The sequence below is a fragment of the Amblyomma mixtum genome, chromosome 4, assembly GCF_055824585.1.
Source record: "Amblyomma mixtum isolate Tamu chromosome 4, ASM5582458v1, whole genome shotgun sequence".
NCBI classification, from domain to species: Eukaryota; Metazoa; Arthropoda; class Arachnida; order Ixodida; family Ixodidae; genus Amblyomma; species Amblyomma mixtum.
The window spans coordinates 78907881-79016263 of NC_143015.1; the positions used below are offsets into that span (position 1 = coordinate 78907881).

A 108383-nucleotide genomic window follows, 5' to 3' on the forward strand; every position below is an offset into this window, starting at 1 on the left:
ATCGCCTATTCTTGACTGCCATTTTGCAATCAAATTGATCTGCGATGGTTTATTTAGTGGCGGATCATCGGCACATTTTCACCCATAGAGACTACGCAGTACGCAATACTGATTGAAAAAAAAAAACTATGAAAGCGAGGAGCAGATGCTATATCGAACATACTATGCGCAACTACCGAGCGTACCGGTTAAAAAATTACAGGACTGCACTCACCTGCTTAAGAGCGGAAATTCGAAAGCATTTCCCTGTCCTCTGTCTGGACATGTCAGTCTGGCTCCCTGAATTTCACGAAGGACTCAATGATCACATATCATGATTTCACCAATCATTTTAAATTAGAGAGGAGAAATTTCCCCTCCCCAGACAAAAGACTTACTAAAGAACAAGAGGTTACGTGGCGTCGTCTACAGACGAGATCGATACGTACCCCATCACTCCTCGCGCACATTTATCCAGATCTTTACAACCCAAACTGCAAACACTGTGGCCAACGTGCTACCTACGATCACATCCTGTGGGACTGCAAAATAGAGCCACCTCCGGGTGATCTAGTTACAGCTCCTTCTCTCGAGCGGTGGGAGACCGTGCTGGCTAGCTCTGACCCCAGAACGCAAGTTTTGGCGGTGGAGTGGGCTGACAAAGTCGTCGAGGGCTATGTACTCTCGACCACTTAACGCGGCCTCTTGCCAAGCTCTTCCCGGCGAATAAAATGTTTTACAATCAATTCTCCCTCCAACTATACGATCTCGGGCTTCCTTCGCGCCGCTTGCGGTTTTCACCTTCGAATGACCTTGAACATCGAAAGGAAAGGAAAGGCGCATAACTGCCCTCTTGGAACAGTGGACACCTCAGTCGTGCTTTAAGCTACGTGGCGGTAGTGACAGATGTGCGCTGCGTCAACACCTTCTCTCTTTTGCTGAGGCGTCTCCAACAGTCGCATGACGTAACGCAACAGGACCATGCCTGCGCTGCGCTCCGCGATTTCAGCGCGCCGCGCCCGTCTGCACTATTCGGGAATTGCCGCACGTAGCTGCTAAGAAGTTCCTAGCTGTCTGATAAGTAATTCCCTCACTTTTCCTTTTGTCGTTGCTGCAAAAAAAAAAGAAATGCGCGAGTTTGTGCATGCCTTAAGCTTATATTTTATCTGCTTTATATATATTTGTTTACTGCGGAACACCTTATCCTCAAGAAATTTCGTGCTTCGAGCTGCTAATCCAGTTTCTTTTAATAAACAATTCATCTTTCGGCCGCCAATTTAGCAATATAATTGTGGTTATTAACATAAAAAAATGAAAAATTAATATTTAATTTTAATTAATGGTGTAACACGCTATCACGTAAGTGATGTCCGCCTTGCGGTAAAATCTACCTGCACAGACCGCACATGCGTATATCTAGTTTTTGCGCATTGTGGCAGTTTTTATAATGCATCGTTTGATTTATTAGTTTATTGGGGTTTACCGTCCCAAAGAAACTCCGGCTATGACGAACGCCGTAGTGAAGGGCTCCGAAAATTTCGACCACCTTGGGTTCTTTAACGTGCACTGACATCGCACAGTACACGGGCCTTATCGCTTCTCGGTCTTTTGGCTAAGATCAAAGTGTAGTATAATGTATTGTGCTTTGATCAAAACTTTCACACATAGGTATAATGACACTCACAGTTATGTTGCACTGTTGGAGCTCTACCAAGTGTGTTTGCATTTGCCTGCATAAGGGAAGTATTGTACAGCTATTCTCTCCCCTACAATAAGAAGCGACGAGACACATGCAATGATGTGTTCGCAAAGCGTTTTTCTTGCTTTGCGAATAAAACTTACTTCTTCAATATTGCTTCTTTCCGAGCTGCTACCTTCTGCTGCGTATTGTACTGTATGACGTCATTTCATAGTTTGCAAAAGTTATTTAAAACAACTTTGGTTGCGACGCGAACTACCAAGCGCAAGAGAGTTTGTGCAGTGTGGCCATTTTCACACGTCTCAATGTCGGGTTCATCCAGGAGGGAAATTGTCTGTGAACTCGCAACACCACGTTGGTCTTTGCTCCAAACGACAACTTCACTGCAACTAGTTTTGTCATCAGTACAATGTGAACTGTGCATGGCTGGGGAAACTTGACCCCTCCTCTTGACAGGTTAGCTATCATGGCAGCGTTTTCAACTTCGATCTCTCGATTTTCAATGAGCAATGTGCTGAACCAAGCAGAACATGAAAGTTCCTTTAAAGGAGCATAAGCAGCGTATCCTGCAATGTAGACCATAGCATCCATGTCAGAGTGGGTGTGTGCAAATTGTCGTCGCTGACAGAGAAGTTGCACGTCACAGAAAAGTTTCACACCACTAGATCCTCACTTACGCCTTCACACTCCGTTTCCTCGCGTGGAATTGTCATAAGTTTTTGAATCTTGAATAAACAGCGCGAACAAAAAAGAGAAAATGACGTAAGGCCGCGCGCCATTTCTCTCCATTGCCTAAAACGCTAAGTCAGAAGTTTTAACAGTGCGCAGCTTTTACACATTTGCCACACAAACAAGAACAAACTGCAGCGCGGAGACCAAAACAGGCGTAATTTACACTAAGAAGGACAAACAAAAAGTTATACGAGCTAAAACGTGATTATGACGTTCGTCAGAGCTTTGGCCGCGAAAATATTCCTATCCCTGAACAAATCCATCAACGGAAACAAATGCTTCCATGACAATTCATGCATAAGTTATAGAAGTGCTGTATTTGCCTACAAAGGCAGCGTACCTTTCCGGGAGTCAGAGCCCTTAACCATCGCAACAGCTCACAACTAACTTAATTACCGGCGCCTATTACGCAGTATTTCGGAGTCTTACCCTCGAATGAACAGTAGGTGCGAAATCCTTGCGTGCAATGGATCGCAATCAAGCTTTTCTTCGTACTTCATCTCTTGAGAAGCAATAAGCATGTATGTGCTTACTTTCCGGCCATTGTCGTTGTTTCTGCAGCATCCGGGAACACAGCACCGGCCCATCATTCACGAAGTTCCACTCGCGACTCGGCAGGCAGTCAGCGATGAACTCCAGGCGAGCTTCCCATTGCTAGAACAGGTACGCACGCCACACAAGAAACGGCCGCACGAAACACACAGTCGTGCAAGGAATGAAAACAAATGAAGCCAACACCAGACTGCAAGACTGTGGCAGCAGCTAAACGCTCACTGCCAGACAGTGTTCGTGCCTGTGCTTGCCCGCGCAAGCGCGAGCACGTCGAGGGAGACAACCGAGTGGAACCGTGCTAGCCGAGCAGCCGGACGCTTGGCGTGGCGTAGCGCGTGTGGAAAGGAGGGCCTGCAGAGAGGCCAGACGAAAGTATTGAGAGGGTGTTGGCTGCATGCGTCAGCATTGACAACGTTGTGCCAGAGACGTGGCACTGAAGTCATAGGCCTTAAGCGAATGCTTCCATACGATGCCTAAAGCAGCATTCACCGTACGACCAGTTTTCACCTTTAAATAACCTTGAGCTTCGAAAGCGAAGGAAAAGCGAATAACTGGCCACCTGGGACAGTGGACACCTTAGTCGCGCTTTAAACTACGCAACCAATGGAGCAGGAGCTTGGAAAGCACAGGAAAAGCGCATAACTGGCCACCTGGGACAGTGGACACCTTAGTCGCGCTTTAAACTACGCAACCAATGGAGCAGGAGCTTGGAAAGCACATGAAAGGCGCGTAACTGCCCTCTTGAAACAGTGGACACCTTAGTCGTGCTCTAATCTAAGCGGTGGTAGCGACAGATGTGAGCTGCTGCGTTGGCTTTGACAACGTTGTATCAGAAGCGCCGCTCAGAACCTTAGGTCGTCGGTGTTCATTGAGTTCTATATGGTGTTGGTGTTGACAAGGTGTTACACTCCTATTATTTTACGGAAACGAAAGGCGCATAACTGACTCTTTGGGTCATTGGGCCCCTGAATCGCGCTTATAGGTACGTGGAGTGATGAGAGGGAGATGTGGGCTGCATGCGTTAGCGCTGACAACGTTGTGGCAGACTCGCAGCACTGCTGATATAGGCCGCAGCGTTCATTGGGTGACCAAACTCTCCCGATCAACCATTCACTGCCACCTGCCAGGATTGCAGGGTGGGTGCTGGTGGTGGTGAAAACATTTATTCAGAAGGGACAGGAGGAATGTTTGGATCAGCCCGTAAGGAACCGATCCTTACAAAAACTAGGTGGAGGTCTCTAGTAGGGGACCCCAGTGGCGGTGGCCGCCGCCTGGGCGCGCCCGACTAAGGCTTGTTGGGCCTGTAGGTCGTGGCAGCCGAGCAGGGTCGCCTTCCAGTCCTCCCGGGTTGGGTGGGGGATGGAGGGAATAGCCGGGTTGGAGTGGCAGGCCCACAGCATGTGATAGGTGTCCGAAGACACCGCACTACACTGCGCGCAGTTGCCGCTAAAGGAGGGGTAGAAATGTTTTAGTGCTGCCGGGCCCAGAAATGTATTGGTGAAGAGGCCTTTACATGGGCTTCAGGCCTTTACAGGCCTTTACATGGGCTAAGGTAAAGGCGACGGCTATCTTGATAGCAGGTTGTGATATCTTTGAACGTACAGACCGAAATAAAATCGGGTTCCTGATCAGGTGGGGAGGAAAAAACAGCCCGGTGAGAGAGCGCGCGGGCGGCTGCGTGTGCTGCCTCGTTTCCTGCCAACCCCTGATGCGCAGGGGCCCATATAAAGTAACGGTGTGCGGGGTCCGTATCTCGTATCCAATTTTGGTAGATTCGATACGCTAGGAAGGGAGTGCCACCTTGTTCGATGTTCCAAGAGGCCCCTCGCGAGTCGATGATTATGTATTTAGAATCGGAATGTGAGGCCGCAAGAGCAATCGCGACCTCCTCTGCTTGTGCTGCACTGCGGGCTCTGACAGTGAGGCCGTTAACTGTGTGGCTGTTGTGAACTACCGCGGCCGTGTACCATCCCCCGTGGTGAGGGCAAGAGGCGTCCACGTAGTATACACCTGTTTTGTTGCCATAATGTCGGGCTAGCGCTTCCGCTCGTGCCAGGCGCCGACCATTATGGTCTTCATGTGACATGTTTGCTGGAAGAGGCCGCACGTGCAGGGCACGTCTCCACAGTTCTGGGATGTGAAACCTGTCTTCCATTGGAGGGGTGTGTTGGATATGGAGCCGAACAAGACGGCGGCGTCCCGACTCCGTTAGTGACAAGCGCGTGTACTGGTTTGTAAGGTGCGCCTCCCGGAGTTCCCGGAAAGTAATCACCACCCCAAGGGCCATAAGCCGCCTGTTTGAAGTAGGGATGGGGAGGTCAAAGGCACGTTTAACAATTTTGCGAAGGATGACCTCAAGGGCATCCTGCTCTTGTTTCTGTAGGAGGAGATTGTTTCTTCTTGTTTCAGATAGGTGGAGAGAATTTGACTAGTTACGAAGCCCTTTCCCAGCCGCAAGGCATCCTTACTTCGTAACCCTCCGCGTTTGTTGGAAACCCGGCAGACCTTGCCGCCCACCTGGTCTCCCACCTTACGAAGTTTGGCCAATGTAGTGTGTGGCCGCCTGTGTTTGTGGATGTAGAGTCCGAGTACCCGTATCTCATCACTTTCGCGTATGGGACCACTCTCAAGAGAAAGAGATATTTTAGTTGAGCACTTCTGGGAGGGGAGGAGGTGCACAAATTCTGATTTTTCACGGGAACATTGAAGACCGCAGCGGCGGGCGTAGCGGTATATTATTGTCGCCGCTGTTTTCAGGCTGGTTTCAATGTCCTCTGTGCTGCCCTGCGTGGCCCGCAGAGTGATGTCATCGGCGTACAGGGCGTGCTGCACACCAGCGACACCACTCAGCTGGGCCGGCAGGTGCATCATGGCCAGATTGAAGAGCAGCGGGGAAAGTACCGCGCCTTCGGGGTTCCTCGCGTGCTGAGTAGGCAAGGAACATGCTCTCTGTCCTGCATTCGAATGTAGGATTGATCATCGATTAAAAATTAGCATATGTATCGGAATGTGTTGAGGCCACAGTCGGTCTGGCCTAGGTTAGTGAGTATATTCTCATGTGTTACATTGTCAAATGCCCCTTTAAGATCCAAGGTGAGTACTACCCGGTCATTATGGGGGCATTTGAGGGCGTCAAGGACTTCCTGATTGAGTTGCAGGAGAGCGGACCTGTGTGGGCGGAATCCGAACATGGTGCTCGCAAAGACATGTTTGTGTTCAAGATATGAGATAACCGATCCCGCATCATCGCCTCCAGTACTTTGCCCTCTCAGGAGGTGAGAGAGAGGGGGAGGAAGTTATCTGTGTCAATTGGTTTGCCAGTTTTATTAATAAAAGTGACTAGAGCCGTTTTCAATTCGATTCGCAGGGGGGCAGGGGGGGTGTCCCCGCGACAAATCGCATTGACGTATTCCAGGAGGAACTGGTATGCCAAGTCGGGCAGGTTCGTCAAAAGCTTGAAGGTGACCTTATCCCTTCATCGCGCAGTGCCCCATTTCATTTTGGCGAGAACCGCCCGCAGATCATGGGGCTGGAAAGGTTAATCCAGCTTCGTGTTCTCTCTGCCTGCATAAGAGTAAGCAGATCCACGGGGGTCTTGGGCTGTACACAGATACTGGTCCCGAAGTTTCTGTGCTAGTTGATTCGTGTTGCCAGGAAAAGCGTGCATGGTTCGCTGCAAATGTTTGTGTGTTTCGGTTCGTGTTTGGGTTGGGTCGATTAGGGCTCGAAAGAGACGCCACGTGTTTCGGCTGGCCATTTGTCGCACGGCCGTGTTGCATCTATTCACAAAGTTGGAGTCGGCGAGTTGGGCCGCGTACTCTGCCGCGTTCTGGGTAAGGTCGGTAATTCGAGCTTTAAGCTTTCTATTGTGTTTCTTGCGTCGCCAACGGTGGACGAGGCTGCGACGGGCTTCTCAGAGGTGTAGAAGGTGATTATCCACGTCCGTGACCGCCTGTGAGAGATGGATGTATGTTTTATGCGAGGAAAAGTGTGTCAGCAGCTGTTGAGACCATCCTGGGTAGGCTTGCTCGGAAATGGGTGTATTATCAAGAGAGTCAAAATTTTGCCTGAATTTCCTACAATCTGGGATACGGGCTTGTGTTATGGGACGCTTGAGGAGGCGTGTGCATAGTGTAGTGTTAAGGATGCAGTGGTCGCTACCGAGGGTCTCCTCGGTGTTGAGCCCTCTGCGTGTCGTATGTTGCGAGTGAAGGTTAAGTACGGACACGTATCCCGTGTCACGGAGTTTCCTAGCCGTGTTGGGTGGACGGGGTCCGTGTGGAGGATGAGGCCCACCGTGGATGCAAGCTCTGCCAGCCTACGTCCGCGCGACTCCTCCTTGCGGTATCCCCACAGCTGACTGCGAGCGTTAAAGTCACCCACAATCAGCAGGGGATCGCGACCCGCTACTCATAAAGCGCGGCTAAAGAGGTCCGCAAAAGTCACTCGCTTGAGTTTGGGAGAGCAGTACACGTTGATTATATGCAACGGCGGGTCCCTGCGGTGAAGTGGTAGGATAGTCACCATTACATAGGAATACTCGAGCTGGAGGTCGAAATCCACTAAGTTGGCTGTGTTGGCTTTGTGAACGAGAAGACAAGACGTGGGATCCTGTTGGAACGTCGTGTAATCTGAAAGTGTGGCGCCTAGGCCTGGCTCCTGGAGGGCAGCCACAGCTGGTAGGGACTCGAAGGTTTCAAGGTAGACGCGGAAATTGGCCCGCTTATTGCGGTCTTTAAATCCTCTACAGTTCCATTGTGTTATGGAAGTAGACATGGCCGAATTGGAGATAGCGGAACTCCTTTGATTAAGGTGTCTCGCCATGATTTAAAATTTTTTGAGGGGAGGAGGAGAGATTGGCTGCCCCGGAGCCAGCTTCTTGCGCCATCAAGGGGGTGATGACGGAAGGAGCGGGCAGCTGCCCTCATTGTCCCAATCAATAATCAGACGGTTGAATTTTGAAGGAAGGGATACGTCATTAATGGGCCCCGTCCGACGGAGGAGGCGGGGGTCGTCCAAAATGTGTTTTGATAGTTAGTCAGTTCGGGCGTAACGGTGTCATGTTTGTTTTTTAAGATATCATTTGTGTCTTTCTTTGTTTCTCATCGAGATTAGGCATGATGCCTTAAAGTATGCTGTTCCAAGTTGTTTTTTACGTTTTTTTTGCATATGTGATTTGCCGTTTTGTCACCTCTGTCCTGTTGTGTTAGCCGGGGTGTTGGCCTCGTCAGAAGGCATGCTTTGTCTGCTCCTTTTGCCTCTCCCCGGGGGCATATTGTAAATATGGCCGAATAAACATTTCATTTCATTTCATACTACCGCGGGGACGGCAGAGTTGACCTTGGTCAAGATCTGGTCCATGGTGGTCTCGATCATAAATCGCAATTTAGAGGTTAAGCGCGGAGATGGCTGTCACGAGGGCAGGCGAGATTTCCGCGTCACTCTTAATTGAGTCCGATTTCTGCGGGCTCGCAGTGGCGGACGCTAATTTTGATTCTAAATTTTGAATTTTGTTAAGCAAAAGCTCATTCTGTGCCCGGAGCATGTCGATCTAATTTTTTTTTTTTTGTATTCCGCGTCGAGTGCGGAGACGGTAACTGGGGAGGAGGAGGAGGCGATCTCAGCCCAACTGCTCACCTGTTGTTTGCCGTGTTGAGGCGCTGATGCCCGGGCGCCGGCAGCGCCATTTGTCTTGAGGGCCGGGAAGTGGCCAGCGTCCCTGCCGCTGGGCGGTGGCGATGAGGACGCAGTCTTCTTCCCGGGAGGTGATTTGCCGAGGATGAAAATGACGTTTTGTGGTCACTGCCGTCAGCCTCACGCGGCGTTCCGCCACCTGAATTCGGATGACTTGACTGCCTGCCAGGTCGCTGTTTTCCTGGGAGCTCTGGGCGCCTCCTAGCCTTAGGGCGGGCACCTTGAGCTGCCGGAATTTTCCCGTGCAGTCCCGGGAGTTGGTGGCGTGGGCTTGCCCACAGACTGCACAAGACGGAGTGCCCTCATGCGGTGTCTTCACCCCGTCGACGGTCGGCACCGCTTTGCCACACAGGCCACACTTTTGAACCGGGCAGGCGCATGTGTTCGCTCGGTGGCCCACAGTGCCGCACTGCACGCAGGCCGGGATCGTTTTCTGATATGCACGCACAAGGGTGACTTCGGAGTTATAGTGAACGTATCGCGGCACCACTTTGCCCATGAAGGTGAGCGCCGCGACGTCTGAGTTGCCAAGCTTGCGGATATCGGCAAGCTCTCCAGCACGCCACAGGATCTCGTTTTGGGGGGACTCACTGGTCTCGTGCTTGGCCACGGTGATGACGCCGCGGCACACGTCACCAGTTAGTTTCAACTGGCCGTACATGGAGAGCCACCCCTTCGGTGTTGTGAGTTCGGAGTCCCGCAGTAGCTTATCTGCGACGTGCGGCTCTCGAGTGCCTGCCACGGTGAGGTTTTTCTCCCATGTGGAGAGCAGGCTGAGCGATGCTGCCGCCGTGGCGCCCAGGTAGGCCGCGAACGCTGCTCCCAGCTCGCCATGTTGATAGACATCCTTCAGAGCAACGGTGACCCGGGGCTTTAGGATGATAACGATGTCATCGGGATGAAGCCGCGGAAGCGGCTTTGGTTTCCAAGCAGCTCCGGTCTTACACTGGAGCCCACCGTGAAGCGCTGCAGCGCGCGCAGCAGCGTTGTGCCGTGTTGAGCGGCCTGCCGACGTGGCGTCCGCTGTCTTGGAGGTGGCATTCCCCTTGCGAGAGCGGCGTTCCGCTAGCTTTAATAGCTTCAAGTTCTCAATGGGCGCAGAGTCCGGGCTATCAGGCGCTGAATTTGCTGGAACCTCGGACCAGGCCATGGCGTCCGGATCGTAGCCACTTTGTAGGTTTGGGGTAGCCATCTTGCCGCGGGTGGGCGACTCACGGCCGGGCGCCGGCGTAGGCGTTAGGCCTAGCGCCACCACCATGATACCCAAGTGAAGATCAACCCTAAAAGGCCTGAATTTTACCCCACCTCTGTGCGAGTGGTATACACAGGTAGCTGTCGACTTCGCGAAGACAGACGCGGCTGTGTTTACGGGGTTCTGGTTGAAGTTCCGTGGCTTCAGCCAAAAGTTGGAGGAGAATTTGCACTGCATGTCCACTCGCTCCGCGCGCTCACAGCGCGCTGCCTAATCAGTGTCCAGAACGTACTCAACGTTAAAGACGCGAAGCCGCTTATAGTTGCCCGATGCGCCATACCTTTCGCTCTCTAACCAGGTTCAGCAGTAGTTTAACCGCAGCTAATTTTTGTGTCATTACTTTTGGTTTCATGGTTATTTTTTGTTTTTGGTATTTTTAATTTTATTTTTAATTTCTTTATTTTGTTTTTATTTTATTGTTGTTATCTGTTTAGCCAGCTTAGGCAATGTAGGGATTGTTATGTTGCTAGTGTTGGATTGCCCATGAATCTGTGTTGTTGAACGAACGCCACTGACCAGCCAAGAAATCCTTTCTCATTAATAGACAAATGGCTGGTGGTTTAGACCTGCTAAGTATGATGTATTTTTGTGAAAAAAGTTTTTCGCATGTGGACAGCTCCGCCATGTACCTCCAAGCGCAATATGGGTGACCACCGACCATGGGAGTCAGTTATGCGCCTTTCCTTTCCGTGAAATCAACGGCTAAACTTGTCGCTCGTTTTGAGAAAGGAAATGCCCTTAACTGCGTGAATTTGTTGGTGGACGCCAGCGCCTACTCAAAGCAAGACTGGGGCGCTCGCTGGCCCAGTGACCAAGTTACCCTCGCTATCCAGAGGCTTTACACGAACGGTGCTGGTTAAAACTTTTTATTCGGTGAAAGTTTCCTGGGGAAAATGACCCTTTACTTAGGTGGAGTGCTTAGTGCGGGACCTCGCTGGAAGAGACCGCTACTCGCGCCCGTTGAACTGGAGCCCGTTGAGACTCCAGCCCCCGAGCAGTTTAGAAGGGCTGCCTCCCATGTCTCTCGGGAAAGGGAAGGGTTTGGTGGAAGGGAAGGATTCTTCTGCCAGGTCCAAACCATGTCAGAGTTATCGGGCACTTCCCCCACAGTGAGCGCAGCGGCCATCAGTTTCGAGGTCAAAATTTTTCTCTATTGCAGGACACAACGAAGTGTTTGTCTGCAGGCGCCTCAGAGTTCGCTCATCGGCTTTACTAAGGCCCTTAGCAGGGACCGGGAAAAGCCAATGTCGAATAGTTTTCTAGAATTTCCCTGAACCGCAGCAGCGGTTTTCTAAACTCTGAGTCGGAGGAGCCTTGATGAGGCGTCCGGTGTGTATGCGCTCGGGCGGATGCGTCCGCAGCCTCGTTACCTCGAAGGCTCTGATAGCCCGGAGTCCAAACTATGCGTTTGGGTGAAGGGTGCGATTCCCTCACGGCCAGCTTTAGAATATGTTAGGCTAAAGGACATCGCTGAAACCCGGACAATGCCGATAGCAGTGCTTTCGCACCAAAAATATTACTGGTCGTTTACCACTGGGGTAATGCAAATTTCAGCTGCAGCTTTGCCAATTCTAAATGCTGACACTATTCGGAACGTTTAGTTACTCTGGGTACAGCTGTACGACGTCTGTTGCGTTCATGGGCTGCATTAGCATTAGCACCAAGGTTAAGCTGTATTAACACCTTTTCACATCACGACCGATGTCATGGTGCCGTGGTGACTTGTACCAATCAGCGTGGTGCTTTCTCAAGACATCATGCATGACATCACTCCTTGCGGACCAATCAGCGTTACGCGTATCACAAGGTGTGTTACGCCAAGGACATCATCGCCACATATGCGGGAAACGTCGCATTTACAGCTGTCGCTCGGAAACTGTTCAGCCGTGCCCTTATCGTTATAACCATTCTAAAACAGCGCTATTCATGAAATTTTTACTTGTTCAGCTATTGTCACCCAGACTTCGCGCACTTTTAGTGGGAAGCTCCCAGACACCCTTAGAGCGTGTGGGGGTAGCGGTCTCGGACTCAAAGGAGATGCCCTCGAGTCAGCGTGGCAAACTCAGCGGAGACCAGCAACCAAGTGACAAGAGGTTTCTGGGCGTTCGGTGCCCAGCTTTCGCTGGTCGCAAGCCAGAGAATGGGTCGGAGCCAAAGGTTCACAAAACAAAACAAGGTTTATATAGCAAAGAGACGATACAGAGGATTTCACAATCACTAGTACAAACAAATACAAAGTGATTAACAGCGCAATGCAACTCGTGCAAAGTTAAATTAGAGAGAGAATACAATATATATGCAATATTGCACCTAAAGTGCACTAACACAAGAGAGAGAGGTAAACAAACAAAACACAATTTGTTCACCGGGCACTGCGGCAGTCCGACGACCAGAGTTCCATGACGATGCCGTCCCGCAGACTGGCGAACGTTGCCTCGCTGGGCCGTGGCTGGCCGAGTGGTGTTTTCCCCGGGAGTCGAACGGGCGCGCTTCTCCGAAGCTTAAACGGCGGTCAGGACTGACTGATAGCGGTCAACGTCCTTCTTTATAGGCTCGCTCTCCCGTCTGTTTGTTGTTCGCGCCCGAGTAGGCGCGCACATACACGCAGCATTGGCAGTGCTGTATCCCTTTCCTCTTCTCACCGGCCGCGCGTCCCCATTGGTCAGAGGTCGGGGGTCGCATCTGGAAGTTTCGAGCGTGTTCTTGAGCGGCGCCGACGCCGACGGGCGAGGGTGGCGTGTCTTAGTGCACGCAAGGCTACGCCCTTTCCCCCCGTCAGCTGTAGAACCGACTCGCATGTTCGAGAATCTTCGGCGTGGATGACTCATTCCTTCGGCGCATGCCGTGACGGTGGAGAGAGAGGCACGCGCTCGGCGGGGCTTTCCCTCTCTCCCGTTGGGCTCGCGCCGGCGAGACGCCGTGCGCGCGGCGGTTTTTCTTTGTTTGTTTCTAAAATGCGCCGAATTTTGTGACAGCTATGCACCTTTCAAAAATGCCAAGCATTTTGTTGTATTCAGGAATACAATAAGCGGCATCCTGGTACGCAGATTTTTAGGCACGTACTGTCTGGGTTAAAGCCGTTTTTATGCGTCTGCTCGTCAGCTTAGCTTCATGCTCATCTCCATATATGGCTTCAATTAAAGTTATCCCCGTAAAAGAAACCAAATCTAAAAGACCCTACTTTCTGTTCGCTCTTTGCTCTATGGGAAGTCGTATAAATACACGGTGATGGGCACCTTGAACTTCCATACTGCTTAAATATGCATCCTCATGGAAGCTCGGCAACCAGAGGCGAAAGCCGAGAACAGTATGCCGTGACTACTTCCGGTGGATGTGACGTCACACCTTTCCGGTGGCTATATCGATTCCGAAATTATACATCTTTCGGGGATTTTAAGTGTTAACTAAGCTTAATTACACATTTTTCCATTTAATTTGACAGATTTTCAACGTTTTTCGACCATTCTGTGACAATTTTCACAATTCCGTGACGACTTCCGGTGGATATGTCGTCCCACCGTTCCCGTGGCTATATCGACGTCCGCGCTATTTCGAGGCAATTTCGACATTTTTGCCTATAATTAATTGACTAATAAGTCCACAGTCATCAAACTTGGCTTCTGGGTTCATTTTTTCCTCCTCTATTTGAAACAAGCATTGGTGTTCTTCTATCTTTATCAGTTCCCGTGTTAAACGTCTGTGACGCGCTTTGTTAACGGACGACAGTATGAGCCATTAAAGGCTTTCGTCTTAAAAATGATTCGGAACGCCACAAAGGTGGCGGCCACTCGCCGGCGGAACCCGCCAGCGGTAGACTGAAGTAACCGTCTGCGGGCTCCCTAACATGCGCAGCTCGTTCCTTGGTGGGTCTAGATTGGCGCTGTGCTTCGCCCAAAATGCAAACGCTAGGAATATAAACTATTTATAATGATGTTTCGCGCCGAATTGTGAACGTTTAAGGGGATTTAGCGACAGCGCTTGCCATGAACCGAAGCGTACTTCTCTAGTTTGTACGAAGTATTTTTCTTCGTGAAGTCGCTGCCTTGGCACAGATGTACGAAGACGTAAAAGAAACCTAAAATGAAATAAAGTACTTTCACTCAGAGATAGAGCTATGAATATTTCTCACAAATTGCTGCAGTCTGAAGAGAGTCTATTTTCATGCTCATTTACACTCAATTCAATGCCTTCTGTGACTGGAGCTTATTGAGAGCCTTTGCTGAGGAAGATGTTTTTTTTTCTGCCGCTAAAATATAACTCTGTCGCTCTTTAGCTCGCTGTAATGACCGACGGGCGTATTTTACGAAAGTGGCAGGCCACAGGCGATTATACAGGTGCGATGCATTATATGAGAGAAGAAATTCTTCAACCCTTTTTGCCCGTAAAGAGAACGCGCTGCAGTGCTACTCTGTGCTGAGGTAGGTGTTTCACTCGTTCGGCAACTTGGACGAAATAAACGACTGCCATGGAGAGAACTGGAGCTGGTCTACTCATTCTGAAAGAATAGCAGCTCTTAGAGTCTACCTTAAATACTGGTTTCGCTTGGCAGCATGTCTCACACTTTTTTAAACGGCGGGTTAGGCTCGAAATAATTTCAAATTTTCTAGAAAGCTTAACAAAGTTTCAGGGAATATCGTAAATTGTTTCTGCGTGTTGCAATTTTTAAGTGTAAAAAACGACAAGAAAACATTAACACAGGAAAGTTGATCCCTTCGGCTATCTTACGCGCTCAGGATCACAGCGCTGTTTTATTTAAGCGATCAGAATGATTTCAATTTGAAGAATAGAATTGAATTTAAATTCTTCGAGAGAACGAAACCACAAAACCAGAGTATGCAAATCCTTCCCACATTGTCTATAGTTACGCTAATCGCCTGAAAGGTCCCCGAAGACTCTAAGACTAAAGAAGCAGCACACGCAACTACCTATGCACAACCGAAATAGCAAACATTTCTACATTCCTGAAACATTGACTGAAATACAATAGACGTTGCATAAACTAAGAAAAAAGAGCAGTTTTGGTTATGCAGGGATCACGAGCCCACTGACAATAATAAACTGCAGCCCAATATGCTGTGAGAACAGCAAAAACATAAGAACATTCTGTGACAACGTAAAAACTGTGTAACGCAACGAGAACGTTAAAGCTCTGTCGTGTTATTGTTCTGAGTAAAAATTGATTACAGGCTTCTTGCTGGCTATGTTGACGCTTGTCCGCAACTAAAAAATGCAATCATCGCAGCAAAATCTGGAGTTAGCATCGTTTGCCAGCCGATTTAAACTCATGATGCCCTTACCAAAACGGGCGGGTTTTCATCGTTTTCAAGCCAGTTAAGGTATAGAGTGGTCTCTGTAGTCAGCGCCGACAAATGTGTCGTTGCACATTGTGTACTTGCAAAATCAACGGGTGAGGGCAGCAGCTGTATTTCGCTATTTAACATTTTCAGGCTTATAACTGGTCCGTTCTCCGTGAGAGTGGTCTGTTTGTGTTCAGAGCTCGGCGCCCTACCAGTTCAGACTAACTTCTATTGGTTTTCTCTGTTCTTTCAGCCAAAAGATGTGTTACCCCGAGGTTACGCACCAGTAAAAGCTCAGCATTCCTTACTCTTATTCCTGAACAGGACAAGGCGTTATTAAGTGGATTCAGTGGCTAGCCTCCCGCACCGAAATTTTCGTTGTTGATATGGCGCTCGTGTCAGCATGCAGCGTATTAAGCTTAAGTCTGCCAATTAATAAACAAAACATTTCTCGGTTCAGCCTCAGCCGCTGTACCACCATCACTCCAGCTATAACTCTTTACGGCCAAAATAGAGCTGCAACCTAGAAAAGCTCTTACTGAATAAATATACGCCTGAAAACGTCTACTTCCGTTTGTTGGGAATAGCATTGGAAATGCAAATGCGCGCATTGCGGAGCAGCTGCAGTATCTGTGTCACTTTCACCTCGCTGTGAATACGCCCACTGCGAGAACGCTGAATACGCCGTTTCTCGTAAGGTCACCTCTTTTCACGACTGCGCATTAAAATAAAGATACACGCGTAATCGTGTCACTTGACCAGTAGAGAACTCAGGCCTGTCGTAATGCGGCCAGAAGGCAAATGCAAAGAGGCCAGCGAGAAAATTGTATCCTTTGAGGAGAATGCTGTTAGGAACGCCTACGTCGTCGCTGACGAAGCATCGACTTCCTAGAAGGCAAAGCATTGCAACTGCTGAGAACGTAGTCACGTGGCGCCTTGTCGTCACAGGACCAATGGTGATGAGTTCAAGAGCGATGGTCTCAAGACACTCATGCTTTTTAAGGCGAAAGCCTTTAACGCCTCATCGTTGTCGACAGAAGGTTGTTAGCAGAAGGTAGTCAGAAGAGGTGTCACGCTTTTGTAGTCAGACCAGAAAAATTCAGGGGGGCACTTTGTTGACTTAAAATGCGGTGAGGCGAAAGCCTTAAGCGCGGTGTTGCTGCTTGTGTCACTGATGCGTTGTTAAGATGTTAGGCTTCGCCTCTAAGAGTGGAACGCGACAGCGTCTTGCAATGCTGCCAGGGAGTCCATAGAACGCCATCGCCCATTCGGTTCTACGCCTTCCTCGTCGGTAAATTGATATTTGAGGAAAGGAAATGTATCCGTCTCTCATATCTCGGTGGACACCTAAACCTCGCCGGAAGGGAAGGGAGGAGGGTGAGAGTGAGCGAAGACACCGTATTCACTAGACGCGCCTTTGTTCATTCCAAACCATTGAGCTGGGTGGTGGTGGTGGTGAAAACATTTATTTAATCATAGGGAGAGGTGTTGGGGGTAGTGACCTGAAGGGTCACGCCCTTACAACCACTAGGTGGGATGCCTAGTCAGGCACACCAATGGCGTTTGCCGCAGCCCGAGCGCGCTGCGTTAAGGCCCTTTGGGCCTCGAGGGTGCAGCAACCGGACAGGGTCGCCTCCCAGTCCTCTCGGGTGGGGTTCGGGATAGGCGGTAGGGATGAGTTCTGCTGGCAGGCCCACACCATGTGGTAGGTGTCAGACACCTCCCCACAGTGTGAGCACCGCCCGTCGAATTTAGGATCGAAATGCTGTAGAATTGCCGGGCACAACATCGTGTTGGTGAGCAGGCGCAGGAGTACCCGCTCGTTGACCTTCCCCAGCCCTTTGCATGGGGTGGGAAGAGTTTGGTGCGTGGATTTGTAATAATCGCATATTTCTTTAAAAGTGTAAATCGGATTGAAATCCAAGTCCTGGTCGGCGTCGGGTCCCGTGGGAAATGCCCGGAGAGAGAGCGCGCGGGCGGCGGCGTCGGCTGCCTCATTTCCGTGGACGCCTTGGTGACCTAGAGCCCAAACGATAGATCGATGCGCGGGATCCGAGTCTCGGCTACAATTTTGGTAAATGCGATAAGCTAGGGGAGTAACCCACCCTTGCGTGACGTTTCGACAAGCCCCTCGTGAGTCGGTGATTATGTATTTGGAGGAGGTGTCAGAGGCTGCCAAAGCGATGGCAACCTCTTCTGCGTGAATTGCTGACTGGGCCTTGAAAGTAAGGGCGTCTACTGTTTTGCCCTCGTGGACGACCGCGGCCGTGTACCATCCCCTGGAGTCCGGGCCGGACGCGTCCACGTAGAAGACTCCTGGTTTGCTCCGAAAATGGCGGTCCAAGGCTTCCGCCCGCGCCAGGCGCCTGCCATCCTATTTGGACATGTTGGTGGGGAGAGGCCGCACGTGGAGGGCGCGTCTCCAGTGTACGGGAAGGCGGCATCTCTCCTCTGTGAATTGAGTGTGCTGGATGTGAAGTCGGGCTAAAAGGCGGCGACCCGACCCTGTCTTTGTGAGTCGAGTGTATTGGATGTTGAGGTGGGCCTCCCGAAGCTCCCTAAAAGTGTTCACCAAGTGCCATAAGGCGGCTGGTAGAGGTAGAAACTGGGAGGTCCAGCGCTCGTTTCATGATTTTGCGGAGGATGACCTCGAGGGCATCCTCCTCCTGTTTCCTCAGGTGGAGGTACGGAGTCGAATGCAAGATTCGACTGGTCACGAATGCTTTCGCCAGCCGCAAGGCGTCTTTGCATCGTAACCCACCGCGGTGGTTGGAAACCCGGCGGACCATGCGGCCTACCTGGTCCCCCACCTGCCGGAGCTTGGCGAGTGTTGTGTCGCAGCGTCGCTGGTTGTGTATGAAGAGTCCAAGGACTCTGATTTCCTTGGATTCGCGAATGGGACCACTTTGCAACGAGAGATTGGTTTGGGTCGAGCATCTGCGCGAGGGACGTAAATGCACGAATTCCGATTTCTGCGGGGAGCATTGCAGACCACAGTCTCGAGCATAGCGGTCCACTATGCTGGCGGCCGTTTGCAGGCTGGTCTCCATATCCTCCAGGCGTCCTTGCGTAGCCCAGATGGTGATGTCGTCGGCGTACAGCGCGTGCTGGACCCCTTCGACCGCACCCAGCAGGGCGGGTAGGCGCATCATGGCAATGTTGAATAGCAGAGGGGACAGCATCGCGCCTTGTGGAGTCCCCCTCGTGCCGAGCAGGAAAGGTCCGTGCTCTTCGTCCTCTATTCGGATGTAGGACAGTCTGTCCGTGTGAAATTGTTTAACGTAATTGAAGGTATTGGTGCCGCAGTGAGTTTGACTCAAATGTGTGAGTATGACCTCGTGAGTTACGTTATCGAACGCTCCTTTCAGGTCAAGCGCAAGGACAATTTTATCGTTTTGAGGCTGTGTAATGGGGTTCAGGATTTCGCGGTCGAGTTGGAGCAGGACATCCTGTGCGGATCTATGTGGGCGAAATCCGAACATGGTGTCCGCGAAGGTGTTGTGTTGTTCGAGGTACTCGGACAGCCGATCCCGCACCATCGTCTCCATCAATTTGCCCACACACGAGGTGAGAGAGATGGGGCGGAGGTTGTCCGTGTCGATCGGTTTTCCGGCCTTCGGGATGAAGGTTACAAGGGCCGTTTTCCAGTCAATGGGGAGCGGGGTTTTCCCCGTCCATATCGCATTGATGTATTCTAGAAGGCACTGGTACGCTGAATCAGGAAGGTTCGCCAAAACTTTGACGGTGACCTTGTCCCGGCCCGGCGTGGTGCCCCTCTTCATTTTGGCCAGACCCGCCCGCAGATCGTGAAGCTGAAAAGGCTTATCCAACTCTGAGTTTTCTCTGCCAGCGTAGGAGTAGGCCGACCAGCGGGCGTCCTGAGTTGTGCACAGGTAGCGATCCCGGAGCGCCTGTGCCAACTGCGTTGTATTTCCTTGGAATGCGTGCATGGCTTTGTGTAGTTGCTTTTGCGTTTCTGTGCGGGTATGTGTTGGGTTGATGAGGGCTCGGAAGAGACGCCACGTGTTGCGGCTCGACATCTGCCTCGCCGCCGTGTTGCAGCGGTCTACCCAGTTGGAGTCAGCGAGTTGGGCCGCGTACTCTGCTGCCTGCCGGGTGAGGTCCGCAATGCGCGCTTTGAGCTTCTTGTGTTTCTGGCGCTTCCAGCGGCGCGTGAGGCCGCGGCGCGCTTCCCAGAGGTGGAGGAGGTGGTTGTCCGCGTCCGTGACCACCTCTGTAAGCTGTATCTGCTTCTCGTGGGAGCGAAGGTGCGATATGACTGACCGGGACCAGTTTGCGTATCCTTGCTCTGTGATGTTCGTGTTGGTGTCGGATGGGAAATTTTTGCGAAAGGTGGTCCAATTGGGGATGCGTGCTAGTGTGGTAGGGCGCTTTAGGGGGCGTGTATAAACAGTTGTGTTGCTGATGCAGTGGTCGCTGCCGAGGGTATCCTCGGTGTTGATCCAGTCTGCGTGTCTTATGTTGCGAGTGAAAGTGAGGTCCGGGCATGTGTCTCGGGTCACCGAGTTGTCTACGCGGGTACGAAATGCCGGGTCGGTGTGGAGGGTGAGGCCCAGTGTGAACGCCAACTGCGCCAGCATGCGTCCGCGCACTTCCTCCTTACGATAGCCCCATAGCTGACTAGGGGCGTTGAAGTCGCCCACAATCAGTAGGGGGTCGCGACCCTCCTCTTTAAGTGCACGGCTAAAGAGGTCCGCGAAGGTCACTCGCTTCAGTTTCGGGGAGCAGTATACATTAAGTATGTGCAGGGGAGGATCCGATCGGCGAAGGGGAAGGATCCTTACCATAGCGTACGAGTACGGTAAGATCGAGGTCGATTTCGGTGGCTGTGTACGCCTTGTGTACGAGGAGACACGAAGAGGGGTCTCGCTGGAAAGTCACGTAGTTAGTCAATTTTGCCGCCGCTCCTGGCTCCTGGAGGGCGACCACGGCGGGTATAGCCTCGAAAGTTTCTAGGTAGAGGCGCAGGTTCGCGCGTTTCTTCCGAGCCTTGAAGCCTCTACAATTCCACTGCGTTACGGTTACCAATGTGTGTGTTTTCGGAGGAGGGGAACGCTTGTTAGGCCGTGCCGCCATCATTAGGATTAGAGGTGAGAGACGGGGGCTGATTGGACTCTGGCCTAGAGCCAGCACTGGGTGGGGGTGCGGCGTTGGAGTCCTGCGATGCCGCGTCTCTGGGATTGCAGATAATTTTCTTGTGCGTATTGAAGGCTCGGATCCCCTCGAACCGCCGACTGGTTCGGGTGGTTTTTGATTTCATGCAGCGGTTTATGGCTGCAGGGACCGATGCCGAGCATTTGGACTCCATGATGTTCATAGCCGTTTCTACCATTTTCTCAAGCTGGGAGGTGAGACGCGCCTCCATCGCGGCCATTGCCGACGCGTACGCGGGCGGCAGTTCGGGCTCACTCTCCATAGGCCTCTTGCGCTGGAGTTTGAGGTAACGTGGCGGCGCCTGGTGGCGGCAAGGAGAAGTTGGCTGGGTAGTACCAGGTTGGGCCCTGGCTGTGGCGGCGCACCTTTCCAGCCTGCGTTTTGCGTCGATTTGCACGTTTTTCTGCACTGTTGTGAGTGCGATAAGGCTCGTCACTTGTGACCAACCACGCCGCGGCCTGGCCGTGGCTTAGTATTTAGAAAACCGACGCTCCGTGTGCCTCAGCACGAAACGCAGGCAGCAGAAGGAATCGGCGACGCCGATCCGCCCGAGAGACCTCGCTCAGTCTCGAAAAAGCGTCACCGTCGTTACTGCTGCGTCATGGGCTGCCACGAGCAAGAAGGTCTGAATCCCAATATAAAATTCCACCGTTTTCCTTCAAGGTCTCACGAAGCGGAGCGCCGGGCGCGCTGGATAGCTGCAGTTCGACGCACTGAGTAAGCGAACCTTCGCGTTGTGCTGGCTGCTTCGCCTGCCTTGATGTTTGTTTGGTTATCCGCGTTGCTGAAATTCGTTCTTTTTGCACATGCAGTCCGGACGGCAAACCGTGGGATGCAATGCCGAACATCAGGATATGCAGTCGCCACTTCGTGGGTAACGAGAAAAACAATTCGGCCAGTCATCCCGCATATGTACCTACAATTTTCCCCGCAGTCTACAGCCGGCCTCATCCTCCTTGTGTACGTCTTCTTTTGGCGCTTACCTCTCTCAAAAAATGTATATTTAGCGAGCAGCCGCATATGCAGGCGTAGAATGAAAATTTATGCATTCTACAACACAACTTGTTTAGTAGATCCTTACATAGGCAGTTGGACCAAGCAAGCAGCAAAAAGTGTCCCATGACAATCACCAAACAGTAGGAAATGCACAACAGAGCAAGCAGCAAAAAGTGAGAAACGAACAGCATAATTCAGCGATCATATCAAGGGAATGCACAACACAGCAAAGAGCGCAAAAAAATACATAGTATAATTCATATGGCATGTCAACATTTCACTTCAGATAATCACTATTAAGGCAAATCGACAAATCAGCAGGCATGGCTGGTGATTCACGACTAGAGACCCGGCCACTGCGACAATTCTACTGGTGCAACGTGGTGAGGTGGCCAGGTGCGTGCAAATGACCACAAATGGGCGGGTTGATTAGGTGCGAATTGGCTACGCACTACGAGCAGCCCAGCGTCGAAAGTGAAATGTGCACATTTTCGACCTCAAACCAGCACGTATGTGGCAGCGCGGCATCACTGATAACAGCGAACGTGTTCGAGCGATGTCGTTTTAAGGATGAAAAGCACCATCAAGAAAACGACATCAAGCGCGCAGCGTTATTCGGCTGCGAGCTCATATATGCATTGCATCATGTTAGCATTTGCTGAAGGAACAGATGGCGGCTACTACAAGGCAGGCATGACTACTTGTTTAGCGAGATGCAGTCAAGAAAGACTGCAGGAGGCCCACCGTTTCGTGGCATGCTCAAAAGACCGCTGCTGGCGCGGCGTGTACCGTCGTGCGCTCGAGCAGTTCCGTATACATGTCTGTTTAGAACTGCTGCGAATTCATATATTGCAAGTATTTCATCGCGTTGGTGCGCTTGAATGTCGAAGCGTGCAGACCTTATCTGAAGTTCAACTTCGTACGCGACTCTCTTCACTTGTGAATGACACCGCGTTGAAACTTCGCCGCTTATTTCATGAACAGAGTGCACGTACTTGGCGTTGCGTAATTTCTTCCCTTTACACAGCTTGCCAGCCCTGAAAAAATCTTCGGCGCCCGATATTCGCTGTAGGCCATGGCACAGCACAAGCGAAAGTCGCGGGTCCATACTGCCAACGTGCTTTCTGAAGCAGACGCCAGAGCCCGGTACTACCCAGCCGAGGGCAGAGGGCGCTATTGAGCACCATTTTCGCAGCGCCCCCTGGGCAATGCAAGAGGTCTATGGCGTCGGAACTCGGGATTCCCGTCGCGGCAGCTAGCTTTTCCTCTAAATTTTGAATTTTGGCGAGCAGTTGCCCGATCTGTGCTCTAAGCTGCTCATTTTGTCGGCGGCTTTCGACATCTACGCCGTAAGCCGAGGAGGGGGAAGTGGACGAGGGGGAGGGAGGGTAGGAAGCGACCCCTGCCCAGCTGCTCACCTGAGTGTGTTGTTGCGGCGCCGGGGCCCGGGCTCCGGCAGCGCCACTTGGTTTGAGAGTGGGGAAGTGCTTGGCGTAGTCTCCGCTAGGGGGCGGTGGTGGTGCCTGCTTTTTCTTCTTGGTTTTCTTCTTTCTCTTCTTCTCTCCCGTTGTCTTCTGTCCGGGAGATGAGGAAGCCGCGTTGACGTTTTCCTCGCGCGAGCCGGTGGCGTTATTGCCATGTACCGCGCCGCCATTGGCTCCGCTGGTGGTGGGATCTTGTCTGTTTCCAGACTGGCTTTTCGAATCCTCCATGTCGAGAGGGCTTGACACCGGCAAGGTGAAGTCGGCGGAATTTTGCCGTGCAATCTTTCGAGCCAGTGGGGTGGGCTAGTCCACAGATTGCACATGTTGGGTTGCACTCATGTGGCGCAGCGCCATCCTGCGTCACAGTCACATTTTGGCCGCAAAGGCCACACTTAGACGAATTCAGCGTGGGGCAAGTGTCTGTGCGGTGTCCCACAGTTCCACACTTTACACAGGCGGGCACGGTTCGCTTGTATTCTCGGACGGGGGTAAGTTCCCCGTTGTAGTGGACGTACCGCGGGACCACCTTTCCCACAAAGGTGATCACCGCGATGGACGATTTTCCAAGGCGGCGAATGCTGGCAATCTGCCCGCCTCGCCAGGCAATTTGGGCGGTGAGCGTTGCGCTGGTTTCCTCGTCGGCGATGCCTCCGATGACGCCGCGGCATACGTCTCCGGTTTGTTTCAAATGCCCGTGTACGGGCAGGGTGCCATGGCGGAGTAGATAGCATGCTCGTCTCGCACGCCGAAGACCAGGGTTCGATTCCCGAGCTCGACCAATTTCCTACACGGTTTTGTTTATTTATCTGGCCTGACTATAAAGGTTAATTAGGCTAATTGGGTAATTAAGCAGCTAACTAAACTCAGTCCCACTTACTTGGAGCATCACTATACGATCCCTTTAATTGGTTGCATGGTTACTAGCCAAAATACAATTGGCCCTGTTTGAAATTCGCGCACTGGGACGTCACGACCGTTTCGACCAATTGAAAAGCGTGACACTTTTGTCGACAACTTCTGCTTACAACGATGAGGCATGAACGGCTTTCGCCTTAAAAAACATCTTTTGTGCACGATGTGATTCGAACCAGCATCCTTCCGTTCCGCAGCCGAGCGTGCTAATGGCTACGCTAGTTCCTGCCAACTTTTTTTTCTTTCGTGGTATTTACTTGCATGGTTTCGTACAAAAAGGATATATATACAAATGTGTGTGTATACACATAAAAAAACTATTAACAGAGCACCTAGGTAGGCGCTACGAGGCACAAACATGATAGTAAACATATTAGAACTAAACTAACTGAACTAACTTCCTGCCAACGAATATGTAGTTCTGCTTGTCTAGGACGCTAGAGAGTGAAGAAAGGCGTCGAATCAGACGGCTCCCTCCCAAACGCCCTCCACTGTCTCGAACACTTAAGATTCACAAACAGTTGTGTACTTAATTAACATCTTAACCACACATCAGTGACACAAACAGCAATACCGCACTAAATGCTTTCGCCTCACCGCACTTTAGGTCACAAAGTGCCTCCTGAATTTCTTATTCCGTCATAGATTTTCTGGTTACTGGATTTAGCCCCACCATCGTAACATTTGAAACTCATCTCGTGACATCATCTCCTGAATATGCATGGAAGCGATTTCAAGTGTACAGAAGTCTGGCTTAAGACGAGAAAGTGCTTTTCCTCGTGTCCTTCGTCTTTCTCGAGGCGAAACCATAAAACACCGAACGGGCCTCTTATGTGCAAGACGCGTATATTTCTGGCGTCCGCATTTCAAAGAAACAGTCACGCGCCTGTATAGGTCTTTGTCCATTCTCCTCTCATAAAACAGCCATCACTACCAACACTTCGTGACGCCTAGAGCGCAGTACGCACCTGAACAACTATGCTTATTGCTGAGCCGCCTCCCGCCGCTTTCTTCTTTTACGTTTGCCCCGTAAGCCGCACGTCACACACCGCTATTCCACCACGCTAATGAGGAGCCGCTCGCAGTCGGGTGTGACGTGAAATGAAACATCCCGAGTAGTCCAAAATTAACAATTATGAAGCAACTATGGGCATAGACAGAGTTCACAGGACTTCATATGTTTTACTTTTGCAGAAGAAGGCGGGGAACACCTCTTCAGAATTTAAAACAAATATTACCGCACCACCAGCCTTTTCGTACGTCACAGTTCTTTTCATATGCGACGTTACTTTCCACATTTTTCGGCGCAAAGAACACGTTCGCCCATGGTCACAGCGACTTTCGGAAGCAGCATTCCCTATTCAAGGGCTAGGTAAGTCGATTGAATCGTCGCAATATTTTCTCTCAATTATTAGCAGGACCCCGTTTCTGTTGGTGTTTATTTGCTTTGCTGTAAGGATGCTAGACAACTGCCTACAAGCTCTGAAGGCTTATACACGGGCTATTCTAATGGCATGCGAGGGAAGTTCTCAGAGGTTGGAAGGAGCAGATGCTTCCTCCATTGCAGATAATAGCACATGCACATGTACTGCAAGAAACACGATGAAACAGCGACCGATTTTGCTAGCGCACGCGTTCGGTAGGTTCCTCAAAAAAGTGCTAGTAATTGCTTTCCGCCTCATTAAAAGAGCTGACAGAGGCTTCGGTAAACTGTAACACTGAATGCACGAGAAAGGCACAACTATGCATTGTCGATACCAATAAAAGTATCGCATCCGCCACGTTCCCTCGAAGCATCGCGCTCTCACAGTCAAATAGTAGAGCGCCGGATAAAGAAGCAAGTCAACCTGGCGAGATTACACAGCGGCGTAAGAAAGCAAAAAATTGCGTCAGAGTAATAGAGAAGCCAACCATAGAAGACTACCAAAAGGGCTACCATCGGTTTCTTTTTACGACATTCTGTGGGGCACCGGCGTCGTATGCATTATGGAAAAATTGTTTACTGCCGTTGTTGTAGAAAACAAATCTCAAATGAACAGAAAAATAAACATCATGCATACCGAGTTTATGCAGCACGAACGTGCCAAGTTTTCCACATGCCGCTTGCTTAAATTCTTAAAGTTTTCCTTTCATTCCCTGTTGCGTCTTCCGTCCTCGAGTGGAGCATTCATCCGCACTGAAGAAAACGGAACAGTGCCCCTATTTGTCTATGTTCGCAGGTGGTTTCCGAATTCTTCGAGGTTTCTTTAGCCTTCTTTCGTTTTCCCCAGCTAAAATTTCTCCCTGACAAAATTGTTTTCCTTCGTTAGCCTTAATTTGAAGCACTCTATCGCTCTGCATACCTTGCAGTTAGGCCCTCATGAGCTATATTCAACGGATGTAAACAGTGGACAAACACGCCCAGCTTCGAAACCAGCAGACAAAGGCTGCAGAGGGCCGTTTCGTGGGGCTCCTTGTGTCTGAACTGTTCCCATGCTCTGTTCGTTGTTGGGTGCTAGTATGACATTTTTATAGTGGTATTAAGCGTTCAGTTCATTTGCGGTGTGTTTCCATGTGCGCTACATACAATTTCCCCAAATTTAAGAATGCCTAGTTTAGCAACGAATTATTTTTTAGCATTCATTTCCTCTTGACAGACGTTAATAGGTGAAATTGCTGCAATATGTAACTTGCACATTAAGAATTAAGCAGAATATATCTGTTCTAAGTGCTGTGATTATGTGATTACATTCTGAGATAGTGAGTACATAATTTAATCTTTAAAATATTGCGTTCCAGAATTGTTTCACCAGGGGTAAAAGTATATAGGCTCCGCTGACATTTCTAGACTGTTCTGTGGTTTGGTTTAGTTTGGTTTGGTTTGGTTTGGTTTATGGGGTTTAACGTCCCAAAGCGACTCAGGCTATGAGAGACGCCGTAGTCAACGGCTCCGGAAATTTCGACCACCTGGGGTTCTTTAACGTGCACTGTCATCGCACAGCACACGGGACTCTAGAATAAGAAAGTGGAAAGTTGAAAAGTGGCACAGATTTCATAAACTAAAAAACTGATACTCTCAAAGCTGAATACAGCGGTCACAAGAAGCAAAACTGCCTTCAAAGAACCCCAGACATCGCTTACGCTTGAAATAGGGCCAATATGAAAACCGGTTCAAAAGGGGGCTTTGAAAATCTACGCCCACTATCAGTATTCAAGGAATAAAAGTAAATAAAATACACCAATTGCTCGACATTGTAATGAGAATTCGACTGATGTACTTGAAAAGGTTGGTGATGCGCTGGGCGAGCCTGTAAGAGAGGAACATGTGGGAGTTTGCCATTTTATAAGTGCATGGAAGCGCATTGAAGGCGAAGATAAAGTGGTCGCTTTGAATTGCAATGGGATAAAAGAGCCGGAGAAGCCGGTTACAGCATTATTCAAGTAATAAAACAATTACTTTTAGTTTAGTCCTCCAGAATATCAAAACATCGCGTTCCATTCCACTTGTACTCTGCTGCTCAAATTATAAACCTGCGACGCAAATTTTTTCTATCTTTATATAAGTTAAGACCAATAAAAAATGCAACAACTTAACGCTTTTATTAACCTAAGACACCACACTGAGTGACCTGCATAGTTTTGAAAAATAAAGCGAGCGGAACTTCACACATTTCCGACGGCTTTCTCGTTCACTAAGGATCGCTTCGCAATTATTTTCCCTCCTCACAGAGGGCCAATCTAGTCTACTTTAATTTCAGTTTTTATTGGCACGTAGCGAGTCATGGCACCTAAATACTAAGTGCAATATCTTTCCTCATTTACATGGTGGCCGGCCCTAAGCAACAAACAACAAAACTTGGGTAGGGCCTAGTTGGTACATGATGTTGTGAAGGTAAAGGATGCGCAATCAAAGGACGAACCACAAAGAAAGACACAGGGACAGGCACAAGCGCACTAACAACTGTTTATTTCTTCCTTGAAACGCTTACTTATACACCTGGTTAGAGATTGCGTTTGAGCATGCGTGGCCAGGTGTATAAGTAAGCGTTTCAAGGAAGAAATAAACAGTTGTTAGTGCGCTTGTGTGTGTCCCTGTGTCTTTCTTTGTGGTTCGTCCTTTGATTGCGCATCCTTTACCTAAGCAACAAAAATGGCATTTTGCCCCGTGTCACGTTTGGCCGCAGAATCTGTTACTACAAAGCGTGGAGGGGTGGATTTTGCTCAGGAGTTACAATGGGTTTATTTGCCTAAACGGTGAATAAGAAGTGAACACTTCGCGGGAGCGATCCGCCAGGCAGAGGACGCGTTGCGTAATGGCGTACGTGTGAACGCCACTAATCAAAGAAATGTCACCCGCGCTATTGGTCATGATACAAGGGGAGCTGTTAACTCAAGCCACATTGTCACATACTGTTTCAACGCTGTAAACTAGCTTCTAGTTACAAACATTGAACTTGCCCTTTAAATGACGCTACCTGATACAAAAAATTTCGTTGTCAGCAGCTGTTCGAAGCGGGGATAAACATGAAATAGAGCCACTTTTTTTCCTGGATCAGTGATCGTTACGCTTCGGAAGCCACGCCGCTGAGGACTGGATAGAACACCCGGCGTCGACGTCTGCCACTTCAAAACCGACGCTTAGTTCTGGTCTGAGTCGTCAAAGTGAACACGTGCGACGGACGGTTCTCGTTGTCAGGTAAGAAGCCAGGAATCACCTTTGTCGCGTCGTAAACTGTTGTTTGCCATTGGACATCACAGATGAATGCGGTACTTTGATTCCTAATTCAGTATTTACATGACATCTAACAGTAAGGTGGAAAGTTGGGCGAGTTCGGTTTGATTCATGGTTAAAGGTGAAGCGCTCGTGCCGTGTCTTGCCTCTCCCTTTGGTCCTTGTTATTTTAGCACTACCTTTCACTATGACACCAAAGTCGTCAAAAAAAAATCTTCGATGAAAAATGTCAACCGATAGTTTTCCACACTCCGTGACGTTGCTGCGGAATACAATATGCGTATTAGCAGCAGCTACCGAATGAGTACAGTATTAGCCACGAAGTTACCCTGCTTAAATCACTGTTCCTGCTGTTCCACAGTTTAGGCTGATACATGGTGACCCTTATGTCAAGAAAGCTATCTAATTCTCACAAATGCTAGTTTGCAAACAGGTATAGAGCGGATGGGAGTATCATATATCCACTGCTGCAGAATATTTCCATGCGCACATGCTGTCAAAAGTAAATGGAAAATGAAATTCGCAAACATTTTTATTTGCATCATCCTTATTTTATGCATCCTTGAAAATATGTATGCATTCTAATTGTGATTGGGCAAATTGCACCCTGCACCAACCAACTTCGAAAATTACGCTTTCGATTCAAAGAAATTCAATTTTTTCGACACAGTCACCTTACATTTACTTTTGAGAGTGAGTGTACTGCCGCGATGGGAAGAAACGCGAACGACACAGAGCCTACAAGCTCCGCTGTTCGAATCTCTTTTCATCGCCCTTCTACTTTGGTAATAGCAAGAATTTGGACTCGCTCTGGAATGTATCATGGACGACCCTAGCGTATTTTTGCTAGCACAAAAGTAAAAGCGCGATGAAAAAAAATTCGAACAGCACAGCTTTTCTATCGCGATAGTACATCTTGTGATTCTTTGCGTAAGGCAACGAAACCAAAAAATACCTGGGATTTTGTAATGTTATTTGTATTTTCATAGTTGAACGTGGGAGTGCCAGCTAGCTCTCTGTAACCCGTCGAAGCCATTAAATGGTTTTCGTAGGTTGAAGAAGTTCTTTAGAACAGGTACATTTCGGTTGCGCGGAGTAGTGTGGTGCTTTTGGATGCGAGTTGTCCAGCACAACTCAGATGTGACCTTAAAGAGATACGTTCCTACCTACGGTGAGCCAGTTGAAACAGGTTTTCCTACAAGTATGGGAGTGGTTGTGGACAGCTCTAAAAGTACACTTCACTGGAGACCTATTAGATACATGGTATTATATGGTCCGGACGCGGTGCACGTAACCTTCGGTCGATTTGTTGTTTTGGCAAACATATTAAGAGGCATGGCACGACCTCCTGCTACTAACGATGGTGGGGAAAAACAATCTGTAAGTGAATTTTGCTAAGGCACCATTGGTGTCGCGAACTGTTTAGGCCGTCTGTTGTCGCGGTGAATAAATTTTCTGCGCAGATCTGTGCGGAAATATGCGTACAATTTATCCAGCTCTCAACATAGCGGACGGAGCTCGGAGATTTTGTGAGTTGTATAAATTTACCCAACCCACTCCATCACTCACTCAAAAAATGGTTACCGTCACGATCCGCTCATTACCGTGTCTTGCCCCTGAACTCGCGCAGCGCGTTTATGGCTGCGAACTTAGACTTCCATTTAGGTGCTGATTCCTTTTGATGAAAACTCGACTTATCTCCGGAGAGACCCACCGCGATGTCTCAGGAGCTGCGCTGTTGGACTGCTAAGGCCGAGGTCATGGGTTCGAGTCTCGGACAGTGCGGTCCCATTTCGATGGAGGTAAAACAAAATCTCCTTTGTACGCTGTCTTTTGTCAGTGTGCACACCGAAGAACTCGAGGTGTTCGGATTTATTTCAGGGCCCCGCACCACTTACATACCTTTCATTATCTCCCATGATCATACCACGAAGAAAGCCATCCGGCACCCCTTGATAAAGAGCCAAATGTTTTTCCCACAAGCTCAGTCGGGCTCCTGTTTGGCCATTTCTAGGCTGATTCATTAATTAGAGACCACTTTCTTGAGCCGCGTTCTTGTTTCTGATGTTCGCTGTTTTTAGGGACAGTTCATAACGACTGTGATCACGCTCTACATAATCTAATGCACGAATAGTTTATAAAAAATGGCTGCCAGCTCTGCACTAGAGAGAGCGCCTGATCTGGTACTGCTTTGTTTTCTTTACATTAGACGTGACTTAGCCAGTATACAACTCAAGAACGAAGCAAGGGATGTCTCTCAAAGCAGTCGCTCTAGCCAATGGCGTCGACAAATTTTCATGATGCCATGGCTAAGCCGATAAAGACGTAGTTATTACCCATTGACATGCTGCCACCTGCGAATTCACACTAGGAGGTAATCGCATCCACAATGTGAAAAAATCGGATTGGAAGGCCTCCTTTGAAGGGCATTTGCGGCTTCGATCTTGAGATCGAAGACAGTCTCTCAACGGTTACAGCGCACATCCATCTTCGACCAGCACTAACATCTAGCAGGCTTCCCTGAACAGCTTTCATGTCATATTAAATATCGACATGCTGATGATCTTACACAGATATGAATGACAGTGCACTCTACACCTGGATTCATTTAAACTGTCAGTTTTAGGATAATGGCACCACAGGAGTAGCACAGTCTGAATGCTAAAAAAGGCCTGGCAGGAGAAGAGGAATCCCAAGGTTTCATTTCAAGGTAACACCTTTCAATCATGAGAAGTGCGGATATTGACCACAGCACAAGATGCAAAGCTCACTTAACACACCCTAGTGATGTTTGCGGTTCAAGGATGTAGAACAACTGAGTGAGCTAGTACCCATCTGCGTATTCACCAGCTGCAGCCTCTACAGCCTCAAGCTTTGAAACCGTATTTATGGACTACGGCGACTCAAGAATGTCACTAGGTCTCAACTGAAACGGACAACAAACCCTACAGTGTAAGTGAGGTACATTTCAAGCCGGTAGTTTTTCTATTAAAACACTAAAAAATTTGCCAATCTTGTGACAAATTTGTAAGGAAATACGGCAACAACGGTAACCTCAGAGCGTTCCAAACGACGTTATAAGCCATTAAGCATCTTTCTTTGCCAAACTAAAAGGTTAGCACAAGCATGTATTGTTATTACTGGCATAAAAAGAAAGAGAAATTCCATGAAAAAATGCGGACTTCGCTGTCGAACACTTTCGCCAAAGAAACCTTAATGCACCACTCCACAGAGCCGACACCAACGCGGTGTTTTAAATGTGTATTATGGTTCTGATGTGACTGCAAACCACCGCTGGGCGGCGCTGCCATTACTGGCTGCCCAAGCTGCGTCTGGCAAATAGTCTACAGGCAAAAAAGCCTTGTGAATAATGAGTGTCTCAGAGCAAGTGAAGGCAGTGGACAGCATGCATTGAAGGCGCCATGCTGTGTCCTACCCTTTTCCTCTCTTTGTTTGCATACCTAGTGCTGGCAGCTAATGCGACTGCGATATGTAGCATGAAATGTCCAAAGGCTATGGCTATGAAGCCGAAACTTCGGAAGTGTTTCAAGATGTCCCAATCATGCATACACATCTTGCCCTTTTCTGACCGAATCTCTTTGCAGACATGCGCTCCCTCCGTAGTCCCATTTAGTTTACAGTATGTGACATCAAACTTTTTCTTTTCTATCTTTTGTGCGCAGCGTCCGCCTGGGCACCCTATGAGTCCAAGTTATGATGGTGAGGTGCTTGTTCAGCGAAAACCTGATTGCACTGCTGGCTGCTTCCTGCCTGGTTCATTGTGAGTGTCGGTTGAGTATTTCTACACAGGGGTTTCGCTGTGATACAGCCGTTTTTACTCGTCTTCGAGAGACAGATGTCGCTCGCCTGCTGACCTGTAGACGCGGGTTCCATGCCAGCCGCAGCTGTCGAAGTTCGATGGAGGCAAAATTCTAGAGGCCCGTGTATTGTGCGATGTCAGGGCACGTTAAATAACTCTGGGTGGTTGAAATTTCTGGAGCCCTTAAGTACGGCGTCCCTCGTAGCCGGACGCGATTTGAGAAGTTAAACTGCAATAAACCGTAAACCACAAACAAAACTTATGAACTTAAATATCAATCAAAGGCGCAACCTTCATGCACGTTTGTCGCCCTCAGAAAACTATGGTATTTTCCCCTCGTTCATCGTCACGCTTGTACTTACGAGATTGGGCTGTGGCGGTGATACCTGTATTTTAATTCTTGATGTTTTCTACCTTACAAGAGCTTTAATTTCAGAAAGAGTGCCGTTTTTCTGTTTAGAATCTGGTATCCTATCAACACAAGGCAACTTTAATTTCGCCTCCACAGTGTCATGCAGACCCATTGAAAACGCCTGGTTCATGGCGAATAGGTTCTGTGCCTTTTAAAGCAAGAACATTTATTTTGTGTTCTTCAAAAACCTCTTGGCTTCACCGTACCTGAATTGCCGCATTGTTCGAAAGGACCATGGCGTGATCAGCACCGTCAAATTTTGAAATCTGAATGACTAATATGTTCCGGAGCCCCTCATTGAATTATCCATAGGGATGGTGCTAACCAGACCCACCAATCTACAATAATCCTACCATTTCTTCCCATTATTCATGCTTAATCAGCCTACTAATCCACATAATTGCATACTTTGAAAATTTGCGATCGTCCTTTGGAAGATTTGGTGGGCCAACTTTCAAACGCTATCGCATTTTCTCCTTTAGCGATACGGTTAAAGAGGCCCCATTTTTTACGGGCTTTTTTTACCACCTGTCCGAGATGTCCACGGCTTGATCTCGCAAGACGAGATGTGCTTATTGCAAAATGCGTCTCGAGCTACGCAGAAACAATTTACTATTAACGTGTTCTCAAATGACAAGTTAATAAAGCAGGCACATGCAAGCTGACAAGGTTAAACCTGCCTGCACTGATTGCAGTGAGCTTCAGTCGATGCCAAGGCTTTGCCTCGAACGGTCATGGTGACAACCTGGTGGTCACGATAGCAGACATCCAGCGTCTGGGCGAGGCAAGCTTGGAGAACGCCACAAGGAGCTACATCGCTAGCGGTGCAGACCAAGAACAGACCCTGAGGAAGAACATTGAGGCTTTCACGAGGTGATCGTTCTTGTAAAACTCAAATCTTACAGGGGAAAAAACAATAATTTTATCATTGACCTGATAAGATGCCAGAGTCCTATTCGTTTTTCATCGGTGTCCCGACCAAAGCCATCGGCATTAACTGCTACGAAAGCTCTGCATGCATTCTTCTGTGTGTGTGTGTGTGTGTGTGTGTGTGTGTGTGTGTGTGTGTGTGTGTGTGCGCGCGCGCGTGCGTGTGCGTGCGTGCGTGCGTGCGTGTGTGTGTGTGTGTGCGCGTGTGTGCGTGCGTGCGTGCGTGCGCGTGTGTGCGTGTGCGTGCGTGTGTGTGTGTGTGTGTATGTGTGTGTGTGTGTGTGTGTGTGTGTGTTTCTTAATACGCAAATGGAGCACTGAGTACTGCTGGCATTTTTTCGAGTCATGTTTTTATTTTTTCACCTTGTGCGCAGGCTTCGGTTCCGGCCTCGTGCACTCGTGGACGTGTCAAAAGTTAGCACTGCCACCACGGTGTTGGGCAGGAAGATATCTTTTCCAGTCGGCTTCTCTCCGTCAGCCGCCCACAAGATGGCGGACCCAGTTGGAGAGTTTGGCACAGCGCAGGGTAAGGTTGTGCCGTGAAATCAGTTTGCACGTCCCCCCCCTCCCCCCTCATTTGTTTCAGAATGTCATTAGACGCTACTGCACCTACCTGCCGGTGCCATCAGAAAGCTCGACGGAAGATAAGGAAGGAAGACCACACAGTATAAATGGGTATAAATAGCAAGAAGAATCTTTTGCACCTCAACGACCATGCAGCTTTTCATCCCCATCATTTCTCCTACTGTTTCCGTTAACTAATATATATGTAGGCGATTGCAGTACGATATATTTACACAAGTGGCTACTAGCATTGCACGTATCACTGTTTCTAAAAAGCTGCTACTAGTGCCACAGTATCCGGCAGTTTATTCCGAAACGTGACATTTGCATGGGTGTGTGTGTGTGAAAGAGAGAGAGAGAGAGAGATAGACCTTTCATTTACATGATAATGATGTTGAGTTTTTATGGTGGAGGGGCATAAGCAGCCAAAGTGCGCCATCGCGCAAGGTATTTTCGTTTACTCAAGGTGGGGTCAAAGACCCATTTCCCAAGAATTTTACCCTGAATAAGCCGAGCACCAAGAGAGAGGAAGCTTGCACCCACTGTAACTTTTAAGTAAGAACCAAGCGCCTTTGTGACATACACCAAGGTGTAGTACCATACAACTCACTCATTCGCGGTGACTTGCACTCAAAATATACACAGCTGCCATCATGCTGCAGTTTTATAGAGTTTTATGGAGTACGTGGTACTGCACTCTAACTAATTACTAGCTACCTAAAATCGAGAAAGCAGTGCACTTTTGTCAATGGTATTTCTTCGGAATACGGCTTGATACGTACTGGCGTCCCACAGGGCTCGATTCAGGTGCCACTTTTCTTCGTGACAGATATAAATGACAATGTCAATATGCCAAACATTCCTAAAATAATACTGTATGCGGACGACACAAATGTGTTTTTGAGTGGAGAACATAATCAAACTAGGGTTAACAAATGCAAGCTTTGGCTGGACGAGCTCTCTGTTCGGTTAAACGTTAATAGATTAGAATTAAATGTTAATAAAACACTTTGTATCCTTTAAACCTAAAACAGTGTTATAGACATGGAACAAAGAATTATTTTTAGAAATAATGTTATCCAACGAGCGGAGTCTGGGCGGTTCCTCGGAGTCATATTTAATGAAAAGTTGTTGTGCAATGACCACATAAACTCTGCGATTGAAAGTAGCAAGCTCCATTGGCATCATCAATAAATTTAGGTCTATTCTTCAAAACGGGTTAAAAAAAGAACTTGGCGCTTGTACGATCTAATCTACACTACTGCCTTCTAGTTTGGGGCAGCACATCGGGCACAAACTTTAAATCACTCTTTTTGTTAAAAAAAGAGCGATTAGAGTCATCGCAGGTATTGCATACCTAGAGACCACAGTTCCACATTGGGCCTAGCTTAAAGATATTAAATATTTATAAACTTAACACAGTGCTGCTTGCCAGTCATGCTCACCACTTGTTTTACAGAGGTGCACTCTCACTCATCATGCGCACTAACCAACACCTAAAATACCAGCTAGGAGATTATTGTACCAGGCTGCCCAGAATAAGAAGAAATTGTGGCTCTCAAACTAAGCGATACCAGGTAACAGTTCGTCTGAGTTCTAGCAAATATATAAAAGATCTCATCCTTAAATACAGAAATGTGCGCTTATTTAGGGACAAATTAACAGCAATGCTTTTATTAAAACCCTCTTAAATTTACACTCGTGTTAAAGTTCCTAATCATTGATGTAAATAACTGCTTATTTTGTAATAAGGGAGTAATTACTCTTTGATATCCACCGGAGCGCATCCGTACAGCTACAAAGGAAAGCTATAAAACCTTCTCAGAAACATCGCCGTTAAAGAAAAGTTCGTCCTGGTCCGGGGTTAGTTCGTCCTGGTCCGGGTTTCAAACCCGGGACCACCGCTTCACCGGAGCAGTCGCTCTACTAAGTGACCTAACCGGGATGGCAAGCTTATGGTAGGGCGACAGCGAATTGATCAGTAACTCGAAGTGGGAACAGTGTTGGTCAAATGTTTAGGGGAATCCCCCAAGCTGGATGAGATTTGTAATAAGGGAGTAATTACTCATTGGCATCCACCCAAGCGCAGCCATACGGCTACAAAGGAAAGCTATACAGCTTTCTCAGAAACTTCACAGTTAAAGAAAAGTTCGTTGCCAATTTGCCAACTGCGCCTTCAAAGCGTTCTCAGAAAGCACCAACATTTCTCGCTCTGCAGCTGCACGTGACGCCGGTACGGTGATGATCTTGAGTGCAATGAGCACAGCGTCCCTGGAAGACATCAGAGCCAGAGTGCCGGACGCCCTGCTGTGGCAGCAAGTGTATATTTTCCGCAACCGATCCCTCACGAAGTCGCTGGTGAAACGGGCAGAACGCAATAACTTCTCTGCCATCGTCGTGACCGTGGACTCGCCATTCACCGGACAGACAATCACGATCGCCAAGAATGGCTTCCGCCTACCAAAGGGCCTCAGGTAAGATGATAGCGGCAGAAAACCTGCTTGGAAGAAAGAAAGTGGCAGATTTTTTGTCATTTTTTAAGCGTTACACCGAAGACAGGGAAAAAGTGCATAACAGAAACCCATAAAATGGTGCGCAAGGAGGTCAAAGAGAATTATAAAGTTAAGTAGCTGTGTCACTCTGAATAGAAAAAGAGGTGAATATTCTATAAAACTCAATACTGCTGGAAGTGATGTATTGGTCACATTTTAAAATTTGGTTTTGAGCTGTTCGTGGAAATAAATAAACCATAGAAAAAATTTCCTCGACGACAAAAATCAGTGTAGCTATATGTATGCAGCCCTTTCGTGGACTGAATTGCCGAAGTGCGTTATATGCACAGTTATATGTTGAATCCTTATGAAGAAAGGAACTTTGAAACGTATTGAGTCTTACGCCTTGAATGTCGAAGATCATGATTTAGATAGGTTAATGTCCCAAGCGACTTAGGCTGTGAGGGACGCCGTAGTGGAGGGCTCCGGATAATTTCGAGCAACAGAGGCTCTTTAATGCACAGTGACATCGCACAGTATACGGCGCTTTACCATTCTCACACACGTGCATTCCCGATTTCTAATGCACACATGGCCGCAAAAAGTTTGAGCTTCAATGGCCCCGCCGCGGTGGCTCAGAGGTTACAGCGCTCGGCTGCTGACCCGAAAGACGCGGGTTCGATCCCGGCCGCGGCGGCGGAATTTCGATGAAGGCGAAATTTTAGAGGCCCTTGAACTGTGCGATGTGAGTGCACGTTAATGAACCCCAGGGGGTCGAAAATTCCGGAGCCCTTCACTACGGCGTCCCTCATAGCCTGAGTAGTTTTGGCACGTTAAACCACATAAACCATAACTTTAATGATTTATTCTTTTCTTAGTTCATGGGCGATGATGATTATCCTCTTATTGTGCGTACTCCTGGTTGCATGACATACATGCGAAAACGGCGCTGACACACCGCTCATAATTTGTATGTTCAAAAATCCTAGTAACTACAACATAAATTTGAATCATTGCTTCCAAGCTCGAACTCTTCTTACACAGATTCTTCTGCTTTCTTTTTTGTGATATGCCCCTCCTGCTTGGGCCAAAGTATTGGCCTGCAGTATTACTAAATAAATAATTAAATAAATAAATAACGAGTAAATTCGTCCCTTTGTTTGCATGGCGCAGATTTGCAAACCTGGAAGTTTCGTGTCCGGCTTGTCCGTTCACTTACGATCCTGCCAGCCCGTACTTCGTCGGGGCGCTTATGTCACCTAAGAGCGTGTGGCGCGATATCAGCTGGCTACGCCGTACCACGAAGCTGCCCATAGTGGCCAAAGGCATCCTCACCGGTAAGAGTGGGCAACACGAACGCTGACGACGTATGCTTGCCTTTACAGCAGTTGTCGCGCGTGGTCAGTCCCAGAATAAAAACACCTCTTGAATTCGGTACAACATTCGAAAAAACCGCCCTTGACAGCAGAACACTGCGCGGGTGTCACTATACTAACCAGTCGGAGCAGTACACAAAGTCAACATTTTCACATTCAACGGTCGTCGCATTTCAATGGAGCCGAACCGCAAAATGCCGCAGTGCAAAAAAAAATTGGCAGCGGCTTAAGCTCAGCTATGCCAGGACATACATAGCGAGAGGTACGGTATATCCCTGATCACGTCTAGTTGCTTTGCTTATCTTCATGGCTACATGTTAGACATTAAAGACGAGACATGTGATGAAGGCGACACGTGTTATTCAACTTTATTGACTGCCAGAAAGGCGGCCCGGTGATCCATAAAATAACACGCGTCCGTCTCGACGGTTCCGACACAGTGCTGTGACTTGTCAGTTTTTTTTTCCACCGCCGCATCACCATAAATTATTCACCATGGCCCTCATCCTCCCCTTGCCGCGCATGCGCAGTAGAGCTGGAGCGCCAGCTGCGTGTCACGCATGCGCAGTCTCTCTCTCGGTCAGAGGCGAGCGGCCTCGGTGCGTGGGGCACCAGCTGCTCGGCTGTGACGTCACTCGACTCCTCGCGCATGCGCACCAGTGGCGCCGAAGGTCCATAGCAAAACGGTGAGACTGCGGGTAATGTAGCTCTCGCTACAAATGGTGGCAGTGTGATGGTACTCCTGACAACCTTGCGCAACGCGACACCCACATTTGTTGTAACGACAGCTACTCTACGCCAGCCGCTTCACGAGGTCAGCGTGGCTGCGCGCTGAGCCGTGGCACCACCGCTTCGCCAGTTGTGCGCATGCGCAGAGTGACGTCATAGCCCGCAGCGGCGCGCCTCGCTACTGTGCCAATGGTGGAGCAGACGCTGCCCGCCACCGAGGCTGTAAACCGTGGCTCGTCGCCTCCACGAGATAGGCTATTAAATACAATGTGCCGCTGATTTAGAGAGGGATACACTCCTCCCAATGCTAAATGCGACTGTCCTCTTCCGAGAAGGGTAAGTCAACTTCTGCTGTGAATGGAAACAGGTTTGGAGGATCCCCTCCTCCTAACTTGGGGGGTTATACAGTATATACAGTACCACCTTAGTCCGATAACACGGCAGGTCAATCTCATGACGGGAGCAGCGGCTGGTCCCCTCCGTTGCATGCACTGAGCCCGTGACCAGGTCCCGCCGCATGCACTAGACCAGAGCCTAAGTTGAAGTGGTACAAGTAAATAGTGGCATGAGGCCTCCTCGATATACGCTAGGAGGTACGATGCAACCGTGTCGTATCCATGTAAATGCGGCTCGAGATAAACACGGCTCTAGCCACGTCGCTATATACGCCAAGCCAGGACTGCATCTACGACCTGTCTAGCTCGGAGACTGCTATGATGCCGACGAAGACGTGTGCAGTTGACTTCGTCGAAGCAGGACTCGTGCTTGTGTGCGTATACGTGGCGCCAAACCTGCCTCAAACAGACCCTCCGTCGTTTATGTACAGGAATCTGCGTTCGGTCTACACAGCGGCATGTTCTTGCTCACCGTAATATGCTTCAGTCAGGACGCATTTTCAACGCCAACATTCATCAGCGCTATGCGTACCTGTCTCAGCTTAAGACCCGCCTCTCCAATAGGTGCAGTCACTACTTCGCGAGGCACCGGGTTCGGCTTGGCGTTCGAGAACATGCCACACACGGTGCAAGCAGTATGGTACAGACGCGGACGAAAGGAAATGGAGCGCGCGGTTGCCGTCCGCCATTTTTCAAGCCTTGGGAATTGAAATTGCCACCTGTGGTATGTGTATGCTGGTAGTGGACGATAGTGCCCTTTGTGCTGCACACACAATGTTTCATTTCCGATAGCGAAGGCATGGTTTCGCTTAGAAGCGCATGCAGTGCTTCGTTTAACGTCTGCATCTGCACAACCCGACATACTACTTCGATCACAAGGCCATCCGACTGGAGATCAACCGGGGCCCGCAGACACTCTCGCAATGAGAAAATGAACGGCAACTTAGAGAAAAAGAAGACTAAACGCAATGAGAGGGAAGCATGTTTTATTAAGAACTCCGCTAATAAAACTGAATAGAGAGGTCGCGAAATGACTTGCTTGTAGTTGCCTCACTCGAAGCAACATATTACGCTCGGAAACAACGCAGTGCCACTTAACTCAGAAACATTTCCCCGCAGCACTACACCCAGCAGCATAACACAGCGACAAGTAATGCACTCGCATTTACATATCTTACGAATTGCTTAGGTGCCTCCATGAATTTATTCACAGTACTTAGGTCCCTTCTGTGAACAAATTTACAGACATGCCTCCCCTAATATTTTAATCACGATTGTATGTGACGACCTGTCTCATGCCTCCAAGCAACAACCGCAGCTGGCTTTCCGCATTTCTCACTTGCCTTTCTACGCGCCATTCTTGCCCAACATCGCCTTGAACACCGTCGAGCTCCGAATAATCAAAGTGGTTCAACTACTACTATTGCTAGTACTACATCCCTCAGCATGATACCCTCTCCCCAGCACCTGCGTCGCCACTCTCACATGGTCGTCCTGGTTACTTTCAAGCGAAAAGCTGGCTCCGTAGAAGAAGAGAACGCATTCTTTCCACCCAGAGGGATAGCAGTAGGTGCAGGTAAAAGAAAGGGAAGTGGGCGAAGCCAGAACGCTTATGTAGTCATTGTCATTCACTGGTGAATTAGCTAGTAAGCACATTAACTATACAAGGTCCTGCTGAAAAAGCGTAATTACTTGATTTGTACCATTCTAGTACTGAATACGTTATGAAGCAGTGATTACAAGCGCTGCTGGAACCTAGTAATTTCTATAAGCAAACCTAAACATCTACCAGAACTCCGTCCGAGCTTTGTTAAAAGCAATAGAGTGCAGACTACCACTTATGTCTTGTCACAGTGAGCAACAACGCGGTGAGACGCCTTCATTGTTGCGGTAAAACAAGGTTTTCTTTCTTGCGTGCTAGTTTTTTTGCTTCCCTATGTATAGTGTACAAATTAACTTTCCCTGAGCAAGTTCTGTGTTTGCTTACAGCGAGAATGGCCATCACAGCTGCCCGTTACGGCGCGTCTGCTATCATCGTGTCAAATCATGGTGGTCGGCAGCTTGACGGAGATCCAGCAACGGTATGCCATACGTTTAATAGCTACGCGCCGTAAATAACTATTGTGTACGCTGCTTAATGCCTTGCAGAAATAGTTTAATGTTCCTAGTGCATAATGGCGAAGTGCTTCTATGAAATACTTATCGTTGAGCGACCTAGTATTATTATTTATCGCCTTTTTACAATGTTTTTTATCTTGCGGGCTCACACACGAAGCAGTGTATGTTATTCAGCTTGGCTGTTGATTTTATCTCATCGCCATCACAGTGCGGCGATTTATTTAGATTTACAATTTGCCAGATATCGAAGTGAATGGCTGTGAGCTTTAATACGCCGAAATAGCAGCGTCCATCTAAAGCAAAATCAGCAAAACTCACGAGAAGTCATCTATATTCAATGCATTTAACTTTTAAAATTGCTTTTTAGGAAAGAAGATGGCGCAGTAGATGTCTCGCATATCTCGTGGAGTTCTCCGGAAAATTTCGACCACGTGGAGATCTTTACGTGCACTGACATCGAACAACACACGGGCGCCATTTACGTTTCGCCTCCATCGAAACCTCGTCGCCGCGTTCGGGTTCGAACCCGGACGCTCCGACTCAGTTGACGAGTGCCTTTTAACCACAGAGCCACCGCGGCGGGCAATGCATTTCCATAAACGATTTTTATTGATTTTCGCTCTAAACGATCATAACTTGCTGGTTAGTTCCCTCGGATAACCTTTCCATTTATCCCCAGATTTCTTTAAGAAGTGTAATGTCATTCCTTCCTCCCGATTTCACCCGCCTTTCAAGTACCGAAATGTAGAAAGCGTAAGCATTAGCTGTTGAAGACACGGACCTAGTTTTTAAATATCAATGTCCGGTTCTTTCCAGAGAACATCAATAACTCTGCACTCTTCTATTTTTTTATTAGCCTTCTTCGCATATCGCAGAATAATGCAGCAGCATGCTATAAAAAAATTGGGCCACTTCCCTCTGCGGCAACGAAAGATGCGCCGCTATTCATGTCGATTATATTCTGTTCTGTAGGATTTCTTTGCTTTCACAAGAAACGTGGAAGTGAAATGAATTGTTACAAAGTTTTTTTTTCGCCAGGTAAGCATAATGTACCACTTGGAACACGTTCTGCGCCCCAATTCACCTCCAAGTCTGCTCGATTGTGCGCTGTAAAGGCGACAAATAATCAAAAGGACCCAATAACTATTGCAATCGTAGCAATTTCGATGTAGCGTCCGAAAAATAAAATTCTAACCTGTCAGTATAAGGAGAAACTTCTTATCTCTTATTCTCTGTGCTGTGTCTGTGCGATGTCAGTGCAGTGGAAATTTCCGGAGCCCTTCTCAATGGCGTGCCTCATAGCCTGAGTCGCTTTGGGACGTTAAACCCACGTAAACTATAAATCATTTACTATTGTTCTATGATTTATCGCAGACACCTTCTCTTTGGTGCTAATGAGTGGGCAACAATAACAACCGCAGACATATATCAGCGTGGGCAGAGAAAAAGAGCGTGAATATCACAAAACTCTATTTAAATAACTTCTCTCCTGTCTACATAAAAATGCGGATAATACAAGTAATATATCAGCCCTCACTATCATCGTCATCATCATCATCAGCCTGACTACGCCCATTGCAGGGCAAAGGCCTCTCCCATGTCTCTCCAATTAATACTGTCCTTCGCCAGTTGCGGCCACCGTATTCCCGCAAATTTCTTAATCTCATCCGCCCACCTAACCTTCTGCCGCCGCCTGCTACGCTTGCCTTCTCTTGGAATCCACTCTGTTATCCTTAAGGACCAGCGGTTATCTTTCCTTCGCATTACATGCCCTGCTGGGATTTTGTTCGCTTTGCCACTGGAATCCTTAAGACAATTTTGAACACAACCACACAAAACTGGCTTTCTATTTTCGCGCTATGCATATCGATTGCCCCTTCTTAAGCTTGCTACGCTCAATCGCTCCGGCATCCCGACAATGAGCAGAAGTTGCACGAACGCGCACGAAAAAAACATAGTGTTCATGAAAAGTAACTGAACCTTTTGACAGCGTCACTGACGCCAGGAAATAGAAAGCCATCGCGAGAATACGCAAAACAAGCGGTCTCTTGTTCCGCGCGCCTTCCTCTTCTCGTGGCAGAAGTCTTTATCCAATTCCTTATTTCCGTTGACACATACAGCCTAGCAATCCGAATGGTGGCTGCAGGTACTCTTGCATAAACACTGCGTACAATTTAAGGAATCCTGGGCTAAAATGAACTTTAAAATTGTTTTAATCCTAATCTTTCGAACACTTGCGCAATGCTTAACGTAACAATGTCTGATCAAGACTCAACCGCTTCTGCAAGCTTTTTTGCCGAAATGTGTATTAATTACTGTTTCTTAGCGTCCCTCTTAAAATGTTACCTTTTACCAAGCAACAGTAATTAACAGAAAGGTCTCTTGAGGTGCGAAAAAAGTATGTTTTAATGTTTCTTTCTTTCATTCTTTCTTTCTTAATTAGTACCTTCCAATTACACACACTAATATACATGCATAAGTAGACATACTGGAGTACATGATGTACCGCAAGGCACACAAGGACTCCCTTTGACTAAACCGCACAAACCTGCCTCAGTGACGTAAGGCTAGCGTGTCTGACTCGCAACCTGAACTTGTCTTGTGCTCTTCTGTTTTCCTGTGTTGCATCTTTTAGCTGATTTAAAAATGAACCAACAGTTATGGGTTCAGTACGTAAATAATTACTGGATTTCTTTTCAAGCAGAATTAATTTACTACATAACTTTATGTCATGATGACTCATCTGTCATGCCACTACCTCATAATACACTGTACCGTGAATTTTAATCATTTTCATTCCACAGCTCTGCTGTGACGTCGCAACCCTATCGGCCAATCCTAAACTAGTGTGACAACGCGCACAACGTTTCCTCCAAACCTCCACTCTAACATTGTCGCGTTAGTTTTCGGATATCCTAACAGTGTGCACATGTTTCCAGCCTGCGTAGCTTTCATGTGTTTTGTTTTGTTTATGGGGTTTGATGTCCCAAAGCGAATAAGGCTATGAGAGACGCCGTAGTGGAGGGCTCCGGAAATTTCGACCACCTGGGGTTCTTTAACGTGCACTGACATCGCACAGTACACGGGCCTCTAGAATTTCGCCTCCATCGAAATTCGACCGCCGCGGCCGGGATCGAACCCGCTTTTTTCGGATCAGCAGCCGAGCACCATAACCCCGGAGCCACCGCGGCGGCCGCAGCTTTCGTGTGTTTTAGGAATGTTTTTCTCGTGATTCCCAACAGCATACACGGCGTTATTCTGAGTGTGTATGTATTCCGGCCGGGTCATGGTTTTGAAGTTTGGAGTTTTTCCTCCTCGAGATAGTTGATGAAAGAAATTTAAAACAAAAATTAAAGGCGCAGCCTGGTGAGCGTGCAGCCTTTGTCATAACCGTAATCAAATCTTCATTTGTCATATCACCAACAGTGTATTTTCTATGGAACACGTATTCCATATGCAGAAATTCCAAGGCTAGTGTACGGTAATCATACGGAATTCTCATGTGAACGAGAGAGAAACCCGGTGCAGTTATAGGAGTCGTTACATGGAGCGATTCACTGGTGACTGCACGTGCTACATGCAAACCAAACTTCTTTACAGATCGATGCCATTTCCGAAGTGGTGGCTGCTGTAGGGGACCAAATGGAGGTGTATATGGATGGTGGAGTGCGCTCGGGTGCCGACGTAGCCAAGGCGCTCAGCCTCGGAGCCCGCGCCGTCTTCGTGGGCAGACCGGCGCTCTGGGGACTCGCTTACAATGTACGCCCAGATAATTCGTTCGCGCGATAACATCTTCTGACTTCTGACTTCTGTCCCTCCTCCTAGACGAGACGGCAACTCTCATCACAGCCAAAGTGCTCTGATAGCCACAGGAAAATGTTGCGGTGGTCTTCCTGTGCTCGATGTATTTGTCTTGTCTCAACCACCAGTTGCTGAAGATTGCCACGACGTAAAGTTGATTTCAGACATCAAAGTGTCCGATTCAAATATGACGATACAAACGGCCTTTGAGGAGCCTGCTGATTTGTGTATTCAACAGCCGCGTGAACTGTAGCCAGTTAAGACCCCATTGAAGTGGTCACTTGTGAAATTTGTTGCTCAGTAGTGACTTCCATGACCGGAATGACCACACCTCATGTTGAAATAGTGGGTGAGACCTAGAAAGGTATATGCAGCTCAAAAAACAGGAACAGCAGAGAAGACACAAATAACAGGACTGGCGCTGATGTTGTTTGTGTCTTCTCTACTGTCCCTGTTTTCGGCGCTGCATACACTTTCCTTAAGGGGAGCCACCAACTAGCCCATACCAAAATTTTTATCGAGACGGAGAAATTCATGCGTGCATGCTCACGGTCAGGATATTCTGCGTGCAATTAGGATAATGTCAAATTCTTTAAGGCAAGCCTCGTCAGGGTGTGGTCAGAGGTTACACACTCGTCATCGTTACAATCTATACCTGCCAGATAACATCCACTGCTGGCAAATGGCCTCCTTTTCTCTTTGCCTTCCCGCGTACTGCTAAATTACCCTTCCTCACTGCCTGTAGGTACAAGTAATTATTAAAGATGTGAATCCAAACACATAGATTCTCCTGATGACTGAGCCCGCAGTATAAAAGTGATAACTTCATAATGACCACAAAACCCGGAGCCAGAATACACGGCGCACACCATTCAAGCACACAAGATTAGCTGGGTACCTTGTTGTCGGTAGGTGCGCCGTTGCAACGAGGCAAGTGCATGAGCTGCGGACTGGCTGGAGTTTTTCTTGTGCTTTCTTCTGTCGTGCTGCGTCTACCTGTTACGTTGCACAAGTAGGCCTGCCTTTCAGTTCGTGGTGTCTCCTACGTCCTTCTCACGCACGCGTGGTTTCCCGCTAGCAGATGTGTATATTAACGTGTGCTGTGCTCGCTGTACGCTTAACAGCTAGTGAGAAATACACTGGCAGGGCACTTTTGCAGCGTCGATGCTTTATGTTCGGCATTTTACCTGGCAAAATGACAGCTGACATGGGCGTCAGTATGCAGCGTCGTAACCGGAAAGATCCAGGACTTGTCGGCCTTAGTCGCTGCGAAGCAGTGATAGCAATACTTTTGTATGGCTAACCTCCCTCCCCCCGCTCTCGCTTACAAGCCACAACTTTGCCTATTCTGTGGCGTGAAAGGCTCACACCTAAATGGAGTCCATTCCATCCACGAGTTTCCGCCTGCTCACTGTCTCGTTAACACATTGAGTGGCGAGTTCGTGGATGTTCAAGCTGAAACAAAATTTTAATAATGATTTTGATAGTTGTCCCGGGAAATATTACACAAAAGGCGGTCCCACATTCGATGATCTTGACAGGACCTTACGCAGAGAATAAGCACAAAAGGAATCATAACACGACCAATAAGAACAAAATTGCTCAAGACTGTTTTATCGAACACAGATATAAATACGCATGAACGTAAGATGTCCGATGTTTTTTAGGGGAACCCAACCAAGGTTTTGTAAATTTGAAATAATTTAGTGGTGCTTAAAATTAACATGCACCCAAACGCAGCTGTGAGGCTATAAAGGAAATGTACACAGCTTTCAAAGAAACTTCGCATTTGAAAAAAATTCGGATCCTCGGCTCGAATCCTAGACCACTACATATCTGGGACACTCGGTCTACAAACTAAGCGAACTGCGACCGAATAGATCGAAAATTGGGCGTGAGAACAGTGTTCATTCTATGTTTTTTTTTGGAGATTCCACGACAAAACTCAGAGTGGGAACGGCGTTTGTCCATGCTATTTAGAGATTCCGCTAAAAAACTTTGAACCAACGTTGTTCTCACTGTTGAATTGTTGATCAATTCGGTATCGCCCTGCTATTTAGTTGGGGGCCGTCCTGGTTAGCTCTATTGGTAGAGCGACGCCTCGGCACATGCGGTGAATCCTCATCCGAACTCCGGGTCAGGATGATTTTTTTTTTAAACCAGGCAGTTACTGTGGAAACTATATAGCTTTCCTTTGAAGGCACATGGCTGCACTTCGGTGGATGCTTGTGAATAGTTACTTACTTATTTCAGATATAAGATGAAAACATAAAGACGACAGTTCTGCACTCATTAGTGAGCCATGGAGCATAGTACTGTCGAATCGTGGAAATTTAAATTGTTTTTAATTTCAATAAAGGGATTCTAGCTGAGGTTTTCATTTTTTCTTACGAAGCGCTGAACAGGAAAGAACCTATTTTCATGTAAAGGAAAATAATGTTTACAACGAAGTTCTCCTGGTCCTTCTTTTTTTTAGGACCCAGTTACGTAACTTTGGTACGTAAAATCTAGCAACTAAACTCTAATACTGGTTAGCGCGGTCGGCGCAGCTGACTAATGTGCACATGTGAGCTGTGCAGGCTCCAGTTTGCTCTGTAATTGATCACGAACATTCGCATTGTTTAGAGGAGGGTTCAAATTCAGGAGAAATAGAAAAGTCTTCCTTTTTGAGCACAGCTGCCCACCTCTACCGCCAAGCGTGATCTCTAAATCCGCTAGACTGCTCCCCTGCTCACAGTCTGGATCCTTGAATTTCATTCGGCAATACATCAAACAGCACTGCCACCAATTTTCACCTGGACTGAAGTGAAAATCACCTAGCGAAGTTTCCCCAAGCACATAAAAATCAAACTTAATTACGTGTTTCATGATTTGTTACCGGTATTTGCAGGGTAAAGAAGGCGTTGACAAGGTCTTGGAGATCCTGAGGAGTGAGCTCATTCGCACTATGCAAATGCTCGGTGAGTGGAATCTCTTCGCTACTGCTTCCGTTGATACTCTGCTCTTTTCCTTAGTCGTACTCCTTTATGATCCAGAAGAATTGTTCTCCTGAGTTCCTGTTTCTTCTGCCGACGAGGAGGCATTGTCAAGCGCAAAGTGCTAGAGCGCGTAATTTTCGAGCGCGTGAGCGGCCGCATGAGCACAGCAAATGCACTCTGACTTAGCACCAGATATACAGGACATGTATGATCCTTCCCATCAGCTTTGGCTTTGAAGATTATTGTCTAATAACTAAGGGAAAACTAACTGGGATGTTGCGATATTCTGCTTGAATTCAAGGATAGTTTTTGTTTTCTCTTCAGTACGTTTGTTAATTTGGGTGCTCAAATGAGTAGTTGCTCCAAAGTCAGCTTGGATGTGCTTAACGGCTGGAATTTATCTTCGAATCTATTGCTACATGCGAATACATCAGGATAGTTTTATACGAAAGGATGATGATGATCATAAATTTTTATGGCTCAAGGACGTCTGTGGCCGAAGAGCGCCATGGCATAAGCTTTTTGTTGTTCTCGAGGGGGGGGGGAGGGTTCAAAGACCCATTTTCCAAGCATTTCACCCTAAAGAAGCCGAGCACCAGGCAGGGGAAAGCTCGTACCCATTGTATTACCGGTGGTACACGGCGGCACAGGGGATCGAACCCCACACCTCCCGCATGCGAGGCGGATGCTGAAACAACAAGGCCATCGATTGTGTGAAAGAAGATAAATCAGTGTGGTCATCATTTTTTTGCACTCAGGTCTACTTGCCCTCTAACAAAAGTACCTTCAAATGCACAATAATTTTAAAACACCGGCTCGCTGAACAATTCTTTACCTTCCCTCTTAAATTCTATGCACAGGCTCAGCCGACGCATTTTTATTTTCGGTGGCTAACATTACATATTCAGCAGATATTCAAATCAACAGTTTAGCTTTTTTGTTGCTTCTACAGAAAGCTCGACCGTACTAATGCGCAATATAGCGTGATGTTGCGCTTAACGAATACACAATACACGGAGAAAACGGCTTGTTTTCTGTAATATATAACACGACATCTTCAGTATACTAAGCACCAAATAGCCCCCGCTGTCGTCTTGTTAGCGAAACAGCAGCGTAGTACTGGAAGCGGATCTCTTATTTTAAAGCGAAAGCTCTACTCCTCAGGGTACAACTTCCGATTTCGATGTGGATGAGACAATGACCTCCAGTACTTCCCAAGGTCAAACCAAGCTTAGTTGCATTGTGGTAATAGCCCAATCTATGGTAGCATGAACACTAGATCGTATGACTATGACCATTGAATACCTGGCCTTGACGTTCGACCTTGACACTTGACCTTTACATCTGATTTAAGTCAGTGGACACCTGAGCTTGACCTTCTAGCCTTAACCTTGACATTTGATTGAAACCAGTTATACGATCTTTCACTTGTATCTGGGTTGAAGCTACGTCGAACCCCAGCCATTTTTTTTCTGCACTATGTTGTGCTTACATCCTACGTTTGAATATTTTATACAAGCGTGGTTCATTTTAATGACAGGACCTGTTTACTGCACCTCTGCTATTTATGGCAAGGCTTTGAAAAATGATAACGCCAATTTTTTCTTTTCATTATGCCTTCTGAAATCAGTGGCGTTTCATGCTTGTGCATCAAATTGCGCCTCCAATTATTCTTTGAATACCATTCAATTTCCCAATTTGCCGTGTGGAATCACAGAGCAATTCCTGCATGACTGACTAAACGCGCAATAAGGACATATCTCGCTGTGGTCGTCTCTATCGATTACCGCATTCTAACCAGAAAGACTTTTTTAGAGAAAATGGAGGATACATAACAAAGTAGGTCTACAAATGAATATATAACCACCACTGCCGTTTCACGATAACGGAAATGCGTCATTTTTTTTGGCACGAATCTCGGAGGGTAAGCTGCGCAGACATCCGCTGACAAAACAATAACCACAGCCTCCTTTTCATTCCATTACCAGGAATTCGTTGCAGCGCCCAGCAATTACCACTAAGCCTAGTAGCCTATAACGTTCCGTTCTGCAGCCACTCTATCATGCTCTTTCTTTCTTACCTCACGGATGATGTCAACGAGCTATATTTAGGGCTCAAAGCATGCGCGACGTGGGGCCAACCACGGGAACAAGAAGCCTGGTGATATTTCAAAGAGTTTCAACTGAGTGGCCTCGAACAAATATCTGGCATTTCTAAATTTACTTCTCTAAGCCATAAATGCGTCCTTTGCTGTCAGGCAAACGTTGCACATCAAAAACAGTTACGAAATACATTTTCATTCCGATCAAAAACTGGCTGGAGTTGCCTTCTGTGTTCTAATAAACAAAATTTGCCCACTCCCTCATGCTTTACTCTTGTATATGCACTAACCTCGGCAGTTCAGGTAGCGGAACATTTCTAGAACTGGTGTCTATAAGGTGAACCTCACGTTTCAGCAAGTGCCTCTTTATAATTTACGACGATTGCCTTCATAAGCACTACTGCAGAGGGTAGGCACAGCCAGTATATCATCTGTAGCAGATTGCTCTTAACTGATGTCCGTCCGCTTAAAAACTTCAGGAGTTTCTTATGTTTCTTCAGTTTGTATGTTAGTGGCTATGGTCACATTCACTACTGCAGCATATTCGTTCTTTCACTCTTCATTTTCCTCCCAGGTTGCCCCTACTCCAGAGACTTGTGCACAGACTTCATCGCACGAGAAGGACACTATTCCGAGCCGCTACCAAGCACTTGCAAGAAGAGGCAGCCCTGGCAACACTGACTGAAATTTCAAGTTGCAGTATAGTGGCAAAAGAGAGAGTAGCAGCCATAAAAGCGTTTTCATTCCGCGTCAAGCTTCGCGAAATGCGATTTCTTATTTTTCTCTTCACTTCACTTGACTTCCATATCCATAAAATGGATTATAAAGTAGCTTGGTCTAAATTTATGACTTTGAACGACACTACTGGAGTACCCTCACGTATGTCATAAATAATCTGGCGGATGTGCATTACTTTTATCCTCTCTCCACGCAGCAAACACAGAGGTGCACAAAGATACTCAGCATCAAAGTTTCTTGCTTTCTAAGCACCTTTGTAAAGTGTGGAGAAAGGAAACGTCAATGTCTTGCATGGCGCTCGCTGAGTATAAGCTCATTCTTCTCTAAATACATTACTGCACTTTAATAAAAATTCGCGAACGATCAGCTCGATTCATGTGAGAGAGTATTCGTTAGCATTAGTGTTTCCCCCGGATGGAGCAGCCGCTTCCCCTGAGCGCCCAGACCGCGCGAGCAAGAGGTGGGATGCAGTCTATCAATCACCATGTGACACGTCGAACACCTTCTCCATTGTCCCGATCTCATCTAGCAACCGCTGTGTAACACATGTCATCCTCCATTCTCCTGTCCTTATGAGTTTGTTTCGGGATGGCTCTTGCCGTATCGCCACCTGTCTGCTGCAACCCTCTCTCCAAATTCCTTTTTCTACTTCTATCCCTTCTCTCTTCCGGAAAACAGATAGGGGGATTTCTATCTCTCCCCATTGCCTTTTGTCAACACAGGCTTTAGAAGTCGAGAGTTTGACGGAATACAGCGTATACAGAAAGGATGCGCACACAGGGCGCTACCTACAGTTTGCTTCGGTCCATCCTTCCCGCCCAAAAAAAGAGTTCTTTACAGGAGTTTAATGCAGCGTGCCAAGAGAATATGCGAAAGCACCAATGATGCAGCAAGGGCACGGAAAGATCTCGCTAGCAGTGGTTACCCAAATCATTTCATAAGGTCAACACAGCTGACACGACCGCGACAACCTGACGTCCCTCTTCAGCCGAAGAAACGTGCGGCTATTCCGTATGTTCCGAAACCAAGTGAGCGTCTCGCCCGTATATTACGAGAAAATGACGTCCAAGTAGCCCATTTCACTGCCATGAAATTCCGACAACAGCTCATAGATGTGAAAGACCAGTTGCCGAAAGAAAGTTTCCCAGGAGTTGCTTAGACCATCCCTTGCGCAGACTGCAATGGCGGCTACATCGGCGAAATGGGACGTTATAAAAAGCGTTTACAACAACATGTTCATAATGTGAAAAATGAAAATACTAGCACTACCGCTTGCCAGAACACGCAGCCACCCAAGATCCAAAATCGATATGGAAAATGTAATAATTATCGAAAAACAAAAGCTGACAACATCACGGCTTCATCTCGAAACTCTTGTGATACAGACAACACCACACATTGCGGTTAATAATCTAGCTTTTAAAGACGAACCTTTTGACGTTATTCCATTGTGAACAAGGCCCCCGTTTTTAGCTCCAAAACACCAACATTAGATTTCATTTTCTAGTAGTAGTAGCATAAGGAGTGGTTGTTTATTGAAAAAAATAATGAAATGAAGGCAAAATTTTTACTATCCTAGGCATCTGCCATCGCTACGGGAAGCACTTGAGTAGGGTAAGCGGAAATAAAGAAATAGCAGCCAGACTGGAGAAATGAAATCAAAGAGGTGAGGGGACAGGCAGAAAGGATAGGGGGCAGGGAGGTGCAATATACAAGTAATATATTTGCACTATGACATATGTACAGGTCTGGAGCGTGTGATGTCCTTAATCAAAGCCGAATAAGAGCACGCGCGCACAACACAGTGTACACTACTCATTTTCTGGTGGGCGCCAATGTTTTTTGAAACAGGCTTTAGATGCCAACTCCAAAGACGGGCACTTTTTGCGATAATGGGAGCTAAAACATTCAAATTACTTATCGCTCCACAAGCTTTTACACTTCTAGCAGATTTTATTCCAATGTGTATTGAAAGGTGTCCAGTGAGGAGCAATAAACATCAGCCTCAAATTTTGCACAATTGAAGGCGCGTCAGTGACACCAAGATTTGAGGTAGCAGTGATTCCTGCACGAGAAAATTCACGCTGTAGCAGGTCTCGAAATATCTGCTTTTCAACGACACTTTCCAAGCTGCCGCGATGTTCCTCTCTGCATAAAAAAAACGAGAAGCAGCCCTCGAACTAATCAAAGCCTGGCTATTATCAGAACCAAAATATTATCGTGCCACACTCTAAGCCACGATGTGTTATGGTACTCCATGTGAGCCAACATCGTTGATCCTAGAGCATCTCCCCTCAGCAGCTGCGGCAGCCCCCACTTCTAGGCTTCGTAGCACTTTCAACTTTGCGGTCTGCCGACGGACACTAGGGGAAAATGAGCCACAGTGCTTTATAGAGAACAGTTTAGTAAACAGTATGAACTGCGATCAGTTGTTTGGGCGCAAAACCGCTAACCCTCGCTCGTCTCTAACCCTCCTTCTATTAAGGCTCGGCTGAACGGACCCGAAATGACTACGTCCACTCGTTCGCTTAGAAACGTTAGCGAGATGCACAAGGCACGATTGATGTGCACGAAGAAGGTATGGGATCCTGCCTCCGCTCGGTTGCGCCTTGGGTGGAGTGCCTTTCCGTCTTCCTTTACCTCCCTCCCGTCAGTTTCGGTTGCGCGGTCGTTTCTTCACGGCGCGACGACAATGAACAGGCGTTAACAGGGAACCTTCGCCTCAACAGCTAGCGCCTTAAAGAAAAAAAATGCAGCAGTTCTGTCTACTTCATTATAATCCGCCCGGTAAGAAAGTGAACAAGTGTGGAGGGCTTTCTATAAAGTGTGTAGGTGTAGATGCACACAGAGCTCTACAAATGGAAAGTCACCCCCCCCCCACCCCCGGAAAAAAAAAATACTTTAGCCTATTTCAAAGCTCAAGGGAAAAACTTTATCGCCTGATGCTGACTCAAAAGCAAGTTTAAAATGGGTACTGCACATGATACATCAGAAAAGAAACTGTAAATCAGGTGGCTCAGTAGTTAAGGCCCTCGACTACTGAGCCAGAGTGCTCAGGTTCGAACCCGACCGCGAAGGCCGCGTTTCAGTGTAGGTGAAACGCAAAAAGCACCCCTGTACGGTGCGATATCACTGCATGCTAAGCATCTCTAGGGGTCGAAATTATGGCGGAGACCTCCACTACGGCACCTTTTTCTTCCTTCCGCCTTTCACTCCCTCCGCTCCCTCCTTTATCACTTCCCTTGCGGCGCGGTTCAGGTGTCCACCGAAATATGTTAGTCAGTTACTGCGTCATTCGATCTCCAAACCAAAGGTCATTTTTTGAGAAAATGCAGCTTATAGTTACGTTGATGACTTAAGTGAAACTAATAAATCTATATTGGCCGGCAACAGATCACTTCCTACCAGCATAGAGGAAAAAAATTCTCAACGACTTTCTCAATGTCCTGCCGTGAAAGTTCTGACACGGCGAAAAGCACGGCATTGATTATAAATACAGAGCATGATATTTATTTTAGTCATGCAGTATTCTATGTACGTAAATAAACAATGCATAAATATGAATAAAACAGTGCCAAATCAACACGATGCATAATACGACACACCGAAGCAACCCAGTACTAGAATTTCGATGGAGGCGAAATTCCAGAGGTCTGAGCACTGCGCGATATGTCAGTGCAAGTTAAAGAACCACAGGTGGTCGAAATTTCCGGAGCCCTTGGCTACGGTGTCCCTCATAACCTGAGTCGCTTTGGGACGTTAAATCCCCGTAAAGCAAAAGGTAATCATTAGCTCAGCACTCCAGAGTGAGTGCCACACAGGTTTGAACTCGGTCTGGGCATAGACTTCATATAGATGAACAATCATTCTACTGAAGTGGTCTTTTAACGGATCAAAGATACACATTGTCGCTCCATCATGCTTGTTTTCCAGAGGTTGTGCAGTCCAATCGCAAAGAACATGTCTAAAAGTTAATGGACAATTTTCACTTCAGAGATATATCCTTCAGAATTCGGTGTCAGATTATTTTTTGTTAAGTGGCCGTTTGCAAGATAGCCCACAAGAGTATTGCATTATTTGCAATGTATGAAACAATGCTTAATCTTTTCTGGAGTATAACAAATGCGCCGATTTATTGGCGACTCAAAAATTGCCTTTTTTCTATCCTTGCTTTAACGGCCAGTTGCACTTTGTGTAGCTTGTAGCAAATTAACTTTGCACGCAGCGAGAGGGGCATTTTACGCACTCATTTAAGTACATCATATCCCGGTAAACCAAAATACACAGAGTGGTATATGGTTGGAGGGGCGGGCATACACCTTAAATTAGTCAAGAACCGTTTCCTCTAATAAGTAGGAAGCGAACAGTGCAATAATCCCATAATCCCCACAAACATGGACAATCAGAAACATCAGAAGACAAAGTCGGGTTTGGTAAAACATTAGCTAAATTGGCTAGCAAGAATACACACACTATTAGGTGCGTAGTGTCATGTAAAAACATGAAACGTGAAGCTATCTGCCGGACATACAGTACAGGAGGACTAAATCAATGCCGGCAGCGCTTATTGGCTGACAAGGTTATCTCGCCTCATAGATTCAAAAGAAGGACCCAAAAAAGAGAAGCAAAACTTTGTGAAAACGCTGGATATCACTCTTGTGCAATTAATAATTTGGAGTACTTAATAAATTTTGGTGGCGAGAAACAGATTACAAGCGGTCGCCCGGTCAAGAAACCCACTGTTGTCGAGTGTAACGATGAGCAGCGGCTGGACGTTCAATACGATGAAGATCTAGTACTGAAGCCAAACTTGCACGATATCTGGCGCCAATGCCGAAAGTGAGACGTCCCTATACTTGGCACTCTTTCTCCTTGATGTGGAGGGCCGAGGGGATTTCTAGCTGTTGGAGATTCGACGGCGGGAGTTCTACTTCATAGGGACGGTTTCCTCCTAACAGGAAGCATAACTAGGCGACACGCCACGCTTCGGGGCCACAATGGGTTTGGCACAGCCGTGCCAAAGATGTCAGGAATTCTACTGCTGGCTGGCAATCAGCTGCCTCTATGGCGCATTCGATAGTGGCATCAGGAATCCCAGCACAGCATGGACTCGGTGTTACAGCCGTGCCACCACCCATTTCTTCCTTCGGCGCACGCACAACGCAGGCACGCGCTCAAAGAGTGTCATCGTTGCAAACAGCCGATCCGTCCATGAAGGCAGGATAGGCTCACACTGCACATCAGGAACGGCCCCAGACACTGCACCCGTAGTTGGTGATGTGCAACGGCTCCCAGGCGTTGCACGATTTGCGGTTAGAGTTCAGTTCTATTAAGATATATATTCATGAAATGTCAACCCTTGTCCAATACTATGGTCTTGAACCTATAAATCTCATGAATTTACCTGTTTCACAAACCTCTGCTATTAGATTTTTTCGCCTTTCTACCTCTCCCATCTTGCACATTTCTCGTTTACGCTGTTTATTACGAGCTGTTTCCTATTGTTCTGCACTGCGCGTTATGGTATTTCGGCTCCGCGGTTCTTCGTTATAATTAATAACAATACTTCATGGTGTGTTGCCTATTTCGGCCCTCATTTATTGTTGCTCTAGCAGAATAGGGATTTTGTATTAAGTCGTTAATAACTGCAAAGGGTCCTTCGAGAACTCTTTATAAACTACACTTTATACTGCAACACCAGTTGACACATATGCTGGATTATCGGCAAGCCATGACCTGGCACTTCTATGGCAGGGCAGCCAATTATGGCAGATGTGAGTCAATTCAAAACTAACATTTATGAGCCAGCACAGACCATAGAGATTAATCACCACAATGAAGACAGAGCCCAGCACACTGCCACATGCTGCGATCTACATTTTCCGCTCGTAAAGAGTAAACAGTCCACAGCTGCCTGCAGGTGATGCAAAAACATGAGGAGGGCAGTATTTTTCCAAATCAGAGGTCGCTACGCTACGGAAACAGGAAAGCTGGAGACTGGGTCACAAACTTCTGCCTCCACGTGTCGAGGTTCGCAGTCTGCGCATAGTTCAGCTGGGAATGCTCAAATCGTGAACCTGAAAAGCCTCGTTCCTCTTTCTCATGTAAGTCGTTCTGCCTGTTTTCTTAGGGTACACTTTTTGACTTCACAGAAACCTTCCCCCCGCTCCCATAAATGCGAAGTTCAACCCAAATTGTTGTTGCATAGATTTAATTCTTCTAGGTTTAATTGATGGTATGAAAGCAGTAAACTTTTCCGACAGCAGTATTTGCCGAAAGCCCTTGCAATTCTGTATAAACCGGAGTTTTCAAACGTGCAGCTTAGTACTGAACGCGGATTTGTGCAGAGTAACCTGCTGAGAAATTCATCGCAGTAATTATTTGATATGCGAATTTCACGTTATTAAAACATTTTCGAAACCGAAAAACCATGATATCTTTACAAAATAAAAAGAACTGACCCACTTACCAAGGCAAACTTCTGAAAATAACAGCATACAGTAGTGCTCGCATATGACTCTGAGTTCTAAAGAAAGCGCTATAAATATATAAAACAACATCCCGAACTGGAAATTTGCCTTTTCATGACTTGCTTCTTATAGTCAGTTAAGAAAATCGGCGAGGGTTTATTTAATATCGTATCATTAGCAGATTAGGATTCATGGCTACTACACAATACTGATTTAATTAGATGATCAAAGTGCTTCACCAGGACCGGCCGCAACCTGCACAGGCGGCACCGGCCGGCGGACGACAATACCGAGGAGCATAAGTGTTGAACTCCTGAATCGCGCTGGTTCCTGTTCTGTTCTGGTTGGCTCAAAGCAGTACATCGTTCTCTGGCACAACTACAGAAGAATCACCGAGTACTTCCCTCATCCTGGTTGACTCCACATTCTAGGACGAGTCTATGAACGATCAAGGCGACGACTTTTTAAAAAGCACAGCGCGAGAGGGTATCTGATGGTTGACATAGCGCTAGAAGCTCCAGTGATGGCTTGTATACTATCTTGATGCATTTGTATGCCCCCAAGAATGTCTATGTTTTGAATGGGGGTAGAGTGCGGCTTGATTGCGAGCTACAGTTATGCAGCTTTGTGATCAGCACTTCAGAAAATTACATTTTTCCCCACATCATGGGGCATAACAAGATCAGTAGAAGGGCGAAATGAGCCGTCTTTCATGAAGGAACACAATAATTATCGTTTCAATAGATGCACAAGGAGTTCGATCGACGGCCACCTAGACAATCTTTGCGAGTCTATGCAATGACACTGCGCACAGAACGGATGCGGGACTGTTTTATTCCATGTGCCACAAAAGTCTACGCAGATCAACATCTCAGCTCTGCATGTACTTTGTCTGCACGATGCCTGTCTTTTTTTAATTTTTTGCCTTCATCGCAACTTTTTCTATTTTTGTGTCACAGCTGTTGTTGTTTCGTTGAGGCCTATTCAATGGACATGCGAATTGGCTCGATTCGTGGCAGGTCAACACGAGGCTCTCAATGTCATTGCAGAGGCCTGGCCGAACGGAGCATGCTTCATTGCCAGAATGTGCTGTACAAGTAGCTGTTCATGACCGCCGGACATAGTGAGATTCTAAGGTTCGCAAGGCATCTTTTACAGCTTCTGCTTTCTATAGTTTCTCAGTTTCTTTACTGTTCTGCAGTCCGAACTTTTGGAAACGCCACATCATTTCATTGCATCGGCGCGGCTTGTGTCTTTCGAGAACTTTCTGAATGCTTTCTGCGTGCTAGTCACTGTTCATTGTTTTCTTTTTTGCGATCATATTATTCGAGACGCCTGAAGAAGGCGGGTATACTTTTAGAGGATGGAATAAAACCATCACAGAACATCAAAATGTAGCGTTTCTTGGTTCACTCTCAGTTACCCGGGACCATCCGCTATCACTGGGCTACTTGCGGTACAGCTTAAAAATATTCAGCAACAAGTGCAAGCGCAAGCTCTCTGTATCAGCTTTGCACTGCCTAAGTGTTCTTCTGGAGCAGCAACAGTTGTCGTCGCCAGAGAACATCCTGCGGTTAAAACCACGAGAGCACATATTCAGCACGTTGCACGGGTCCACTGTAGTCATCTCAGGAACTACTCCGGTAATTATAGGCCACCAGCTGCAATCGTCAAATTGATTATTTCATATCGCGCCTATCATCCATCGCAACTAACTCCTGCCTCAAGATCATGCTTGCTCTTATGGAATCTGCATAACCCTCTGGTGCACCTTTCAATTCCTAAAATTAAGAACAATCAGGCATCATTGGCTACTCCCAAACACATTACGTTGGAACTACTACATACCAACCACCATCACCGTATCAATGTCTACTCAGATGGCTCCGTTATCTCAATTAGTTCCGGGGGCACTGTGGTGATCCCAGCGAGGTTTACCTTGATGAAGGCGAAGGCGCCCTACCACAGTTCCCCAGTTGCCGCGGAACTAGCTACCCTTAGGGCTGCAGTTGAGTTCATCAGCCAAGAGCCTCCACATGAATGGTCAGTTTTCACTGATTCCAAAGCAGCCCTCCAGAGCCTGCAAGCTGCTCCACGCCACGGGTAGCATGACCAACTAGTTGCAGTTTCGCGAGGTTTTCCACTGCTCCATATCGAAAGGTCATGATGTCATTTTTAAATGGCTTCCAGGACACTGCGGTAACAAAGGCAACCACCACGCGGACGAAGCTGCCCGATCTGCCCACAATGAGTGAATTCAAGTCTGTATTCTTATACCAAGAGCTGACGCAGCGTGTGAGCTACGCAGGTTGGCCATGGAGCACACCCTTTTTGCGTGGAATACGGGCCAGTTTTTCAATTGTCGTTTCGGGGCACTGGATCCTGGACTGCGCCTTCGCCTTCTCTATAATATGCCGCGTCGTGACGAAACTTTGCTGTGCCGTCCATGACTTGGTGTTGCATTTACAAAGCAATACACGTACCAGATTGTGATGGCCGACAGCCTTGCTTGTGAAACTTGTGGCTGAGAAGAGACAACTGTGCATCACCTGTTTGTATGCCCTCCTTTGTCAACCGAGACACACGTTGTATTAAGCTCTGCACCGCCTCCATCCACGCCATTTAACGGAGCAAACGATCCTGAGGCCGTGACCACATCAATCAACAACCCTCAAGACCTACAAGGCACTCCTGAGCTTCCTGGGAGCGGCTGGCTTGAAGTACTAATAATGACTGTGCTCCTCGCCCCTTCTCTTTTTTCGTACTCAATCCCACTATCCCTCTTCCTCAGTACAAGGTCGCCAACCACAGCACCTTTCTCCTTAATATCCCTCTTGCAAAATTTTAGCGCAAAAAACACGGACACAAAGAGTAGACGACACAGCGCTCGTGTCGTCTACCCCTTCTGTCCGTGTTTTTTGCGCTAAAATTTTGCAAGATGTATGTCAACCAACTCGCCCAATATGCAGTACTGTTAATATCCCTCCCTTCCCTCTGCCTCCTTACCTAACTCTCTCCCATGACGAGAATTTTTTTTTCAACTTAAGGTAAAACCAATAGCCAACGGTAACCAATAAACATTGAATGTGGTCTAGGACGCCAGTTTGACTGACCTGAGCAGTTTTGAAAAATAAAGCGTGGAGAATTTAATGCCTTTGTGAAAACTTTTTTGCTCACCAAGGGCTCGTTCTCAATTTCTTTCTGCGCTTAGGACAAATCTAGTGAACCTTAAATTCAGTTGTAGAAGGCATGCAGTGGGCCATAGTAAAAGAATATCAGTAGTAATATAGTTTCTCATTTAGTTGGTGGTGGGGCGCTAAGCAAGAAAATAGGGCATTTTCATACCCACGAATTCTGGAAAAAAGTATTTTGGAACAGAAACCAATTTATGACGCAATTTTTTTCGTGTATTGTAAGATTTCACTATAACAATCAATATATCCACGTATCTCCCATCGGCAGGATTAAAATTTTTTGCACTTAACGTTTTTCTTGTCGTCAAAAGTGTTCCCCATTGGTGTTTATACTGCCTTAAATGCTCGATTCGTGTGATGGAAGCTTTCGAAAAGAAACAATTTGCTGCATATCGAAAGAACGGACCATTACCGTCAATATTTCCTTAACAATACCTTACATGATTTCAATGCTCTAATTTTTTTTCCCAGATTGTTGGACATGCGTTCGCTGTCGCGTTTTGCCACAGACACCCCTACCACTAAGCCTGGTCACAGACAACCTCAACATTGTCATCAGCTTCCAGTAATAAATATTGAGCTTTCCCTTTCAAGGGCAGCTCTTGATGACACTCTCCCATAGAATCAACCTCTGGAGGCAATTGCTTTCCCAGCAGCTGGTCGTACCCGGGCTGAAAATCAAATCGAGGCAGTTTTTTTTTAGGGTAGGTGAGCGTTACGGTTCGCAGACCATACAGTTGGTGACCCGGCAGAAAACCCGGCGTCGACGGCTGCCGCTCAACAAACGACGCTTCGTTCTGGCCTAAGTGCGCTACAGATGGTTTTCATTTTTTGGTAGGAGGCTAGCAATCACCTATATCGAGTGATATATTCTTCATTGTCATCGGGCGTGACGAATGAATGCTGCACATTGATTCATATTTTTTTATTTAAAAGGCATCTATGATCATAATTTATTTGTCGCTTGAAGAATTTAAGGGACAGTTTTCGACCCTCAGTGACCCTGCTGTGGGATACAATAAGCGCATTAGCAGCCACTGTGAAAATGCGTACTATGTCAGCTACATAGTTACCCTCGTTAACGCCTGTGTTCCCGTAAGGCTCAAGAAATTATGATCGCTGATTATTCGTATCTTATAAAAAGAGTTGTCATCTGTGTGAAAAGAGCTGGATTGAAAACAGGGACGGACGGGTAGGAGGATCATATACACAGTGCTGTAGTATGCTGTCATATATAGTGTCATTTCTTTGCGTAAGACTACGCGACAATGAATTCTTCAGACACTCTTCGAATTCTATTGTTATTTGAATTTTTGCAGCCGAATGCGGCAGTACCAGCTTACTCTCTGCAACGCGTCGAAGCCATGCAGTTGTTTTCGTTCGCAGCAGAAGTTATTTAGCAGAGTTTCATTTTGGCAGCGCGGTGAAGCGCGGTGCATCAAGATGTGACTCGTCCAGCACCTCCGAGGTGCGGCCTCAAGACAGGTGCGATATTAAACTAGTGGGCTAGCATCGGCAGGTCGCCCTACAAGTATCGCTGTGCCTTCGGACCACACTAAAAGCACACTTCATTGGTTACCTACTTTGTGCGGAAGTGATGCGCGTAACCCTTTTTTTTGTCGCCGGGAAGCATCTTAAGAAGCATGATAGCCCCTCTGGCCTGTAACGCCGACTGAGCAAAACAATCTAAGTTAGGACTGCCACGGCCACATTGGTGCCCCAAACATTATGCGGCCAGTGTTGTCGAGACGAATAAATTTCCTGATGCAGAGCTGTATGGACTCATGCGTGTACCTCTAAACATAGCGTTACTATTATAGTGCCCTATTTTAGTCGGTGGTGACTTGAACGCACCTCACACAGACTGGGTATACCACACTTCAAGCCCCCATGGTAGGCGTGTGCGGGACGCCTTCGCGGATGCGTTGTTTGTTTTTCTCAACCATCCCGATTCAGCAACGCGGCCTGTGCGCCACGCTTGCAGTCCAACATATGCTCCGGACCTTACGTGGTGGTCCGTACCCGGCACTCCCTCTTGGCACCTGGATCATGACTGCTGGGGTAGTGACCACCACCCTATTATTATCGGTGTTCATCCGTTACGGGCCCGCCGATTACGCCGTAGGTTTTCTGTGGTCAATTGGGACATCTTTCACACCACCCTCGAAGATTTCTCTCTGCAGTCATCTACACTACGTATGGACTGCATAAAAACTGCGCTTCACAAGGCTACATCTGTCACCTGAACAGACGTCAATCGCCCGGCGCCGGATGGGGATCTGCTTCACTTGTAGGCAGCTCGCCGACAAGCAGAGATGGCAGCTTCCCGAGACTCGACTACTGCACAAGCACGCATAAGTCTGAATTACCTTACTGCCAAGGCTCGTAGATACGAACGTGATCTCTCGCGAAGGCTATTATGCGGCATGCGTGGTGTGAGCAGTTTTCGACAAATTCATCGAATGCTTCTTTATGGCGAACATTCCACGCTATTGAACATGGTTCCCGAAATCCTGACGCAGCGGCCACAGTATGCTTCGCTGCTAACTTAGCTCCGGATGATTTTGCAAGAGAGGCAGCGCTGAAGTTTTTGCCGAATTGTGACGTGTTGCCTTCAAGGTCCACTGGAGCCTCCCTGGCTGGCATCCCAGCATTGTCGTCAGGCTACCATCTACAGTCGACGCCGAGGAAATCGCAAGCCCATTTTCCATGCCCGAGTTGCTTGCAGGAATAGCTGAGGCTGGTCGGAAGACTGCACGCGGTGCGGACTCCATTCCGTACGAGGTGTACAAGAACTTCAGTTCCGCTGTACTCCCTCAACTCCTCGCCACCATCAACAAGGTATGGATAGAAGGCGTCGTGTCAGAAAATTGGAAATCGGCTATTGTGATCCCCATCCAAAAGCCGGGAATGCTGCCGACAGACCTTGGTAATTTCCGGCCTATATCGCTTACGCCCACTTTGTGCAAGCTTTCCGAAAAAATGCTTGCCACACGACTGTCATGGTGGCTTGAGCACCACGGCTTCTATCACCCCGCCCAAACCGGCATTCGGAAGTCCATAGGTACAGAAAATGGACTGGCTGTCTTGGCGTCATTAGTTCTAGCATCAACTCTTAGCCACAATGTACATACCGTACTTACCATGGACGTTTAAAAGGCGAACTTCAATATCAGTCATGCTGCTATCCTGGAATCGCTTGACATGCTGCTTTTCCCCGTTAGAGTGCGCAATTTTGTAAAATCCTAACTAGAAGGCCGACACTCTGCCATACGCCCCAGTGGTGAGGCCGTCGGAACCTTTGTGCCTCTTCGCGGCGTACCCCAGGGATCGGTATTATCGCCCACATTATTTAATATTACTATTCTCCCCCTTGCTTGGCGCTTGCATGATGCGACTGATATTAAGTTTTTATTTTATGCTGATGACATCACTGTGTGGAGCACCCACCACGACTTGTTGACTCAAGCCTCCACCCTACAATCAGCTCTTGATATTACGCCAACTTATGCTTCTTCAGTTGGTCTTCAGCTTTCAATGAGCAAAACTACGTATGTGTCAGTTTCCAACCGCTGGGGACGCCGTAAACTCGCTGCGACACCAATTCGTCTCCATCTATCCAGAACTACACTTCAAGAAAGTTCGACCATCAAAATATTGGGCTTGACAATACACGAGTCAGGAATAGGGACGGCTTGGCTTTCTCGAGCTAAAAAGCAAGCGATTCAGGCGTTACGTCTGATTAGAAACATTGTTCCTAAAACAGGCGGCGCCCGCTCTCAAGTGGCACGGCAGTTGGTGCGGGCGGTTGTGCGACCGTGCCTCGTTTACCAAGCTCAATTCTAGCATCTGACGAGGGCTCAGTGGGATCGCCTTGAAGCCGCTAATCGAGAGGCAATGAGGTTCGTCACTTGCCTTCCCCGCATCACCCCGATCGTGGCGCTCCAAGAACAAGCGCAGCTGAATACACTAGATGAGCTGGTGCAGCAAAGACGTGATGCTCGCCTGCTTAAGTCTAACCTTACACACGCAACGTGTGCACTCAGGGCGTATGCTTCCTCGAACTCCATTCTACAGCCGCCTCCGCCAGTTCTCCCTCCCTGGAATTTTGTGCAGCTAAGCGATAAGAAACCCACTGATCTACGTCGGCCATCATCTACCCTCATGTCGGCGTCGTTTCGCGAACAAATTACACAACCAGACGCCCATCTACCGCATGGCTTCATCGTTTTGTACGTTGACGCAGACATCCAGGCTTGCGAAACGACTTCTGCAATTTACTGCCCTTGCGAGCCTGCCCTGAACAAAGCGTCCAGGTTTAGCTTCCCAGAACCTCCTTCCTCCTTCTGTGCGGAGATGCTTGCCGTTTAAGAGGCATTTTGCTCTGTGGCCGCCGTCCCCCTACTACATACGGCTCGTATTGTCATCCGCACCGACGCCCTTCACGTCATACGCCTACTACGACGCGTCAGTAACACCCCAGGCATTTGCCAGGACATCTTTCGTCTGGCGGCACGCATCCCGCAGCCAATCCGAATTGAGTGGGTCCCACGAGACCTGCGGAGTTCGCAAAGCCGTGCAGAATCTGCGACCCGCCTTGTGACCCCAACCTCGTCTTCGCCTCGAGTCCTAACTCTGGATGACACCACCCTGCTTCTAACAAGAAAGGAACATCTCCGGCGCCGCACACGGGCTCTAATCCCTCCGTGTGCGGTAACCCTCCCCCGCGGTCTTACTCGTACAGAGGAGGTTGCGCTTCGGAGGATCCGGGTCGGGGTTGCCCTAACTCCGGCCGTGACACGAAAGTGGCCGCCATTCGAAAGTGTATATCTTCGCCCCGGGTGTCCAGTCTGCAAGAACCGAAATCTTGAGGCCGACATTCATCATCTGCTGTAGGTTTGCCAGGCGTTGAAGCCGACAAGAATTCGGCACCTGACGGCAGCGGGTCTTTAGCCCGACAATAGCGCTTCATACGCCGCTTGGACACTGCTCGATTTCATTCGATCAGCGAACCTTTCCTGATTTATTTAGGTATCCTCATCTATCATTATACACCGTTTTATGCCTTGATGCAATCAACATCGCATTAAAAAAAACTGCCGTTCACCATGATGAAAACACGGCCCTAATCCGCTCTTTCACAGCGCTGATGCTTAGCCGTCGTTTTTCAGGTGTTATTACAGTGATAGTCTTGATGCGGCTGCAGCTCGCAGCTGGGCGGCGCTGCCATCACCAGCTGCAGTTGTCAAATCGGCTACCCGCATAGGGTAAGAAAGCCTAGTCAAGAATTATTCTATCACAGGATATGAAGGCACTAAGGAATAAGCATTCAGTGAAAATGCCATGGCGTGTCCTGTCCTTTTCCTCTCTTTGTTGACTTGCCAAATCTGCGGTTTCGTGCTTAGAACCGGGGTCCGGTAGTTTGCGTGTCTGCGGTCTGTAGCGTGGAACCTCCAATGGCTGCGACTGGGAAGCCAACAAAAAAATTCGGCAGTGCTTCTTGAAGAAGTCATAATCATGCATTAAATATTAAATATACTTCTTTGTGGACTTGCACTCCCTCACTAGTCCCCTTAAATTACTTCGTCGGGCATCATAGCTTCTTTTTTTTTTCTTTTATGCGCAGCTTCCACCTGGGCTCCTATGCGTCCACTTTGAGATGGGGAGGTGTATTCAGCGATAACTTATTTACACTTCTGGCGGCTGCCGGCCTGGTTCTTTGTGAGTACAGGTTCAGTATAGGGCATAGTTATTTTGCTGTGATATGGCTGTTTTTATTCAGTAAGCTAAATTTAATCTACATAAACCATACCCTTCATTTCAGGAGAGCAGCGTTAATAGATTGCATCGAAGTTAAGCCACCGTTGGCGAATTCCATCAAGAAAGTCATTCCAGGCTCGCCTGTATATCATGCTCATGATGAAAACAGCATTTGTGTATTATTCACTTTGGGTTTTCTACTTATTTATATATTTCTTTATTTTCCATCTGTTGCTTTCGGAAGACGCCAAAAATTAAGCGTGAAATTTTAGGCGTCTTACAAATTTTAAATTTTTTTTTTGTGTTGCATTACGATCGGCAGCAAAAAGCCATTTTTTTTATCCTGTGACCGCTTGTCACAGCGTAACTGTTATAATAAGCAAGGAAGAAGATAGTTTTCGTTTTTCTCTATACCGTTTAGCAAAAAACCACGCTCCAAATTATAAACAGCTACACTTAAGTGACCCATTCCCTTGAAACAATTGAGCTGATACTCCGGTCGCGCTCAGTACCAGCATACAGGTATATCAGTTTTCGTTAAATTCCAGCAAATAACACCCAGCTCAGAACGACAATGAGCTAGCGCTTTACTGCTGGGTATTAACTTCACAAATATTAGGTGCTACTGCTGTCATTTCTTGATATTTTGAAGGCACATCTCCAGTCCACACTAATTCACTAACACTAATACACATCAATTCACCCGCTACTCCCCATTATTGTACCAAATTTATCCCCTAATGCTTATTATTTTACATATCACACCCTAACACTCACCTTAATCACCCCTTATTCCACCTTAATTCATTTTCTGGAGTTGGCCTACTTCGAAAATTTGCGGTTGTTTGGGATATTTGGAGGTGGGACAACTTCCAAAAGCCATTGCATTTTCCTCTTTGGACATGTGATTAATAGCGCCCGAAATTTTTTCTCAGGCTGATTTTTTGCCGCTTGTTCGAGATGCTTGATCTCGCAGTGCCAGATGTACTTATCCCAAAAGGCGCCTGGAGCTATGCGACAAACACTTTACCATTAACGGGTTTTGAAACAAGAAGATAACAAAGCAGGCACATCCAAACTGTTGAAGGTTCACCCTACAGACATTCATTGCAGTGAGCTTCAATGGAGCCCAAGGGCTTACCTCGAAAGGTGATAACGACAACCACGTGGTCACATTAGCAGACATCTAGCGTCTGGCCGAGACAAGCTTGGACAACGCCACAAGGAGCTATGTCGCCAGCGGCGCAGACCGGGTACAGACCGTGGGGGGAAACGTTGATGCTTTCAATAGGTAACCTTTCGTGGCAACCTCAAGTCAGTGCGTGCGTGCGTGCGTGCGTGCGTGCGCGCGTGTGTGTGTTTGCGTGTGAAAATGTGTGTGTGACGAACAGTGTGACAAACAGTGAATATGTGTGTGAGAGACAAACAGTTAAGTGCGAGTATGCATCGCTTCATCTTTACTGCCTTCAAATGGAACAGCCTGTAGTGTCCAAGCAGGCTGACATTTCCAGTGCTAATGACAAAGTGCCTGCTCATCTAGTGACCCGGATGGTGGAGAAAGCAGCAATTGAACAAGGAATAATCTTTTGCAGTTTAAAGACATCCATTTTAAGTGCTTGTAGAAGCATGCCACATCTCTTAATTCATCGCACTGTACATGGTATTTCTGCTTTACAGGTGCCACTAAGGGTGTAAGGGTGCGAACAGAGGGAAGGAGGCTATCAGAGGAGGCATGCTGGGCCTACTTCATACATGCAGGCCCATTAATAACAAAAATTAAATTACGCGCACGAAAGCAAGACCGGACATTTATCCAAAACGCCTGTCACTAGCTAAATAGTTTTCATGAAATCTGACAACCCCTTCCAGAACCTTATGTGATCCACAGATTATCAGCTAGCTATAGCGAGATGCAGTCGTGATGCAACCTCAAATTTACAGTATCGATGTAATCTCCATGTACTCTTAGCTCAGTGATCTCTCAAGATTGAGAAATTGTTCTATTATGCCAGGCAGTCGGCATAACAGGTTGCACATCGCAGTGGGTTAGTCCCAGGGTAATTGAGTGATGACATGCGCGAACGGTTCATCAGTGAATATCGTATGCACTCGACTTATTGCACAGTCTTGATCAATCTGAGGAACAAAAACAGCGAGGAGCGAGTCCGTTTCACGTGCATATAGATTTTCCTGCACGGCACACCCCGTACAGGAGCTCCCAGATGACGACAGCGGGTTGCTACTATCATCTCTTGTCTCCTCCCCTGTCTGGAAGCCGCGCAAACAACGCGAAATTGACAAAATCAAGGCAGTGCAGAAGAAAGCCGTTGGCTTCATAGGCCACATGGTTTGGTAGGGATCTTTCGCCTTCCACAGCACTTTCATCACTGGGCCTAAAACCACTCGCATCTCGACGAAGGACTGAGTCTTTAAAATTTCTCTATTGCATGATTACTCTGACATTATTAAATCTGCAAATGATTACCTAATGCCTGCTATACCATCTAAAAGTAGAAGTCACAACTGCCTAAACATCACGCCTTATTTTGCCCGCACGGACACTTTTAAATACAGTTTCTTTCCGCGATTAATCGAAGGTTGTAATTTTTTACCCTATTCTACTCGCAATCTCCCTTTAGAGCTGTTTTTAGCGGCTTTGAATACTTTTGCCGTTTTTCTTGCATTTCACTCATACTGTTTCGAAAGTTTGCCATTGTTGTGCTCCATGTTTTCCTACATTGTTTTGTTTACAACCACCCCTGCAATAGGCCAATAGGGCTGCAGTATGTATAAACAAATCAATGTCCTTTTCCAGCAGGCGTCGCAGCGCACCTGTGTGTCACCTAAAGCACAATTCAGACGCCTGTACTCAATGGGGAGTGCAACGACGGACCATAATGTGACGCCTACAGGACGCCACCCCAGAGCATCACTTGTCGCCGTCAATTCGTAGATAATGAATTAAAGGTGTAGGTGCTCCCGGACCATGTTGATAAAAGTTTGAAAGCTAAAGGAATTTCGAACGTAATAGATGCAGACAAAGATTACTCCATAAATGAAGATAGCGGGCAGCCGGGCCCCAGTAACCGTCACAGCGACAACAATGAAGAGTGTTAAAATCGTCTCTAAGTAACGGCGACAAATAGTTTACAACTGTACGATAGAATAAACAAGTTTCACAAGTAGTATGCTCTGAATATTCTGCTTAAAACTGGCCATTTCGTATGCAGGCAGCATCGGGACACAATTGCCTAAAAAAAAAGAAAAGGTGCGGCTCTTGGTCGAATGCAGGCCGTATGTCGTTTCGAAAAATTCATCTTGTTTCGTTTATTTCATTTTGAAGTTTCGTAAGAAAATTAAGAATTACACCACAGCAAGCACAGACATCTCGTTCTGACCTAATCTTCAACGGCTGTAAACCACTCGAGGCCCTTTCGAGTAACTTTCAGTTTTTGTGGCTGCATTATGTTTTCCTTCACTTTTTCCCCCCTCTGGCAAGGATTGCACTTTTACGTATTTCTCTACAATCAGTCCAAGTCGACTGGGAAAACTGTTTCTGGCATTCTATGAATACGTATCCCCTATCATCGCGTCTTACAAGTACTCAATTGTTACTCTAATCTCACTGCTGTCCTGGCATTCTTTTAATAGACAAGTTTTTATTTTCACTTCCTTCGCAGCCTTCGCTTCCGGCCCCGTGAGCTCGTGGACGTGTCAAGAATTAACACCGCCACCATGGTATTGGGCAGGAAGATATCTTTTCCCGTCGGCATTTCGCCATCACCCGTGCAAATGATAGCGGACCCAGCTGGAGAGTTTGGCACTGCGCAGGGTAAGCTTAAGCTTTGATATAAGTCTGAAGGTCACCCCCCCCCCCTCTCTCATTTGTTTGAGAATATCATATGGACGCTACTACACCTACGTGCCGGTGTCATAATAAAGCAGCAGAGAAGATAATGAAAAAAAGAGTGCACAGTATAAATGGCCATATAAAGAGTGTTTCATCTAAGACACACAATTTTTTAACTTGGCTTTTGTATTAGAATAGCGCATTCTTCGGAATGTCATTGTCAGCTATCTCGTACATCTGAATACAGCTAAGACGTGCTAACTAGCCGGCTGGTTAACTGGTACTTAATAGTTAATTTTTGAACTATTACCGATAGGCTGCTTATTTACTGAGATGCGAGTAGCCCAGCGTTAGTAATAACCTGATCAGTTTTTAGAATTTTGAAAATGCAGATACCCGCGGCGCTATGGCGCGAAACATTATGGCTATTTCGATGAGTTCGTGCACTGCAGAAGTTCCTCTGCCTGCAAGCTTCTCGAACGCGCATGTATTCTGGCGCGATGTAGACAAAATCTGAGCTATTCTGAGCCCTGAGTAAGCTCAGAGAAAAGACATACATCCGGAGTCAGCAAAATGTGGGCAATGCATGCTACCAGTTTAGGGGTAGCCCTTTTCGATACCTGCTTGTAAAAGAGAAATATAGCGAAGACCAAAATTCAGCGCTTTTCCCTCGTCGCGTCTTCACAGAGACTGTTCGCCCCATGTAGCATCCGCCGCCACCTCTAAGCAGGCGGGCCCGCTGTTACTCATCAACTCCTTCCCCTCCCTCCTTTCGAATTCCGTATCCGTTTCACATTCTCTCTACTTTTATTCTCATTCCACTTGCACAGTGCTGTTACGGTGGTCCCTCTGAAGAGGAAAAGGTTGTAGCGCACCGCGATATCCCTATTTCAACAATTCCCCATTCCCAATTCCCCTGTTGAAACGATTCCCTGGAGGAAAAGCAGCTCACGTGAATAAAAGCTACGTATGGTTTGTTTACAGCCAGAGTCGGCTGCATTCTCGAAGTGGAAACAGCTGCACCGCAAGACGCGCTTCCCGGATTCCACAGGGCACGCTTATATATTTATTGGAAGTCAGCACTAAAGTTGAAAACCTCGGGAAAAGTCCAGAAGCGTACACCATTGTGAATGGTCCCTTCTGGTGTAGTGGATGCACGGAAGGTTTCTAGGGATGTGGTAGTTTGTTGAAGACGAAACACCGTAGATTAAGGAGGCTTCCGTTATGGGACACAGCCCTGCTGACCACTAATTTCTTGCGACTCCAGATAATTAAAACAAATAAACGGGAGGGGTTTAGAAGGACACAATGTTAACTATTCAATAAAATGTTGACTGCAGTATTAATAAATGCTCGACTAACGAAGAGCAGGGCGAGCGCGTAAAAATACTGCTATTTCTGCAGCAAATTCCAGGCCAATAGATGTTAAAACGCCGTAGCATGTACCACACATGAAGAAGCAAGCCGGCGCCGGACCAAGTTAAAGCCTTAGGACCCACAAAGATGTTTCAAAACCGATTCTGAGGCCGCGCTATAACCTTCGGCATGTTTGCTCGTTCGCGATTTCACTGCGACATTACCGCCGGCGTTCCACGCTGCGCTGGAAGAGGCGTTTTTCGGCTGCCGCCTTTGCTTGATTTAGACTGTACACGGTATACTGCTCAATTTCGCTCAAGCCCAGCTTTCCTAGACGCAAGCAACCAGCGCTATCTTTGGAACAAAAGCAGCAGACACCGCTTACCTCAGTGCTGTCATTTTAAATTTTTAATCTTAGTTGGTTGGTTTGTGGGGCTTAACGTCCCAAAGCGACTAAGGCTATGAGAGACGCCGTAGTGGAGGGCTCCGGAAATTTCGACCACCTGGGGTTCTTTAATCTGCGCTGACATCGCACAGTACACGAGCCTCTAGAATTTCTCCTCCAAAGACATTCAACCGCCGAAGCCGGGATCCAACCCGCGTCTTTCGGGTCAGCAGCCGAGCACCATAACCACTGAGCCACCGGGGCGGCAAATTTTTTTTTTTTTTAATCTTGAGAACACTAGAGAGTCCCGAGAAATTCGACGCAGAGTTTGCGATTATCGTATCCGCTGCTTTCGCCTCACTGCCAAATCTCACCTATAAGATGCTTTTTGCGCTAGCACCAGTTATTTCTGAAAGCCATCGAGAAACAGCGAAAAGTATCGAAGATTCTAAATTGCCGCTCTTGTTTTGAGTATTCTGCGCCGCTCGGCCTGAGATGGCAGTCATGCCAATTAAAAGCATTTCTTCAGATTTCCTCGGCTGGTATTGACGTAAAACCCGGGCATCACTTCTTTGGTACAGACTTGCTCATAAGTTTCCAGGACGTAGGTTCTGCTTTGAGCCTTGCAGTATAACATTTACGACACTCCCGATGGTCAAAGTCTGTGAACAGCGTGAACTCTTACCATCGGCCCTGAGGATCTTGGTATTTGCAATGATGCGGTACCTGCCGGACTACACCTCTCTAACGCTTCTATTGTGGCCTAGGAACTTTTAACCAACCCTGTTCATCCTCGTATTTTAGGATGTACAAACAGCGCAAGGAAAGGTTTCTTAGGAAGCAGTAGTTGTAGTAGTGGAAAATTTATTGTTCAACAGGTAAAGACAGCTTCCCCCCACCCTCGCGGCACTCAGCCGGAGGGGCAATGATTGCCGCTTTAGAAGCTGGCCGGGAGATCTTGAGTCCCGGCGGCCTCTTCAGCCAGTTGGTCAAACAGGAAGTGAAGCTGAGGGTCCGAGTTGCGCCACAAGGCAGCAAGGTCTCACAGGTTTCCCTACTACCTATACTATGCGACCCCCCCCCCCCCCCCTCGGATTGAGTACGGGCATTCCCAATATTAGATGGTCGAGGGTCCCTGTCGCCCCACAAAGATTACATCTATCGCTCCTAGCCTTGGGGAACATCTGGTTTTGCGTAACCTGCTGCGGTTACGTAAAGGTTTGAAGGCGGCTCCACGAGACTGCTTGTCTGTTGATTAACTTAGTGTCTGGCGGGGGTGCCAAGTATACAATCAAATCTATAACGTTGCGTGACCTCGTCATATTTAACCAAGCGCTCTCCGTTCCCTCGGTCAGCGAGGGCCTGGTAGCGGCTCGGAGGTATAGAGCTCGAGCAAGCTCGTGGGTCGCTTCGCTTCCGGGGACGTCTGCGTGCGCAGAGGTCTCAATCATTTGAATTTTTTCCCCGCAGGGGGGCGTCTGCAGCGTGCAGACGTTGGTGAGTGGCGACACCACGGGGTTAACCCGAGCATTCGCAGGGACATCCCCGCAGGGGGATGATGGTGAACAATGCGTCACCACGGACCCGAGCATCCGCGCTTAGCCGTGCGTGGCATCGCCGTGTCCGGGGAAAAGGGGATCCTGGTGGTTGAGCCGATGCCGAGCGTTTGGACCCTTAAGACCCCTCGGCGGAGGCAACACACCACTTTGGCCCCAGCTTCCTGTAGACGGCACCTCCGGCCTGACCCAACCGGAGGAATTCGGCAGTCGCCTTTTCCTGTCCGCCCCTCTATCTTTCACTTTCCTATTTCCTTTCTTACAACTTTCCTGTATCCTCCTCTCTTCTTCGTTTTTTCCTCTTTTTCCTAGCGGCGAGGGTTAACCGTGTGTGACCAACTACCCTGAGATGAGTCATATTAGGTTGAGTCATATTAAGGTGTACAGCTGGCGTGGGCAGGACTTTCTTTCAAGTTCCTGTCGCGTCCCCTTGTTGGGCTCCATGGTGGGTGGCTGGCACCATGACCGAAAAATCTTAAATTTTTATGGCTCCCCCCTTTCGAAACCTGATCGCTCTCTCAAGAGAGGGCGGAAAGAAGCAGAGTACTTTGTTTTCCAAAAAGAAACCAACATTTGCCAAATTCCATGTCGTCCACAGTGAAGTGCAAGATAAACAGGCCAGAATTCTATCCCCCTTCATCGTATCGAAATGCTTAACAGAGGCTTTGGGCCCCGGCTACAAAGTATCAAAAATGGCCAGTGGCGATCTATTGCTGGAACTCCGAGATAATGTTCAAACTTCCAAACTCGCAAACATAGTGTGTATGGGGGAGACACCTGTTTCCATCACAGCACACCGATCCCTCAACACTGTCCGTGGTGTCATCTCAGAAAATGATTTTCTACATCTCACAGAGAAAGAAATGCTGGAAGGCCTTTCCGATCAAAACGTCATTGATGTGTACCGTATCAAAATCCGCAAGGACAACAAAGAAATAGATACCAAACACCTGGTCCTGACTTTCAACACATGCACATTGCCAGAAACCATCGACGTTGGATACCTGAAAGTAAATGTTAGACACTATATCCCTAACCCCCGAAGATGCTTTAACTGTCAGAGGTTTGGCCACGGCTCACAGAGTTGCCGCGGCCGCAAAACTTGCGCGAAATGTGCATCAAAAGACCACCATTCTGAGGAATGTGACGCAGCTCTACGCTGCGCTAACTGGGAAGGAGACCATGCTGCGTACTCCAGGGCATGTCCGTCCTGGAAGAAGGAGAAAGAAATAATCACCATAAAAACAAAGGAAAATATATCATTTCGAGAAGCAAGAAAGCGATTCGCAGTCACGAACACTTTCTCTTTCACAGCGAAACCAAACTTCGCTGATGTGGTGCGCAGGGGCGTAGCACCACGCAGCACTCCGGCGCCTGCCGCGGCCACTTCTACCGCGCCTGTGGCAGGGCCATCCACGCCCCAGGCAGAGACAGCGAAGGCTGCTCTGCCAAACCCAAAGCAGGAAATGCCGGCCCATGGGCCAGCATCCCGCAGGACTTCCTCCCGTCGGGGGAGGCCTGAAACCCACACGCCCGCGGTTTCACCGCGGTCTTCCAGCACCTCTGATGAGGTGATGGATCTAACCCCCAGCCCGCCTGCGTTACAGCGGCGGAACAGCTCTCTTGAGCGAAAGAATGATAGGGCCCTCATAACGGGCCCAGAAAATAAGTAAACACTTTATTGTCCCTACCCCAAACATAAACATGGCTTTATTAGTTCAGTGGAACTGTAGAGGATTGTTGAGAAGTTACGATGACATAAAAACATTTTAGGGTCAATGTCACCCGTAGCCTTATGTCTCCAGGAAACCAATCTAGGTCCACAACATATGAACATCCTGAAGCATTATAAAACTTTTGGACGAGATCGTGAGCAGGCAAATAGACTCGGGAGGCGTCGCGATTGTCGTACAAAGCGGCGTCCCTGCTCAAGAGATCAGACTCAAAACAAAACTGGAGGCAGTTGCGGTCGGCATTGTCAGCTACAAAACTATAACTATCTGTTCTGTATATCTTCCTCCACATATAACATTAACAGTTCGTGACCTACAGGAACTCATCAATGAACTGCCAGAACCATATCTAGTAGCAGGGGATTTTAACGCTCGCTCCCCTTTTTGGGGAAGTGAGCTCTGTGACTCTAGGGGTCTAATAATCGAAGATTTTATCCTCACAAATAGTGTATACCTTTTAAATACAGGAAAAGCCACATACTGCTCCCCCGCCTCAGGGAAAATGACCTGTTTATATTTGTCTTTTAGTTCACCTTCTGTTTTTAACGATTTTAACTGGGACGTCATTGACAACCCATATGGCAGCGATCACCTCCCTGTACTAATCACTTTAACATCCACACCGGAAATAATCCCCACAAAGCCACGGCGCTGGAAGCTTCACCTCGCCGACTGGTCACTTTTTATAGCAAATGCAAATTTGGAAAATATACTTATAGATAATCTCACCGTCGACCAGATAAACGAAAAGTTCACTAATTGTATCATAACTGCCGCACTCACAGCTATTCCTGAGTCGTCAGGAGTAGCGCGACAAAACCATAAAGTATGGTGGACAAAGGACTGTAAAGAAGCAAAAAAACAGCAAAATAGAGCGTGGAGTAAATTCCGCAGGTATCCGACACATGAAAATCTCTGAAATTTTAAAAAGGCAAAAGCTAAAGCTCGGTACGTCCGTCGCAGTGCCGAGAAAGCTTCATGGCAAAATTATGTTTCATGTATCAACAGTCGGATCCCATCTAAAAAAAATGTGGGAGCAGGTTCGAAAATTGAATGGCAACTTTTCGCCATTCACAATTCTATTTCAACACCACCTGGCACACAAACAAGCATAGAGGAACAGGCAGACATATTGGGGAACATTTCGCAGCAATTTCAAGTTCATCACACTATAGGCCGTCGTTTTTAAACTACAAAAACACAGCTGAAAGACAGAGGCTCCCAACAAGTGGAGGTACAAATGAAAGATTCAATAGTCTAATTACCCTCGAAGAAATCAATAGTGTACTATCTGCCGGCAAAAAAACTGCTCCAGGACCCGACGAAATACATTATGAAATGCTTGCACATCTTTCTGAGCCTGCCATAGAAGCACTTTTAAGATTCTTCAACACAGTTTGGATATCTGGCAAAATACCGGAAGCCTGGAAGAAAGCTATTATTGTACCGTTTCTTAAACCTAGTAAACCCCCAACCTCTCCTAGCTGTTATAGACCCATAGCCTTAACCAGTTGTCTCGCCAAATCCTTTGAAAGTGTCCTTAATATAAGATTAACTTTTGTCCTTCAATCCTGTGAACTTCTTGATATTCATCAGTGTGGATTTAAAAAGGGATGTTCCACTTCAGATCACCTAGTCCGCCTTGAAAATACTGTCAGAGAAGCTTTTATACACAAACAACACTGTCTTAGCGTCTTTTTTGATTTAGAAAAAGCATATGATACTACCTGGAGGTTCGGGATTCTCCAGGACTTAGCTGAGCTTGGCATCCGTGGCAGAATACTGAACTCAATTAAAGACTTTTTGATTAACCGTTCATTTAATGTCCGTCTAGGCTCAACCCTTTCGAGGCATTTTATTCAGGAAAATGGAGTGCCTCAAGGGTGTATTTTAAGCACAACTCTTTTTATTGTAAAAAAAGAATTCTCTTAACAAAGTAATACCAAGGTCCATAATATATATTCAGTCTATGTTGACGATCTTCAGATAGCGTGCACATCTTCCAATATATCTACATGTGAAAGACAAGTACAACTTACAATCAACAAACTGGCAACATGGGCAGACAAGAATGGTTTCCAGTTCTCACCACAGAAAACAGTAGCCTTACCTTTTTCACTCAAACGAGGCTTGCACACAGATCCCACATTACACCTAAACCAAACCAAACTGCCTTTAAAAAAGGAACACAAATTTCTAGGCATCACCTTCGATAAAAAGCTTACTTTCCTTCCTCACATAAACGCACTAAAGAAGAAAGCGTCGCTATCACTGAACATACTTAAAGTCCTTTCACGCAAACACTGGGGTTCTGATCGGGTATGCCTTCTACAGATTTATCGCTCTGTAGTACGTTCCGTTTTAGATTATGGCTGCATAGTGTATGGATCAGCAAGGCCGTCGTACTTGAAGCGACTGGACCCTGTGCACAATATGGGTTTGCGTCTTTCAACTGGTGCTTAAAGGACATCACCCATAAAAAGCCTTTACGTAGAAACCAATGAACCACCACTTGCAGACAGACGAACAATTCTCACATGCTCATACATTTTAAAGATCCGTTCCCAGCCTAAACACATCTGTTACCCACTCGTTACAAAGTGTCCATCTCGAACACTATTTACCAACAAACCTCTAGCAATCAGACCACTTTTTCTCCGCTTTGAAGAGAAAAGCCAAGAACTAGACATAATGAACATATTACCTAATATTGCCCGCAAACCGGATCCAATCCCGCCTTGGTACTGCCTACCATCTGTGTGCGACTTCACATTAACACAATTTCGGAAAAAACATACACCACAAGAACAGATATTAAAAGAATATTTAGCACTCAACGAAAAATACAGAGAATACGAAGCATTTTTTGCCGATGGATAAAAATCGGCGCACTACGTGGGAAGTGCTGTAGTTCAGAATAATTGGGAAAAAATAGTACGGCTACCTGAGTGTACATCCATTTTCACCGCCGAGTGTTACGCAGTCTTGGTGGCTGTAGAAAAAATAATAAATGAGAACATTCAGAACAGTATCATTTACACTGATTCTCTGAGCATACTAACCTCACTTCACCATAGAACTGCAGTGACACCACTAATTGGTAATATCATACACAACTTAACGAGCGCCACAATACAGGGACAAGACATAAAATTTTGCTGGGTTCCCAGCCACATTGGAATCACTGGCAATGAGAAGGCGGATGAATGTGCTGCGAAAGCTCTGAACAAACAAATAAAGAAAGTTAACATTCCCTACAAAGATGGCATGAAGTTAGTACAGTATATGCTCAGAGATAAATGGCAGTCTGAATGGAATATTGAAAGTAATAATAAGCTCCACTTAGTAAAACCATTTATAGAAGAATGGAAGTCATTCTCCCGCCAAGAACGTTTCATCGAAGTTATTTTATGCCGTCTGCGTATTGGACACACACATCTCACACACAAATTCCTACTTACAAAAGAAGACAAACCTGTTTGTGAAAAGTGCGGAGATGAACTAACAGTAAACCACATATTATTCTCATGTACGGAAATTGAATCATTAAGGAAAAAACATTTTACTACCCTTTACAAAGAAGGCATTCCTTTTCATCCAGCATTGATTTTAGGCGATGATGCACTTGTCAGTATACCCTGTGTTTTTAGCTCTTTAAGGGAAGCCAGTATTCTTCATCAACTCTAATCTACTCACCCTGTGCTTCGCTACATACAATTATACACCTCAGTCACTTTCTGAATCATGAGAAGGAGGCTGAGGTCTTGTTCTGAGTTGTTGGGAGCCTCGAAATCCTTGCCGAGCCAAGGATGTCTGCGGAGGTAACCCAACCTTTAAAAGGTTCTGCTATCAGACATTTTTAAAATTCTTGTCTTTCATCAGCTAGTTAGTAAAAATAACTTTTAGGCCCTCTACACCACCGTTTTTATCCACTTTGTTTTCAAACTCTGCTCAAGCATATTTTTTCCATACCTTGTTCTTGGCTGCTTATGCGCCAATAAACCCAACACAACACAACACATTTGAATTTTCCGCTCGAACTTTCTCGGTCAACATTATTTATCGTTTTGCAGCCGCACGGGACGCCGGCACGGTGATGATCGTGAGTTCATTGAGCACTGCGTCCCTGGAAGACATAAGGGCCAGGGTGCCGGACGCCCTACTATGGCAGCAAGTGTATCTCTTCCGCAACCGATCCCTCACGGAGTCGCTGGTGAAACGGGCGGAACGCAACAACGTCTCTGCCATCGTCGTCACTGTGGACTCACCATTCACGGGATATGCAATCCCGTTCGCTAAGTATGGCTTCCACCTACCAAAGGGCCTCAGGTAAGCTGACAGCTGCTGAAACCTGCTTGAAGGCTACAAGAAATGAGTTGAGCTTCAGCATTGTTCAGGCGTTACACTGATGTCAGGGGAAAAGCGGATGATCAAAATTTTGGAAACCCATAGCAACGTGCGCAAGAAGCTTCAGGAAAATTAAAAAGCTCTTCAGGCGTGTCACTCCAACAAAGAAGGCAGTAAATATTCTATAAATCATGATACCGTGGGAAGGGATGTCTCGCTCATAATATCAAAGAATGTTTTCCAGCTGTTCATGCAAAATAAAAGCAAACAAAAAAATCCAGGGAAGCAATGAATGGTGCGCGTATTTGAAACCCACATTTTAGTTCACGAAATTTCTTAGATGTAACAATGCACAGAGCTAAATGGTGACTCCTTATGGAGAAGGAAGCTTTTAAACATAATGAGTTCTATGGCTTCTGTTTCGAAGTGGCGAAGTCATAAATAAGAAGACAGAATGCGTATGGTTTTTCTTTACATCCCATAGGTATGCCTAACTAAAATAGTTTGCCGCTACGCGGTTCTTCCGCTCAATATACTGAATATTACAGAATTGGATAATTTTTTATTGCGAAAGCAATACTGATTGTACTTTCAGCCCGTCGCGTAGCGAGGCCGGCGGCTACCAAGCGCGGCCTAACTTCTGCTCCTGCCACGCGCGGCGCGCTTAGCGGTCTGACGTCACAGCTGCAAGAGCGGGGCTCCTACTCGCGCCGTCGCGTAGCGAGGCCGCAGCTATCAAGCGCGGCCTAACTCCTGCTCCTGCCACGCGCGGCGCGCTTAGCGGTCTGACGTCACAGCTGCAAGAGCGGGGCTCCTACTCGCGCCGTCGCGTAGCGAGGCCGCAGCTATCAAGCGCGGCCTAACTCCTGCTCCTGCCACGCGCGGCGCGCTTAGCGGTCTGACGTCACAGCTGCAAGAGCGGGGCTCCTACTCGCGCCGTCGCGTAGCGAGGCCGCAGCTATCAAGCGCGGCCTAACTTCTGCTCCTGCCACGCGCGGCGCGCTTAGCGGTCTGACGTCACAGCTGCAAGAGGCGGCCCACATGTTAGCCCGAGATCTCTACTTCCGGGTAACTGTAGAGCCACCCGACCCCCAGGGGATGGACGAACGTTTGCAAACATACGCGGAAATCGCCGTGCACTACAGGTTAGGCAGGCGTCTAATGCCACCACCAGATCCAAACTTAACCAATACAGAGGCCATCGCCTGGCGACGATTACAGGCCGGAAACTTCGTTAACCCTGTCTGGTTATTTCAAACCACGTTAGACGATAAAAAAGGTGACAAATGTAAGACCTGCGGAGCGAGGGGTACCCTCGATCATATAATTTGGCAATGCCCTGGATCCCCGGGTGCTGAGGACAATATTAAGAGTAGAGAAGCCTGGGAGGCCCTTCTGCGAAGCGAGGTCCCCGCCGACCAGAAACGAGCTGTCCGCCTGGCGGCTGAAGCCGCGAAGACACAATGTATCTTCGCCAGTCTTTAGTCGCGGAGGTCCCATCCCCCGTCCCCTAGGCCTGCGTGCCAGGGACGGGGAGTTGGGGGCCTCCTACATCGGTGGAAATAAAAGTTGTTATCAATCAATCAGCGGGGCTCCTACTCGCGCCGTCGCGTAGTGAGGCCGCAGCTATCAAGCGCGGCCTAACTCCTGCTCCTGCCACGCGCGGCGCGCTTAGCGGTCTGACGTCACAACTGCAAGAGCGGGGCTCCAACTTGCGCCGTCGCGTAGCGAGGTCGCAGCTACCAAGCGTGGCCTAACTCCCGCTCCTGCCGCTTAGCGGCCGGTTCTGGTGTCCACCGAGATGACAGAGAATTACTGCGCCATTTTCTTTCCTCAAAAACCGGTGCGTTCAAAGGGCAACGCATGGCGGAATAATTCTCTGTCATCTCGGTGGACACCCGAACCACAGGAAGGGAGGAACGCCACCACCCGTTCGGAGCGATGCCTTCTCTTTTGAACGCAACGCTTTTTGAGGAAAGGAAATTCTCTGTCATCTCGGTGGACCCCCGAACCGCACCGTACAGGAAGGGAGGAAGTGGGAGTGAAAGAGGGAAGTTTCTAGACAATCATCCGTTAGCGTCAGCCGCTAGTTTAGGCACGCGTAAATCTCCCAGCACGTGGGAGCCCTCGTGTGGTGAGTATAATGCCATGTAAAACAAATGGGCAAAACTTTCATAAATAAGCTTTACTAAGAGCACTACCAATACACACCACCAGGCAAACCAGGCGCAGCCAGGGCTATTGCTTTCGCAACTTACCGGGCTTAACCAAGCTAAGCCTCTGCCAAATTTTTTTCTTCAGATCTTTCCCCTAAATAGTTGAAGTTCTTAGAAAATTAATGTGGCACTATTTTGTGCTATTGATGTATTTTTGCTTCCAGCTTGCGATGAAAAACTTCATGTTGAAAATTTGTGGGCGCGAACAAACAAAAGGCAGAGGCGCTTTCTTCTATGTTGGGACCAAGCACAACGCGAAGCCCTGTCTTGGGCAGCACGAAAGGCGCGAAGGGGGTGATGTTTTTTACAAAGCACGGATGAGAGCGCTGTAATCGCGGCGCATCCGGGCGCACGGAGCGCGTTTTCATGTGGTATTTTTTATACTCCGCGGGCTTTCGTTTATCCCAAATAAAAACGGCCACGCTAAGTCAATCTCGTTCGAAGTGTCTGGGGTTGGACAATATTTGCGGAGCTCCACAACTTTCCTATTGACGCCTGAACGTTTCAAACTATATTTAAAAAGGTAATTTATTTATCTCGACTAATTATTCAAATAGGGAGAGCGAAAAAATGGTACCGATACTTTTGATAAACCCTAACAACATCCATGAGATTTCAGTTCTGAAGAACGCTTAGTTTTTTTATAAACCTTGGTCGAAGTTATCTGGGACACCCTGTATATACGAGGGGGTACCCAAAAGAAACCGGACTAAATTTTTTGGTCGGCAAAGCTTCTGTGGTACCGCGTTTGACACTAGGAGCGCATAGAACGAACATTCCAGAGTCAGTAAGCCGAGTGCCGTCGTTGAAGGAGGTCAGACTAGTTTAGGCAGAGTTTTAGAGTGACGACTGTTTTGTGTGAGCGGCGTTTTTGCAATGGCTGATTTTCGTGAACAGCGTGCGCCGGTGAAATTCTGATTTTTGCTCGGAAAAAGTTGAATGGCAACTCTTGAAATATTAAGAAAGACGTCCAAGGACGATGCTACGGGGACAACTCAAGTGTTCCTGAATGGAATCCTGAATCAAAGCAACAATCATGTCAATGGAAAACTTCAAATTCTCCTCGCCTCAAGAAAGCTCGTCAGGTGAAACCAAACCTCAAAACAATGCTCATTTGTTTTTTCGACGTGAGAGGAGTCGTCCATTGACAATTTGCTCCGCAGGGTCAGACAGTTAGCCAGGCTTTCTACTTGGATGTTTTGAAAAGATTGGGCAACAGTGCGCGGTGGAAGCGGCCAGATTTGTGGCGGTCGGGTGACTGGTTCTTCCATCATGGCAATGCCCCTGCTCACACAGCCCTGTCTCTACGACAATTTTGGACCAAAAATTGCATGACCCCTATTCCTCAACCCTCATAATCTCCCGACCTTGTCCCGTGCTACTTTCTTTGTTTCCTAGAATGAAAAAATAGGTGAATGGACAGCGTTTCGCTGATGTTGCTGAGGTGAAGAAAAAAACGACGGAGGCACTGTCAAGCATCACAAAAGATGAATTTAAACAATGTTTTGAAAAATGGAATGAAAGATTCGACAAGCCTATCATTGCAAGTGGGGAATACTTTGAAGCAGATTGAAGGTCTGTGCTTAAAATGTGAGCAAATAAGTTCAAACAAAAATAAGTCCGGTTTCTTTTGGGTACCCCCTCGTAATAGACCCTTTCTATGGGTTGGGCGCTACGTTTGTTTGGAGTTGCCTCCCTGTTAACTGCTCCTGTTTGTGGAGAGCCTTTTCCGGGGTTGGGCAGTACATTCTATAGTTTCTATATAGTGCATCGTAAGGCGCAGAAACTGCCTCAGTTCTCTGCAGACACCTCAGTCGCGTCGTGATTATGGTAGCAACGGGGAAGTGGAAAAAGATTGAAAGAGATTAATGCGGTAGTCGAGGGCGCCGAAGTAATTCATACCACTTGGACATCTTTAACGTGATAACGTACAGCAGACGGACGCCTTTTGTGTTTTGCCTTCTTCGAAATGCAGCCGCTGTGATCAAGTCCGAACCTGGGTACACCGTCCCAGTAGCCGAGCGCCCTACTTTCTTCGGTCGTTCTTGAATACCGTTGTAAAAGTGATTTTGGGCACATTCTCGTCGGATACAGAACGAGAAGTTCGCCTAGGCGACCTTAAGTAATTCACACAAAGCGCACTGCATAAGTCAAGCCTAGGTTTGTGCCGAGAGTGAATAACCATGTGCTATTTGAAGTGAGAACTGAAATCAAACGCTTTCTTCGAACGGAACAGCGGCACGAATGCGCTCCACATTTTTTTCCCCTTTTTTTCGCGTCTTGATATTGTGCTTACTAAGCTCGACCTGTTTTCTCCCGGCATGTGTGCTGGTCGCACCTATTTATAAAGTTATTTATTTTCCCTTTCCGCGGTGTTTCAGTAGCTTCGGCACTAGTGGGCTCGCTCATGGGTCGCGGGGCAAAATTTCGTCGCATTTCGATTCCGACGAACTACGAAAATGCATTTCGCGATGTCAGTGCGCGTTAATGTATCTTAGGCGGTCGAAGTTAGGGATTTTAAGAAAGAGCGTACGGCTGGTATGGCCAATATGGTAATGGATTACCTTTCTGCCATTGTCGTGCTTTCCTATAGACCCTACTGCCGTACGCTCGCAGTTTAAAGTACAGGTATTTGAACAAAAATCTATTAATCATCAGCCGTCCAATATGGCGTGGCCTACACTCTACTAACACCTCCTTGCGATGGTAAACATACGAACCACTAGCACGCCACAGCATTGGCGCGCTTCGATGGGGCACGTACCGCTATTGTGTGGCCGCGCCAATGTCTTCATTGCATGATCTGTAATCTGCAGAGCCACACTGCTACCGCGTGTGTTCGACACAAGGCCAGTTCATATGTTGAATGGCGTCGGCCGTGTTTGCCTTTCAGTTGAACGCACTGCCAGTTTATATGTCGCAAGCCGAGTAAGCGCAAAGGTATTAAGAGCCCACCGGCGCTCTTTTTCCTGTTGCCGGCGCAGATGACGGATCATTAGTATTGTAAAGGTTTTTAATTCGAAGGGCATGTCGGTGGGCGCTGGTCGATGAGCGTCCCAACGGACACACTCACCGTTGGTTGGATAGCCTCAAATTTGGCACATACCCCCTGCATATTCATATTCATATCGCCTTGCATATTCATACTCGTTTATTCCTCGGACAAGCAATGACTGGAATAACTTATCGGCATCACTAACAAGCATGTCTGAAATTGAGAAATTTCAATCAGCATTACAAAGTTTCTTTTCGTAGCTGGTGCTCATAATATCATTATGGCTTTCATAGATGGTGATCATATTCCCATTATGGCTGTTTGTTTATTAAAAACTGTATTCCTTGTTTTTTATTTGTTTTCTGTGTCATATTTTTCTGTATTTATTAACACCGTTCCCGATTTCGAAATTTACTCTCTGTACTTTTGTTCTCTTACATTCTTTTTGTGTGCTTACTTTTGTTTTTGTACAGGTTTTACAGAGATTGTGTATATTTTTTACTAATAACTTTTCTGTGTACAATGTGTACGCCTCTGCATCTTCCGCTCCCCTCTATACTGTACATTTGTATCCTGAGGGCATAATAAATAAATAATACCCACTACGGGGGAACACTCACAGGTGTCACTTACGATCACGACTGCACTTCTCTACCTCTTCGCTGCGCTGCCTGAACTGCTGCCGGTCGATCCCATTACAGTACTTCCCCGCTGAAGAAGGATACATCCTGGTGATTTACGGGAAGGAAAGAACGGACGGATCAGAATAAGGCTTGAGGCGCTGAGGTGGTCCTTTAATGAGCCTTTAATGGCTCATACTGTCATCCGTTATGAGAGGGTGTCACACGTTTCGCAGGGTTTAACTCGTGTTAACTCGGGAACTAAAAAAGATAGGAGAAAAGTTACTTCAGATAGAGGAAGAAAAAATTACCCTAGAAGCCATGTTTTATGACTCAAGAGTAATTAGTTAACTAATTATAGTTAAAATATCAAAATTATCTCGAAATAGCGTGGACGTCGATATAATCACGGGAACGGTGTGACGTCACATGCACCGGAAGTCGTCACGGCATAGTGAAAATTTTCACAGAAAGGTCAGAAAAACGTCGGATTTGTGTCAAATTAGTTCTAAAAATGGGTAATTAAGCGCAATTAACACTTAAGATCCCCGGAAGACGTGTAATTAGGGTATCGATATAGCCACGGGAACGATGTGACGTCACATCCACCTGAAGTTGTCATGGTATAGTGTCCCCGGCTTTCGCCTCTCAACACTTTAGTTGCCAGAGTGACCTCGCAAATTTTTTTCTAATCGCCACGCAGCGCGATACTTCACGTGCATTAAACGATTCCTGCCACCTGCGCAGATTTCTGTTCTCAACACACACCTGTAAGTGAATGCTCAATTGATGGAAGCTACGACACAAGCAAGACGCTTCCATCCCTTTAGTGAACCCCGGCGTAGCACACCGATGAGTTCATGGTTAAACTGCGCGAAGGAAACAAGGACAGAGACAGAAACACACGTACACACTGAGCGCAGAACTTCCAACTTTTATTCGAAAAAGGCTTCGGGCATTAGCTTTTATACGCACTAAACAACCACCACATGACACAGCCGGGATAAAAACCGATAAGTATTGACAGTAACGTGTCCATGACGCGCCGACCCGCCAGAGCGCCAATCTAAACTATACCAGTGTGTGCAAGCTTATGCACCATTGATACCTAGATACAAGGAAAAAGAAAAGGGAGACTGGAAGATTAAGATCCTAAAAGTGAAGATAAAACGAATACCACCAAAGAGGTCATCAACAAAACGCTGTATTACTAGCGCAACCTACTCAGCAATGGGATGAGACGCGGAACAACAGTAATAACAATTAACGATGAAGGTGCAAGGCCACTAAAACACGTAGGCTGAAAAGAACTAAGAAAAACACACGAGAGGCTAAAACTGTGAAACTGAGAGTGAAAGATGGAGACAACGAACAACAAAGGTAAAGGCGACGCGAGCAATGAAAAGGCGACACCAGGCTAAAATCAATGAAGGATGGCAAGGATGGATGAAGGATGGATGAAGGATGAAGGATGGTGGTATTCGTTTTATCTTCACTTTTAGGATCTTAATCTTCCAGTCTCCCTTTTCTTTTTCCTTGTATCTAGGTATCAATGGTGCATAAGCTTGCACACACTGGTATAGTTTAGATTGGCGCTCTGGCGGGTCGGCGCATCATGGACACGTTACTGTCAATACTTATCGGTTTTTATCCCGGCTGTGTCATGTGGTGGTTGTTTAGTGCGTATAAAAGCTAATGCCCGAAGCCTTTTTCGAATAAAAGTTGGAAGTTCTGCGCTCAGTGTGTACGTGTGTTTCTGTCTCTGTCCTTGTTTCCTTCGCGCAGTTTAACCATGAACGAAAAGAACCAACTAGCCCGCCAGAAGACTATTCTTGAACACCGATGAGCATAATCGGCGCACGATGAAGCCACCGGGCCTGTGTTCGCTACCGCCGCACCGGCGGGGTGACGGGCTAATGGGGCACGACAAAGAGAGAGAGCGCGTGGAAGGTGGACACTGTCAGTCAAAGCACCGCGGCGCGGTTGCGCCGTCGTGCAGCGTGCCCGCTCAATGCCTCAGAATTTCGCCGCTTGGGGAAAAGCGGGTCGGTGTCGTCCTACAGCCAATCGTTAGGGTGGGTTCATTATAAGCGCAAAACTCTTCTTCCTCTGAGGCAGATGTTGCTTGTTGTGCTTCGTTTTTCAAATGCGTGGAGCGTTAGCGAAAGTTGATAGCGGCTTCCTGTTGCTTTTTGAGCCAGACAAATCTAGTAAACATTGCACGCCATACTTGCGTCGCGACAAAGAGAAAGCTGTCGCTGTTCATCCCTCTATTGCTTGCCTGAATAGAGCCACTGAGTTCGTAATGCGGAGGCCTGTATCACAGAATTATGCATTCTCTGTGTCAAATACACGCATGCTTGAAAATTGCTTTGAATTGTTTTCGGTCTGTTGTTTACATTAGCTACGATGGTTGTCCTCTTATTATGCGTCCATCTGATCGCATCACATACATTCCAAGACGGCAAATGGTCTACTGTTCATCATTCATCATCATCATCAGCCTGACTGCGCCCACAATAGGGCAAAGGCCTCGCCCATGTCTCTCCAATTAAAACTGTCCTCTGCCAGTTGCGTCCACTATATCCCCGCAAACTTCCTAATCTCATCGGCCCACCTACCTTTCTGCGCCCCCTGCTACGCTTGCCTAATTAGTTGGTTCAAATGTCCCGCTGTTCAAAAGTCTCGCTGTTAACACTGTAGAGCAGATAGACCTTGAGTGATGGCTTTCGAGCTCGAATCCTTCTTAGACAGATATCGAATGAATTCTCCCTTTTTTTCTTACAACGCAGCTTTGCGAACCTGGAAGTTTCGTGTCCTGGTTGCCCGATCACGTTCGATCCTGCCAGTCCGTATTTCGTCGGGGCGCTCCTCTCACTTGTCCTCACGTTCCCCGGTCTCAGCTGGCTGCGCCGTACCACGAAGCTGCCCATAGTGGCCAAGGGCATCCTCACACGTAAGAGCTCTAACCACGGACGTTTTCGGCCTATGCGTAGCTTTTCCGCAGTTGTCCCGAATGGTCAAAGCCAGAAGAAAAGCATCTCGTTTAACAAGGAGAAGCTTTGGGCCAGTTGGTCTGACATGTTCGAGAGGAGGAATAATCGCGAACTTGGACGAGACTTAAGAACGAGAAGAAGACAGGACGAGCGGTAACTAGGAACTGAAGTTTATTGGGAAAAAAGACATGTTGCAGCAAATGTTGCATGCATAGCGTACGTAACACCGTTATATTGCCAGAACTAAGATAAGGACACATGGAACACGCGAGATGGCTAGGGAAACAAATGGAAACAAACACAGAAAGCACAAAAAACGAAGAAGATGCCTGTCACAGGTTTAACAGAAACCGGGTCTCCTTATCTAAAAGCGCCACAGAAGGCTCACTAACACACATATGGAGCCCAAGTTTGCGCATGTGTGCCGCTTCTAAAATCTCCCTTTCAAGCTTCGACCTGCCCATTCCGATGATAGTGGCTTTGTTGAACTATGGGTAGCAGCCATCGCATTCCCTGCAGTGTCTCGGCATATTGGCGCCATTATCGCTCTTCAAGGATCGGTAGTGCTGCCGCAGCCTATCGTTGACACATTTCTGTGTTTGTTTCCATTTCTTTCCCTAGCCATCTCGCGTGTTCCATGTGTCCTTATCTTAGTTCTGGTAGCGCACCGGTATTACGTACGCTATGCGCAGATGCAACCTTTGCTGCAACACGTCTTTTTTCCCAATAAACTTCAATTGCCAGTTACCGCTCGTCCAGCCTTCTTCTCGTTCTTAAGTCTCGTCCAAGTTCGCGGTTATTCCTCCTCTCCAACATCTCGTTTAAGTTTGATACAAACTTGAAACAAACAGCACTTAACCACAGCCCATCACAGCAGTAGCAAGACCAATGATTTGAAGTTTCACGCTACTAAACAACTGAGATGCACTGAAATTCTTGCGCTTTTAATCTGCTCGATTACCTATTTGAGCAGGTAACGAAACAAGCGTTAGCAATTGATTACTTGTTTGTCGCGTGAGAGCTTTGTGTTGTAGGCATGAATGTAGGCGAGCTTCTGGGCGCTCTCAAGCAGAACTCAGCTGTAGCATCCCTGGCCAAACGATCCACGTCTGGAAAGGTACGGCCTTGCAACCAGCAATGTTTTCTTTGTTTGCTTTTCGACAACTGCTGCACGCTTGACGATTGCGTCCGAAAAGCAGCAAGTCTATGATGGTCTTTATCGTGTACCCCTTATAAGAACCCGGTGTAGAGTATACAATAAAGTAATTACTTTCAAGACATAAGCCTTTAAACAAGACGAAATTGTACTATTGTGTTGTCTTAAGATACATTAGAGTCCTGAGCCATGCATGGCACAGATGCACGAGGACTACAAGGCAGGTTTTTATGTGTGCCACAGCTATGGGGAGAGCAGTAATGAAGAAACGAAATACTGGTGTGCTCTCGCATTCCACACTGTTCTGTTCATGCTCTTTGAACGAACTTCATTTAAGCACGAATAAAATCATGCGATGGCCTCAACTGTGCAATTTGCAGTTCAACGACAGCTGAAGGCGTCGGATGATCAACGCTAGGGATGCATCAGGGTTTCCTATCGCGGACTTCCTAATCGCGTGTGAAAAAGAAAAAAAACTACGCAGCAGTTTTTTTTTCTTTTTGTACAGCACTGACGTCAAGTAATTTCATCGTACGATGTAAACCAAAAATATGCGGTCTTCAAATACCCAGCGCATCTCCCTTTCCGCATTTCACACTCCTTTTTGCACATGGTGTGCTTTACGTGACGCGCCCTCCATCCAGGGTCTCAAGTGTGGCGCGCCCCTAAAAACAAAACATCGCACTGAACGCTGTGAGCCCTGAGCACGGTGTCCTCGGTCCAAGAGCCTGCATCACTTATGTGATGTGACAGTCGTGGTTATTAGCATTCTGGGACGAACTTACACGGGCCCCACCGTGACAGGGGGGCTCGACAGGGGGGCTCGAGACCGATGTCTTGCTCTTTGACCCACTAAAATCTGGCTCTGTATAAAAATAGAGCGCATGCTCCCCACCACGAGAGAGCACAGCGGGTGCAGGAAGAACATAGGGAAGGGCTGTAAGCCGCAACGCTAGCAGAGCTTTTATGCGAAGCATGCTAAAATAGCCCAACCCAGCTCCTCGAGCGCGGCGGTGTCGTTACCATTGACCTTTCGTGACCTCCATGTCATACCACGTCATGCGTGACGTCACAGCAGATGAAAAACGGGGGCCCAACTCGCGCCGTCGCTCGAGGCGCGTGACCAAGGATGACCACGTGGTGCGTGACGTCACAGCAGATGAGAAACGGGGCCCCAGCTCGCGCCGTCGCGCGAGGCGTCGCGACCAATGTGTTTCCTGCTTCTGCCGCTAGGTGCGCTGTAGTGAACACGTGATGCTGGAGCGGCGGTATACAAGGGGGTGCGCCTGCCTCTGCTAGGCGTACACGGGATAGAGATGCCTCCTGGAGACAGGGCTGCTCGTTGGAATGAGAAGCAAAAGTTGCGGCGTGCTACAGAGACTGATGAAGAGCGTGAAGAACGTCTAGCCAAGCGGCGTGCTCGATATGCAACTCGGCGACAATATGCTTCGCATCTGACTAGGCTTAACCTAAGCTAAGCCTCAGCCATTTTTTAGTATTAGCGACTGAATTACATATGTAATAAGCCCCTAAGCTACAGTGGTTCACGCTTATGCTGCAGAATCCTGTGATCTGCTCCGTTTTACTCTTGACTAAGCTGTGAACAAGTGTTACTCAGTGATCTTTGCGGGGAAACGTAAACCCAAGAAAATACAACTCAGATTTACTAAGGGCAATAAAATAAGTGTGGATTAGCACTTGAGGCTTGTCACAGTGGCCAACAACGCGGTGAGAAGTGCCTTTACTGGCGCACTGCAACGGGCTGTCCTTGAACGCCAGTTCGTTTAAGTTTGGTATCTATAGCTTGCAAATTGGTTGACTCGGCCATCAGCAGGTCTTGCGCTTCGTTACAGCTGCAGCAGCAGTCACAGTCGCCCGTTATGGAGCGTCGGCTGTCATCATCTCACATGATGGCGCTCGGAAGCTTGACGCAGATCCAACCATGGTATGCTATACAGTTACTAAGCAAGTACGGCAGCCAATCACTGTTTGCACTGCTTAAGTGCTCCCGGAAAGCGCTTATTAGTCCTGTTGTGTAATGGCAAAGGTCTCCCCTAGAATCTTAGGCGCCAGCGACCTTGTAATTATCCGATATATCGCATTTTTACAAGCTTTTTTGTTGTTTTTGCAGACGCCCACGCAAAGATGTCAATAGTGTTATTCAGCTTGCCTGTTTGTTTTACCTCATGTAATCGTTCTGAGGCTATTTTAGTTTCAAATTTTCCAGAACTCGAAGTGAACCATCATGTGCTTTTAATTTGTCAAAATAGGCAGCGTCTGTCTAAGAAATATTGGCCGAGCATCAGCTAAGGTAACAACCTCACGAGCTAAGCTTACGAGAAGCTCACGTGCTATATTCGTTGCATTTTCAGACAACGTATACGAGAAAGCAGTTTTTCACAATTGACTTTGTCTCTAAATGGTCATATCTTAATAGTTATCTCCTTTAGATAACCATTCCTTTTATCAGCAGATATTTATTACACAGGGCAATGTCTTCTCCTCCGTCCCATTCCGCCTACCTTTCAAGTACCGAAATGCAGAAAGCGTTGCATTAGCTATTCGAGACGCCGGCCTAGTGTTTCATTATTTTATTAGATCGCTTCTCGAGAGTTTCAGTAATTCTGTTTTCTTCAATTTTTTCAATTAGCCCTGTTCCTACATCAGTGTTCGACATTTTTGTACAAAAATTTTGAATCATAGAAAATGGTAAGGTACTGTTATGAAAACATTGAAGGTTATGTTTCATTCTTGCCGTGTGTAGCAAAACCTTTCTTGTAAATTTTTTTTCCATTGCTCGCATGGAGCAGTTAAGATGGCCATCGAAAACATTAAAGAACCCTTTTTGCGAGAGCAAAAACGTTAACAGCAAAAAAGAATTGGCAGAGGCTTAGCTTGGTTAAGCCCGGAAGATTGCGAAAGCAAGTTACGAGCAAATTTAGCGACTAAAGAAGTGAAAGGCGAAAGCCTGAATGCTGCACGGAACGCCGGAATTAGCTTAAAGTGCTATTGAGCTGTCCACTAAACCACATAGTTGGTAAGGCGCCTTTCCTTTCCTCCAAATCAACGCAGTCTACAACGCTGTCTATGTCAGAGCGCATCAATGAACGCCGGAATTAGCTTAAAGTGTTGTTTAGGTGTCCACTAAACCACATAGTTGGTAAGGCCCCTTTCCTTTCCTCCAAATCAACGCAGTCTACAACTCTATGTCAGAGCGCATCAATGAACGCCGGAATTAGATTAAAGTGTTATTGAAAGGTGTTTACTAAACCACAGAGTTGGTAAGGCGCCTTTCCTTTCCTCGAAATGAACGCAGTCCTCTCTCACTGCCTGGGATCTGCGGCGCTCTGTGGCTACCGCTGGGACCGCGCCGACGAACCGACTTGGTAGCTCAGATTTCACCTCGGTATGACGTCATAGACGCGAGCGCCTCCAGGCGTCATCAAACTGGAGGCCGTCTCAAGGTCAAACATGACTACCGCCGGGACCACGCTGAAGGCTCAAAACCTAGCGTAGTATTGCTTTCGCAATAAAATGCAAGCCTGTGGACGGGAGATCTGCGGTTATATGACTGTTATAGCGAAATTTTGCTATATATGTCAAAAGCGTTCAGAAATTATTTCCCGTTAAAAAATGCTTTTTTCCAGAATTGTTCGGTTAGACACAATATTACCAAAGCCTTCCCTTAACAAAAACACTACCACTTCCCTTTGTGACCACGAGAAACCTGCAGCTAATCGTATTTCATCATCTCCTGTACTGCGTGATTTCTTTGCTTTTATTTTTATTTATTTATTTATTTATTTATTTATTTATTTATTTATTTATTTCAAAATACTTCAGGCCTATGTGGCCCAGGCAGGAGGGGCAAACAACCTAACAATACACAAAATAAACGAAAAAACAACACAGCATCATTCGGCGATAACAAAGGGAAGATAAAAACAACAGCATTAAAAAATTCAAAACGAAACAACTTAACCGAGGAAATGTTCTTCCAATGCGTTGCTAAGATTGCTATTTTGAAAAAGGGATTCTGGGAGCATGTTCCAATCGGAGATGGTTCGGGGGAAGAAGCTATACTTAAATGAATTTTTTCGTGCGAAGATAGGCTGCAGTGTGTGTTCCTTAGTGTGTCGTGCAAGTCTGGTGGTAGAAGGTTGAACATAGTTAGGTATTGGAATGTTTACCTCGCGTGAAAGAATCTTACGGAGGAACAAAATTCGGTTTATTTTTTTGGCGGTCTGAAAGAAGTGGGATATTATTTTCTGTCATTAGCTTTGTGGGAGAATCAAATCTGCTGTATTTGAGGAAAATAAACCTGACTGCTTTCCATTGAATGATTTCAAGGGAGTTAATGTTCTTTTTTGTATGCGGATCCCAAATAATAGATGCGTATTCGAGCTTCGTCCGAAGAAAAGTGTTATATGCCAAAAGCCTAATATTAGAGGGAGCGGAACTTAGTTACACGAAACATGGAAGTGAAATGAATTCTTCCAAAAAATATTTCTTCAGCAGGTAAGCCTAACATGCCACTTTAAAACATGTTCGTTCTATTGAGCAGCAAGTCACCTTACAGCGTGCTCATTTCTGCACTGTAAAAACAAAAAACAGAAACGACCCAATAACTATTTGCAACCTTTGCGATCTTTATGTAACGTTAAAAAATCGATTTCGATCCTGCTACTATAGCCAGCAACTTCTTTTTTCTGGTCGATGTTGCATCGTAAATGCCTTCTCTTTGGTACTAATAAATTTACAACCGCAGATAGCGGGAAGAGCTCAAGACTCCGTTATATATAACTGTTCTCAATCTGTACAAAATACTTATAAAACAAGTAAAATAAATATCAACCCCCAGCTATAACTGCGGACAAAGCTCACGCCTCGTTTGTTATAGTTATATGCACTCTGCAAAGACAATCTGCGCATCTGTCTTCTTCGCCCTCTAATCCTTTCCAGAATGTCGACCAGAACACCGCCAAACTGGCTTTCAGTTGGTAGGTTTGCATATTCATGGCCCCTTCTTCAGCGTACTACACGCCCTCTCACCGGCATCTTGCCAACGGCCCGAAGTTGCACCAACGCGCAAGAAAAAAACACAGTTTTTATGAAAATCTCATGAAACTTCTGACACTGCCAGTGCCGCCAGGAAAAGAAGAGCAACCGCTGCAGCATGCAAAAAACTGCGCAATTTTCAGCTCGCATTCTTCTCCTTGAGGCTGTAGTCTTTCTCTCTCACAAAGGAAACGGTGAAAGCGCTCCTGAGATTCTTAAGGGACTCGGGGTTGTATTCCCGTCTATAATCTTTAAGTTTTCACTGCGCGCCCTCTGTCCCCGTGACATAGTGGTCGCTGGACACTTGAAAAACTCATTTCATTGCCGCTGTTTTTTCCTTTTTTCCCCTTTGTTCCCCTCCCCAAGTGTAGGGTAGCCTACTGGGCATCGCCTGGTTAACCTCCCTGCCTTTCCGTCTATTTCTCTCTCTCTCTCTCTAGTGTTTGATGACCCTTGACTCATACAGCCTAGCAATCCAAATGATGGCTTCAGGTACGCTTACATAAATACTGCGTGCAATTTAAAGAATTCTTAGCTCATATTTAGTGAACTTTTAAAATTGTTTTATTCCAAAACTTGCGAAACCTTCCGCACTCCATTCAGGGTTTAAAATTTTCACTCCAACCTCAACGTTCCTGCTTGGTTCTCTTCCTAGATATGTAATTTTTGCTGTTTCCAAGTGCATCTGCTGACATATTTTATTTTTATCCACGAAAAAGTTAATAAGAAAAAGGGGAGTTCGTGAGGCATGGAAAAAGTAAGGGGCACTTTAGATCCCTCCTGAAAGTATGACGTGACGATGTTAATGTTTATTTCCTTGGTTCTTTCTTATTTATTACCTCTTTTCATTTACGCACACTAATATCCATACATAAGTAGGCATAACAGAGCGCATGATACACCACAAGGCACACAAGGCCTCTCTTCAACCGCGTCGAACGACCGTGCCTCAGTGGCTTAGTGCTAGAAGGTCTGACTCCCGATTCAAGGGTTATGGGTTCGATTCTTAGATATTTACCCCGAGTTTCCTGTCCAGCGTAATTTAATTTATTTTACATCCTTATACCGCAATGATATTTCGCGATGCTACGGCCGCATAGCCACTATTTAACCTGTGTTTTAACCCTTTTCATTCCAAAGCCATATGTGTGACGGCGCAACCCTGTCGACCAATTCTGAATTAGTGTGGGAAAGGGCACGGCTTTTCCTCCGCAAGTCCGCTCTTATGCTGTCGCGTAAATAATACCATAATCCTTACAGTCCCCATGTGTTTCTTGGGCGGCTTTCATGTGTTTGTTAATATGTGTCGCGTGATTTCCTCCTGACATGCACGGCGTCAGACGGCGTGTTTGTATTATCCTCAGTTTTGAAGTTTTCACGTTATTTCTTCTGGAGATAGTTAAGATGCAGCCTTTTACGCTTGTAACCTGTGCCTGGTGTATCGTACTTCCTTAGCGACACGCTTTTGTGCTACCCCGTGTGCCAGGGGGTCAGGGCTCCTCAAGCTGTTCTCACAGCTTTTACCTCTCCTCCTTGTAACTTTTTGTTGCGCAAAAAACTTGATTTGGTTGGATACGTAAATAATTCTAATGATATCTTTATTTGTGACATGGTCAAAAGTCCATTTTGCGTGGAACACTTATTCCGTGTGCTGTAGTTCCAACTCAAAGTGTACGGGCACCATACAGGATTCCCATGTGAGTTAGGAAGAAACCCGTAGCAGTTACAGAAACCGCTACGTGGAGCGATTGACTGAAGACTGCACGCGCTACATGCAAACCAAACCTCTCCACAGATCGAGGCCATTTATGAAGTGGTGGCTGCTGTCGGAGACCAGATGGAGGTGTAACTGGACGGTGGAGTGCGTTCCGGTGCCGACGTTGCCAAGGCGCTCAGCCTCGGTGCACGCGCGGTCTTCGTCGGCAGGCCAGCACTCTGGGGACTCGCCTACAACGTACGCATAGCTTATTCGTTTCGCACAATAACACCTTCTAGAAGTCTGTTCGTCCTCCTAGGCGTGACAGCAACTTTGATCACAGCCGGAGTGCCTTGGTAGCCACTGGAAAATGGTGTCCCTACATACTTCCAGTGCTCAATGTTGCATTTTTCTCAGCCACCAGTTCCTGAAATTTGCCATGCCGTAAAATTGATTTCAGATATAAAAGTACCCAATTCCAATATGACAACACCATCGATCTTTGAACTGCTTGCTGGTTTAAGTAGTGAACAGCCGCGTAAAGTGCAGCTAGTTCAGACCCCGTTAAGGTTGTCATGTGTGAAAATTTTTCCTCAATAATGACTTGCCTGCCCGTAGTGACAACACCTCATGCCGAACTAGTTGGCGAGACCTAAAAATTAATCGCACATACTCACGGTCAGTATGCTGTGCGTGCATTTAGGATAGTGGCAGCTGCTTTAGGACAGGGCTCGATAGGCTTTCTTCCCAGTCCCCGATATAGTCCGGCGCTCGCAGTAGTTGCACCGACAAAACAGCGGAGAGAAAGATCGCACTGCTTGGGAGAACTCTTATGGGACAGACGATTGGTGGGCCGCTATTTCCTTTCAAAAAACGGCGACCAGTCTGTGTAAACGACTTAGTTGCCGACAGTGCTGCTCGGGCGGCCCAAGGAAGTGCGCACGTTATCTCGATTCCACTGGAAAGAGCAGAGCCTGTGCGACATCTATTGGTGCTTGCTCGCTAAATGACCTCGGCTGCATCACATACCCCCGGAAGCAATGGAAGCCGTTTGCACAACCTCTACCCGTTCCGACAAACTGCGATAGCATGTGAGCTCCTCTGCTGCCCTGGAAAGCTGTTGTGTAGCCTGTCACTAAGATTGGCGTTTGCAAACGCTTACTCCCACCTCATCCATCGGAATGGCAAACTCAATATCGTGTCAGCACTGCGGTAGCGAAGGGACCATTCAGTAACTACTTCGTGACTGCTCTCGATTTGACCGCGAACGAGTACCCCTGGATACAGAGTTCTGGCCAGTGGATTCTTGTAGCCAATATAACGGAAGCCAAAATGCTGGCTCCTTGGCCCTAACTTACATACGGAAACACCGTGATCAAAGTGCTCTTGAAATACTTAAATGACGCAGTCGTGAGCTTCAGCCTTTGACGCTCTGCGTGCGTCCTGTTTCCTCATGGAGTAATGGCCCCCTAAGCATGTTCCATGCGGTGCACTGATCTTCCGTTCCTCTTATCTCTTTCTTTCGCTTCCGTCTTCCCATTCCCTACGTGTCGGGTAGCTAAGCTGGCGTTGCCAATTTAATCGCCATATTTTCCCACTATTCTGCCTTTCTCTCTCTTTTACCCGCAGCACATCATCCAGCCATCCGTGATGTGCTTCGGACTACATCCAGCTGCTGGATGGCATAGCAAGCGCTTGACATGTGATGGTTGTGCGAATGGCGGCACGGAAAGACTGTAACTGAAGGGCTGAAGGTCTGCAAAGAGAGAAAGATCGTGGGCAGCTGTAAGTTGAATACATGTAGGGCAAAGTGTGACGAACGGTAGCCGAAGGGATGAAAACGGAACGGGATTGAGAGCACTGACTTGGAGCTATCTGAACGCCCTTCCACAAGGACGAGAAAGGGATGGCTGCAGAAGAGGCAGAAGGCGGTGCGACAGTGGATGCATAGCTATCAGTTAGCGATGAATTTTCACAAGGGCACCATCAGAGTCTAGCTGGCATCTTCACGGCATCGCAGGTGCCCGGATGTGAAGTTGTACATGACTTAGAAATGAAACTCTTTCCTCGCGACACATCAGCCTCGCTTTGACTAGTTCACCGTAGCAGCCGCCGTCTTTTGCATTATTCATTCATGTCAATGAAGTTAGCTTTAATTGCGTCCCTTCAAGGAAACGAAGCCTGCGCCATCTCGAGGTACTCAACGATCTTTCGTTTGCTCGATTCTCGTGGGTTACACACTCGTCATCATCAATGCCTGCCAGATGCCGCCCACTGCTGGCGAAAAGGCCTCCCTTTCTCTTTGCCTTCCCGTGTACTGCTAATCCGCCCCGTCCTCACAATCTTCAGATAGAAATAATTGCGGAACATGTGAATACAGTCACCTAATTTCCCCTTATTATTTTGCCCGCACCATAAATTTCATAACATGGTAATGATCACAAAACCCAGTGGCAGAACTCGCAGTGCACTCCATTCAACCGCAAAAGACCAGCTGGATGCGAAACCTTGTTGACAACAAATGCACCGCTGCAACGGAGCAGCTGCACAAGCTTCAGACTGTCTGCCGTTTTCATTGTGCTTCCTAGTGTGGCGCTGCATCTCTTTAGATGGCTTATATTTGCCTGTTACGTCGCGGCAACAGGGCATCATTCAGTGCCTGGTGTCTCCTACTTCCTGCTCACGTATGTTTCCAGCGAGCAAAGGTCCTTAGGAACGTGTGCTCTGCTAGCTGACTCTTTCATGAAGACTGGACGATACATAGCACAGCGCTTTTAAGCGAACAACTTAAATCTTCGACGCTCTCCAGGGCAAACGATGTAAGCGTCGGTGTGCAGATTATCGCAACCGAAAAGTGGCCTGACTTTTCAGTCTCGCTTGCTGCGAAGCAGTGATAGCAGTGCCTTAAACTGTCCTTCCTCCCCCCTTTTCTTGTTGCGCTAAGACCAAACCTACTTCCAGCTGTTTATTTGGCCTTCTTCTACCATCTCTTTTCTGGCCGTCCTGGTCAGCTGAGTTTGTAGAGTGACTGCCCCAGGTAGCCGGTGCTCGCAGGTTCTAACCCTGCCCACGCCGGGATGAACCCCAAGCCGGGGTGAAAGCTGTGTAGCTTCCCTTTGTTTCAGTTCGGCTACGCGGTGGTGAAATCTGATGAGTAATTGCTCCCTTGTTACGAGTATAAGATAACATAACGAAGGTAATTCTGCATTGGTTATTGAGCCAATTGGGATAGCCCTTTCTAATCGTGAAATTTGGCTCCTGCTTTTTCTTGAACTCTCAGCATGAAACGGAGGTTTCTCTTTCCCGCCAGGAAACGTTCACCGAGAATGGACTCCTTTTCTTAGGGGAAGAGTAATGCTTACTAGGCAGTTCCCCCTGTTTCCTTTTTTTAGGAGTAAATTACCAAGCTTCGGTACGTAAAACTCAGTAACTAAGCACAAATATTTACGGCGTGGTCGCGGTAGCGTGTAGAAGTGCAGTTGTAAACAGAGCGCGCTGTAGACGTTGGAATGACTTACCCATGATTGATTACAAACATCGGCGTCGTTTTCAGGGAAGCTCAAGTTCTAGACCAAAAACAAGTTTCATTTTAGGAGCAGTTGCCCATCACAAGGAGCACGCGTCACTGGTGAGAATAAGCACCGCTCCAGTACATTTTGTCTCTACATATGGACGATGTCTACATATAGACATATGGATCCCAAATACATCCAGTAGCACCATGACCGATGTTAACCTGGACTGAAGAACAAGTTATCTTGCCAAGTTTCCCTGAAATCACAGGAATCAAACTTCTTTACGCGTTTCAAGCTCCATTATCTTTGATTACAGGGTAAAGAAGGCGTTGACAAGGTCTTGGAGATCCTAAGAACTGAGCTCAATCAGACCATGATAATGATTGGTGAGTGGGCTCTCTTCGTTAGTGCTTCCGGTCATGCTGTGCTCTTTTTGTGTAGTCCCCGTTCTTGCCTTGACATCATACTGTTATCTTGAAGTCTAGCTATCTATCACTTTCTGTTCTGCAGCCACTCTGTACACTTTCCCTCTTACCTCACGACTGATGTCAGCGCGTTATTTTTTAACGTTCTAAGCCTTGCGCAACGTGGCGGCAGCCACAGAATCTTGAAATACTTCTCCCAAATTTTTTATGATATTGGCTTCCCGACTTTCAGTCGAGTGGCGTGGAAAAAAACATCTTGCATTTACCTCCAACATTTTCGGAAAAAAAATTTGAACATTGAAAAAATGTAATGCACTCTTATAGAAATCTTGAGGGTAATGGTCCATTGTTCTGATATGTAACAAAATCTTTATTTTAACGTGTTCCATCGATCGCATCCACCACTTAAGACTGCTAGAGAAAACAAATTTAAGAACCATTTTGGCAATAACAAAAACGCTAATAGCAAAAAACATTCAAGACTGCCGTTGGGTGCTCGGTGGATATTTGGTTGTCATACCGAAATAATAAATTCTATGAGAAAGTTTCATTGCATACTAACAAACGTACATAAACTGTTTCCCGATCAAAATGTCCTGAATTGCCGCGTATCAATACATGCATTTCTCGAAGTGAACATGCGTCTTTAGGTGTGAGCCAAACATCAACATGGGTGGAGGGAGCCATAGTAGCAATTTTTGTGCAGAACAAAAATGTGGCGAGTTATGATCCGTGTTCTACAAAAAAAGTTTGTCCTCTCTCTGCTGCTGTGTCTACGTCTAGTGCAGTAAACCTCGACATTTTCGATATCGGGACGATTGCAGAAATGATGGCTACAAACTAAACCTTATGTTCTAGCGGGTGTCACTCTGTAATTACGACTATTGTCCCCATAAGCTTTCCTGCACAACAAAAAGCGCAACATGTTTATCACCTGTAGGTCACTGCTCACATATGATACCTGTCTGCTTAAAAGGGTCATGACGTGGTCGACAACAAATGCTGCTTTTACGTTAAGCCAGGTCTTTATTATGCGTACTTAAAAAATAAATAGAGTTCTGCGTGCGCATTTGAGTTAGAAATTGCAGTTTGAAGTTAATGGCTCAAAGCCCCTGCCCCTGGCTGCGACGGTCATGTTCAAGCAACATGAGTGACGTCATAACCCGACAGCGCCCTCGGCGGGTGAAAAACTAACCAGCGCATGGTCGGTGCGGAGCAGAGTACGCACCTACTTGAGTCCGGCCGTGGCACATTGTCGTGAAGGGAGCCAGACCGGTCAGAAGTCGTATATGCAAACAAGGCAAAGGACTTTGTTGCCATTGTCGATCTGGTGTGGGGTATGGGCTCCTCAGCACCATAGCGACCCCCTATTGCCTCTCCAACTTCACCTCCTCACACCCCTATAGCCTGAACTACGAAAAATCCACTCCGTAAAGCTCACTACGCGCAGTTCAGTGTTTAGATGCGAGCAAGCACGAGAGCGTCACATTACGTCGTAATGACTTGCGAGCACTGTCAAAGTATCGTAACTTTTAAAAATTCAATAACAAATTACTCGCTGCAGCAAATGAGCTCATGTTTCGTCCAGTTGTTCCGAAATGTATAGCGAACAGCAAGGAATAAAGAACTCTAGTCTGAAAAATAGTGTCATGCTGTTATGAACATTCCTTTAAAATTTCTTACGCTTCCTCAGTTTGTATGTAAGTGGCTGTGATCGCATTCAGTACTGCGGCATATTCGTTCCTTGAGCGTTCAGTTTCCTTCTAGGTTGCTCCGATTCCAACGAATTGTGCACCGACTTCATCGTACGAGAGGGAGACTATTCTGAGCCGCTACCCAGCACGTGCAAGAGGCCTTCCTAAATACACCAACTTGAGTAAAAAGTTGCACTTTAATGCCAAAAGTGGAAGCAGCAACAATGAAAACGTTGTCATAGGATGTAAAACCTCACAAAAGACGCTTTCTTTTACGGCGATGGGTAAAGCCCTAGCAATATCTTGCAATGTTTGGGGGCTTATCCCAAGTGAAAGGGAGAAAAATTAAACAAATAAATATCTGCGACTAGGAATGGAACACTCGGCGGAACAGATCAGAATGGAACAGAATGGAACAGATTAGCTTCGCTGGCCAATGCCCGAGTTCACCACGCTATCGCCGGAGCCGAACACGCCTGTTGTAAACTGCAACACACTCTCGCTCTGTGCATTGCGCATTGTCTTCTACACCAACTAATACTGCTATGAAACTAATATTCCCGCTCTCAGCTATGTGGCGGGGGTGGCAGAGAGATGTACGCTGCATGGATTGGCGACGACAACGTTGTGATAGAAGCACGGTACACGGCACACGAGCAATAAGCGCTGGCGTGCACAATATTGCTCCAGAAAGGCAGCACTCGAGCATAGGCCGCCGGCGTACATTTGGTAGACTGGCATTGACGGTGAAAAAATTTAAGACGCGCATAACTGGCTCCCAGGGTCAGTGTGCATCTCAATGCGCTTTGATACGCGGCGGTGGTGTCGACCAGTAAAAAATTCTGCTTTTGCACAATATTTCGTGTTTAGCAGTGCTAAACCGTCGGATTTTTTTTCTTTCTTTTCAGTCGTTCATTTTTCTTCCGTGCCCATAAAACGCCTTATAAGCTGCCGTGGTCTTCATTTACAGCGTTTATCGACACTGATATATGGTATCCTTTCGCACTGTGTAGCTAATGCGTCTCACGGGCAATTCTTTTTTCTTCGCCTCAGACAAGTAAACTGTGCACGAAGCTACTTACTACCACAGTTCATTCTTTTTGAAGCACCTCTCGTAACTGTGCAAAAAAGAAAACGAAAAAGTCTGGCACAGAGCATTATTAAAGCATCAGTCCCTACTTCCGCAGATAACTTACTCCACATCAATCAAAACTCACACGAGATGATTTCGATTCACATGGCAGAGTATTAGTTAGCATTAGTATTACACCCGGATAGAGCGGCCGCATTCATTGATGTGCTACCGAGAGAGCGGGTGGCGGGATGCAGTCCATCAATCGCCATGCGACACATCAGGGCCCCATCGCCACTATCCCCTATCCAACATAGCAACTACACTGTAACATACATGGAGGAAAAAAAAACTGAGGAGGGAGCGTGACGTCACGCGGCTAGCGTTCGCAAGCCGAGTGTTGATGAAGCCGTTTTCTCCCTCAGTTTTTCCCTCTCCCAGTCAGTCCTTGATGTTTTGATTTTGGTATGTTTTAGTGCGCGCGTATGCGCGATCCGCGGCGCGGGCGTCTACAGCAAGGAGGTTGATCTACAGTCAGTTTTCTGCGCTAATCCGCGCATGCGCGCGCGCAGCGGGGCTAGATATTACCGCACGCTATCACGTGGTGTGATCACGGGGTGACAAACTTATTTTTTTTTACTGTATCTTTACTTGTTAAGACTAGGCTTTAAGGTTGTCACCGTGCGCTCCCTCCTCAATTTTTTTCCTCCATGGTGACATGGTCCGCGGGTTCACTCTCGCCACCTGTCTCCACCCACCTCTCTGTAATTTCCCTCTTCCATTCCCTTCCCTCCCTCCTCTTCCCTAAAAATGGAGAGGGAAGACAGTCGCTAATGTAACTTCGGTATTGAAGCACATATTCACGTTTTGTGTTAGCTTTTTTCGAAATGACTACATAGTCCCTGCATCTCCATACGCGGAAGGAACGAACTTGCCTCACGCCGGTCTGAAGAAAATAATGTATACTTTTCCGTCAGTAGTGGTTAGCTTGGTGCTACAAACGTCTCAAAATGCCGCTGCGCCGCTAAGTCTAAAGTTAACGGTATATTATAAGCTTTAGTTTCAACCGAGCCCGTTCAAAGCTCTTTCTCACAACGGCTCGAATTAGTGCCAAGAACATAGTGAGTGCCACGGCCTGACTGAAAGCAGCAGAGCGCGATTCAGTCCGGCCGTGTGAGTGCATAACTGATTTAATTTTCCAGCTCACAGATGGTGGTAGTGTACTACGCTTAAATCACGTTTTAGTTGCTTGGCAGCAGTTGGAAAAGCCCTACCTAAAATGTTATCTGAACAGTTATTCCAATGAGCTGCTCACTAAGCTGTTCATTTTACGAGAACACTTCAATGACCTATTTCAATAACTATTTCATTAAAAGAAAGAGAATTCAACTTCAGCGCCATCTAGAGGCAAGCGCAGACACATGACAAGTTTCCTGAACTACGTCTAGATGGCAGTACATGCTCGCGCCCTCTTCTTCTGGTAGAGCCGATAATCCACACGCGGGGCGATCAAGCCAACGTAACATCCTTCGCCCGTGTAGCGTCGGTGCAGGGTTGCCAGGTTTGGCTACTTTGCGCCAAATTGGCTACTTTTAGGACCGCTTGGCGACAAAAATTTGAACTTGGCTACTTGGCTACTTTTTGGCTACTTTTGAAATCGAAGTTAGGGCTGTAATGGTAGGGTCCCTAGAAATACTTGCTAGTCTGTCGTCCGCCGGCTGCGGCGGGGGCTGCTGCTGGATGATCGCAGCGGTGGCGCTGCGAGCAACCGGTGTGCCGTGCCGGCCACGGCGTCTGCAGTAGACGCGCGCGTTTCGCCCCGCGAAACGAGCGCGTTATCAGATACTTTGAGCATGCGATTGCGCACTTTCTTTCTATAATTTTAGATTAGTTGTGCTATTTCAATGCATACTTCAGTTAACGACGCAGCGACGCCAATGATTTTTTTTTTTTGCGAACGAATTTTGTGCGCGTACTCATGAGTCGAAGGCGAAACAAACCCGCTCATTTTTATACCCTATTCTCCTCTCTTAAAACTGCTACCGTGCCGTATCGTCATACCGTCTTCTGAGGAATTTAATAAATAAAAATACCTTGCATCAAGACGTTACCCTAGGATTCTAAACCCCACGGCTGTGTGTTTGCAACAGAGCGCTGTTGAAAGCGGTAATCTGATCTCAACTTGTACGGACTTTGAAGTTAGAACACAGACTGAACACTGGAAACTTCTAGATGAAGGCACAATTAAAGCATGCAAGATGAAAACCCGAGCCCTGTAAATCTCAACGTGCTTCAAGCGAACTGCGGGCATGCATTCATAGTGCTTAGGCAACCGAGTTACCTAAGAAATGAACACAACCATGCATTTATAAGTAGTTTCTTTGAATTCCGTGCTCGGTAAAATAGCATTATTAGCGCATGCAATGTAGATCAGACGTATTTTCAGGGAAAATATACCTAAGAATCACTCACGTATGACACCAAATAAAAACTTTTGTTAAACACATTTATTTCCGTCAATTTTGCACTCAGTGTCAGGCTGATCACATTCTTGTTTGCACTACCTACTGGCATCATCTCATCTTTAAAAGCTTCAGCTGCTCCTTCTTGGTGGCCCTTTGAACACTGATTGACTTCGTGAAGCGCAGGTGAACCAGAATGTAGAATTTGATTATGTCATTAGCCATTTCACGTCCATGTTTCACGCTGGCTAGAGACGGAAAACGTACAGAAGGCAAAACATATGTCTAGAACGACTCAGCTGTGTGTTCCGCAGCTCCCAAAGCCGCTGCGATGAGGAAGGTAAAAATGACGATGAATGAGTTTGACTGCCCATGCTTACATCCAGACCATTTTTAACCAAATGCAATCACTAGATATCGCGTGTTCAACCGGAAACATACCAAGAACGTGTTCTAGACAAGCGTTTTGCCCTCTGTACATATGTTAAAAAGTAATCGAAGTCAACAATTAATGCTCTAATTGTGCAACTTATTAAGCGCGATGAAGCTGTCTTCAAGGACGGTGATAAATTTTCTTCAAGGGGCAAGAGGGATACAGCAAGGCACCATTATGAAAGTTTGCAGTGAAAGCTGCAGCTTGATCATTTGCTGTAGACGCTGCTTTTTCAGTCGTCAAGGCTGACACAGTCTACACACTAGCTTTTTTGACTACTTTTCTTGCTATGTAGCCCGAGATATAATAAATTAACATCTCGTGGCTTTCCTGTCACACGGGAGCTGGCGTCAGATGTATAAGTGAAGCACAAGAGACCAATGCAGTTTCTGCATCCTTGATCGCTACTTTATCAATTAGGCTGTCGAGAATAGCCAACATATTCTAGCTGTATGGCTGTTCCTTAGGCACCAAAACTAATGAAGTGACCACTTCTGGTGCAGTTTCCCGATGGTGTTCAGTTCGCAAGATTGCAAAATCCGAGCGCATTAACAGCAACCGAACATGGTGCGGCATTCGTCAGTATAGCTCCTGACGACTACCGAACCATGCTAAATAGGCTTTCAAGCCTGTCTTGGCTCCGGTTTGCCACCAAACACCATTACTGCAGAAAAAAGAAAACAGCATTCCGTGCTCGCCACCAAGAAGCAGCGCGCAACACTTCCGTAGCCACGGCAGGCACAGCGCGGCGGCCAGTGCAGGCACAGCGTTCCGAATGCGTGCAGCGCCCCCTGCGCGTTCATCCGAGGCGCAGCCAACTGGTTTCGTGGGGAGCTCCGCGCGGACGGCAGACTAGCAAGTATTTCTAGGGACCCTAGTAAGGGACTTCTTTTTCTGCCAATGATCCATGCATCTTTGCTTGAGTGCGTGAGAACGCCTTACGCCAGGGGTTCTCAAACTGGGTTCCGCGGAACACAGGGGTTCCGCGGGCTGTCTTCTTGTGTTCCGCGAGAACCCTCACCGGCCCTGACCCGGCAGCTGATATGAGACTGGCTCTGAGTGCTACTGAGCCACGCTTTGACTTGCTCTTAAAAGGGAAGCAGTACCACCCATCACATTAGTATTTGTATTAATCTGTGTAATAAACATTTAACATTTGCAACTCTCTCTTTGCAAAAATGCACACGACAACATTGCTGGTAAGTGAAAACGGGGGGTCCCTGGAACTTATTGAAGGCTTTTGGGGTTCCTCCAAGCAAAAAAGTTTGAGAACCCCTGCCTTACGCGAACACCATTATTCTGCGGCGCAAGTCTTTTTGTTGAAATTTTGCCTGTAATCATGTCCTAGACTTCAAATACTCCTCGCTCCTGTGTTCACTGGCTCCTGCGTTCTCCCAAGCGAGATTTCGCCTCCGCTATGCAATGCTGATATGTAGGTTTCCTTAGAACCAGCAATAAGAAATGTCCAATCTCCATTCACTCAATCATGCACTCAATGCGCTTACGCTAAATAAGGATGTGAATTGCTACTTAGCTGATATACCTTGTTTCCTCAGCTGGATACTGGTTCAAAGCGCGTTGATCGCCCAAACATGATGATGCTGAGGATTACAGTCTTGGTTAAAATTTTTCAGGGCAAATACGGTTTCCATTTAGCCGATTACTGGGGAACGGGGAAGAGCAAAAGGCTTTGAAACGCGATGACGAAGGCTCTTCGTATCGTACAGCGATATCCCGAGAGCCATGAGTTCCCCAGTATACGGCTGGAAAGGAAGCCATGTGACCTGAAAAAATGTGACCAAGGCTATGCTTTCTATGCCTTTAGAACATATTATCTGTATGTTGTGATCAGTCTATTTTTGCAATATAAAGCTGAAAAAAGATCACAGGAGAGAAACGGAAAAAGAAATAGGCGCATCAAATCAAACCCTTGTTTATGGAGAAGTTAAGAAATTTCAGGCAAAAAACATTGCCAGGCATGCCATATCAATATATTGCCACACTGCTGACACTCTGCCGGCGCCACCTGGTAGCCGAACCTTGTCTCCCAGCGCGTGGCTGAGCGTCTTCTTTGTCTTGAATGAGCTTGGCGGTTCGGCGAGCCTCGTCCTAGAAAACGGCTGTGCTTCACGGTTTCTGCTGCGTTTGTCGGTGACAATATATATATATATATATATATATATATATATGTCTGGGAATTAAAATTGCCATGGCTGTGGCTTAGGAACACCAATTATTTCTCCTCTGAAAAGAAGAAAAACTGTTCTGATTACTTTTCCCACACTCTTTCCCTTCGTTTGCTTCTGTCCCATGGCGTTCATGTATTTCCTTTCATTTTGTTTGCGATGCGTTTGTAATTCAGAGTTATTCGCATTCACAAATTACCCTGCGTCCTACAAGAATTACATATTTCTTGCGCCCTTTATGCTTCTGGTGATGCTTTTCTGCAACCTTGGC

The 108383-nt window shown here is 47.1% G+C and overlaps 2 pseudogenes; both read left to right on the plus strand.

Moving 5' to 3' along the window:
• Positions 1 to 30201: 30201 nt before the first annotated feature.
• On the plus strand, positions 30202 to 50904 carry LOC149347145 (2-Hydroxyacid oxidase 1-like; annotated as a pseudogene).
• Positions 50905 to 63310: 12406 nt separating this feature from the next.
• On the plus strand, positions 63311 to 102127 carry LOC149347146 (uncharacterized; annotated as a pseudogene).
• The last annotated feature ends 6256 nt before the right edge of the window (positions 102128 to 108383 follow it).